The sequence below is a fragment of the Solanum tuberosum genome, unplaced genomic scaffold (assembly GCF_000226075.1).
Source record: "Solanum tuberosum cultivar DM 1-3 516 R44 unplaced genomic scaffold, SolTub_3.0 scf00283, whole genome shotgun sequence".
Classification (NCBI taxonomy): domain Eukaryota; kingdom Viridiplantae; phylum Streptophyta; class Magnoliopsida; order Solanales; family Solanaceae; genus Solanum; species Solanum tuberosum.
Genome location: NW_006239207.1, coordinates 168759 through 308177, shown reverse-complemented (window position 1 = coordinate 308177; position 139419 = coordinate 168759). Strand labels below are relative to the sequence as shown.

Below are 139419 nucleotides of genomic sequence, written 5' to 3'. Positions count from 1 at the left end.
TTCGTTTTCAGAGTATAACTCTTGGTAGAAGTCAAGAATTACCTCTTTCACCTGCTCTTTTCCTTCAATGAGGTCATCTCCTACCTGCAATCTGTCAATGTGGTTGTATCTCCTGTGGGAGTTGGCTATTCTTTGAAAGTATTTTGTATTCCTATCCCCCTCTTTTAACCATAGACACCGCGATTTTTGTCTCCAAGAGGTTTCCTCTGCCTTTGCTAATTGTTGAATCTCTAGTTGCAATTGCAATATTTTGTTCTTTTCAACTTGAGACCGGACCCTTCCTTCAGTTGCTTGTTCTGTCAGCAGAAGATCATCCATGGCTTTACTGATTCTGGAATTTAGCTTACCAAAGACCTCCTTGTTCCAGGTAACAAGGTCTTTCTTCAAAAATTTTAATTTTTGGGAGAGTATAAAGTCTGGAGAGCCATTTACTATATAACCTTGCCACCATTTTTTGACCATATCATGAAAACCTTCATGCTGCAGCCACATGTTCTCGAATTTGAAGTAGGAAGGATCAGAAGTCCAATCGCCACTCTCTAGGGCTAAGGGACTGTGGTCGGAGAGAACCCTTGGTAGGGCCACCTGCTTCACAACTCCAAAGAATTCATTCCATTCAGCGGAAATTAAGAACCTATCAATTCTGGAAGCCTGCAGAAAGTCCTCTCCCCTTGTCCATGTATAAGTTGCACCATGCAAGGGGAGATCAATAAGACCCATGTCTTGAATAAATTCAGAGAAGTCCTTCATGTCCTGGGATCTCCTTATACAATTGTGCCTCTCATGTTCATATCTACATACATTAAAGTCACCACCTATGACCCAACATCCATCCCAAATGCCTCTGACAGCAGCCAACTCATCCCATAGGTCAAGCCTTTCTGGAGTTGAGTGAGGTCCATACACCCCAGAGAAACAGAATCTGAAGTCCACCTGCAAACCCTCCCACATGGCAGAAAGAGTATGCTGCCCTTGGTAAGAGTCTAAGCATTTCCATTGTCTTTTGTCCCACAAAATAATAATGCCACCCCTGGTACCACTTGCTTTCAGTTCAACCCATTCGACCCATCTTGATCCCCAAATATGTCTTGCTATTGCCACAGAACAACACTCTGTTTTTGTTTCCTGTAAACACAAGATGTCAGGCTTCCATTTTTGAATAAGTAGCTTGATGGTGCTTCTTTTGCTTATATCATTAAGCCCCCTTATATTCCAACTGATAATTTTTGCTTTCATTCTGAGAAAGCCTTGTGGAACCTGCCCCTACTTGACCCTTCTCCATTCTCATAATTAATAGTGCACTGCAACTTCTTGGCCACAATCTCACCTTTTTCCTTTGATCTTTTCTTCTGTTGCTCTTTCCCCTTTGATTTCTGCAACTGTAACTTCCTCTTTTGTTCCATTCGCAGTATCATATCGAAGATTTCGTGCTCAAACCCCACTGAATTGACCCCAAAGGCTTTACAAGCTTTAGTCATCACTATCTTGGTCCAATGAGAGGTTTCAATAACTGTCGGGTGTGAAATAACCTGTTCCTCCAAGCTGTCACCGGACCAGGGTAGTGACAAAGTGTCGCTACTAATTGGGGAAGAGAAACCTGAATCTTGAGAACACCCAATAGAGAAGTCAGAGTGGATAGGAGGAAGAGAGAGAAGAGATAGAGGTCGCATGCATTCAGCTTCGTCGTCTGCGTCTCCCTCCCACTCATCAAGAGAATCAGTTTGCGTTAGGGAAGCCAACAATGGCTTTTGAGACAACTTAGCATTCGACTGTCGTTCCGAAAGCTTTTGTGTCTCTGCCACTATAGATTGGGCTTGGGCTGGCCTAATAGCCTTCCACTCCTTTAATATCTCCTTCTTTTTATTGAGATGCAAGTTCCCCTTTTTCCTCCTTGAATAATAAAGATGGTCTGAAGTCTTTTGCTGCAACTGGGCCTTTGCCTTAAGTTGGCCCAAAGTTGTCTTAGAATTCCCTAGGGTCCTCAGCTGATTTGAGATTTGAATCAATAGGCTGCTCATTCTGCAAAACATAAACTTGGTCTGGAGTCTTCTGCTGCAATTGGGCCTTTGCTTTAAGTTGGCCCAAGGTTGTCTTAGATTTTTTGGGCCCAACCCTAGGGGCATCAGCAGATTTCAAATTTGAATTGATAGACTGCTCAGTTTTCGAGACACAAACTTGTTTGGACCGCTGGTTAAAACCCTGTTCATCAGAATCACCGGCAACTGAGATTTTCGAGAAGGCATCGGCAATAATGGATATTTCATAAATTTTATCGCCTACTCTCAAATCAATTTTGTGTGGAGGTTCTCGTGCTACTGCTGGAATACAAATCCGAGCCCAGAGAATATGATTTCTCTTCTTTGTGTCCTCATCTGCACCGATATAACCACCACAACAGTCCCCGATAAATTTCAGAGACTTTTCCGACCATGCGTGAAGCGGGATGCCAAAAGCCCTAATCCACCTCTGATTTGCTACTAATTCTTCTTTAGAGTTATCTGTCCCTGATTCTGGAGACCACCACTCAAGTGATAATCTTCTCCCATTCCAAAACCATTCCCCCATTATTATTCTCTCCGCTTCTTGCCTAGATGGAAACTCGAACATCATCTGGTTATGTGTGAGCTGTAGGACGCGCAACCCTGCCGTCATCTTCCACCTTTTCAGGAACCACTGATGGATGACTGTTGGATTTGGACTCGAGCTGAAAGGGTCATTGAAGGTTCCAACTAAGCAACACTGCAAGTATTCCTGTAGATTCTCCAATTCAGAATGAGACTGAGAGCTCATAACTGGCCATTTCTGGATATTTGCAGCATCCATGAAAGATTTCCCTGGGGTAACAAACTTCCGGAGAGCTGGGTTAACTGGCTCACCCAAAGATCTGATAATTTTGTCAGCTAAATCACTCCACCCTACATTGTAATCCATCTCCGGGATGATAATAGCTGATTTTCTTTGGCCCCTCAATGTTTCTACTCGAAGAAATCTCCCATAAGAGTTGAAGTTCTGATATACTCTGAACAGATCCCCCTCCTTAAGCCTGCCCCATCTTCTATAAAGGTCCCCAACACCTTTGGAAGCTAATCTCATAACACTGCATACCCATCTTAAAATGACTTCGTCGATCTTAATCTTACTGACAAACCGACTACTGAACTCCTTGAACAAGAACCACCTAAAAGAACCTACACTGATATCATTTATTTCAAAAGACTTATCACTGGAAATGAAAAAGCACACCCTGTCACCCATACTAAGAGATCGTATGATTAAAATTCCACCGCAAAGTAAATAATTTTGTCCCCCATGGTAAAGAAAGGCTAATTCCGGTAGGAGTTGCCGGAAAAGGATCAAACAAAGTAAGAGAGAGAACCTAGGACAGGTTCCCCTTGAGAGCTGTGCCTGGGAGCATATTTTTCCTTTTGATAGTCTAGTCACTTACTGTTAAAACTTAAAACTAAACTGTGATACTTCTGGATGTGGTTGTTAATGAGTAGGGGGCTTGAGGGTAGTGTGTACATCTAATGTTTACTTCAGGATAACGATTTCTTTCATTGAAATTGAACTGATATTTGTTAACTCAACTAAATAAACAGAAGAAACAAAACAGAGAAAGAACTAATCAACAAAGGAAAAGAATAATTTCTACCCTAATGGATTAGTTGTATTTAGAATTAACATAAAACTATGTCTCTTCTCTTATGATGGGGAAATCTGACAAATAATTAAAATTAACATAAACCTATGTCCCTTATGGAAAAATTCCGATAAAGGTGGAAGTACACAAAAATTAAGATAAAACTATTGATCCACTTTGAAAAATCATATACATCTTTATGGAGAAAGCTAATCAGTATTAGGTGCTCATGAGATGCATATATGTCAAGAAAAAGTGTCTATCTGGTCACTAGATAAGTTTAAGTGTCTAATTTACAAATTGTGCCAAGTTTGAGGGACTATCTAGGTATTTAGACTAAATTATTTAGGGATAAAGGGACAAATGCGCCCTAGACTATGACCGGAATCCCAGAGACACCTTAACTAAACTATGGTTCTATTACCCTTGAACTTTTTTTTTTTTGTAATTTAATACCCCTTTTAGCTTACGTGGCACACTCCGTGACTCCATGTAGTTGAAGCACGTAGGAGATGTTTGGATGCCATGTAAGCCAAAAAGGTGTACAAAATTAAACATTGATTTGGGGGGGGGGGTTAAATAAGACTTTAGTTTAGCTAAGCTGTGTCCCTAGGATTTCGATCATAGTCTAGGGGGTACTTGTGCCTTATCCTAATTATTTATATGGTCAACTTTAAACATACTCATAAGCCAGTAAAGGATACAATATAAATAGGCTTTAAGGGGTAAGTGAATTCTGGGTTAGAGTTTCAATTAACAAATCTACCAAAAGAGTTAAGTATTTCTCTGACAAATTTAATCTATTTATATAAAAAATTAGTTTCTTATATCTCCTTATGGTTATGTTTGGAAAAAAAATGCCCAAACTGTTGGAGGAATAGATAAATCCAATGGAAGCTCCTTTTTATGGGTATGAGAGAAGAAATTTGTGTGTTACTGATCTATCATGACTAAGAATTTATTACTGATCAGATGGTTGATTTGTGAGAATTCCTAATGCTAGGTTGGGCTCTAAAATTCTCACAAATTAACCATTTGATGAGTAATAAATTCTGTCATGATCTATAAGTAACACAAAAACTTCTTTTCTCATACCCATAAAAAAGGAGCTTCTATTGGATTATCTATTTCTTCAACATTTGAGAATTTTTTTTCTTCCGACATAACAATAAGGAGATATAAGAAACTACTTTGTTATATAAAAGGCTGAATTTGTCAAAGGAACACTCAACTCTTTTGGTAGATTTGTAATTGAAGCTCTAACTTAGAATTCACTTACCCCTTAAAGCCTATTTATATAATATCCTTTACTAGCTTATGAACATGTTTAGAGTTGACCATATAAATAATTAAGTCTAGATAGTCTTTCAAACTTGGCACAATTTATAACTTAGACACTTAAACTTATCGGGTGATCAGATAGACTCTTTTACTTGTTAGATGATAAATAGTCTTTAATAGCAAGGTTTAAAATAGACAAGAAAGGTAACTTATCTCTTGATTTTCTAAATTGGACAACTATTTTTAGTATAGTGGACAACTATTGTTGGACGGAGGGAGTATTAACTGCCGTTCTTAAAACCCACCTAACACTTAATGATAGTCTTAGTAGACTAAAGATTCTTTAACACGTGCCCATAATATTATTGTTTCAATAGTTCAGATGATGAATGTCAATATGTCATGTCTTCAAGTAAGGCTAATGGTCATCTTAGATTTAGGCCTCATTTATTTTTGTTGGGATAAATCAGCCCAAAGATACTCTTAACATGGTGTGATATTGTGTGCCTTGGCCAAGCCGGCCGGTTTTTCTCAAAAGGCCTCACGCCATTGAGAGATCCTACACCTTATATGTAGCTTCCCAAATGTGGAAATTTGTTCTCACACCCAACAATCTTACTCTCAAACTTACTTCCACATGGTCCATCACCATGAACCACGGGTCATTTCCTAAGATTCATTGTATCACTCACATCATCTGTGTATTTTATGGCAACTGAAGCCCAAAATTAGCTTCTTTTTATATGTGTGCATCTAGCATTGTATATTTATATAATCTACTGTTGATAGTTCTCGTGTATCCTGGTTTGTTATCTGTGTTTACCAAATAATATCATTGTTGTAGTTTCTTTAAAAGCTGTGAGTGGATTTTGTGCATCGACTTTTCGCAGGAGGCTCGAATAGCCATGGAGCGAGTGGTAATTCCAAAAGGGGAACCTGTTGAGCTACTCCCTAGGCCAACAAATATTATACTGCTTCAGAAGGATCTTGTTAGAAAGTACAAGCTAAAATCAGAGCGAATTGGAACAGGAACAGATTTAAGGCTTCAGATTCTCCCCTTCACCAGTGCATCTGATGAAGACGGTCATGATAGTGATGGAGTTGATGATGAGAGTGAAGTTGATGAATTATTATTCAGGCCGAATGCTGAATCAAATGGATCTGCCTACACTGTGAATAGATTGCCTCTACTACCTGAATAAGAAAGTAGATTGTTTGTTTTAACACCAATTGCCTCTATCAGAGTGCATCATCTTTTGTATCATTCATAAGCTATTGAACATACTCTGAAGCCATCGAGTGTAAATACAAATGGTAAACTACAAAATGGTGTTTTTTTAATATCAAGTTATGGCCCATAATCAATTATACTTGTTCAAATTCTCAGCCTTTTACTGCTGCATAATGTATGGTATCAGCTTTTATGGATTTTGAGTTGGGAATAGAGCAATGGCTTATTCGGAGTTATATCACAATTCATTCTCGGACATGGTTGTTCAAAAAGGGGCATGTGATATCCGTCAATGGAGTCAGCAAGAAAGAAGGCTAGGAGATACAGGGCACTTCCCTCCTTTTTTAGGATTTCTGTGTGCGGATGCCTTTCCTTTCTGAACTAAACTACCATAACTCTCGCTGCATTAGATTCTTTGAATTAAAAAGAGCATGATATTCTATTGGGATAGCTATTTCAGCTTTTATATGAGATAACTAATCCTACTATTTTTGTACATACTATGTGATTGTTATCCCTTACTCCATCAATCAAAAGAGGGATAAAACAATCTCACATTTTATTTCAAATCCTATCACCAAAAATTCGTGGACTATATCATACGAAAATTGGTAAACTCTGGTTTTTTCTGCTTTGGGGATCGTTTGAACTTGAAAATGAGCAGTTTGCCCCTCGGGACCAACTGACAGCATTAATAAGGTCTTAACGAATATTCATGAAAAATTTCGGCAATAAAAGTTTCGGAATCCTGAATCATAAAATATCCATGGACTATATAAGCACACGAAAATCAGTAAAATCTGGGTTTTCCTGCTTTGAGGCTCGTTTGAACTTGAAAATGGGCTCGTTTGCTCCTTGGGACCAACTGACTCCATTAATAAGGTCGTAACGGACGTTCATGAAAAATTTCGGCAAAAACAATTCTGGAATCCTATCACCAAAAATTCGTGGACTATATCATAACGAAAATTGGTAAACTCTTGGTTTTTTCTGTCTTTGGGGATCGTTTGAACTTGAAAATGGGCTCGTTTGCTCCTTGGGACCAACTGACTCCATTAATAAGGTCGTAACGGACGTTCATGAAAAATTTCGGCAAAAACAATTCTGGAATCCTATCACCAAAAATTCGTGGACTATAGTACACGAAAAAAAGTAAAATCTGGTGTTTCCTGCTTTGGGGCTTGTTTAAACTTGAAAATGGTCTCGTTTGCCCCTCGGGACTAATTGGCGACATTAATAAGGTCGTAACGGACGTTTATGAAAATTTTGGCAAAAACAGTTCCGAAATCCCGAATCACCAAAAATCCATGGACTATAGGCTAACATATGAAAATCGGTAAAATATGATTTTTCTTGCTTTGGGGCTCATTTGAACTTAAAAATGGGCCCGTATGCCCCTCGGGACCAACTATCTCCATTAATAAGGACGTAACGGACGTCCATAAAAAATTTAGGCGAAAAAAGTTTCGAAATCCTGAATCATCAATAATCCATTGACTATAGCACATAAAAATCAAAAAATTTTGGTTTTTTTTGCTTTGGGGCTCGTTTGAACTTAGAAATGGAATCGTTTACCCCTCAGGACCAACTGGATCAATTAATAAGGTTGTAACGGACGTCCATGCATAATTTGGGCAAAAAAAAATTCTGGAATCCTATCACCATAAATCTGTGGACTACAACACGTGAAAATGGGTACAATATGATTTTTCCTACTTTGGGCTCGTTTAAACTTGAAAATTGGGCCGTTTACCCTCGGAATCTTGAATCACCAAAAATCCATGGACACGAAAATTGATAAAATCTATTTTTTTTTCCTGCTTTAGGGATCGTTTGAACTTAAAAATGGGTTCGTTTGCCCCTTGGGACAAACTAGCTCCATTAATAAGGTCATAACAGGCGTCAATGAAAAATTTCAGTTAAAATTATTCAGGAATCCTAGCACCAAAAATCTATGGACTATAAGCACACAAAAATCGAAAAAATCTGGTTTTTCCTGCTTTGGGATTCGTTTGAACTTGAAAATGGGCTTGTTTTCCTCTCGGGACTAGCTGGCTCTATTAATAAAGTCGTAACGGACGTCTATGAAAAATTTTGGCAATTTTTTTTTTGGAATCCTATCACCAAAATGAAAATCGGTAAAATCTGGGTTTTCCTGCTTTTGGGCTCGTTTGAACTTTAAAATGGACCCGTTCTCCGCTCGGGACCAACTGGCTCCATAAATAAGGTCGTAACGGATGTGCGTGAAAAATTTCAACAAAAAAATTTCCAAAATCATGAAAATCGGTGGACTATAACACACGAAAATCGGTAAAATCTAGTTTTTCCTACTTTAGGGCTCGTTTGAACTTGAAAATGGGCCCGTTTGCCCATAGGGACAAACTGACTGCATTAATAAGGTCGTAAAGGACGTCCATGAAAAATTTCAGAAAAAAAAGTTTTGGAATCATGAATCACCAAAAATCCATGGACTATATAGCACACGAAAATCGGTAAAATCTAGTTTTTCCTCCTGTGGGGTTCGTATAAACTTGAAAATGGGTCTGTTTTACCCTCGGGATCAATTGGCTCCATTAATAAGGTCGTAACAGACATCCATGAAAATTTTTGGCAAAAATAATTCTGGAATCCTATCACCAAAAATCTGTGGACTATAGTACATGAAAATCGGTAAAATCTAGGTTTTCCGGCTTTGGGGATCGTTTAAACTTGAAAATGGGTCTGTTTTCCCCTCAAGACAAACTGACTTCATTAATAAGGTCGTAACTAACGTTTATGAGAATTTTTGTCAAAAACACAGCTCCAGAATCTTGAATCACCAACAATCCATGGACTATAGCACACGAAAATCGATAAAATCTAGTTTTCCTGTTTTAGGGCTCTTTTGAACTTAAAAATGGGCCCATTTACCCTCGGAACCGACTTGCTCCATTAATAAAGTCGTAACGGACGTCCATGAAAAATTTTGGCAAAAAAACTTTCGAAATCCTATCACCAAAAATTTGTGGAGTATATAGCACACAAAAATTGGTAAAATCTAGTTATTCTTGCTCTGGGCTCATTTGAACTTGAAAATGGGCCTGTTTACCCCTCAGGACCAACTAGCGGCATTAAAGAGGCCGTAACGGACGTCTATGAAAAATTTTGGCAAAAGAAGTTCTGGAATCCCGAATTACCAAAATTCCATGGACTATAGCACACAAAAATTGGTAAAACCTGGTTTTTCCTGCTTTGGGGCTCGTTTGAACTTGAAAATGGGCCCGTTTACCCTTCGGGACAAACTGACTCCATTAATAAGGTCGTAACAGACGTCCATGAAAAATTTCGGCAAACAAATTCCAGAATTCTATCACCAAAACTTCATGAACTATATAACATAAAAATCGATAAAATCTGGTTTTTCCTGCTTTGAGACTTGTTTGAACTTGAAAATGGGCATGTTTGCCCCTCAGGACCAACTGTTAGCATTAAAAGAGTCATAATAGACGTCCATGAAAATTTTTGGCAAAAAAAGTTTTGGAATCCCGAATCACCAAAAAATCGATGGACTATATTACATGAAAATTGGTAAAATCTGGTTTTTCCTGCTTTGGGGCTCGTTTGAACTTGAAAATGAGTCTGTTTATTCCTCGGGACCAACTGGATCCATTAATAAGGTAGTAACAGACGTCCATAAATAATTTCATCAACAAAAATTCTGGAATTCTATCCCCAAAAAGATGTGGACTATAGCACATGAAAATCGATAAAATCTGTTTTTCCCTGCATTGGGTATCATTTGAACTTGAAAATGGGCCTGTTTGCCCATCGGGACCAACTGACGTGATTAATAAGGTCGTAATGGACATCCATGAAAAATTTCGGCACAAAAAGTTTTGGAATCCCGAATCACCAAAAATTCGGTCTATAACACACAAAATTGGTAAAATCTGGTTTTTCCTGCTTTGGGGTTTGTTTGAACTTTAAAATGGGTCCGATTCCCCTCGGGGCCAACTGACTCCATTTATAAGGTCGTAACGGACGTCCATGAAAAATTTCGTCAATGAAACCTTTTGAAATCCTATCACAAAAAAATTATGGACTATAACACACAAAAATTGGTAAAATCTGGTTTTTCTGCATTGGGCTAGTTTGAACTTGAAAATGGGCTCGTTTACCCCTCAGGACCAACTAACGATATTAATAAGGTCGTAACAAACGTCCACGAAAACTTTTGACAAAAAAAATTTGAAATCCTAAATCATAAAAAATCTATGGACTATAGCACACGAAAATCACTAAATCTGGTTTTCCTGCTTTAGGGATCGTTTGAAGTTAAAAATGGGCATGTTTGCCCCTCGAGACCAATTGGCTCAATTAATAAGATCGTAACGGACGTCAATGAAAAATTTTGGCAAAAAACATTCGAAATTTTATCTCCAAAAATCTATGGACTACAACACACAGAAATCGATAAAATCTGGTTTTTCCTGTTTTGGTGCTCGTTTGAACTTGAAAATGGGCCTGTTTACCCCTCGGGACCAATTGATGGCATTAATAAGGTATTCACGGACGTCCATGAAAAAATTTTGACAAAAAAATTCTGGAATCATGAATCACCAAAAATCCATGAACTTTAACACATGAAAATTGATAAAATATGGTTTTTCCTGGTTTGGTGCTCATTTGAACTTGAAAATGAGTCTCTTTGCCCCACGGGACCAACTGATTCCATTAATAATGTCGTAACGGACGTTCATGAAAAATTTTCGCAAAAAAATTCTGGAATCATATCACCAAAAATCCATGGACTATAGAATACGAAAATTGATAAAATCTATTTTTTCCTTCTTTGGGGATCGTTTGAACTTGAAAATAGTCCCGTTTACCCCTTGGGACAAACTGACTCCATTAATAAGGTCGTAACGGACGTCTAAGAAAAATTTCGGCAAAACAGATTCCGGAATTCTATCACCAAAAATTCGTGGACTATAGCACACAAAAATTGGTAAAATCTGGTTTTTCCTGCTTTGGGGCTCGTTTGAACTTGGAAATGGGTTCGTATTCCCCTCGGGACCAACTAACTCCATTAATAAGGTCGTAACGGACGTCCATGAAAAATTTTGGCAAAAAAAGTTCCAGAATCCTGAATCACTAAAAATCAATGGATTATAGCACACGAAATTCGATAATATCAGGTTTTTCAAGCTTTGGGGTCCGTTTGAACTTGACAATGGGCACGTTTTCCCCTTGGGACCTACTGGCTCCATTAATAAGGTCGTAACAAATGTCCTTGAAAAATTTCGTCAAAAAAAATTCTGGAATCCTATCACCAAAAATCTTTGAACTATAGCAAACGAAAATCGGTAAAATCTGATTTTTCCTACTTTGGGGCTCGTTTGAAACTGAAAATGGGCCTATTTTCTTCTCGAGACCAACTGATGGCATTAATAAGGTTGTAACGGACGTCCAGGAAAAAAATTCGGCAAGAAAAATTTGGAATCTCGAATCTCCAAATACCCATGGACTATAGGACACGAAAATCTGTAAAATTTGGTTTTTCCTATTTTGGAGCTCGTTTGAACTTAAAAATGGATCTGTTTGCCCTTCAAAACCAACTGACTACATTAATAAGGTTGTAACGGACGTCCATGAAAAATTTCGACAATTTTTTTTTGAAATCCTATCACCAAAAATTTGTGGACTATAGCACACAAAAATTGGTAAAATCTGATTTTTCCTGATTTGGGGCTCATTTGTTACGACCATATTAATGGCGTGAGTTGGTTCTGAGGGGGCAAATGAACGCATTTTCAAATTCAATCGAGACCTAATGCGGGAAAAACCAAATTTAGTGATTTTCATGTGATATAGTCCATGAATTTTTGGTCATACGTGATATCGACTTGTTTTTGGCCGAAATCTTTCATGGACGTTCGTTACGACCTTACTAATGACGTGAGTTGGTCCCGAGGGGCAAACAAACGCATTTTGAAGTTCAAACGAGCCCCAATGCGGAAAAAACAAAATTTACCAATTTTCGTGTGCTATATAGTCCATGAATTTTTGGTGATACGTGATCTCGATTTTTTTTGGCTGAAATTATTCATGGACGTCAGTTACCACCTTATAATGGCGTGAGTTGGTCGCGAGGGGCAAACAGATGCATTTTCAAATTCAAACGAGTCCCAATGCGGGAAAGACCGAGTTTACCATTTTTCGTTTGTTAAAGTCCATAGATTTTTGGTGATACGTGATCCCGACTTGTTTCTGGCAAAAAACATTTCGTGTGTATTAGACCATGGATCCGTCGCCTTGGAGAATCCAAAATTATTTTTCTGAAATATTTATAAGAACCTCCGTAATAAGTTTTAGAAGCATTGCGTATAGTCCCACCATATTTTGATGGCATAGTTTTGTATTTACGTGCCAACTTTTAGGAATAAGCCGACTTTCTTAGTTTTTCGTGTGTACTAACCCATGGATTTGGCGGAATTGGAGCACCCAAATATTTTTTCTGAATTTTTTTTTATGAGGACCTTTGTAATGAGTTGGAGAAGCATTGCATATAGTCTCATCTAAGGCATATTTTCACATTTACGAGCCAACTTTTAGGAAGTAGCTAACTTTTTAGGTTTTTCGTATGTATTAGCCTATAGATCTGGCGCATTGGAGCAACAACATTTTTTTTTGAAATTTTTTTATGAGTACCTCTGTAATGAGTAGGGGAAGCATTGTGTATTGTCCCACCATTTTTAAGGAATATTTTTACATTTACGAGCCAACTTTTAGAAATTAGCCGAGTTTCTTATTTTTTCGTGTGTACTAACCCATAGATCTGGCGCCTTGGAGCACCCAAAAATTTTTTCTAAAAAAACTTTATGAGGACCTCTATAATGAGTTAGGGAAACATTGTGTATTATCCACCATTTTTAATGCATATTTTTGCATTTACGAACCAACTTTTAGGAATTAGCCGACTTTCTTGGTTTTTCGTGTGTATTAGCCCATGGATTTGGCCTTGGAGCACCCAAATTTTTTTCTAAAAAAAATTTATGAGGACCTCAGTAATGAGTTGGGGAAGCATTACATATAGTTCCACCATTTTATAAGGCATATTTTCGCATTTACGAGCCAACTTTTAACAATTAGTCAACTTTCTTGATTTTTTGTGTGTTAGCCTATGGATCTAGCGCCTTGGAGCACCCAAAATATTTTATGAAAAAACTTTATGAGGACATTTGTAATGAGTTAGGGAAGCATTGCGTATCATCCCACCATTTTTAATGCATATTTTCGCATTTACGAGCCAACTTTTAACAATTAGTCAACTTTCTTGATTTTTCGTGTGTTAGCCTATGGATCTAGCGCCTTGGAGCACCCAATTTTTTTCTGAAAAAAATTATGAGGACCTCAGTAATGAATTAGGGAAGCATTGCATATAGTCCCACCATTTTATAAGACATATTTTCGCATTTACGAGCCAACTTTTAACAATTAGTCGACTTTCTTGATTTTTCGTGTGTGTTAGCCTATGGATCTAGCGCCTTGGAGCACCCAAAATATTTTATGAAAAAACTTTATGAGGACCTCCTTAATGAGTTGGGGAATCATTGCGTATAGTTCCACCATTTTTTGAGGCATATTTTCACATTTACGAGCCAATTTTTAAGAATTTGAAAAAGTAAAGCAAAAACCGAATTAATGGTGAAGTAACAATCATATTTGAGACGAATAAAAATCTCCTTGTCTAATTGTTAAATTTTGTATATGTTGTCAATGAGTTCAACTAATCCAAATATTTTCAACACAAGTACATGAAAAAAAATATCCTTAAAATTTCGAAAGTAAAAATTTTCAACGATCAAAAAGTGTAATGAGTTAAACTCAAGAACCTAAAAATTGAACCTGGTAAATTTAAATAATACATCCATCATCTTGAAATTTTGAATCAGCTTATGCTCTAGTGATGTCGAGGATCAGGTCCGTCAGGACTAAGCCGGTTGACGTGATACTTGAATGCATCTTTTCTTTGTAATCTTTCCCTCAAAATTTCTTGAGCAGTCTCCATAAGTGTACTCCTCTTCCTTGGTAACAATGTCTCAAGAGGACGACTTTCTAAGCTTAGACAATATGAAAGCAAGATAATAATAATGAACCATAACAAAAACCTAGAAGCACTAGCCATTAATTCTTGAATAATTAATGATATATATCTAAGGTTTGCATGAAATGAAGAGAGTTATATTGTGTTGTGATTATTGAACTATATATATAGTCCTAAATATTCATAGTATATAATATTATTGACAAGGTGGGTTCACAATCAAATAAGATAAGTGCTAAAAATGTGAACGAAAAGTGTAATAGTGATTTGATAACTTGTTTAAAACAAACTTTTTTTGTATTATACCCTTTAGGCCATTTGACCTGATCAAAGAGAAATTATATTAGTACTAGCTATTCAAGTTGTCAACCTGAATTTTTTTAATGCACCTTTTTGATATAAAAAATGAGTAACTATTTAAAGTGATCGAATAATCGATTCTTTAAAAAATGAATACAAATGGATATATATTATTCGCTAAAAGATAAATATTCAGACGAATAATTATATGGATATCTATATTATCAATATTTATTTGTATGCTTATTAATTTCATGAGTTCTTGCTTTATAGGAGTGTTATTTTGACTTTTTAGCCTGTATTTTACCTAATTATTGAAAAAGTCCGGAATAATATGATTATACAAGCTCATCTTCCATCCCTATTATAAGCAAATCTAATATTTATTCGCTTTTATTTAACTCATTTTCGATCCGTCTATATCAATTATATCCAACTTGCCATTTTGTCACTTGCGCAGACAGTACTGCACCAATGGATCTTTATATTCGTGGTGATGTAATATCATACGTGATTGTCCAAAAGTGGCCCTACAATATATAGTGATTCATTAATTAATTAAGCTTCATTTAATATAATAAGTTCTAATTAATGAGGATTATATATAATTAAACAAGGTTGGTTAATTAGTTAGATATGCATACATATAAAGAGGATGTCGACAATGTTTACTTGGCTGCTAGACGATGTCCACAATATTCCCTACTTATTTCTTTTTTTTGGAAATTCAAACGATATGAATATTGACTAATATTTTATAGATAAGGTATAAATATTTTTAGACTATGTGTGAAATTCTAGAGATATATCTTAACCAAACTAAGGTCCTATTACCCTCGAACCCATTTTTTTGTAATTCTATATACCTTTTTGACTTACGTGGCATCCAAACATCTCTCACGCGCCTCAACTACGTTGAGTCACAGAGTGTCCTACGTAAGACAAAAGATGTATAAAATTACAAAAAAAAAATGAGTTTGGGGTATAATAGGACCTTAGTTTAGTTAAAATGTGTTTTGAAATTTCGAACCTAGTCTAGAAAGGTACTCGTGCTTTATCTCAATATTTTAAAATATATTTTATCAGAGAATTGCAATTTATGATACCTTCCATACAATTTTTGAATATCAAAATTCAATTTTAAGATATCAAATTATTTGTATTGTCAAACTCAACTTTTAAAATTAATTAAATAATCTCGAGGAATGAAACATGATAACTATTTTGAAACGACAAAGGAAATGTCTATATCTTAAATCTGTGTATGAATTCATCTCTTTTTCAACTTTTTTTTTCCTATAAATTCAAACTTTCAACAGTGTACCAACTTAACACATTTATCTTATTTGAGAATTAACTTATCTAATAAGCCAACTAGCAAAATTGATGCAAGCTGGCCTTCTATTTGATGTCGGCTGCTTTTTTATATTTATGCATTACACGTATGCATGTATGATAAACCTAATTTTAATTATTTTCTATGAAGATATGCACATTATCACATATGAGACATTTAGATTTGCCTTTTATATTGTGGTTCAGAATCGCTAAAGCATTCAACGGTATTTATATAGAGTATTGATTATAGATATCTATATTTATTATTATCTCTAACTATAATATAGCGACAACTGTATTATTATTGCAAAACTCTTTATTTGTTATAGTGATACGTGCAGGCCACCACCTAGGCACCTATAATAGAGTAATTTTCGTTTGAATTTAGGTCTCTAACTTAGTTGTTGAGAGATAGTGATAGAATTTCTCCAGAATTTTTACGAAGTCAATAAAAATTAATTTTTCAGCAATTAACTCGATTATTTCACTTTATTAGTGATAGAATCCCCTACTTTATTAGTGATTGATGTTGTTTGAAATAGTTGGATGATATACAAATAATAAACTTAACTAATAAATAAAAGTATAGCGATAATTTTTATTCTTTTCCCGATATTTATGTATAGGGTTATGATGGGTTGACAATGTGGGGTTATATTATATACTTGTGATTCGCTAACAGGTCGAGAATATTGACTAAGCCTAGAAATAAAGGAAACTTTATCGAAAGTTTGGAGAGCTAGCTAAATTTTAAGGTCATAAGGATTTGTAAGTAAAGGATGGCTTGGATGATGAAATTTTGTGCTTAAATATGATTAAAGATTTATATTCGAGAATATATAGGTAATGATTTATGAGAGTTATAATAATTTTCCAGTGATTAGTCATTGATATGTTATAGGAACAAAATAATTACTTTGCGACTTTGGGCTAAGGTTTGAAAAGTGATTTGTGGTATGGTAAAATTTACTCCCTTGAGGCTTTTCCCTACAATTTATATTGTTGAATTGATTTTAGAATATGATTTAGTGGCTAGGAAGGCCAGGGGTCGTTTGGTCGGGACAAGTTATTCTAGGATAATTAATTTCGAGATAAGTTATTTCGAAATAAGTTATTCCATCATATATATGGGATAATGTATCTCATCACTATGGCAAAAATGGCGGATAACTAATCCAATGACTACCTAATACCTCCAACCAAACATGGGATACAATAATTCTACATTTTATTTTCTGCGATTATGATACCTTATACCTTACATCAAATGAGTCATTTAGGGTTTTGCATGTAGGTCTAATTATAGAAAGGTAATATTATTACTTTTGGCATACTAAAATAGAAAGTGTCTCATAAATTGAGACGGAAGGAGTACGCATTATTTACCTATGTTAGGGATTTATGAGGCATTCATGATACTTCCTTTGAGTTTATTTTTATGGTACAGTTAGCAGGTAAAGACTAGTTAGGTGCCATGTGGCTTTAATTTATAGTTGAACCCTACGACAACTGTTCAATAGATACATGACTTAATTAAGATGTCTAAATGAAAAATCTCGTCCAACTTTCCTTAACATTATACCCCAACCATATTTACGTTGCATGACAAAAGCTAAACATGTAATTCATGTGTATATCATACCATTAAAAGATTGAGATGAAAATCTCGTGCACGGTTTTGAATAAGAGAAAGTTCATCTCCTGCATGATGCAGTTAGTCAAAAAAAATATTTATTACTAGACTATAGTCTAAAATTGCAGTAAAAATCAGTACTTATGATAAAACTTAAAACCATAATAAGAGGCAATCAAATACCACAACTACTCTTGTGAACTTTCAGAACATAACAAGAGATCATTATACACAACTCAGAAAAATCAACCAAGATCCCTCAGGATTCATTCTATTAATTCCAAGTCAAAAGACCAACATACACAGTAGCATTTTCGGACATAATGAGAGCTTAACTGACGTTCAATCCTGATTGCGTCTACTTCAGGGGAAAATACATATAAATTTTTTGCAAAAAGTTGCCCGGAAGATGAATGGGAAAATATGTACACACCTCCATTATCATTTCCACTTAAGATCCCTAATAATTTTTACAATATGCATTCCTACCATCATACTTGGTTTCTACAACTACAACCAAGTCCAGCTGCAGGACATCGCACAAAGCAAACCTAGCTGCTCTAACTGTGTGCAATGCTATGAATGAAAATCCCAGCACATGTATAAGCAAAACTGGTGAAGCAATTTACAGGTGCTACATCACTCGCATGACTACCATAACCAATAACACTTGTATAGAAATAACATCATAAATAATGTTAAGAATGAGATGTCTGACTCTTCCAAAATCACTTATCTCTTCGATGATAAAACTTGAAGTTCTTGATTGCAGACGTCCTTCAACCAGAAGAGGACCTTCATCTTGGAACCTTCAGATGAGTACACAGCTAAAGACATCCATGAAGAATTCCTGCAAAACAACAAGATAGACAAAAGAATTTAGAACTTCTCCTGAATCTAAGAAGAAACATCATAAACATTGTTAAGAGAAAATTCAATAATGGAATAAAATAGTGAATAGCAACAAAGATCCATATAGCACTGGACCCCAAAAAGCAGTCCAGAATAACTGACGGCGCACACACTATTAATGACCTTAATTCATTTTTCCCTCCTTCACCAGTAGCTCACACACTATTTAGATGCAAAAAATCATTTTTTACCCAGAAAAACAACGACTTAGCCATATCTTATTATCATTTCGAATGATTTCAAATCAAATAGTAAATAATCCTTCAATGGACTGATTGATAATCCAGGCGAATTCAAAGCTAACCTACGATAAGTAGAAAATTGAAAAATCAAATAATGTGGACACTAGATTTAATATTCAATATTTAAGGAGTACTACACAAAAGGGGTACTTACCAAATATTGACAAACAAGGGAATCACAAAATTTTCCAACTTTTTAAAGATAATTTGGTGATTCCATTAATGTGCTAACTTATATGGTATGACAATATTTTGCGTTAAATAGGATCAACATTAATCATTTTCAGAAACTTATGACTTCTTCTTTATTATTTATTCCATAGGTCTTTTTTTTAATTAAAAATTAAAAAGATAACAAGTAATAAGATACGTTAATTAGGGTAGCTTTACAACTATCTAGTCCACAACAATCTTATCTAAAAATATTTACGGACTAGAGTTGCATACACCATCAACAAGTCCCTCCCCCACCCAAACTACCATATGTTCACCTTCAATGATTTAATCAACAGCATGCGCAAGAGAACTTTGCAAGAGCCAAACCAATCACAAAAAAGGTGCAAGTCCACAAGAAATAAGAAAAAAGTTAGCTATCTGACTCACCTGCGCTAAGTGGCCTTTCGCATCAACGGGCCGCTTCAGATCCGGATCCAGAGGAACTATCACTATCAGAATCTGAAAAGATAGAGCAAAAGATATCAGACACATGCAGTGAACTACTGGCTGCAAAATCAATGAAATTAAACATGAGACAATTATGGTGCATTTAAAGATGAAACATGCAAAAGATAATCAGTATTACCACTTGACGATGAACCCGAATCGCTGCTGGAACTGCTTGAACTACTGGAACTGCTTGCATTATCCATCTGTCTTCCTGCTTCTGCACTCGTAGCAAGAGCACTGGTGTTATTTTTAGCTAGTCATGTAAAACCATAGAACCATGTTCTATGAGATTTTCCACCTAAAGCATGAACCTTGATATCAATCTGGGAAAATAGTCACATGTATAAGAGGCTTACCAGTATTACTGTTCAGTGCACCAGCAACCATAGGAGCAGAATTCTGTAAAGAAATGCCACAAATTAAGAAATCCCTACCAGACAAAAATGTAAAACAAAGGTGGAGAAGGAAAAGAGGGAGGGATATCTAGATCAAAGCTCACCATGACTGGGGCAGTCCGTGTAGTTCCTCTGGCTTGCTGAGCAAGTTCAGTCTTTCTCTTCTGCTTGCTTAAGTTCTTTTTGTAATTGGTCACAAACCTTTCAAGCTCCCAGAGGCTTTCCGCATCAACACTGTCTATGTCTACTTCAATCACATCATCATGTTGATAGAATGTTGAGTTCCTCTTCTTAATAATCTGAACAACAGCATCAAGCTTTTCTAAAGGTAAACTCTGAAGATGTGTGCTGAGTCTCTGTTTTTCTTCATAGGTCATATCCCTTTTATCGGGATCATTTGCTTTAGGTTTCTTAGGAACTGGTACCCTACCAACATGAGCAACGCGTGATGGCTTGAACCTGAAATCAGCTGGTCCAGTCATTGACTCAGACCTATCCAAAGTCCTTGCTTGAGAAGCAGGTGGAGCGGCATGAGAAGTTACAGAAGCACGGGCAAAGGGAGAAGGCTGAGGGACCTTTCTTGAAGTTGGGGTAGGCAAACCTGCATCATGATACATTTGATACCTCCAATCCGGATTAAACTCGCCCTCTATAACTGCCCACCTCTCTTCAAAAATCTTTAACAACTGTTCCGACATAACATGAACATCATGTCCTTTGGGATTATAAGTCATGGCATTACGGAAGACAAGTCTCACATCCTCAGCAAACTCCCTGGGAGACTTGTACTGATTTTGAGATAACCTAGCTTTGATAGTGCCCAAATCCATAGGATGCTTGATGATAGCATGATAATCATGCAGCCCAAGACCCTCCACGTTCACTGGCTCATTAAATACCCACCCATGCTTGTGCTTCATTAACCTCTGAAGCAGGGTGGTGCATCTCTTAAACACCTGATTCCTATGTTTATCAAAGCCAAAGCCAACGCCAAATGGATACCCCTTCTCCAACTCACCATTGTGTTTCCTCCCAGCACCATTTGGCTTAAATTTTTTATTGCTTTCCGGGGGCAATCTATCCTTCCCAAGTAAGAATTCGGAATTAGTGTAATACTGATTGGCCTTCGGAGTCCTCTTCTCCTTCTCCACAAACTCAGCAACTACATTATTGTTTTCCACAACTGCAACCCTTGGTCGCTGGAATGGTCTCGATCCAGGGTGCCCCACCAAACCCATCTCTGAATTCACTCGCACTAAAGCCCTACTATTCATCACACCATTATCGATATGTCGTGGTTGACTAGAATTAACAGCACCATTAGGAATAGCGGTTATCCTACCAACATTATTAAAACCACCATTAGTATTTGTATCATGTGTGGTCAGCTGAAGCTCCTTAGCTTCAAGCTCTGTAACTAAACTCCTAATCTGATCAAGCTCACCCGCTAAGTCCCTCCTAATACCTCTAATCTCCGCTCTTGATGTCGCTCCCCCTATATTAATCCTAATTCTATCTCGAACCCTAGAAATTACAGGCTTAACTGTCGAATCCAGCTCAGCATGCTCTCTAGTTAATCCATCTGTATAACTCGCCATAGCAGCCTCTTCACCCCGAACATCCCCACCATTATTAGCCTCCACAATTGGGCTGCCACCAACGTTAGCCACTTCTCTACCATCTAAATCTCCCTGTGATCCAAGGGTATCATCCTGCCCTTGTCCACCATTTATCAATTCTACCTGATCCCTATCCCTCCCATCTTCCAATTCCAAATCACACGGCAAAGAATCTTTCAATTGAGGTTCTTCCTCCTCCTGACGATACTGCAACCGCTCCGATTCTTCTGCAGATTCCAATTCCCCAGCCTGTACAACATAACCATTCGCATCCTTGCTGCTCCCCTTGTTGACATCCGGCGCAGCGGAGATCGGAATCGGGTCATCCTTCTTTTGGATCCTTCTACGCTTCCGGGTATAAACTTTGGTAGGGCTTCCCCACCTTAACCTTTCTCTAGATTTCAAATCGTCGGCATGTGAAGCCATACATGAAATCAAACCAAATAACACCAGAAACCTGAAAAAAATCCACCAAAATCACCATAACAACATCTTCAACCATAAACAAAAACTAGGGTTCCTCAGAACCCCATGAATCGTAACAACAATATTCCGAAACCCTAGTTCAAACAGATCGAAAAAAAAAATAATAAAATAGTAAAAACAAAAAAAATTACAAAAAAAGTAAAAAATAAAATAAAAAAATTGGGGAACAATAAAATTAGGGTTAAGAAAATTGGGGACAGAGCATAGCAGAAGAGAGAGAGAGAGATGATTACCTGTTGAGAGAGAGAGAGAGAGAGAGAGTTTTTTCGGGTCGGATCTAAAAATGTACTCGCTTGGGTTGTGTACGTACAGTTTACTTTCTGTTTTATAATGTTGTTGACACGCGCTTGTCGTGTCGGAGCCTACTGTTATTACCAAAGTGGCATTTGTCCTTTTGCCAAGTAATATGTTGGGAAAACGTGGGATGACATAATATTTTTTTGTTTTTACTTTACTTGCTTACCCTCGTGGTTCTTCTCGGGATCATTTTTACTTGTCATATTTTATATCGGGGGAAAATTAAACTATAAGGTTGAAAATTATTTAGGTCATGTATAATCACATGATTTAGCTTATATTTATGTATGAACACATGGTTTAACACTCATTTGTTTGTTTAAGTATAATATATGAATGTGTTTTTTAATTGATATAATGTATACATATATTTTTTAATTTGATTATGTTCTTTAACTTTGGGTGTGTATAAGTAGACGTTTAAACATGTATGAAATCTAATAAATAGATATATGTGTCCTACGTGACATAATACACGTAGGATGTGAAATTGTCAAGTAGGACGTCATGTAGAATATATGTGTCTATTTGTTCAACTTTATACAAGTTTGGCATAGATATTGGTTGGGATTAAGTTAAAGGGCGTGTTTATATATTATGTTTTTTTTAATTTGGTCTTAGTTGATATATATGTTTTTCAATTTTGGGTGTGAATAAATAAAAATCTAAACGTGTATAAAGTTGAATAAGTAGACACAAATAATATGTGTAGTGTCCTACGTAGCAATACACGTCTTATGTAGCGTCCTACGTGTGTATTATGTCATATAGAATATGTGTGTTTACTTGTTTAAATTTATACAAATTTAAATGTTTATTTATGTACACTCAAAATTTGAGGATTTAGATGTCAATTTGATGTTAAGTTAAAAGGGAAGTAGCTATATTTATGTATTTAAGCAAGCAAAAATTAATCACATTTACTAAGCTTAGTAACTTTGGACCTTTTTTGGACATTTATTTAATATGTGATGTTATGAGCCGCACATTTAATCATATATGAGATTTTTGGTTAAAATAGGGGTTGAGTTTAATAGTATTTTTTGTTTTCCTACTCAAAATTCACCTCAGGATTTAAAATGTAATAACACTGGATAATAATATTCCAACACACAAGTTTATCCTCAAGATTTTATATTAAATTCAAACTGTTCTTCATTTATATGAATAATTGATGAACATGAAATGTTGATCGACTAAATATCTAGGATTATTATTAACATCTATCGCACATTTATAGAAACTAGTTATTATATGGTATGAATATAAATGTTAATCGACCGAAATCTCCTTCAAAATATTAAATGATTTTTAGGTTCTTAATAAGTGTAAACCCTATTTTATTTTTAATATACTTCTTAAACCTACAAATCTTTTAGCAATATTTCTTTCTGGACATAATCATAAGTTAGTAATAACTTCAAGTTGATTTACTATCAAATTGAATTTTATTAAAGATACTTTATTAAAGCAACATACCCCTCTTCATGTCATAATAACATATTTAACTTAAATATTATACTGAATATTGACGGCGTACAATTATTAACGTGCAACATTACACATATTATATTATATTAAAAGCACAAAAATACTTAATGAAATATCGTTCGACTTTTTGAAATAAATTTCTCAGCAGATACAATAATCATTTAATTATTTTTCTTATATTTTAGGACTATGAAATCAAATAAAAAAGTCGTAATGAAATATGTCCTTGTTTGAATTATGTGATACAATGGATCATCTGATTTTTAGAACTTGCCTGGCAAGCTAAAGCAGGCCTTGAGCTTGGTTTGAAAGGTGACAACATGTATAAGAGTCGAAATAGGAGTAGAGGAAGGAGCCGGTTTTCAAATAAATAAATTGGATCATTCACTGTTTATAAGGAGGTCGACATCAGGTATTAAAGTTTTTATGACATCTTCTTATCACATAAGATTATGGATGTGAGCCTTCATTTCATCCATTTTGCAATCATATAATGTGTGATATTTTTGTTGATTCCCCAATACGTACATTGAACAATTGACCCAAGATACTTAAAAATTATTATATTTTCTTTTGACATGTGAATCAAGTCTCACCTCCACAATATCCTCATGTGTACATCACTGAACTTGCACTCCAAAAACTGTCTTAGTCCCGCTTAACATGAACCCTTTTGACCTCCAGAGTTTGTCACCGAACCTCAAGCTTATAAGTGTTAAACTACGCTACGAGTCTTGTCTAACAACTATATCATAGACAAATAACTTATATCATGGCACCTCACCTTGAATATGTTGAGTCAATTCATCTATCACCAAAAAATAGAAGAGGCTAAGAGTTGATTCATGGTGCAATCTCATTACTAACTGAAAAATGCTATGAGTCTCGACCTATATGGCGCAGTTGAAATACTGGAGGAAATTAATGTATGCAGGAACATACTATCTCAAGTCAAGCAAACCACACTATTTCAGGAAAGTAATAAATCAAGAGACGAGATTAACTAATCAAGATTCTAAGTCCTTATTTAAATTTATTATTTTTCCAATTAATGAATACCAAAATGACTTAATTAACAATTACATTCAAATAAAATAGAGTTAAGAAAACCCAATTTACTACTCCCTTTTTACCAAATAAATCTGCATGTGTAATAAATGAATCTGCATGTTCAACGTTGTAGATTATTTAAAGAAAATGCACCCATCACAAGACTGCCAATGATTATTTTCTACAAATATATATATGCTATATATCTAACACCTCTACTATCTCAGACTATAAAAGCTAAATCTAATGCAGCGAGGAGCTCGCAAAATATTATGCAACTCAAATGTATCCAAAAATAGAGCTGGCAAAACTTCAAAGTATCATTTTCTTTTTTTATGTTTAATTAGGCGTGGGCAAATTTGATTCCTTTCTCAATGGACGATTTCAGCTCTGGTTTAAGAGCTTCAAGTCCTTCTTTCTCGTAGTCTGAAAGTGCGCCTAATCCCAAGACTTCTTCCACGCCATTTTTCCCGAGTCTCACCTGAAAATAGTTCAAACAAGTGTTGAAATCAGAAGAACGATAACCAGCAAAAGAAGAGTTATCATATCAATCTCCCATTTTATACCCTCATTGTGAGAGGGATCATCAGATTGAAAATAATGTCATCGACTGACAGAAAATGAAGATCCCTCTATACAGATGCAAAATCGAGTGACAGCAAGGCAGATACATTTAATAGCAAATAGGCACTCAAGCACCATTTAGGTTAGAAGAGGACATCATTACCTTGGATGCAAAGAATGGCAGGTCTGTCACAGTTGACTGTACGAATGAACACTCTACAACATCTGGAACCCCATTCAGTCCCTTCAAGCAAGCATCCGCGAAGATGGCACCAGCATAGCTGCAGAAGTGAAACAAATTGCTCAAAACCCAGTAACCACACAAAGAAAGATATGCAAATAAGGTGTATAGGACCAGTGACAAAAAATAAAAGTCTTTCTTATTTTTTATAACAATATACTGAGTGGGGCAAGTTCTCTTCAATGCATTGTTTTGACAAGTAGTTCACTTCAATACTAGGTGCATGGAAACTTTATATTCAAGACGTTATTAAGATTGCACAATCTTGGCCACTATGCAGCACGTGTTAATTTCCAGTTGTGGCATGTGACAACACATGCAGAAAAAGGTATCATGTTGTAAATTAGTATTGCGAAAACCTGTCAAAATATATTCGCTCCATTTTAATTTATGTGAATTTATTTGATTGTGCAGAGAGTTCAAGAAAGAAAAGAATTGGGACTTGTGCTCTTAAACATGTCATAACATTTGTGTGGCTTCTCATCAAGGATAAAATGGAGAGTTTCTTAAATTACTTCCAGGTTTAGGAAGTCTTTCCTTTTTAAAAGGACTATAAAGGGTATATGGTCACATAAAGAGGAACAAATAGAGTTGTCAAGCAACTCTAGACCCTCTTTACAAGAATTTGACTCTCGTTAGCGGAAGACACTTATGCAGGTGTTCCTTGTCAATACCAGAAAGTTCTTGCCACCAAACAGAGAAACTTTCATGAAAACATTGCAACTTAAATAAGTAAAAGAGAGCATGAATAGAAACATACGCCATCGAGAGGGTGGCTGAACCCTTTCCAGCCTTGGCCTCCACAACTTCAGTGCCACCATCTTGGGTGCGCTTGGTGAGTGCCTCAATTTCTTCACTTGACAAATTTGCACTTGGAGTGGCCTATTGCAACATTTAGAGATAACAACAATACAAGAATTAGTAAAGTTACAATGTGGAATTAATCTTTTTTTATGAGTCAACACGAGGTAGACGTAATTTTTAAATAACCTAGATTAAACAAAAGAAAAGAAAGATTACTTGGGAAAATAACGGGAGGATAGTTACGCCAGCGTGACCACCAACAACGGGGACAATGACATCTGGAACAATGCACCAAAATATTTAGTAGTGAATAAGAACTTTACATGAATTGACGGTTTAATACAATGAAATAGAAGCAAATCAAAGATGGAAATCACTATGATGCATACCAGCAACATTAACTTTAGCTTTTCCAGCATAGAAAGTCTTTGCCCTAACAACATCAAGTGTGGTCACTCCAAAGAGTCTCTTCTCATCATAGGTTCCAGCCTTCTTGAACACCTCAGATGCAATTGGGACAGTGGAATTCACGGGGTTGCTGATCACATTGACAAGTGCCTTTTGGAGATTTGAGGGGAGGTATTAGAGGAAAGAGGAAGAGTTGGTATTTGTTACTCCAACATCTAAACTAATATGTAAACCAATATGGGTACTTACATGAGGGCAATACTTTGCAATAGCTGTGCAAAGAGACTTAACAATACCAGCGTTAATGTTGAACAGATCATCACGGGTCATACCAGGCTTTCGTGGCACACCAGCCGGAATAATGACAACATCAGCTCCCTCCAAAGCCTTCCCTAGCTGTTCTTCTCCTGCATAACCCAAAATCTGCAAGTCCAGGAAAAAAACAATGGTCAAGGAACTGCAAGGACTAGGGATCAGACACTGAGGCCGTTCAGTTTGTGGATTGCAGGTGAGGCAAGTGGGATAAAAAATATAACACTGTTTGGCTTATTGTGCAAAGGATTACATCATTAGGAAAAAAGTTAGGGGTCTTTCAGAAGATCCATATATTTTAAAATAAGCCCCCAACTAAATTCTGCATTAGTTGTTTAGCGTTTGGTTTTCACGTTTACTCTCAGTGTTCACAATATCAACATTAATTATGTAGTTATACCAAATTCAGTAATGTATAACATTACAAGTATTAGGAATAGATGCATAAGAGCACATAAATCAGAAAAGAATAACCTTATATTTGATCACTTATTCAGTTAACCATTTCTTACATATTATCTCTCCGTGTATTTTGAGAAAAGTTTGTATATTGACTATAAACTATAAAGTAATAAGAACATCAGGCAATTTAATTAACTATACCTCAATCTCTAACTGCAGGGGTCAATGATATAAATTCTCTAGATATCTTGCTGTATTTGGGTCCATTTCATTTTGATATAAGTAATTTATCTTTTATGGTAAATTAGGAGTCCCTAAAACTAAAAGTTCTCCAAACTTCACACCTATCCCTATTTGAAGCTAAAGCTAGTGTAACAATGACTAAGGCTTAGTCTAGCTACCCCTTATAGATATATTCTTAGATAAATCCGCATTGATACAGAGAGATCATACTACTCTTAAAGCAATTTTCTTCCACATGATTTTAGTTCAACCTGATCTCTTTTTATAGCATCTTCAATCACCACAATGCCGTACGTAAGGACTAGTGTTTGTAGGTTTATGCAAGGCATAGCCAAACCATATATGGCAACTTTTTACTAATTAATCCTATACTTGCACTTTTTGCCTAATGTGATCATTTCTATTTTTGTCCAATCTTATATGACAGCACATCTATATTTGCATCTAAAGTTCCAATGACAGTTAATCTTGCGGATATAATAAGCATCTGAGACCCAAAGTTCACCCCATATCACATTGTTGATCTCACAACCATTTTCTAAATTTACCTTCTCAAGTAGGAATCTCGAAGCACTCTTTCACTTCAATCACTAAAATTCAATCAATCTACTGCATTTTCGTTTATCACGTCATTCACATCAAAAGATTGAGCACTTCAATCAATATATTTCTATCAACCAATCTATCACATTATTCTCTTCAAGAGATTGAGTGACACCGCAGTTTTATCCAATCTCTCTTCACCTTCGTCCTTATGGTAGGAGAGCTAAACGTGGATATATTACGTCTTACTTCGACTTATCCTAGCAATTTGTTCTGAGAAACGCTTCTCCATAATCCCAAATTGCAATCAACTCCCTTGTTAGCAAAGTAAAGTTGTCATCTTAACTAGAGAAATGTAATATTTATTTCACATTTTTGTAGTTTAATTCCAATGAGTTTTTGCTTGAGAAGTTCACAAGGAATCAAGGATTACAGTATAGAGATTCTAATAGTAATAATAATCACTGGAGTATTTGCCATTGAATGTTGAAGTCATCTACAACAAATGCTTAGATAAAATTTGATAAGAGTTTTTTTTCTGATAATTCTATGCCTTCACATCATTATTTAATATTTAGCTTATCATCATCATACCTGGCATATAATTAGCAAATATAATAGGAATCAAAACAAAACTCAACGAAATCACAGGTACAGATTCACATAAACATACAAAGATTAGATCAACTTGTGAGATAAACGCAACGAGTCATCAACATAAAAACAGAAATCAAGTCCCTATATTCATCAAAGGACACTGATACATCAGAGCAGTTAAAATTCTAGGGCTTAGAAGAGTGAGAAACCACACACTCATCACGAAGAGCGTAAAACATGGAGTAACAGGCAAGATAAAGCAGAAATTAACCTCAGATCTGGTGTTGATGTGGCTGACATCAGCGGCAACACCAGGAGTTCCAGCAATATCGTAGAGTGCAAGTCTGGAAACTAAAGGATTCAGTTTCATGAGAAGTGACAGCGGCTGCCCGATCCCTCCAGCTGCACCTAAAATAGCAACTTTCCTGTCCGGAGCAGACTCCGATGCGAATCCCCGGCGTCTTCCGGCGGTTGAGGTTCTGCGAGCCAGAGTTCTCAACATGGATGTCCTCATTGCTATGGCGGAGAAAAATGTGAAGTCGAAAATGAGAGAAATGTTCAAAGGGAGTGTTGAGTTGCGTGAAGCCGACTACAGTATTTATACTGGCTATAGATTCGTAAATTTCTAGGAATGGGTCCCCTGATTTTCTGCCGGTAAATATTCCCTTGATTCATTTTTACTTGTTCTCTAGTATTTAAAAATCTTTTTATCCAATATTTAATATTTACCCTAAAATTTGAATTTGTGTAAAATAAAACTTTATTTGGAGATGGCACTCAAAATCTTTGATTAATGAGGAACAGTTTCATTTACTACACAATATTATTTAGTAGTTACACATTAATTTTAACATATCAAAAAATATAATTATTCTTTTCTTATTTAATTCTTTATATTAATTATTTATTTCTCAAGACTTGAGACTTGAGAGGCTGAGACTAAACAAAATTTATATTCATCATTATCTCTTAACCGCATGTAAAATTTAAAATAGAAACTTAAAAGTAAACGGAGGGAGTATTGACTATACCATTGAAGCAACTTAAAATTCTTGACTTAGTCCCATTTAGATTAACTTATTTTTAGATGCATTGACTTTTTAGTAGTTTTTTAGTTTTGAAGGTATTTGGAAAGATTATAAAGTGCTTTTAAGCATCCACTTTTAGGCCAAATAAGTTTTAAAATAAGTCAGAAATTAAAAATAGGATACCATCTACGGACTACGTGTATGATTTTTAATTTTTGGCTCATAAGTAACTTTTCATATGCCCATCCAACCAGGCTCGTAATAAGTTATAACTTTTGTTTGATACACCGAATGAGATAGTAATCTCATACAATAAAGTAAAATTATTTTTTCATGCTTAATCGATAAGATAAATAATAAAATGATGAAAATAGTTAATCTCATGGAGATATCCAACGCATGAGATATTTTTGTTTTATCTCATCTCACCTACTAAACGCGTCTAATTATTTACCTTTGAATATATTTTATGCGTCTCAATTTATGTGTTGTTTTAGTCAATTTTAAAAAAAATACTTAATAATAATGATTGTACTTTATTTAATATTTTCCTAGTGCATTAACAAATGAAGCATATTCTTTCTATCTTAATCAATCACAATGAAGCATATTATCTGCAAATATCGTTGCGTTTGCGGACCAAGTTCTCATCTTTACACTAAGGAAAAAAAGGCTCATCATCTTTATGATATCGAGAACATTTTTTTTATGCCTCATACAGCTAACACAAGTTATACTTTCTGTTTTACAAGTTAGTGAACCCAATTCTTTACACTTTTTGGTACAAACTTTTGAGTCCACCAATTTGTGAAACAAAAAGAAAACCTCGCACGTATCAATTATATGAGACAAAAGTAAAAAAATTCTAATATCTAACCTTCTGTTGGACCTTCGTTTACTCGCCTTGTCCGAAAAATCTGTCAGAGATCATAATGCGAGTATCTCAATGCAGAAAATATAAGAACTTAAGTGCATTATTATATAGAACAACTGCAAACAAATATACATGGCTCAAAAAAAGTCACAAATTTGGAAAATGTATGATTTTCTGGCAAATAGAGTTCTTGAACAGAATCCTACAAGTACAAAATTTCCCAGATGCAGATTGACATCCCCAAGCCACAGCTCGACGGCCTCATTAGCTGCAACCCTCTTCAATTGTACAACTTCAACCTTCACAATACTATAGAAATAGAGAAAGACAACTCTCTAGTCCACATCTTAAACAATCCAAATTTTAAGGGAAAAGTAGCAATCAAATCTGAAAAAGGGCAGCTCGGTAAACATTAGGGAAGTGCCACATCCCAAGGGAGTTTAATGTAGTCAGGCCACCCTGGTGCCAATTTCACAGCTCGAACCAAATCAAAATACTAAAAAAAGTTGTAATCATCTCCATAAGCTAACCTTGATAACAATGAGAACAACTTTTGGATGTTTTGATTTTGACAACTTGAAGTGAAAGACAAAGTCCTTTAGATGTTGGTTAACAAAGAGAGTCGGTCGGTTGGCCATAGGTCTTCTTTATCCAGTCCAGAACATCCACACAATCTTCATGCCCAATGAAATGCCTTCACATACAGAGGGATTTCAGGTTAGGAGAAAATGAGTGAAGATTTTTGTTTCTATATTTCAAGTTCATACCTGTTTATTGTACGATAGGTCTTCAATTCTGCAGCTTGACGGTGATTTCTTATATCTTTCCGCATACGAAGTGACTCAGGCATCTGGAGATGGCCATCCTGACTGTTATATGAATCACATATGAAGCTAAGCACCTTTTCCTGTAAATGCCATTTTCAGATGTCAACAGGAGAATTTGACGTGCTTCATGGCTCATGCTACTGAGAGATAAGGCCCAATAATAGGTAAGATTAAACAATTAAACAATTTTTCATAGGGGAAGAAACGACTGCCTCTGCACATGAAACAAACATGTTCCTTGAAAAAAGGAAAACTGAAAATTATCACATGCCAACTCCAAGTCAAAGAATCCCTATTTCTTACAATTAATTGTTCACTGCCTATATTTTCCCTCAAGGCATGCTTTTGGAAAAAGAGAAGTCTGAAGGCAAGAATAAGCATCTAAAACCAAAGGAGGTCATTGTGAAACTGATTGTAGCTCAATGAAAAAAAGAAGAAAACAATTTGAAAGAGAATCTTCCCACACTAAGGTAATTATTGCTAAGAAAAGGACCCACTATTGTTCTGAACCTTCCAGAATCAACCTTTCATATCCAGACTGACACAACTCAGAATATACCAACCATGGGATACCCAAAGAGATGATGAAAATATCCGCATATATATAATGCATGCATGACTGTATGCATTTCATACTGTCAATAAAAGGAATCGTGAACGACTTTTATAAACCAGGAGAAACTCAGCTACAGCATCCGGAATGAAGAGAAATGTCCAACTTGATAAAAGTTCTATTTAACAAAAAGAAAGGCACAACAATTCCTTATAAAAACAGAAATGGCATACCAAAGGTTTAGAAGCATCTATCCACTCATAAATCTGTTCATTGCGAAACCATGTCATCTGCCTTTTTGCAAAATTTCTGCACAAGAATATAAGAATCAGTCAATCAGCTTATAACTTGCAAGAAATAACATTATAGACAACAACAACATACCAAGTGTAACCCCACAAGTAGGGTTTGGGGAGGGTAGAGTATACAAGACCTTACTCCTACCTCGTAGAAATACAGATGTTGTTTCCGATAGACCCGGATTAAAAAAACATTTTCAGCAGTTTCAATATGGGAAAAGTAACAACAATGAAATAATGTGAAATGGAGAGCATTACACAACATAGAGAAGAAAGAACTGTAAAACCAGCGCTAAAAGAATATTGCTAATACTACTGCCAAGAAACTACAAGAATATTGCTAATACTACTGCCAAGAAACTAGTATTATAGACAATCCAATCAAATCAGGAAAACCAGCACTAAAAGCATGGACCAGACTCAAATGTATGGAAGGGGCCAGAGCCCAGACAGGAGTAAGAGTGGACCAATTTAGGCAGTACTATCAGAAGTTCCTCACATTTGCATCCACATCATCCATACTGCTCTTTTCTCATCTTGAAAAGTAACTATAGTATCAAGAAGTGTGGCTCGCTCAGCAGACAAGGAAGTGAGGGTTAAGTAGAAAGTTGTCTTCAACAGTGACAGGGGAGACATGATTAAAATTCTATCAGGAATAGTTGTGGAACTTTCTGCTGATCCATGGCAAATCCGCATACAATGACTACAACATATAAGCCTCCAGAACTAAACTGTGACACTAGAAGAGAAAAATTGCATATAAATACAACATTTAAATGTCAAGAAAGAAAGGTTGTCTTAATATGTGAAATAATAGAGAAAGTGTTTGTTATGACTTATGACAGAAGTTATTTTCTAAGAAAGACATTTTCATGAGGAAGTCATGCACTAGTGCTTGGTTGCTGGGGGTGAGGGGATGACCTCCCTCACTTATGGACGAAAGCCATTTTCGTTATTACTATGTTGACTTTTAATTCCATATCACTTGCTCCAACCAACACTTAGACATAATTATTAATCTTTATTAGTCAAATTTCGGTAAAACACTATCCAATTTGCTAAAATTATTATCAGTCTTTGATATGTATTTTTCCAAAAATTATTTTTCAGTCACAAACCAAACACGAGAAAACATTTTCTGGGAAAATAATCTTCCACTAAAAAACATTTCCCCGGAAATATTTTCCATAAAATAATTTCCGTTAGATCAAACACATTTCAATCAAGGAGGCCTTAACGGTTCATACTAAAAGGCCATTTTATTGAAAGATAACATTTTGAAAAATTATATTTTATTACACAATAAGACAGTCATTTTCCCTACATCCATATCTTCTATACAAAGAAACCGAGAACAACAAAGATCATCACGATTTGAGACAATTACATAGTCACAGTGAAAGTAACATACCGTGATCCTTTCTGAAATTCAGATAAAAATTCATAGAAGTCCCCAGCAGAACTCCATCCTCCATTTTCCCTACATCTTAGAAGGTATTCCATTGCCTAAAAGATTTTGAACAAACACATATTAGTAAACAAACTATTGGACTGTGTTCAAGGTATAGGGATGCAAATATACTTGTCGGTAACCAATTGCTCGAGTAGCAGAATTCGAGTTCGGCAAAAGACCCACATCAAGAAGCCACCCTGCCTCAGATAGAATTCCATCTGCTCCTGCAGTATGCACCATCATAATGAATTAATTAGGATCAAGGTATTCTAAGTAAAGTTGTTAAGGAACTAAAATGGAAAGCTCTTATTTAAAAGAAAGATTTATTTTAGTTGAAGCAAAAATTAGTATCTCAAGGACTACAAAATTAAAGCACACTGGTTAACTCAGAAGAAGAATTAACCTTCATTAACAAAATGATCACTGGTACTTGTTTGAATTGCTCACATTTCACTATCCAATTTCCAAAGAAAATGTTTCTCCAGTTATTCAGAAGAAACTTATCCGAATACATATCCTTAGATGACATCAAAACTATGAACAAAGAGAAAGAAAGGATCAAATTACTTTATCTAGTCTTTCCAAAATGTGAGAAAGAAAGGATCAAATTAATTCATCCAGTCTTATCAAAATGTTATGAAACGAAGAAGGGCAGGAAGAGAGGAAGGAAGAGAAGCAGATAATTAGCCCTAGGTATCATGATAACCGCAAAAATCTTAAGGCAGAAAAGAATGCTCTTCCTAGAAGGCTTGTGAATAATGGATGAGGCTGTGATTGAGAATTCTAAGACCTTAAAAGAATATTAAACAAAGCAAATAATCATAAAAATTTCATTAATCTTTTACCTAAGAGCATATCTTCACACCGAAAATCAATTGATCTATAGAGATCTATCCTATTGGTGGAAAGGAAATAACAAAGAAAATCATAATCCAAATCCTTTATTTCATTCTGCTGCAATTTGTCAGCAGAAGTCTTGACATCAGCAGCATCTATTTGACCTGATATGAGCTGTTCTCTGAAAGAATCATATGGTACTTCAAAAGCTGATGGAGGTGACCCAGTAGACTGCAAGACAAAAAATGTATTTAGTTTTTTCATCCAAAGATGAACTGAACAGGCTGCGACAACATGGACTAACAGTTGTGCACATCTCAATCCAGTCTTAACTATTCCATAACCACAAAGAGCTCTTATGAAACCAATACAAGTTCTCTCTACAAGTACATCAATAGTTGACAGGAAACACAGATTCTCCCTGCAATCACATCGGTAAGTGACAAACAATAACACAGAAATCTCTAATGTCAACCTAACTCATACAACACGTGATCTACAAAGAAGGTGTTAAAATCAGAGCAATCGCACATGAAAGTTACACAATTTTACCTTAACAATTTCAAGCCTGCGACGCAAGCGATACCAATCATTTACCGGTAAAGACTGGGCACCAGGATCACCAGCTTTAACCAACAACTGAACAGCAGCATTCCACTCTTCATCATTCTGTAAACTTGCAAGCTCTGAGTCAACTTCAGCAGCAATCTCTCGAGAGGCTTTTGGAACATCTGGCTTCCCATAAATAAACCTTAAACATTGGACAGAATTTATTATGTGAGTTGGAAGATCATGGCCCTTAAGGTTAAGTGACTCAGTTGTAGAGACTGCATGAAAACGGAATTCTCGTACACCCAAGATCCAATTCTATTATCAGTTACAGGATATATGTAAGCTTCATTTTTAAATATAATAAAGCTTGTAAATAGACATCTCTCAACAAAACTTATCCTCATTCTTGCTCTCTCACAGTCTGTAGTTTTACAGAATGAATCTTCTTTGTTGAACAAGTTGCAACCAAAAAGTTTAGCTTTAGTTTTGAAATGTGCTCCTCAATCTAACCAGAAGCTTTCAAGTGTGAGCTGTAATATCCTACACATACCATCGCAAATATAATCCAGTACCACCAGCGACTATTGGAACACGGCCCCTATCAAGGATATCTCTGGTAGTTTGCCTAGCATCCTCAAAAAATTGTCCAACAGAATAATCTGATGACATATCCAAAAGAAAAGGAGAAAAAAAATGTGTTAGAACTAAAGGACAACAAATTTAAGGGCACATCATATAGGGCATACAGTTAACTAAATATGACTATATGAGCAAATCAGATGAAGGAAATTTCACTTCAAATAACAGCCCCACCCCGCCCAACTGGCACAGGTTCCCTAGAAAAAGGACTCTTGATCACAGTGGAGTCTGGAATGTTGTGTTAGTCTAAAGTTACAAATGCCAGTGATCACTAATCTCGACGATTTGTATAAACATTGCAAATGCCTTGAGCATAAACAAACAAAGGTGAAATGATAGATATAAAATGGTCAATTTGAGGGTTTCAACAAATTGAGGAATTTTGATGTGTTCCCTTCATTGATTTTAAGTTCTGATGTTCCACAAATATGGAAAGCAGAGGGCTTCTATTGGTCATGACTGTCACTATGCACACGCCAACAAATATATGCACCAAATTACAATTTATGACAATGTAGAGGGCATAGATCATACTTCATTGAGTGAAGGGATGAGCTGCACAGCTATTGAAATTCATGCTAAATATTGTTTCAATGCCTCAGACCCTCTAATTTAGACAGAAATACCTTCGGATGGATGCAATATGTCAACCAGATGATGTACTACTTCCTGCAAAACATACAGCAAAATAAGTGTCTGTCATGGCAGTACTCTGACACATGGTTCTATAAAATTCAAAAAGTATTTTCCATTCCTCAAACGGACAAACAAGTAGTAATGAAGCTCCAGAAGTTAGTCATTCAGTACATCCAAACATGAAACCAAAAATTACGCGGAAACCAAAAGAAGGCAAAAAAAGTTTCATGTTAAAAGCATGCCTCAAAAAACCAGGCAGTAAACATGCTAATATTAGCAAAACATAATTCAAATTTGCTAAAGCAATACCTTTCGTTCATCAAAGGAAGGCTTCGCTGAACCGACATCAAGCCCTCGATACACCTATAAAGCCAGAGAACAAAGCATAAATCAACTGAATTTCAACAAACATCATTCAGTCAGTAGCAGAGCCATGATAGAGGTTGAACATCTACTATATATACATATAAATGAAGTGTGATTTCTCGACCCTACCTAGCTCCACCACTGCATTCAGTTAAGCAACATTAACAAGTTTGTGATAATTTTTGCTATTTCATTTAAGTTCAAGTTTTGGTACTTCAATTTTATTCAATTGTTTACTGTCAATTTCAATTTTCTAACTAACCAAATGGAAGCAATTTATGAGGTTAGTTAAGTAATAACCTGTACAGAGTCCGCGCTGATGATTTCACCATTGAGTCGCTTAGCGAGCTCTAATGCTAGCTTGCTTTTACCGGCACCGGTAGGTCCGGAAATGACAATAACTTTCTCCTTAGTAGAGGAGGCAGAGCAGGAGGTGAAGAGACGGCAACGGCGGCGGAGAAGTGTCTCCACCGTGTACGGCAGCCGGAGATAGCTGCTTATCCGAACGCCACCAGTCCCGACGGTGCTTATCATGACTGGAGCAACTGGACCGATTGGCTACCGGAGAGGAGCCAAGTCCCTTTTTAACACTATAGTTTAGAGGCCTCTTAATTTAATTTTTCAAAATTAATATTTGTTTGATAAATATGAAAATCTTATATTTGTGAAAATTATTTACTCTCTATTAAATGAGTAAATTATAATTTATAAGAAAATATTTTAAAAAAAATATGATATCTATTATAAATTGCATATAGTTCATATTCTTTTTATAAATAAATATTTTTAATAACATATTAGTATGACAAACTTATAAGCATATTAATTTCAAAGATTCACTAATTTAATAAATTAGCAATAGTACTAATTAGTTATTTGTTAATATAATTCTTTCACGTGTTACATATAATCTCTTTATATCGAGTATAATTTATTTTAACTTTTCTAAATTTAAAATGATGAGTTTTTTTTTGTAAAATATAAATTTGAAATTGTTGAGTTTTATTTCTTTGGAAGTCCATGTAAATTGTCCACTTGATATTCTTTTACTTTTGTGGTCTCATTGTTAAACGATTTAGAGTAAATTATAATTGTATGTGCTGAGGTTTGAATTCGATGTAAAATTTGTTTGTAATGGCATTACATTCATGTATATATAGACTTTATTACAAAAATACTTTAGTTATTTTGATGCAATACAATATAATCCAAGTGATCATTTATGAAATTATCCTGTTTCTCCTTCTTGCTCTGCTCAATTTCACCATAGAAATATGAAACAAATCCACATAGAGCTAGGAAAATAGCAACTCCCTTTTCAACTTGAAATTTTTCATGAAATAAAACTATAGCTAAAATCTCAGTAACAGGAAGTAAAAAAGCACCTATAATTCCAGAAAGTAAAGATGAAGAATAAAATATCACTCCAACTAATCCCATCAATGCTAACTGCCAAATAATGGCACACCATACAAGTACCAAATAATACTTAGCTTCTCCAATCTCATATTCACTTGCTTCCTTTGGAATTGCCTGTCAAATAAGATGTTAATATGTTTTTGTTACATCTGATAAATAAAATATATTATTTTAAAGGTATTTATGTATAACTTAGAAATAATATCCTTATCTCACAACATAAAAGTTAAATTTATATACATTCTATTATTTGTAAAGTCCACTTATGAGATCACATATTGTTGTTGTTATTAAAAAATATCATGAGAGTACAATGATAGTAGAGATGGGGGTGGTAGAAGTGGGTTAGTCAAATAGTGGTGGTTGGGAGTATGGTGGTAGAGAAATAAGTGTTTTTAAACTTTTAATTTCGCTTGCGTCACGAACATAACTTGTTAAATTTGAAGTTTTAGCCATAATTTTTAAGCAACACTTTTTCACTTAGTAGATAATGAGGAAAGCGAACTCAGAAATACAAGATCTAAGGTCATTGAATGTAATTTTATTTAAGGAGACAAGTAGCTTAGAAGTGGAATTCATTTTTTTCTTTTGTTTATTTTTACTTGTCTACTATTTAAAAATATATATTCGTTTTTAAAATAGTTGTACTTATTTTATATTATTCTTAAGTACTATTCATTTTTCAATATTTAGATGACTTGTGTTATTTGTCATTCTACCTATTTTATTTCGGAATAAATTATCCGAGATTATTGTACCAGCAAAGGAGAGAAATTTATTCAATACTAATTATTAATTCAAAATAAGTTATCCACTTATCAATTAAATAACATCATAATTTATACCCAAAATTATTTGGTGTTATACTTCGCATCAAACAACTCGTTAAAGTAATATTTATGAATAACTAACCAGACTAACTTCCAAGTTTCAACTAACTCAATTTAAATTTCAGAAAATTACAACTTTCAAAAATTTAAATTTCTTAACTTCAAAAATTTATAATCAAAGGTTGAGCTCGAATTCCACGAGTATTAAAAGAAGAAAATGGAGAGGAATACCTGGAAATCGTTGTTAATTATCATTCCAATGGTGCAAAAAACAGTAGCAGAAACACCAATAATCAGCTGAATCTCCAACACCATAGTATAACTAATAGCATTTTTTGCCTTTATGTAAATCAACTCAATAAGCGATACCATAAGCCCAAAACAAACCGCACCCATAACCGTCATCACAAACCCAATCACATACTCCTTAACAGAAACACCGGCCGGCCGATCGCCCTTCCCACGGAGTGCTAAAGTTGCAGCTCCGGCGATTAACAGAAAAACAGATAACTTCGAATACACAGTCAATTTTTGCTTTACTAAAAGTACAGCGAAGAGTGCGGTGAACGCTAGTTGAGTTGCGTTGATGAGAGATGAAGTTGAAACGGGTAATTTTGCAGGTCCCCATGAGATAAAGTAACCGTCGAGACCGGCGATGATTCCGACGCCGGTAGATCCGATGATTTCTCGACGAGTTAAGGAGAAGATTCTGGCGGTCGCCGGAGATTCGATTTTCCGGCGGTGAAAATAGGAGATGGATAAAGGGATGAGGATTAAGGGACAAGCAATTGTTTGTAACCAACTGGAGAGCCAAATTCTTTGACCTCCATGGATGAAGTACAAACGAGAGATCAAAGGGCCACCACAGTTGCCTATTGAAAACATAATTATGTTCAAAATTAGTAAGGTAAACTTCTTCATTTTTGCTAATCTATAATCAAAGTTTCTAATCATCCTGTATTTATAACATAGCTAAATTATATATTCACCAAATTCATAACGTGCTAATTATTTTAAATCTTTTTTTAATTTAAGCCATGCACACCTTGACTAGTATATATTCACGTGATATTTGTCAACTCTCATCAATAACAATAATACGTACAAGATAACTCTGTATGGAATCAAGTTTATGATAGATGAGAAGAAATCACTAGTATGTTCTGTATCTACTAAATTTGGACATCAAAACTTCATGATTGTCAACTCGCTTCATTGATCATGATACTTAATTATTTTTTTAAATAACTCTGATTATGTTACTATCGTTTTCTATACATAAAAAAAAATAGAGTTAAATAAAACAAAAGTCCTCTACATTAGTGCCTTCCATGTTCCTCTAAGGGCAAATCATATCCAGATTCAAGGGAAATGTTTATTTATATTATCATAATAAAGAGGAGTCAACTCTTTAATTTAGCTGTCTTTCTCTGACCTTCTAAGATTAAGAAATGATATAATGACATATCTGATGAAAATAATTATTTATTACATTAATGTGTTTTATAGTAATGATCAACATTAATGGCAGTCAAAGAAGAACAGATATCGTTGTTGTTTTCGAAAAAAAATTCAAACGAACAATTTCAATAGAATTGAAATTCAATTTCTTAATTTACTATGTTCAACTATGTTCGAACTCTATGTATTTCTCTATCTGTAGAGTACATTGAATGTACAAAAATGACTATTATAAAATTTCTCATATTCATATTAACAGCTACTCTAGGGAAAATATTTTTATATAGTGCTGATGATTTAATATTAACTATTTTTGTAGCCTCGAAATTTTACAGTTTATGCTCCTATCTATTATGAGGATATATGTACTAAGAAAAATGTACAGTCTAATAACATTACTATGAAAAACTAAAGATACGTTAAGATTTTATTTTTTTATGGGAATACGAGCAAGGAAGAACAAAATTAATCATTAGAAAGAAAACGAAAAGAATAAAGAAAGTTAAAAAATATTAAATGAAATAAATGCTGAAAAGATATTATCCTTTTTTCATCTTGAGAGTGTAAATAATTGAGGGGGGGATCTTTATGTATTTAATTTATATGGTAAACTTAGTATCGTTGTCAGTGTAAGAAATTTTTATATTGCTATGTCATTTTACATGTTATAGTAGGTAACTTATCTTAGTTTAAAATTTCAAATCTCACATTAAGGAGACTTACCTATCATATATCATTTAAAGTGACTTGATAGTATAAATAATTTTTTACATTTACAATATACCTATTTAAAGATTTTTTTAAGGCTCTTGATGTACCTAACTCACTATATCACCAACCAGTAGTTGCATTCAAACTATGCTTAAATTACAAGACATTTATTTCCTCCTATTTTACACTATGCTTAATCTTAATTCTACTCCCACCAATATGACAACCCAACCCCCACAGAATCGTAAGATCTTTTTCCTTTTTCCTCTTGCATTAATCTCGCTTTTTCTTCTTGGAACTCTTAGATTTTTACTTGATAACTTGAAAAATAACCAATTCCAATTTCTATGGCAAAATAAGTTTCTTAGAGTAGCAATAAATGTTTCTGAGAATGAAATAATTGAAGAAAGTTGCAATGTATTTGAAGGAAAATGGGTTTGGGACAATGTAACATATCCACTTTATAAAGAAGAGACATGTCGTTATTTAGTTAAACAAGTTACTTGTCAAAGAAATGGAAGACCTGATTCTTTTTATCAGAATTGGAGATGGCAGCCTCATGGTTGTAACTTGCCAAGGTAATGAAATTTGATCTTACATTTTAGGGGGGGGATTGTTTTGTAAATGTTTGTTGATCTCAGGTTCAATGCTTTGAAGATGTTGGAGATGTTGAGAGACAAAAGGATCATGTTTATTGGAGATTCTATACAGAGAGGCATGTTTGAGTCAATGGTTTGTCTTGTTCAATCAGTAATTGCAGATGGTGGTGATCATACTATCAAAAGAGTTCCTCCTAGAAAGATTTTCAGAATTGAGGTGCTAATGGAGTATTTAACTTGAATTTGTGTACACAACTTTTCACCTAAACATTTGTTGTTGTTTATGTTGTAGGAATTTAACACGTCGATTGAATATTACTGGGCTCCTTTCATGGTTGAATCTATATCAGATCATGCAACTAATCATACTGTAATGAAGCGACTAGTTAAGCTTGACTCTGTAGAAAACCATCGCAAACTTTGGCAAGGAGTTGATATTTTGGTTTTTGAAAGTTATGTGTGGTGGATGCATAAACCTTTCATTAATGCAACGTAAGTACCCTTTTCACTCAAAAAACACATACAAAAGAATTACAGCAGAATGAACTAATATTGTTCTGTTTCTGCAGATATGGATCTCCTGAAAACGTTCGAGAATATAATGTAACAACAGCATATAAATTGGCGTTGGAAACCTGGGGAAGTTGGATAGAGTCGAGTATTAATCCTCAAAAGCAAAAGGTCTTTTTCGCGACAATGTCCCCAACACATTTATGGTGAGTTCATTACTTAGTGTCGATGAGATGATATTGGATCCATTGTGTATTAGACATAAGAAAATCTTTCATTCATTTGCAGGAACTGGGAATGGGAAGGTGGAATTGATGGGAACTGCTTTAACGAGACGCAACCAGTGGAAGGACCCTACTGGGGAACAGGTTCAAATCTTGAAATCATGTCGATCTTGAAAGATGTAATTGAAAAACTGAAAGTTAATGTGCGTTTGCTGAATATTACTCAGTTGTCTGAGTACAGAAAAGATGGTCACACTTCAGTGTATGGTGAACGGAGAGGTAAACTGTTGACTAAAGAAGAAAGATCAGAGCCAAAGACTTACGCTGATTGTATTCACTGGTGCTTACCAGGAGTACCTGATACATGGAATCAGTTGTTATATGCAATTTTGCTACAAGATTACCGTAATCATTGATAGAAAATTTGGCTTAGTTGTTCTGTTTTAGGACAGCTAGTTTTTTTCTTACAATTTATGTACCTTTTAGTGTAAAGGTTTTTCGAAACAATAATGCAACAATTTGAGTAGTACTCTAATGAAACTTGGAAGTATTAAAAAGTAAGTGCATTCTGGGCATGAATTCAACTACTAATTAGAAAATAATTGAAGTCATTCAACATTAGTTCTATTAACATGTGTTTGAAAATAAGTAGAACAATAATGAGATCAAAACTATAATTTACCAATATCTTAGTACATCAAAGTTTTCATATAAGCATAAGGAGGTTAGATTTGGTCCCTCTTTAACTACTATATCATTTGATCTACAATTATGGAGAACAACATGTCTTCATGAACTTGTCCAATGATCAAATGCAATAAATTTTGATTTATCTGTCTTTCTTCCAGTTTTGGTGCATACTAGATTAGCAGAAGATGAACCACTTACTGGAGGAAATGAATGCCCCAACAGAGAAACCTAGTGTGCTGAAACTACATATAATAGAGAACAAACAACTCCTACTGACATATAATTGAGATTCCAAGTACAAATAACAGCATTGTTTCGTCGAACAAAACTAACTTCTATTGACATAGTTGATTAAAAATAATCGCCAATAGGTCAGCTCCCTTTCAACTTGCAAAATGAGGGTGTGGTAGGAACAAGTATTTGGCACTCTTAAGTAATGCATGTAAGTAATTAACATTAACACCAAAAGAATGATCAATATTCAGTGCAGTTGACAGGAAGAATATCCACTACTAGTATTGAAAAGGTCAAGCTTCCAGTACAAGATTTTCCTTCACATACACAAGTCATGACCCTTTGAACGAGAAGTCTACTGTTATGAATATAATTAGCAAATGATGCACGGTATCAATGGACATCTTAAACCACACATCACAGCAATTAAAAGCTCATACAATTCTTGATGGAACTTTGACAACTAAAACCAGAAGCGTTGACTAGGCTAGGAGAGAGCCTGAGACATCCAATCTCGTAACTGGCTCAATTTTGGGTAGACCACAGCCAAGTTCGCAACAAAAGCTGGATGAATTTTGGTAAGGTCTGATTGTTTCGCCTTATATTAGCCGGAATCACAAAAACAACATACCCAGTGGAATCCCACAGAGTGTATACATACCTTACCCAGAAAATCGCAAACAAACATATGAAATTTAGGTACTTGACAAACAATCGGTGTAAGTGTAGAATCTACATTTTCAAAGATAGGAAACACCTATAGTTAACTGCTGCTCACAGCAGAGGCATCTGACACGTAAACAAATAATTCTCACCTAAAAAGGGACGATTATGAAAGACAATCTAAAACAAGTCAAATTGGCAACTTGAGACAAACTCATGACAATGTAAAAATTTAGGAGTTGTGACTCAGTAGCCACTTAGACCTCAGAGTGCAAATTCACATCAATCCAGTATGGACAACAACTCACTCTCAAACAAGTTGGGGACCGTTCATATAAAAATCGAAATTCAAAATTAATTAGAAACACTCAATATTCCAATATGCTTGCAGATCTAATCAAATATCACCAATTCTCACACCTACAAATAGTGACAAGAGGGTTTCAACTTTTCAACCAAGAAACACTTCCATTTCAATATGCATGTGAGGTTAACAAAAACAACCACCAATTTTCACATCTACAAAATGTAATGAAGGATGTTAACGTTTCAACAGAAAACATTTCTCCACCTACAAAAGAAAAAGAGAACTAGTATCTGGGAGAGAAACTAAATAATCACCATCTTATCCGACCCACTCTAACTGTGTCGCTCTACTAAATGCAAAGTATGTTACTACATGCCAAAATTATATAAACTAACCTGCAAAAGGCAAAATGAGGTGATCTGTGGTGGGACTGAAAAAATTAAAACATTGCAATGTCGAGCATGTATACTTAAGCAAGGTTGCTAGCGAATTTAAGCCTTCCTTCTACTAAATGCAAAGTATGTTACTACATGCCAATTATATAAACTAACCTGCAAAGGGAAAATGAGGTGATCTGTAGTGGGAGTGAAAAAATTAAAACATTGTAATGTTGAGCAAGTATACTTACGCAAGGTTACTAACGAATTTAAGACTTCCTTTACTTGGGAGGGCCGGGATCTATAATCTAATTCTTGCAATTATTCTCACCAAAGGCTTATTGTTATTATGAATGTTTTTCAAGATTTAGTCTTGTCTTGAAATTCTAGATTGTTTCTTGAATTGTTTGATCCATTACTAAATTCAAGTAGCACATTCTTGAATTTTGGTCTTTTCTTTATTTTCAGTTCTTTTTCATTTTTAAATTTTATTTCAAGCTTCGGCAATTTCTTTAAATTCTTAATTTTCTTTATCAAGTTCTTCGGGTTCTACTGAGATTGTTATCAAGATCTGACATCCGCTCAGCTACATTTTCTAAGGGTTTTTTAATTTTATTTCAAGCTTCAGCAATTTCTTTAAATTCTTAATTTTCTTTATCAAGTTCTTCGGGTCATAATACGATTGTTATCAAGATTTGACATATGCTCAGCTACATTTTCTAAGGATTCGAGCAATTTAGATTGACAGACTAGGATACCTTTAAAAAGTGAAGGATGGAGTAATGACTTCATCCATTGTTTGCCTTGGCTTGCGGTGCAGAAACCATCCTTACAATGGAGAAATTTGAGAAAAGTGAAAAATAACTCATGTTTCTTTTGATAATAAAGCTAAACAATTTGGAGAAAAACCCTACCGGAAACAGCCTGTCTACCTCTAAGGTAGTGGTAAGGTTTGTGTACATTCTACCCTCCCCAGACCCTAACTTTGTGGGATTACACTGGGTTAGTTGTTGTTGTAATGCCAGATAGTACAGTATGAATCTTTTTGGAATTCATGGGTGATGCCAGGAGAGTTGGTGGGAAAATGTCAACTTCACTTAAAGCTGGAATTTAGGAAGAAAAGGAGAAGTAACGCTTGGAACATGGCTCCTCTAGCACTCAGGTATCATGTTCTAAGAGAGAAATCAGAAAACCTAATAAAAGGATTGAAAACTCACTTGTACATATTAGAAGTTTGTGTTTATTTTGCATTGACCATTAAAATATCATCTTTCTTAACTCGTGGAGTTCCAAAAAGAATCAAGTACGTATAGATAACAAGTGTGATCAGTAAGTAATTATACTTTTGTATGAACTTCTCCATATTGTATGTTGCTTATATACCAGTGAAGCCCTCATTTACGTTGATAACAAAATTATGTTACCAAAAAAATCACTTTCAATAATAGACCTATCCTAAACAAAAGTATTTTCACCAAGATTGCACCCAAAAATCAACTTTAGATAGGTCTTGCGCTTGACTTCTATAAGCCATCACAACACAGAAGAAGGCACATCCTCAAATAGCCAAGCAACAAACAAGTGAAATACAACTTAGCCAGCCACAACTTTGGGAGACTCATAAAATGCAAAATGAGGGAATCAAATGGCACTCCCATCCAGTTCACAAATGCAATCAATTGTAACTAAGATAGTCGCAACATAATATCACAATTAATCAAACTCATCCTTCCAAATCATCCTCTAAAATGTTGCCTCCCTCTTTTATTGTCATAAAAAAAAAACATCCTCTCAAATCTCAAAAATAATTGACGAACATATATTGGACAACAAGGCAGACAATCGTACACGCATAAAACCAATGCTTTCATCACATACAAAAGAATGACATAGCTAGCAAAAAAGGCACAAAAGAAGAAGAATTCTAGATTCAGACAATTAAAATGTAAAGAAACAAAGGTCCTCCAAATACCATAAGAAACTAATTTCAGCAACTTCAACAGCAATCTAAAAATTGTTTCAATACAGCACATCGTTTCTAAGGCTCAAAAGCGTACAAGACATCACTATATTTATATCCAAACACAAACTCCAACTAGAACTCAAAAAGCCTGAGGCCTCCTGAAGAAAGAAACAGCCTGACTACCACAATGTAGAAGGAAATCAGTAAAGGGTGCAAATGCAGAAGCCAAAGTAGAAAGCAAATCAAAACCATCAAACCAGACTTATAAACATCTGCATTCATCCAGATTCACTAAAAGCAGCTGCACCAAGCTGTCAAAACACCTGAATCAAACATCCATTCACAACTCAATAGATCATTCCACATCCGAAAACAAGACAATCTTCAAGTGAAATCAAAAGAAAGGAACATGATGGTAGTTAAAACCTTTATAAGGACAGTACAAAAACAGAGAGAATCAATCTAATCAATCCAGGATTAAGAACAATCCATCAAAAGACAGACAACATCAGTCAACACAATCACTATCTGGAAGAACAACAACAACAATCAATAATCAAGCTGGAATTAATAACAACACATTGAAAGACAGAGTGACAGACAAACATCACAATCAAAATCTAATCAATCGGGATAATTGAAGTGGAGAGGGAGGAAAAATAAAAAGATGATCTAGGACAATATCCCATTGCTTGAATTCTTGATTGTTGTTAGGTGTTCTCAAAGCAAAATTTCAAGGTAACAAAAGAAAATAAGTAACATTCAAGGCACATAGATAGCACAAAAATAAAGAAAGGGAAGAGACAAATAAACTTTCATTTACAAAGCTTGTTCAATGATGTATGTTCCTTTATCTAATGCAAAATGTCACTCTAAAATCTACATACATTAATTAAGACGCATTCAACAAACTTCAAGAACACAAAGAACCCAAATATATGTGAATCAACCATACTGCCATAAACCAAATTCAATTAACTACATTAAGGAAACTTCTTTAGTGGTTCTTGCCTTCCTTTAGTTTTTCTCGTTTTATCACACATCGTCTTACTTAGTACAGCTCATACCAGAAAAGATTGGTGAACACCAAGTATATCCACAACCAGATCATAGAATCAGCAAGCACATTCCACTAAAACTCATTAAAAATTAAGCCGACTTTACCAGCATGTCACAAAAATGTTTATCATTCCAATCAAGCCTACACACAACATTTTCAAGCAAGAATATTCTACAGGTAGAATGCAAAGCATACTGATGGAAAAAGAACACTTGGGCACTGATATACTCAAGTGACTGACAACTAGAACTACTAACAGCAGTGACCAAAAGTCCAAGATCAACCAAATCTGAGAGCACCACAGAGCACCAACCACTAATCACAATAATCAGGTGAAAAGGAAGAAATTTACCTCAGTAATATGAATGCATCCCCTGGTACATACCCCCAGGTGCAACTCTAGGTGCAGCTGATGCCCCGGGGCCTTGGTTTTGTAGCCCGTGAGGTTGATGTAAAGAACCGTAATGAGAACCCTGTGGTGGATAATCTCCTGATGGCATCCCGGCTGAGCTTGGGGGTTGCCCATACATTGAAGATCCACGGCCAGCACCACCTAATGTACTACCAGCACCAGGTAGTCCACCACCAGCACCTCCCAATGCCCCAGCACCGCTATAACCACCACCGCCAGCAGCAGCACCTCCGGTCAACCCGCCATATCCAGCTGAACCAGCCCCACCATAATGAGACCCCCCGCCATATGGACCACCAATCCCTGAACCGTACCCACCACCCACAGATTGGTTCCCATAAGATGAACCACCAGGACCACCCACACCAATACCATTTCCACTAGCCAATGCCGAATTGGGACCATGTCCATACCCTCCATATGAAGAATGCCCTGAAAATCCACCATAACCACTAGGCGCACCATATTGCCCAGGACCCATCGGATCACCATGTCCATCTGTTTGGACCTGAGCTCCTCCTGGACCTCCTACACCAGGCTTTTTCTTCCCATCAATAGCCAGCTTACAGTTCAATTGATGCCCATCAATATTCTTAACAGGATCCACCAACGAAGACTGTGCTGCCTCCGCTGTCTTGTACACAAACAACGCATACCCTTTTGACTTCCCAGTGGCCTTATCAAACCCTAACGGTCCTTCCTCTATCTCCCCATACATCAAAAAATGCTGTAAAATCCTCTCGGACTGCATATCATACGGCACATTAGATACATAAATCTTCCTCAACGACACATCCACTGGATTATTCGAACTCCCACCACCTGGCCCACCTTGAATCCCAGCTGAAGCAAGCTGAGTGACCGTAACTCGACCATCAATATGTTTACTCGGTTGCTTTAACGCAAGTAAAGCTCCATCAACATGCTTAAACGTAACAAATCCATAACCTTTGCTCTTCCCAGTATTTTTATCGAGAATAACAACAGCTTCTTCTAACTCACCGAATGTCCCAAAAATTGACCTGATTTTTTCAGTGGTAGTTTCCCAGCCAAGCCCACGAACAAAGAGCTTTCTTTTAGTAGCGTCACGATCGACGATTTCTCGAACTTGATCAAGCACGTCAGGATGACGAACGACAGCATTTTGTAAGATTTCTAACATTTGTTCTGGTGTAACAGATTCAAGAATCTTCCGGGCATCTTCGATTGAAAGCCTACTCGCAACAGGAACGTCAGTGACGACGCCGTTGTCCTCAAGCTTCCTCTTCTTCATCGAGTCCATTTTTTTTTAGCTCAACAACTCTATGGAACAATGGAGCTTAAAACCCTAATTCCTAATTCCTGTGCAACCCTATATATTTAAGATGATAATGTGGATGGGTTCGGTTTTGGGCTTTTGAGATAGCCCAATTGTCATGACCCGTCACTTTGTAATTAAAATTCGAAATAAAAATATGGAAAAATTGTATGAAATAGCAAACTATTAATTTAAATTAAATGATATAGCCATAGTTTATTTTAATTGTAATTCGCAGCAAACATTTCCTTTTTTTGTCATTTGATTCGGTATACAATTAGCCATTTTATACATTTCAATATAAAATGTATAAAATGTGTTTGTGTTTGTATAAAGCGAGAGAAATGTGTATATAAAACTACAAATACATATATTTTCGTCCTATACACTTATAATTATACAAATACAGATCTTATTATACAAATTAAAATGTATAACTGAATTTATACAAAACTGAACAATTTATATAAAATTGAATGTTTATAGCGAATTATACAAATCAAAAACTCTATAGCCAACATAAAATTTGTTATAAAGCGCAATTATGCAAACTATAGCTATAACATACAAATATGATTTTTATGTTTGCTATATGTGAAAGTTACTCAAATATAAATGGGAAGAATCTAGAGTTACAGAGAGGTTAATGGAAGATTCTAGAACTTCCTAGAGAATTTCCTTAGAAGACTCTAGAAACCCTTTAGATATTTTAATATTACTTTGGAATATCCTGGAGCATGTAGAGAGTTCTACAAAGCGATCAAAGCGTAAATACTTTAGGGACTTGTAAAGTAATTTGTATTTACACTTTAGCCCTTAGGTGGTAGTATAAATAGATGGAGCATTCATTTGTAAGTCATCCAAGCTTGAAGCAAGCATCACTCAACTTGTAAAACATTTTCCAAGCAATACAAAAGCCTTCTTCCAAACTTTTCAAATCTTTCTAAGTCTTTCTTTGCTAAAAATAGTGAGTAAGTTGTCAAGTGCCGCACAGAGTTTTAGTGAGACTCTAAGTCCGTGACACAATGCTAGCAAACCCAATCTTCGAAAGATATATTCATGTATCTCTGGTTCATGTTTACGAGATGATAAAATATGGTAAAAACTATATTGAAAATTAGTTCATGTTAGAAATAGACGTATTGATTCGCATAAAAATATATATAGAATGTTAAAAGTTATTCATATTCAAGTAAGTTTCAATAACATCATTGTTACAGTTACAGATGTATGAACTCGAGTAGATTTTTAATCCTCTGTTTGGTACTTCTGAATTCAGAGATATTTAAGAAGATATATTCATGTATCTCGAATTATATTTTTGAAATGACAAATAAAGTAAAAACTATATTAATAATTAGTTTGTGTTGAAATGGATATATTGGTTCATATAAAGGTGTACATAGAATGTCAAAGAAAATTATTCATATTCAAGAAAGCTTCAATAACATCATTGTTATTGTTACAGATGTATGAGGTCAAGTAACTTTTTGATCTGCTTGATACTTCTGAATCCAAAAGTACAGAAGAGGAACAATGTTTGTTGCTCAAATTACAACAATAATTGTTATATGTATGATAGTGGATCAAGATATGTAGCGAGCAAAAATCACGATAAAAGGTCCCGATCTAAAAAAAGATGCAGCATTAGGGGCTATTCATCCAAGTGGTTTTCATTCTTTTCACTTCAACTCGAATCTATAGTCTTTGAGTTGAAAATGGAAGGTATTTATTTTTGAAACCCACTCTTGTCAATTTTTGGATGGTTATGAGGAGAGACAAAAGTAGGTTGAAGAAATATTACGGAAAGGAAATAAGACAAAATATGATAACTTCAGATACTGATAATATAATCTTAGATAGAAAGGTGTGAAGGACACGTATTAGGGTAGAAGGTTGACATGTATTATAGTGTGAAATATTGTACTTGTTATATTACTGTAGCTATTGTTCTTTTATATTTATTATTACTTATTAGTGTTTTGTCATTAACTAGTTTTATTGTTTATTATTGTTTCCGATTATCTATTCTAATATGTTGTTGATTGTGTTCGCATTATGTTGTTGTTGTTTTTGTTCTATTCTAGTAGACCTTACAATGTCTCATTGTTACATGTTATATTTGTTTCATTGTCTCATGCTTCTTTGTATGTAGATTTGCTGCACTTGAGCCAAGAGTCTTTCAGAAATAGTATGTCTACCTTTACGAAGTCGTGATAAGATGTGCTTACATCCTACTCTACTCAGACCCCACTTTTGAATTTCATGTACCTCCGTTGAAGTTTGTTATTTACAGCATTTAGAACATGTTTGGGCATTAGAATTATTTATTTCTTAAAAAATATTTATTTTATTTTAAAATCAATTTTAAATGAGGTTATTTTATGAAAATAAAAATTTTAAATTATTGTAAAAACAAAACAATTTTTTTTAAAAAAAGAAGTAAAAACTAGGTTTTTGATTTTTTCCAAATTAGAAATTGAACTTCAGGTCGTATTTGAAATTTTTATGATCAAATATTATTTTTCAAATGAAGTGAAATAATATTCTGAAAAAAAGTGAATAATATTAATTGGTTTCATTCATTTATACCTAGGCAAAATTACATAATTGTGGGAAACAAAATACTCTAATAAAGAGAAGCAGTTATCTGAAACGTATGGTTGATGCGTCTCTCAATCTTCTTCTCCATGTAAGCTCTCACTCTTGAAATTGAATTTGTGGAAAATCTGATTGCAATTCAGAAACCCCATTTCCTTAATTCGAACAAAGACTTAAGCTTTCTGTTTTCTTTTTTTCTTTTAAAGAAGTGGCCTTGGATGTTTCTATTTGTTTTTGCTAGATGTGAAGTCAAATTTCTAATCTTGTTGTTGTTGTTGTATGAATTTATTGAGCTTCTTATATAGAGGCGGAGCTATGGTTTTGAGTTTATGGGTTGTGAGTTCTAAAAAAAGAAGCTTATTGGGTTCTTGATTAACTATTTATACATATTGAGTGTTTTTAAACATAAACACAAGATTTGAGCCGAAACTAGCAGTTGTCAGTCACTGAGAAGTGTTAGAGTTCACAAAATTTGAGCAATGTGACCACACTGAGGTAGCTTAGCCCTATTTATGCAATGTATAGGAAATTCCTTGACCACCCTGAAACTGATTGTTAAGGGATATGCATGACATTGGGTGTATGGGGTGGTGATTTGGGTTAAGATGATTGTTGTTATTTGCCAAGCTATCTTTTTGATGATATGGGTGACTTGTACTTAGGTCCTTCTGGTGAGAAATTCCAGGGGTGAGCTCCCAAGTTTTTAGTACTACTTTAAATGAAGTTCATAAAGTCGAGCTCTGTTAAGAATTTGGAAATGAACGCTACCACAATTCCTGTTTAAGAACTGAGGTAGACATGCACTTGGTAAATTATTTTAGCATAGAAGAATTTTTCCACTAGTTGGCAGTAATATTTTCCAATGAGACTTGTAATACAAATTACAAAATATGTTTTTTCGTTGAGCCTAGGGTCTATCGGAAACAACCTCTCTACCTTCCAAGGTAAGGGTAAGGTCTGCATACACATTATCCCCCAGACTCCACTTGTCGGATACACGGGGTATGTTGTTGTTGTTTGAGTTTGTAATACAATGTCGTCATTTTTGCAGTTATCACTTTTTCCTTTAGTTTCTGTATCTGAAGTTCTGAGCCAACTTTTGTAGTCTCATTGTTTCTCCTCTCTCTCCTTCTCTTCTTTTTTACTTTCTTTGGTTGTCTTGGAAGTCAAAACCATTATGAATCACATCCTGACTGTTCACTTGAGTTCTACTTAAGTTTTACTCTAAATGTTAAGGTCTTCTTTAGTTTTAGCAATTATCGTTCAACTGATTACTCAGTTTCTGGTTTGGTATTCTATTCTACTTTTCGCACAAAAAGGTAAGACAATTCACGTGTAGCATAGCTTTTTGCGGTAGACATCGAACAAACCTCTGGCACAACAATTTGTACTAAGAGCATTGTGATTTTGCCTTGATGGAATAAAACTGTTGTTTAGCAAGAAATGAGCATTGGATGTATTGCTTTTGGCTGCACACTAGGAGGCTTGACTTTGGGTTGCCTGTATTCTAATTAGTGTTATTTATCAAATGGAAGCAGCTCTGATCTGTATATTTGCTTATTCCTCAGGAAGTTATCTCCTTCTCACCTTCCTATCAATACCACACATAGCACTTTTCTCTCCCGAACTTCAGTCTGTGCGGCTGAGTGTACACGAAGTAGGCTGAGCATATTAAAGTTAATCTGTCATGTATCTATGGTTCAGAAATATTCCCTATCATCAGGCTTTGCTGTTTCATCCAAAGGAGAAGACTCATATAAACTGCTGTATGCCAGAAATGGCTCGGCAGAGATGTTGCAGTTAATGAGATGTAATGCAAGAAAACGAAGTGCTAATGTGTCCAAGGGGCAAGTTTTAACTGATGACCTTCAAGAAGAGGACTATTCCAACACGGACAAGGGTTTTAACAGCAAGGATGGTAAGGAAAAGGAAGTAGACAGAAGAAGAAAGATTGGATTAGCAAACAGAGGAAAAGTGCCATGGAACAAAGGCAGAAAACATAGTCCAGGTAGCCTTTATATGGACGGTGGTATGTTAATTATACGACATATATCTGTGTAGTTTAACTATTTGCAGTACCTTGCAGAGACTCGTGAAAAGATCAGACAGAGAACCAAAGAAGCTTTGAGTGATCCCAAGGTGAAGTCATGTAAGAATCAATTGTACGAAGTCCTTCATGTTGCGTTTACTTTCAAAATAGATATGAAGCATGTGCTGTTGTTAGATAAAGAAAGTTTATTTAGTTCACAATTTTTTAAAATGTCCAAACTGTTTATACTTTTGGTTCTGCTTTGAAGTTTTGACTTGCACATGAAAGACCACAATCCACTGCTCTTTTTCCTTTGTTTTCCCTCAAAGCATTCCTTCTGACAAATAGGAACTTACAATTGTAGCATGATAATGTACTGACCACTCTGGTACATATATATCATTCTCTTTCTCCTAAAATATATTTTATCTTATTTCAGGTAAGACGAAAGATGTCTGAATGTCCACGCTCTCTTAGGTATTTTCCCTTCGTCTTTATTATATTATATTTGGAAGTTGTATGCACTTAACAGCTATACTTCATTACGTGTTGATAAGATATTCACGTCTGCTACGTCTACGAGTACTCTGAAAAGCTTAGGATTTTGGTATGTGTAATGAGAGTTCAGGCCCAAAGTATGACATCATGTTCTAACTAACATTCACTAGCTTTGTTAAGTGCAAGAGTTAGCTTGGTTGTATGAGAACTTGAATTTTAGGATTTGGGACAATCTTGAGGAGCTGTTACAGCCGAGCAGGGGACACCTTAAGTCAACAGGAATATGTGTTTGTATATGTCTTTGGTACATGTCAGCTTTTTGGTAGACTGATTCTCTCTCGATCTGACTAAGTTCAAGCTAAAGATACTGTTGAGAAGAAAGTACTACATCATAGAGAAGGGAATGCCCTTGGCACAGAGAGATAACAGAGAAAGCGCTATGTTAAGCAAAAATATTTTGCTTAAAGTTCCAACTGCTAGCTCCCAGTTCTTCTTGCTTCTGTATGTGCTTCTGGCTAGCCACAATCATTTTCCTTGCTGATGAGATATCTATTTAAGCGATTTCAGCTGGTTACAGAGCTTTGTAACCTCCTCTTATTGTCTTTTTTTTTGTTTTGGATGGAGTACCTCCTCTTTGTGTCATTTCTGCCCAGAATAACTGAACAGTGGTTCAATGTCACAATCTGAAGAAATCAAACTAACCCATCTGTCAAAATTCAGGTTATAAAAAAAAAATTAGTTTCCTCATTGTGAAACGTTAATTTACTAGAATGTATCAACAAAATCATTCCCACCTTCAGTTATCTTCCAAAGGAAAGAGGGGTCACAAGGAACAAATCAGGCTGAAATGTTGTCCACATGATTTTGCAAAGAGGAATATCAAGATGTAAGAGCTTTAAAAGCTCCCTCTAAGTCAAAGAGGCAAATTTTCAGCAGACCTGCACCCTGTTTCAAACTGTGCGTACAACCAGTCATAATTGACCAGCAAGGAAAACCTGCTCCTGCTAAGCCGCATATAAACTGCTAAGTTTGTGAGCATTAGATATTTACTTTCATGATTTCATGTTCATCCTATGCATAGGTTGAGTGGTGACGTCTAAAATCAATCCAAACAATAGTTCTGCTCCCTTTTTAAATTTGTTTTAGGAACTTTAATCACTGGTTTGAAATTTTAGTAGTTATTCAGTAGAGGATGCATACTAGTGTGTGGTGTCTTGACCTTCGGTGCTAACCTTTGTGATCACTAGGAAGTTGCAAGTATAGCCAAAAGTCTCTCTTTACTCTGTTATTGAATGATAGGAATTGTTTGATATCACTCTAACTGCAGCATGAATAGTTCACCACAAAGAATAACTTGCAAAAAGACCTTTTCCATTTAAATCTGGAAGTTCATAATAATTCTCTTTTGCAGCAATCAGACCAAGTTACGAATTCGCGCATCTCTCAGAAAGCTCTGGGGTGAACGATTAAAATGGAAAAGGTCAAGGGAGAATTTTTTTCAGTCATGGGCTGAAAGCATTGCAAATGCTGCTAAGGTAGGTGGGAGCGACCAAGAAGAATTAGAATGGGACAGCTACGACAAGATCAAAAGAGAGATAGCTCTCGAACGACTTCAGTTGGCTGCAGAAAAGGCCAAGGCAAAAGAAATCACACGCATACGAGCTGAGAGAGCAGCACAGAGAAAGATGGAAAGGATGCAGAGACTTGCTCAAAGGAGAAAAGAACGAGAAGAAAAGCAAAAAGTTGAAGGAAAAACGAAGAGACCAAGAAAACGGTCAAAGCAAGAGAAAGAAGAGTTAGCTGTTGCTGAAGAATTGAAACTCAAGGCGAAATTAGTGAAGGTCAGAACTCAACAAAACTTTGCTTGAACACTGAGTAAAATATGCATGGGTTGTATTTGGTGTACTCTCACCTAGATGATCCCATAGATCAATTTCTATTGCTTTGGCCATACCAAGAAATTGCTGTGGCTGCTAAAATGAAGTCACATATTATAGTCTCTCCAACATCAAAATTTCAACTTTTTGCTCAATTCCCTCTGGAAAAAGGAAACACAACTGCTGTACAAGTTAGCGCCGAACTAGAAAATATTCCAAAATGAATTCCAGATGTGAATGCGGCTAAAAAGTTGTCATTTTGGTGCATTATTTGTGTTTTATAAGTGATGCCATATCCTGTATGTTCACAATTCTTCTGTGATTAAAAAGTTGTCATCTTCGTGCCTTTTTTTTTTTTTTTAATAACTGATGTGATATCCCATGTGCTCACAGATTCAGAAGAAAAAGTCCACACTTAGCCATGTTTGTAGAGAACATCGTCGAGCTTGGGAAAAACTCGATGTATCATTCATAAAGACACCTCAAGTACAAAAAACAGTTTCACTTGCAGATCAGATTCGTGCTGCCAAGAAGAGAACAGGGGATGTGAATGGAAAAGCCTTTAGTATTGCATCCTCCGACTCTCAATCTATTGAAGTATCTGCAGTGGCTAAATTCTCCACAGTGGAAACAAAATAACAAAGAAGTATTTTCTCCAATCATTAGCTACTTGCATTGGCATATGAAAATGTCTGGACAACTTTGCCTCCGTCTTCTTTGAGAGCTTTGTGTCCTTGGCCATTCTGGGGATCTGAAGCTCGATGCAATGGCTATCACTCATATGATGGAGAGGACACATGTTAGAATTTTCAATTTCAGGAATACCATAAGCTACCTGTAGAAAAAGAAATGGGAAAAGGAAAATCGGCTTGTGATATTATGCAAAAAATTGGATTGCCAACCATCTGTCCCTAGTCGCATTTGCTGATGAATTAATTCAAGTTGAAACTAGTTCATTTTCAGTGTTACATTCAGCAGTTTTTTTCGTTGTTTATCAACCTGCCCATATGAAAAATATTGTTGCTCGATGATGCCAACAGAGGGAAGATTGACTTGTATTTGACATGAGAATATGCGACATCATGATCATTGATGAAGAAAGAACCTGGTTTTCTAAACTACTTACCCTGGAACAATTGCTGAAAGAATCAAATATTTATTCTAACTCGCAGATTTGCCAGCATTAGTTGTGCCTTCCTAAGAAATGATAGTCTATTGCAATCTAACATCATTTGAAGTGGTTCCAGAAATTGTTTGCCTAGTTAGTAATTGAAAATATAATTTTCCTACTCCACTTTCGAAAATATAATGTGTAGCACTAGTTCTGCAAACTTTAGACCCATCTTGAACCCAACCAACTTCTGCTCAAACAACCCAATTTGCCATCCCTACCAACTATAGAGGGTGACACTTTCACTGCATGAATTTATTGCAATTCAAGCTAAAGTATAGATGCCCTTGCAGGCTAAAAAAATAATCCTATAAGGAATCCAAAAAACTTATAATATGATGATGACACTGAAAAAAATAAGAGGAAATTCCAATAATTTTTGGCACTGCATAACTCAATATGTAATATTCGTACTTCCAACTATTATGAGGACAACGTGCTTTCAGAACACCATAAGACATCACTTCGTGAAGATAAACCATCTAGCATTGACAACTTAACACGTATCTACAGCTGCTCATCGGTAATTAGGATTGGACATATCTCTTCCAGGCATGTTTGGATTCTGATAGGAGTTCCCATCAGATGTATTAGGAGCATAGCTCTGGTTTGGCCCTGGACCTGTTTGGTAAGGCGTGCCTCCATTGTTCGGTCCACCGCCATTGTATTGGAAACTAGGTGCGTTGTTTGGCACTCCGTAGTTATTGGGAGGCACTCCACCCATGTTTGGTGGCACACCTCCTATGTTGGGTGGCATATTCGGCTGCTGCATCCCACCTCCACGGGGTGGTGGCCCTCCCATGCTAGGCTGCTGCATACCGCCTGCATGAGGTGGTGGCCCTCCATAGCCTTGCTGCTGCATGGGTGGTCCTCTCATGTCCGGCTGTTGCATCCCGCCTGCATGAGGTGGTGGCCCTCCATAGCCTTGCTGCTGGTGCATCCCGCCTGTATGGGATGGCCCTCCCATGCCTTGCTGCTGCTGCATGCCGCCCATGTTGGGAGGCCCCCCTGCTGCCATGTTGGATCCAGGGTTCTGACTGGGTTGATTCTGCATCTCTCTTCTTCTCTCAAAGTTTCTGGATCTATCAAAATTACGAGGTCGGTCATTGCGTCTGTTTCTCTCATTAGCACGAGCATTGTTTCTCACCCATTCCTCGTGGTATTTCGGGTCATATGGTACAGCCTGTCCATTGATAAAAGGTTCCCCTGCAACATGCATTACAAAAAGTCATAAGATTAGCTGATGCACCACGTATTAGCTGACACGTGACTAGTTTATAATCCAAGATAAGATGGCCCAAAAATGCTAAACTAGTGCTGACACAGCAACCTGATAGGACTGCAAAACATGGAACTGCTTACCTCCATAATCTTTATTTCTAACATCGAGATAAGAATCAGGAAGCACCCAACGAACCTTAGGCAGCTCTGGACATGAATGGAACAAACAAGTGATTAGGCTTTCCACCAATTTACTCACCGTCGTGAATCACCAAAGAAAAAAAAAGGGTGGGGTATAACCACTGCATTACCTTTTAGTTTATAAGAAAGCTCTTCAGATACAAGGGCACCAAAAGCAAAGTAATGTCTAGTTGAGACGGAATAAATCTTCATCCGTGCATCCTCCTCACTGCAAGATTAACTATCAACATAAGCCACCCATAAAAATAAACTAATCCTTCTTTCAGGTATAAGCACTCGTACAGTCTTTGTGCTCCTCATCCACACAAGCTAACAACTTTGTTTTATGGCAAAAGAAGTATATATTGGTTCACACAAGGCATACATTTCCATATAGAAGTATAGGCACACCACACAGGGAAGTTCGTTTTTCCTTGAACAAACTTACACTCCCTCTGTTCATGTTTTCTAGTCCACTATACTGAAAATACATTTTCACTCATCACTTTTAGCATATCAAGATAAAAAAAACATATTTTTTCACATGTTTTACCCTTAACATTAATCATTTATTCCCCAAATCATTTATCAAGAGCTAAAACTAAACATCATATCACCAAAAGTAATAAAACAGTAAGCAATTATAATTAGGTTTTACTAAAATGGAGCTGAAACACGAGAAGAAGCTAAAAATGCAGAGAAATGAGACAAACCTCCCAACAATCGTAGCAAGTGTTTTGATGTAGCTATCAATAATTTCATCTCTGGTGGGATCACCTTCAGGCTTCTCCATCACAACAAGCCAGTGCTCAAAATCACAGCCGTCAAGCAAAATCGTTTCCTTTGGAGGTCGATTGGACCAGTTAGGATTCGGATCATTGAGTGACGACGACGTTTGGCGAGTGGCAAAACCTCGAGAAAACGTCGTCGGTGCCGGAGACACATTTCGTAGGTTGGCCGCAACGGCAGAAAGTGACCGCAGACGGTGGAGAGAGGACGTGCTCGGAGTTGTAGAGAGAGAAAGTGAGTTGCAGGAGCGTTTGAATGCATTGAGTAAAGAACGAGACGCCATTTTCGTTTCTACAAAACCCTAGTTAGCTCTGTGAGGGTTTATCGGGTTTTAATAGCAAAATGCCATGAAAATACCGCCTCTCAAAATGTTTGGTTTGGTCCCTTCAAGTTTCAAAATGTGTGAAATGCATCCTCCATCAAATCGAATCCAAATTAGAATACACATCTAAATAATAAGTTATGCAATAAACATAATATTTCAAATGCTCATTTGGATATTAACATGTTGTGTTTAATAACGAGAGAAGTACTGAAAATACCTCTGAACTTAGCGCAAATTACTATTTTCGTCCCCAAACTATTGTCAGCCATAAAAACACGCATCTGCTTGACTAACTAAACTTAGATACACCCCGATACACTTCTGATATGGCACATGAAATAACAAGTGGTCTCAAACTCTTGTAGGAGCATGAAGTTCTTAATAAAAACTGAAAGAAGTGTTGAAAAGACCCTAAACCTTATGAGAATTTAAATGTGTATTCCACTAATATTGCAAGATTTGGAGTGTATTTAGATTCAATTAGTTAAATAAAAAATTATTTTTAAGGCTGTCAATAGCTCAGGAATAAAACTAATAATTTGTATCAAGTTTAGAGATATTTTCAATACTTCTCTCTTTAACAATTTAAATACTAAATAATTAAGACAACTTGTTTTTTTTCAACATCTAAATGGATAAAATTTATATCTATTTACAAATTAATTTACGATTATATTAATCGAATACTCTTAAAAATTATTTGACTATTGGTAATGGTACTAGCTAGTTCATTGTAATCGTTTGTGTTGATTGGGAGTTAATGTTGTCTGATAAATATGACATTGCTTTTCTAATAATACTTTGTTTTTCTTGAAAAAAATACAAAGAAAGATTTAATAAATGAAGAGCAAATCAAAATTAAAGCATAAGCTAGTTATGAAAATTCCTTATTCATTACCAATTATTGAACTTTCTTGTTCATGCATGGTGAGTTACACATACAAGGAGGAGAAGCAACAATTATTATTTGATTCACCAAATCAACAAAAAGGGCAAAAAGCTAGTAATAATGTGTTTTGTCTAAAAACTTGATAACTTAAAATTCAAGTGGGAATAAACCCAACTCATCAAGAACATCCTTGCAACCAGGCAAAGACTCTTTCTTCATGAAGAACAGTGGATTCGCGTAGCGTGTTGGATTATGCATACCAACATTGTTACTGCACACAACTCTTGTGTTCTCAAAACCAATTGCAGGTTCCTTGCAATCTTCTCTTGGGCTATGGATAACACCTACATCACAAAGTTCTTTCTCATGGTCACCTGTTGCTTCTATTGTGTATTTCCCATCCTTGTCTGTCAATGCTTCTGTTGTATATGTCACTTTTTCTGTCTCCATGTCTCTGCATGTCAACTGCACTTTTGCACCTATATATATCATACAAATGTATATATAGTCAGACTTCTCTATAACAACATTAGTCAGTCTAGTGAGGCAGCATAGTAAGTAAGTGTCATGGTGTGATGACCCATCTAGGTGCCTTCCCTTCTATATTCCATAGTATATACACATATGTTTTCTTTCATATATATATACGAGTTGTTTGATAGAGTGTATAAGAATAATACTGAATATGATGTATTAGTAATGCCAGATTAGTTGTAATATTAAGATTAGTTATGTTGAGATTATTTCTTATTCATTGTTTGATTTGGTGTATTAAGAACAATTGTATCTTTAATCATGCTTATCCATGCATTAATATCTCTTGTATTACTAATACCATGTGTTTGCTATGTATTGATTGTACACCCTATAATACTGAATAGACATAAAATACATTTTATCAAACATGCATGACAGTTTTCTTATAGCAACAATCCTCCATAACAACATAACATCAATCAAGTTTTTTCTTTCTTTCTGGAACTGACTATATCATATCATGTTACTATATCTCGCTATAACAATCAAAAACTACTCAGACAAATAATAACGTTATAAAGAGATTTGACCGTATATATTTACAACATTGATGTGACAAAATTTCATACCTTCAATGTTCTCACTAATTTTGGTCTGAAATTGCACACGGCAAGTGTCACAATAGACAGTGCCTTCAACTTTGAAGACTTCATGGGATTGAGCAAAGTTGGCAAAGGCCAATATGCTGCAGAGTGCAGAAAGGACCAAGATAGCCTTTGCCATTTTTTCTTTGTAATTTTTTTTTTTTTGGTTTTTCTTTCTTCTCTTGTGTGTGTCACAATTTGAATATAAATGATATATTCAACTATTTATAGGGATAATTTGTTTTAGAGGAACAATGGTAGAGAGATTGTTGTGGAGTAGTTTAAGGATGATCTTATATTTAATACAAGGTTAGGGAGTTAATTGACTTGTTCATTGTTTTATAACTAATTTTATTTGGTTGAGAGAACAAAATTATTTAAAGGGACATAATATTTTGAGGTAATTTATTTGTGAAGTAAGTTATAATTTTCATTTCAAAGTTTAGATTTTTAATTTTTTTTTTAGAACAACTAGCATTACAAAACTTCGATCACTATAATTAATTGATACAATCCGTTTCAATCTGTTTGTCTTACTTTTCTTTTTGGTCCGTTTAAAAAAAGAATGCCTTTTTCCTTTTTGACATATTTTTCATTTTCAACTTTCCACGTAACATCTTTAATATCACAAGATTAAAAAATATTTTGATACATATTTATTTTGAGACCACAAGATTCAAAAGTCTTCTTTACTTCCCTAAACTCTGTACCAAGTCAAAATATAACAAACAAATTGAAACAGAAGACTATAATACACTAATGTATTAACATTATGCCTATGCAAGTCTGAAATTACAAAGGAGACACTGGATAAAGCAAATACCAAATTTTATACCATCAATATTTCATCTAATAACACATCAAACCAAACGGATCCTTAGTGTTCAAGAGTTACTACAGTTACAATAGGGACATAAGATTCTAGTTCACTGTTTGTGCAAGTTTGCTCAATGATGGTCCCTATTCGGGACTTTGCGCCAAGAATGTAATCATGATGTTAGTCGTCAACATCTTTGACGACTAACATCTTCCATATTCCAGGTGACGACTAACCAGTATTCTGCATTCCAGCAGCAATACCTTTCATGGTTAAGATGAGTGTGTCCTCCAAGCCAGGTGCATATTCGCTAGTCGGGTTCAGGTTCACAAGTTCTGTAGCTGGTTTTGCTTCCATGTATTCCTTGGAAATGTGAGGCCTTGGTGTGACACTATAGTCTGGGTCACGAATACGCTTTAGGGTGTAGGCTTGACACACATTCAATGTTGTGATGTAGGAGTCACGCAACCTGAGTCGTTGTTTTAAGTATGGATCACCCTCCAGAAGATCCTTGTGTCCAGCAATCTATTTTTAAAAAGGGAAAGGGAAAATTATGTTTAGATGTACTAACTTGGAACCAGTTTGTGAAGCAATCGAGCACAATAAGTGTTCAACCGATCCTTTTTAGAAGTATATGTCACATTACCTGCAGGAGGAGGCTCTTTGTCTCCTCATACTTTGACCTCAAAAGTTCACCGAAAGACCACAAATCTTCGGACACCAGAAGCTTGTCGAACAATGCAGCAATGCCTGGGTCTCCTTTGGCGAACACCATCTCAACCAAATCAATAGTTACCCTAAAGAAAGGCCATGCATTGTACATTTCCTGCAGCATGCGAAGGTTTTTGATATCCTTTCCAATGGCATACTTAAATGCTGCTCCAAAGCCGAGCCAGACTGGAAGATGGAATCTAGTTTGAGTCCAAGCAAAGATCCACGGAATAGCTCTAAGTGATTCTATGCCTCCGCTGGGTTTACGCTTTGATGGACGGCTGCCAATGTTCATTCGACCATACTCTAACTCGGGTGTGGCCTGCAAACATGATCAATGAAAAATAGCTTATTACAACTCAAGGCAATATTTGTGACAGCATCTACAATTAATAACTGAGTTCATTGCTAGCATACTTACCAGGCGGAAATACTCAACAAATCGGGGTTCCTTAAAAACTATTGATCGATACTTTTCTGTAGCAACAACTGCAATTTCGTCCATAAGTGCACGCCATTCTGGTTTTGGAGAGACTGGTGGATGCATCCCATGTTCAAGTGTAGCAGCAGTAAAACGCTGGAGTGTCCTAAAACACAAGTGTTCTTCCCCAAAAGACTGCTCAATAACCTCACCCTGAACTGTAACACGGAGAGATCCGTGAATTGTTTCGGGTGGTTGAGACAATATGGCAAGATGGGCGGGGCCACCTCCTCTTCCCACTGTACCACCTCTACCGTGGAACATGGTTAGCTTCACGTCAAACTCCTTGGCGACTTGTATAAGCTCCTCTTGAGCCTTATACAACTGCCAGGCTGCTGATAGCCGACCTGCATCCTTGCCAGAGTCGGAGTATCCAATCATCACTTCTTGCTTGCCATTAATCCGGTTTCTGTACCACTCAATTGAGAAAAGACGTGCAACGGCTGCAGGAGCAGCATCCAGATCAGCCAACTTCTCAAAAAGTGGAACAACTCGTAAAGGTTGCCTCACTCGGCATTCACGCTGTAGAAGCTCTACTGCAAGCACATCAGATGGTGCAGTGGCCATTGAGATGATGTATGCCCCGAAGCAGTCTGCTGGGAGTTCGGCTATGACATGGAACGTATCCAAAACATCAGCAATTTCTTCAGTTTTTGGAAGATCAGGTCCAAATAAAGGTCTCTTGCCACTGAGTTCAGACAGAAGCCACTCTTGTCTACGTTCTTCAGACCAGTCTCGATATGAACCAATTTCCAAATGTTGCGTAATAGCATCAAGCACATCAGTATGGCGGTCCGACTCTTGTCTTATGTCAAGTCTCACAAGTGAAAGTCCAAACGTAGAAACTTGTCTCAGGAAATCCAGAAGGCTACCATCCGCGATGGAGAGATCACCACAAGCACAAAGAGATCTGTAGCAGAGCTCAAGAGGCTCCAAGAACTACATGAAATGATGACCATATTAGTGTTATATGACATGCAACACAGATATTTATATGTTTTGGTTTGGTAGAACAACCATGCAAATGCTTATGCTGTTATTCAACAAGGAATAGACACACTTACTCATGTTTTTCTAGTTCATTTTTTCGATGAATAACATGTCAAGTTGTTTAGCAAGACTAGTTAAGCTTTCAAGAGTGCAAGTGAATGTTCACTGCTTAATTTAGAAGGGTCTACATATAGAAAGCAGTCACAGGAAAAGACAGAAGTATAGTATTATGAACCTGCTCAATATTAGTATAAGTTGCTTCCTCTGGAATTTCAGAGTATCCATGGCCTAATAGTTGGCGAGCACGCTCGCGTGTCTGATACAACTTATCTCTCACATCACCAAGAATTACACGATAGGGTTCATTTGGAGGAACTTGCTTCCAAAATTCTGCATGAGAAGAAAATGTTGAAAGATCACAGATTATGCGATTTCTCTGTCCAAAGATTTTTTTGGAAGAAAGGAAAATCTTTCCAAGAGAATAGAGAGAGCCTCTAATGCAATTTCTAATCAGCATACCAGATGCTAGAATGACCTCTTTTTCTTGATCTTTAAAATCATAAATAATAACACCCTTTGCTCACCCTTTTTTTCCCCATCGGCAATGATGAAAGACACCCTTGGCTCACTTGAAAGGAGAATTTGAATCATACTTCAAACAAGCATTTAAAAGTCCTATCAAGGTTATATGCAACTAGAAAACTCTTTTTTGATTCAATTTCATGGATCAACCTCAATAGCAATATTCAATTAGTTACCTATGTAGTGTTTTTCATCTCTCCTTGAAGACCTTTGGAGATCATCTGCTCGCACACGAAGCTCTTCATTGCAGCGCCACATAGATAACTGAAAGATCGTACAATTTAGAAAAAGATCACAGTGTAGATAGTGCGATTTTTTCACTAATTGAACCAAGACAAAAGTCTCAAAAACATTTAATTGTTGGATACCTCAAACATGAGGTCCTCTATTTGCGAATAGTACAAGTTAGCTGCCATCATTCTGGCCAATAAGCAAACATCTCTTGTGACCTCAGGAGTCACTCTTGGATTACCTGTATTTGGTAGCAGAGAGTTGACAGATAAATAAGGATTATCTACTGCATGTAGTAACTAAGTAATCCACGTTCAAGCAGAAGGAGTATTTTGCTTTCCTCCACCCCTTCAAAATTATGTAATCCGAATTCCTATTTTTTTCTCAGCTTTTAGCTAAAGTAACTGCAAACATTCTCTACAGTAAAGGAATCATACCATCACGATCACCGCCCATCCAAGAGGAGAATTGAATAAGAGGAGCATTATAAGGAACTCGTTCATTAATCCCTATGTTTTTAAGAGCTGTATCAACACGGCGCAGAAACTTTGGTACACCCTTCCAAATTGTTTCATGGAAATAGCTCATTCCAGCTCTCATTTCATCTTGTGGAGTAGGAGGAGTTCTTCGGATCTCATCAGTTCGGAACGCAGCTTGGATCTACAGAGGATGTAAGTAGCAGATATTTGTCAAAAAAGAATAATGGGTGCATCATACCAATAAACCACGATCCACAGTGCGACACATATTTGAGTTCGAAGATTGCTATTATTGCTTCATATTCCAATTTTAGAGCAATCATATAACTAGCTCCACTTTTTACAGGGTAAAATACAATTCAAATGAATGAAGAGGCAAATATTAAATGGGTTACTTATGAGATAATTTTTGCTTCTCCAATCTTCATGAGAGGGATGAAAAAAGTAAGTCCATTGATCATATAAGGCCCGACAGATCAAGACATATCTATATGATATTGAAGCACCAAAATATCCATTAGTAGAGTCTGAAAGACATCAGAATTGAAGGTACTAATAATAGAATTTCATACAAGGAAAAACACATGCTTCAAGTAACTAAACGTCGATAGTTACCTCCCTCTGTAAAGCCTCATCAAGTTCTTGTTTATCATCAGGGGTAATGTCTTTAGCATACAACTGAGCCAAGCAGTCACGGATCCTGAAAATTTAGTTTGAACAATCTAGTAAACAACTGAAGAAAGCACGAAATTTGGTCCGGAAAGAGCATTTCCATTTATATTTATTAGGGAAAATGGAAGAATAAACTAGCATAAAATGACAAGCCAAGGAGACAACTCTAACTACTGAAGACAATAAACATGGTGATTAAAGACCAAACCTTCCATGCTTTTGAAGCAATGATCTTCGTACAGATTGAGTGGGATGAGCTGTTAGGACCAGATCCACAGTCTGATTCTTGATAGCATCAAAAACTTCTTGAGGGGACTTCTTCAAGTCCCCCACCAATTTCTTGAAAGTTTCTTCAATATCTGACTCAGTTGTTGCATTGCTCTCATCCCCAAAATCTCCCTTTTTCTTCAATTTTTGGCGCCTACGGTAGGCAATCTGAACCTCCTCAGCCAAATTGGCCAAGTTAAGCATGTGAGAGAAAGCTTTAGCAATAACAATTGAATCCCCTGGGTCCAAACTTGTCAACACATTGCCAAGTTCCTCCAGCTTCTTCGGATCATGCTTGGCTTCATACTCGGCAGAAAGTTCATAACAATCTTGGACCTAATGTGAGATTGAAGAAATCAAAGACTTCAATGTTCACCAGTCTTTTGCAATTACAACAACAACAACATACACAGTGTAATCCACAAGTAGGGTCTGGGGAGGGTAGAGTGTACCAAGACCTTACCCCTACCTTGAGAGGTAGAGAGACTGTTTCTGATATACCCTCAGCTTAAGGAAAATAAGATCGAAAAAGAAATAACAGAAGTGAAGAAATCTGGCAAAATACTAAAGAAAACACGACAAAACATTCTGAAAAAACAAGACTACTTGGTCAACACAAGTTTAGGATCTCAAGTCAACATACACATGGGGATTTCATCCACTAACACAGTCAGACCATACCGAAGCATATGAATACCACTATATAAATACCATCTCTAAGTATTACACACACCTCAGAATCAAGTGTTTGTAGTTCACTCAGTCAGAACAGACATAAAAATTCAATCTTTTTATTCCCCTTTTTATAAGTGACATAAAAATTCAATCTTTACCATCAAGAAATAAACCAGATTAAAAGTGGAAGACAAAAACAACACCCTTTAGTAACCAATTCAAGTGTTTGAAGTCAACTCAGTCAGAACAGACATAAAAATCCAATCTTTGTATTCCCTTCTTTTGTATAAGTGACATAAAAATTCAATCTTTAGCTTCAAGCTATAACCCAGATTAAAAGTGGAAGACAATACAATACCCCTTAGTAACCAATTCAAGTGTTTCTAGTCAACTCAGTCAGAACAGACATAAAAATCCAATCTTTTTATTCCCCTTTTTTACAAGTGACATAAAAATCCACTATTTAACTTCAAGAAATAAACCAGATTAAAAGTGGAAGACATAAACAACAACCCCTTAGTAACCAAAAGACCAAAATCACAGAACTTGATCAAAGGGTACACAACATAAAAGACTACAACTTAGGTAGATAATTTACAATTGTCTAATCATTCATAAGTTACATTAACAGCAAACATAAATTGGGAAAAATGCATACTGTTTCTTTGAGATCCTCCCCATGTAAATCTTGAAGAATATCAAGAAACCTATCCAAAAGCAAAGCATCATACTCAACAAGTTTATCATCTTCAGAAACTTTAGCAGGCACCAATTGCCTCAACTGTGCATCAATTGATGCAAGTTTCTCCAAATTCCTAGTAGTCATTTCTCACTCAACAGTCAACACTCTGCAGCAATAGACATAAACATAAAAATCATCAATTTTTTTTGTTTTTTTTTTTTGCAAATTACAGTGACCACAATATCTGATCATGACCCCAATAAAAGTACAAAAAAGGGACCACTTTTTTTTTCTCTTGTTCTGGCAATTCAAAACAAACAAAAACCCCAGTTGGCAACTCTCTACTAAGTTTTATATTCTTGTTGATTTATTTGTTAGCAAAAAAAAAAAAACCAAGAGATTGAAATTTTGAGTATGGCAAATTGGAGAACATAAATAATGTTCAGTACCTGAATTTTGGTATGTCAGAATACAAAAGAATGAGAAAAAAAAGTCTTTACTTTGGACACTCAATAAGGTATAGCTATATATAGGAAATTAAAGAGCTTTTCTCTTTCTTGAATTTACAACCATATAGTACTATATTTGCAATTTATTTTCTTGTAATTCAAATTTTATGTGATTGTTGCTGGTTTGGATGGGTGTTATTCGTTGAGTTGTATTGTACTGTATTATTATTAATTACTAATTACAAATATATAAAAATAACTAATTAATTACTTTATTCATGATTATAATTTTGCTTAAATAAATTAAATCTCAATCATTAATTTTAAACTATGACATGTATCCTCCATCTAAATAAGAACTTGGAAAAAATGAAAAAAAGAAAAATAGAGAGAAGCCAAATCAATATAATATAACAATTTACCTTGTATTTGTTATAATAGATACAAAGCAAATTGATATACTATGTCATAATATTTTAAAAGTAAATTATTGTTATGTTTTGTGACTAACCAAACTATTACTATACTTAGCCTCAAAGTTAGTTAATAAGAAAGGATTATCTAAGATCATTTCACAACGATATACGAGAATCAACACCATTGCACATGGACAAACAATATAAGATGGGAGCTAAAATTTGACAACAATTAATTGAGATGTGTCTGAATATAATATCATAATAATAAAAAAAATAGATATTAAACCTAATTTAATTTTTTTTTAAAAAGAATGTGTAAGAATCTTGCAACTGTCTAAACCATAGAGGTCTGATTTTGCCCACTACAACTAACCCCCATTACTTTCTAATATAATACTAATGACTTTATTTTTTTTATATATTTTGTTTTATTATTATATAAATAAAACAAAAATTATTTGACAAGAAGATAATATAATATATACTCTCTGTCATATGAAGTAGCAGGGTAGTTTTTTTTTCCTTCCCTCTTTCTTTTTTTGCTAGGATTTAATTGGTATTTTGTATTGTTACCATGGAATACACAAAGGAAAAAATAGGATTCACCGACGGACGATGAATTTTGAAGCTAAATAATAGATTTCATCGCTAACACTATTTAATATTAAATTATTAAAAAAATAAATTAGTTATGAAAAATTTAATGATAAATTTCATAATTAATTCTACATTTTTTTTGGTAGTGATGATAGTAATTATGATGATTTTGTGGTGGTTGTGCATGGAGAAAATTGTTTTTAGAGATAGTGTATACCCTTCTAACATATTTGTGTATATCTTTCGTTATATCTGTGTATATCATGCATATTCTTGAGAATATGTGATGAACAATGATATGTATATATATATATATATATAATATACACATGTGATATACATTATGACCTCGGGTGTCCATCCTTGGCATATGTGTCAAATCTTCCATGCTTGTTTCATTATTTCACAAGTCTAAATTATTTGAGGCACATAACATAGTATGGATCGACACGATCTCCCTTATTATGTTGGTGGTACAAAATATTACGACCTTAGAGTAATTTTTTAGTGTTTAGTAAGTAAGTAAAAAATTATTATCCTAAGAATAGTATAGCAAAATGGACTTGATATGAACTTCATTATGGACTTGATAGACCAAACAAGTAATAACAAGTAAGAAAACTGACAGCCCAATAGAACGTTAAAAGGGGGGGAGGGGCCTATCGGAGGGTTTATGCGTATCGTTAAGTAAAGTGTTTTATTCCTTTCATCTTTATTTTTAGTGAGAAAAATTACTTGGTTATTATGAATAATCAGTAAATACTAAGTAGTAATGTGGAGACCTCATCATTTACAGTAACAAATTAAAAACATTTTATGGATGACTCGAATTTCTCCATAAATATCAATATATATTAGACTTATAAGATATTATATATTTCAATGTCACTCGGTTATAATTAAAGATTATAAATATTCAAAAAGATCACAAGATACAATGTATTTGGAAAAAGGCGAACTAGTATACAAACCTTTTGATGGATGAATGGTGGTATACATATAATGCCCTTAAATTTATTATCAAACTCAAAAACAATCTGTCTAAGTACGTAGTACTTGAAAAGAATACTTTCTTTAAACTTGAAAATAAAATATAATAATAATACTCGTTATACTTAATAATTGTAGTATTCATTGTACTTGAAAATAAAATACAGTAATACTTTTGTTAAATTTTTAAGCCCGCAAATTATTATTATTATTTAACTTTTCAATGAAGCTGGATGCTAATTGACGTTTTTATACCATTGCTTTTTGAAAAGTTAAAATTACTAGGTAATTTTACCTTGATTTGACTCAAGGTAGCAAAAAAATCTATATAGTACAATCATTTTTTATTTACAGAATAAAACAAAAAGGGTGACTATGATTCGTATAAATGATGAGTGTTACCCATCCCCACCATTGAATTTTATCAAAAGAAAATTTTATGTTTATTTTGGAGTCGTAAATTAAAAATATGCTTAATATTTTAAAATATATTTTTTAATTTTCTAATCTTAAATATATTAGATAGAATATCAAAATAAAAGAGTTACCAAATTTATAATATAAACTAGCAAAACAGATAAATTGAAATGGAGAAATTATTTGTTTTGGTGAAATCACAAGAGGTTTTTTTTCTTCAATTTGTCATTTACAAATAGTACTTTTTAAGCATCTAAATCTTCTACCTTAAAAAAATAAATGGAGATACTATTCTAAGTCAACCTAATTCCCTATCAATGAAAAGATTATATTCTATATAAGTTGAAAAGCAGTAGGGCCTCTCTATAAATAGATTTTTATTATTCTTAGATATGGTGTTTCTACTTTTTTGATACTTGTCAATGCAAAATTATATGGTAGAAGAAAATAAATGGTTAAATCACTCTCTATTATATAAGTTGATTGGAAATTATTAAGTAATGCCATTTCAATAAATAAGGTGGTGGTCAATAGTTATAGTTATTTTTTTAAAGTTACATTTCTTTTTTATTTTAAAAAAAAATTAATTAAAAAAGTATTTAAGATAATAAAACCTATCAGACTGGATGTTTGTGGAAGTAGTTAACTAGATTGCAATCACAATCGCCCTCTTGGTCACCCTTCTTTGCGAAATTTTACCAAAAAGTTTATGTGCTCAAATTACCTAAATTCTTATCATTTATATTCATTTTTCATAAGGATGGTAAATCCTAAGAATTGATATGGAGATTATTGCCGTGAAGACCATCAACTACTTATTGATCAACCACTGAGAGTTGAAAGACGGTCAAATATATTGTTTAAGATTTTATAAAGGATTCTAATTAATAATACTTATTCCAATAAAATTAAATGTGGAAAACTTTATACTCCAATTGGACACTCAAAACTTCGAATAGTAAAATACAAAGGTACAACATCAAATAAACTATGAATCGAATTTGACTCTAATATCATAATAAATTTAGTAGCAGTAAATGATGAAACATATATAGCTTTGTAGTTTATTATACTTTGAATTAGTTTTATAAATTAAATATGTAGGGGTCTGCCTAACCTTTACATTTCGACCAAACGACTTGGCTTTTCTAAAAGAAAAAAAAAGCAATGGTCACGGACTCATGGTTATGTTAATCTTGTGAGAGTGCTATTTAATTTACTCCGTTCCTAAATACTTGTCATAATTTTTTTCAGACTTCTTTAAAAAGTATTAAGTGGAGGATAATTTGACTAGAATATTTTATTTATTACGTTTATTAATTTAATACTTCTTTCTTTTACTAAAAGAGAGAAATAAAAAGGAATGGTCACGGACTCATGGTTATGTTAATCTTGTGAGAATGATACAATAGATAGCTAGAACTAGAAAAAGTAAAAAAAGAGGACTCTAAGAAACATTTGTATATAGGACAATTGGGTGCAATAATGCTAAGATTAAATGGAGTAAATATATATATAATACTATGGAGATGAAAGTAGAGGCAGAGTCAAGATTAGGAGTTTAGAAGTTCTAATTTTTTATTTTTTTTTAAGAAAAGAGAAATGTTTTGTAGATAGTGGGATTCAAACCCACAACTCTAGCGTGGAAAACATTTCCACAACCCCTTCTTTACCACTAAGCTGTTAATTAATAGGATCTACGAAAAAATTACTATGTACCAAACACATATATTTTAACAGGATAAGATAATGATCTGTGCAAGAAGATGTTCTACAAGCAATCAAGGAAGTTATTCCCGTTGAATTAGCAAAGCTGTTTAGGAAGGATAATTAACGATAATTAGACCACAAAACACACATTAAGCTAAAGGTTGTTTGGTACGAAGGAAAATATTTTTTATAGTTGGTTAAAATATTTTGGAAAATAATTTTTCTAGGAAAAATAATTCCTTAGAAATGAGAAATGAATAAGAATTGAACCCTTATCAATAAGGTAAAATTAATTGTAGGTACCCAACAAACTGAACTATATTAAGATTTTCCAACTTCCCTAAAGGAAATAGAAAAAATAAGTTCCGAAAGTTAATATATATTCCATATTCATTATCTCCTTCCTATTTATCCAATACCTCCAACCCTCACTCGGCCCCTTGGTCATCCCACCCCCGAACCCCCACTTCTCACCCCATATCTCATGTGGCATATTATACTACATGATATAGTGACAAAATCAAAAATTTCGTTGCTAGAATCAAACATATGAAACGGATTACCATTGAAAAATGGCATTTACATGGCCCTAGAAGAAGAAAGCAGTAAAATATCTAGGAGAGATCGATTTTATAGGTCATTTATAATTATTTTTAATTTTATATTCTTTCTATAAGTGGTTTTCATTTTTACATATGAATAATCTGAAAAAAAAATTCATTTTTCTTTCTATTTTTATTTTATAAGCAAGAGATCTGAAGTCCTCAAAATTTATCATATAAATACATCAAAAGACAGATTATTATTTTTTAATTAGATACTACTTATTATGCATGTTTTTATATAACCATTAATCACAGTAATTATACTTAATGGAACCCATGGTAGGCACAAAATCGTGCAGAATCTCAAAAGAGATAGAGATTAGACAAAAGCAAGCAAAGATTACATTTTAATCTTAGCTACAAGATCCCTATAAAGAAAGAAAACAAAAAAATACACCATTTGCTCCACTTTGTTCAACACTATTTCCTTATTAATTACTACTGTTCAAAAAGAATGATGCATTTAATTTTATATTTCTTTAAATGACAAGTTTTTTTTTTAAATCACACAAATTTTATGGTATATTTAAGATTAGAAGTTTCAAAAAATGTATAACCACACAACATTAGATATATTTATGATTATAAGTTTAAGTTTTTATTTTTAAAAGTAAAAAAATAAATTTTATGTCAAATCAAACAGACCGAATAACTGTTTGGAGAGTTGATAGAGAGAAGAAAGAGAGAATTATGATTAACCATAGTAGATAGTTATGAATGTTTTAAAATTAAAAATCCATTTTTTCACGCAGAACTTGGAAGAAGTTTAGGGTTTTGAATTTAGAATTCAGATTCAATAGATTCGATGTTATGAATTATGTCAAACCTGTTGTGTTTAGTCTAAATCCAAGCTCATAACCCCAAGCTCATTAATCATGAATATCATTCATGCTTCTAGGGATTTCCTCATCCAAAATGACTAAAGATGGATCAGATCCAAACCATGTATCATAAAGAAAATTCTTTTAATTCATAATCCATGTTGAACTTGAACTATAAACATTCAACATGTTCACAACATGAAGTTAACCTCCATGGTATACATTACAGATTCAACAGAACTCAGTAACTTTGGCTCAAATCTTATATATGTAAGTAAACTGAAATGATTGTGGTCCAGAACTCATAAACTAAAAAATTCTGACTCTGCCTCTGATATCAGAAAACTATGACATATATATGGAGAAAAACAAAGCAAATAATCCTCTTATTATTAAAAAAAACATAGCGATTTTTTACCTTTTGCTTTGTTCCTTCATATAAGCCAAATAGAAATTCAAGAAGATTGGAATTGAAAGGTAGTTGTAGTTGTCTCATGAGCATTGCTAGAAGTAGGTTTGTTTTGCATTTTCCTCTTCTTCTTCTTCTTCTTATAAGAAATTCCTCTTGCTTTAGCTTGAAAATCTCTTACCTCTCTAAGATAAACGCGTATAGATCCACTCGCGAATGGATTATTCTCTGGTAGGCCACCATTTTCTTCATAGGCAGCTCTAAGCCTACCAATAAGTGCATCAAGACTTCCCCATGCTTGTCTAAGAGGACAAGTACAAGGCCCTGGAGGCTCTGGTTGCCCAAAAAAAGGGCAACCATGTAAATGTACCTTAGTTTTTCCAAATTGATCTAGGTATCGGAGAAATTCTAGCACGTGGTTATAGTTACACTGGGATAAAGGAACTGGAGGCCTTTGATTTTTCAAGTATTGTCCAAAAGTGTTCCAATCACGACGTTTCTGAGACTCATATCGACTCAGTTGAGGCGGTACTGGTACTGATGGTAGCTGATGATGATGATCGTCAGATGGTGCTATAAGTATAGTGGTTGATGATCTTGATAACGATCCTTCTCCTTCTCCTCCTCCTCCTCCTTCGATTATTATTTGATCATTTGACATCATAGTATCAAAATATTTAATTGTGCAACCTAGGTTGACAATTAAAAAATCAGTATGCTTGGTAAAGAAATTATAGAGAGTAAGTTATGATCATTTCAAGCTTGAGATTTAATTAAATATTGTTGATTATTATGGAAGAAAGAAGAAATAGTGAGTAGAATTGTAGATGAGAAAGATGGAAATCAAATCATGGGGTATCAAGGAGACATGGTATGGGTCCAAGGAAAGTATATTAACTCTTCTTTTTCTTATTCCTTCTTGTTTTCTTCCTTTAATTGTCCTATTACCACTATGATGATTTACCTTATTTCTAGTTACTCCCTAACTTTTTTTTTACAGTACTATAGAGTCAAAATCACTCTATAACGATATCATTTGTCTGGATAATAATTTTTAAATATTTGTAAAAAATATTATTATAGAGAACATATAATATAATATAATAGGAGTTTCAATAATCCAATCAAAACAAACTTGATTATTATAGACAGTAACATAGTCAGAATTTTTTTACTAAGGAGCAAGATAGGGTGTGACAAAATTTCTACAATTATCATTGTATAGAAGTTAAGGTTTCAGGATTATTTATTTTAATTTTTAATAAAATTAAATATTATTAGTATCTTGATAATTGTGCTAGCTAGCATCATTAAAGCAATCATTATCAAGATATTAGCAAAATCAGCACTTTAATTTAGCCTTAGTAGGGGTAGCTAGAGCTGGAAAATATGTTAAATGGTGATAAACATGTACAGTTTATTACTAGCTACTTGTATGTATATGTAGAAATGAAATGACCCTACCATGATATGATTTCCATAAATTAAAAAGAAATAATTTAGTGCATAATTAAGTTAACAAAGAAATTTGTCTTAATTGTACTTTTCAGTAATTTGAGCTTGATGCTGAGCTGTAAAGACTAGCTTAAGAATATAATCTGCTGACTAATACAAAGTAATTACAAAAGAAAACATATGTGATGTTGGGGTTCCTAAGATAATGGAAATTGTAAAGAACCAAATTGAAATAAGTAAATAAAATATTGGTTAAAGATATCTAAACATAGTGGATTAACAAAAGATTTAGGGTGTGTTTGGTACGAATGAAAATATTTTTCATTTAGTTGTATGAACTTTTCACTTTTGATATCGCATCTAATAAACAATTTTTTGAGAATTCAATACACATCTATAAATATTTTTAAAGAATCTAAACGTCATAGATATAAATATATGTATAAGTAATAACTGCTTAATCAACTTCAACTTGAAGAATAAACGACAGTTGCCTTTTAGCCTACGTTATGTGTGTGATACTTATCATAATATTTGTTAATCTTAATAATACATAACCATTAACCAACACTGCTAGCTACTGCTAGTAATGCTCAGTGATAATATTATCCTTTTCTCTATTACTAATAGATTTGTACTATTTTTGTTGTTGTTGGCAAATTTGTAGCTATAGAGGATCTCTTCTATCTTCCTTTATTTTGGACTTTGTAGTACTTGTCATATGTCATTAGATGTTATAATTAAAGAGTTGTCAAATAAAAAAAGACTAAAAATGAAAGTAAGATAAACAAATTGAAACGGAAGGAGTATATATATGTTAGTAAAAATAGTGTTGTTATGGCTTTCTTGTTTTTCGGATAACCAAGAAATCCCCAGGTACTAGCTAGTGATGCATGATTCAAAACTCGATGTAACAAACCAATCTCATCTAAGCTATAGATAACATCTTACGCACCCCCACAACCCCGCCAAAAAAGAAAGAGCAAGAAGAAATAAAAATAAAGTTTGAAACTTTAGCATTACTGCATGTACATCAGAGTGTTTCTCTTTGACTGATAGGAAGAAAAGCATACATACCTTTCTCAGATGCCAAATCGTGAATGTTCAAGAGAAATGTCCAAATCATTAGAAGCAAAACATGAATTCCCCAGGAGCAGATGTATATAGAAATGTTCAGAAGATGCATGTTGTGGAGATGAGGATGTTGAGATGGATGTGTGGACATACTAGGAGAAACAAGATCAGGAATGAAGTTTTCGGGAGAAGGTGGGAATGGTCTCTGTGGCGGACAAGATGAGGGAAGCGAGACTGAAATGGTTTGGGCATGTGCAAAGAAAGTGCATTGACGCACCAGTGAGGAGGTGCGGGCGGTTGGTTGTAGGGGGTACACAGAGAGGTAGAGAGGTAGGCCGAAGAAGTATTGGGGATAGGTGATCAGACAAGACATGGTGCAACTTGATATTACCGAAGACATGCCTCCAGATAGGAAAGAGTGGAGGTCGCATATTAGAGTAGAAGGTTAGTAGGGGTGAAGTGGTGTATTGTCGTGCGTAGGTATAGGCTTGTTAGTGCCTGTCGTAGTGCTAATCATACCCTTGTAGTTCTTGCCTTATGTCGTGTATTGTGTTTCAATTACCACACTATTTTGTTGTTGTTATTGTTTCTTTCTTTTAGACTTTACACTGTTTTTCTTATTGACGGTTATGCTTTCTTCATTATTTTGTTCTTCTAATTTTACTTGGGTTCGATACACTTGATCCGATTATCTTTCCGAAACAACCTCTCTGCCTCCTCGAGGTAGGTCTGCGTACACTCTACCCTCCCAGACCCCACTTAGTGGGATTTCCCTGGGTATTTTGTCGTTGTTGTCTCCATGTGGCAGAAGGGTGGAAAAAAAACAATTGCAAGTTTTGTCATGACGTAATTTTCATGTTCAAGAGAGAAAAAGGGAACAAAAATAAGCAAATAAAATTTCAGACACTTCATTGTTAGTACAAGAAAGGTGATCCATGTAATATCACTTTAATCTTGGAATACCGAGCAACACAAATGCCAAGGTGGTGCTATTGTTCGAAACTTGTCTCTTATTGCACAAAGTGAAAACCTGAACAAACCCAAGAAACAGAAGAGCCAATGCAGAAGTATTGCCTTCCAATCATAACTGGAAGACTGTTGATAACTTCTTTGACAGCAGTTCACATAGAGGAATTGTTATGTTGAAGGAGTGGAAGACAATGAATTGGAGCAATGTCAGACACCATCTTTAACATCACCAAGATGAGATGCCAAAGAGACCCTTCGAGCAGGAACAGACCGAAATTTGCCAAAGCTGAAAGGCAAACGAGACAAAGTGCTTCTGGGGCAACTATCGCTAACTTTATCATAGTGTATTGTGTAATTTGAGCTGCTTATGTTCCTGGAGTAGCAGAATGAATTGCCCTTATATTTGTAGACCTGTTGGGTACTCCCAACCCCGCTGACTACTATCCGGCCCTTTACAAGAATATGGCCCTGTGCTTTTTGCATGTTTTCAGTAGAGCTGGCTGATGATCCGTTCTTGGACGTCTTTACCCTCTTATCATTAAATCCCAGCGTAACATTTGAGATTGAGGCATAGCTTTCGTCTCCTTTGTCTACATCGTCAGAATGCAAGAGAAGCAGAAACTTTTTAAAGGACTCAAGAGACTGGACAGATGAAGATGGCATCACAACATCAACAGTTTCATTGAAATAAATAATCTGATCCACATTTTGCAAATTTCCTCCGTTTCCCTCCACCATATAATTACTATAACTTAAACCTTGAGCTGACTTAGTAGTGATGTTCCCATAGGAGGACTTTACCCATCCTGTCAATGTGATTGATCTACTAGCATTTGTGACAAAAGATCCATCAATGCCTGTAAAATTTGTCATAAGAGAAAATGAAAGAGGCAGACTACTATACTTCAATAACTTCCCTTCTGTCTTTATACTCTTCTCATCTAACCAAAGATGCAAATTTGCATCAATGTACCACACATTAAGAGCATTCGTGACACTAAATGAAATCTTATGCATATTTCCATCTAAAATCTTCCCTAAAAATGGCGTAATTTCAATATCATACGATGGAAGATCAAACGATCCGATCCCACTGATAGGTCTCCACAAGAGAGGATTGACACCCCCGGTATAAATCACAGTGAACGGCCAAACTGCACCAACCACCACATCATCCACACTAACTACTACTTCCCTAAAAGCTCCATTCCCTGAAGTATCAGTAAGGTTATTTGCACGAATATAATCATTCGGTGGATTACTATACCAAAACTCATCATTCTCATGAAATGAAACATAAATTTCCAGTACAGCCCTATAAGCATTTTGTGGAATTTCAAACTCTTTTGACTGAACATCTGTAGAATTCTCAACCTCAAACCACAATCCATCATTCAATGGCATATTTCTCGAAATAGGTAAGATCAAATCAGCCCTAGAATCAAATGCCTCATACGAATAATCCGAATTTCGCTTATAATCACTATACATTTCTTCAGCAGGATAAAAATGAATAAAAAGTTCCACATGGTATACACCAGTATAGGTACTATCAACTAAATTCCCCATATAAACAGCAAGAATTTGATTTTTCATCATAAGCAAAGAGTAATACCTTGTAATATCCTTCTTGACAGTCCAAACAATCCCATTAGCCCTTGGTTCAGCAGTGCAGCTTCTGAAAATCTCAACCCCACTAAGCCAAACCCCAAAAATTCTATCAAATTGCCTCCCTTTACAAGTTGCTTTCCATTCCAGCACAATCTTGGAAAATTTCTGAGATGGGCAATTAAAAGGGGGTGTGTAGTTTGCAAGAAAAGGGGGTTTTCCATATGTGTAACCAAAGTCCTGTTGAAGGACTAAATATGAACAAGGATTGATTTTGGGGAGATTTATAGGTTTGGTTACTTCAAAATAGGTTGTTGGGGTGGCATTGTTGTTCTTGGAAGAAGAGTCTAGCTGGGTAATGAGGTGTGATTTAAAGAGAGAGGTACCATGTAGAGTTGCTGTGGAAAAGAGTGGTTGTTGGAGTAAGAAAAAAGTCAAGAAGAGGAAAGAGGGGAAGAAGAATGCCATTAATGGTTTTGGTTTGTGATGTATGTTTTGATTGAGTAGAAGAAGAATGCCATTAATATAGTGTAGATGAAAGTTTGGTATGCTTTTTTCCTAAGTTACAATTTGTTTGTTCATACTATTTTATCATAATTTATTGTTTAAACTTTAAATAGATACATAGATTATATTGTTTTGGCATAATACATAAACAAGACTTTTTATTTGGCTTCAGGGGATAAATATGCCCTCCAACTTTGAATATGCACAAGTAGACACTCAAACTTATATAAAATTGAATGAATAAACACATGTGTCCTACGTAACATTTTACATGTAGGACGCCACATAGGACACGAAATTTCCATGTAGGGTGTCATGTAGGATGAATGTGTCTATTTATTCAATTTTATACAAGTTTAAGTGTCTACTTATGCACATCCAAAGTTAAATGTCATAGTTGTCAGCTGAAGTCAAGTTAAATGTCATGTTTATGTATTATGCCTATTGTTTTCGGTCATTACATAATATCATATATTCGTAATTTGAATGAGAAAAAAATAAGATATCGAATAGAGCTTTTAGGTAAAAATAGGAAAAAATATAAAATAAAATAATTAAATAATAAATAAAGATAAAAAAAAAAAAAAATTATTAAGGTAAGGAAATCAATTAATTGAGGGCAATACTTGGGAGGTCAACACATATATGATGTTCAATCAAATCAATCATTACACAACATGAATCTTTTCATGGTTATATAATAATAGATTTAAACTATACAATAAAATTTAAATAACAATTGAAACAAACATAATATTTAAACTAAAAAAATAAATTAAAATTATTTGATTGCTTAATTGAATTATTATCATGTTTAAGATAGGAAAAAGGGGTATTTCATAGTTGAGGTGCATATAGAGTAGACTGAAGTTATGTGAGGAATTTGGTGTGAGCGGTGAAGTAGCTCATCCAGCGGCGGCCCTATTGCACGGCGAACGGAGAACGGCGTATGACAAATCCTCTGTTTCGAGGTTTTCGAAGACTTGCCTTACTTTCACTTAGCAAGCCTCTCTCCTCTTCTTCTACCTCTTCCAGGTAAAGCTTATATTTTTTTCAAAATTTCTCTACTTTTTTTTTCTAGTTAGTTTTGATTATGCTTAGTAGGTAATTGGACATGTTATATGGAATCATGATTTCAAATCAGCATTTGAACATGTGATATGAAATTATTAGTTCAAATGAGCATTTGGATATGTGATGTGGATTGTGGATTCACTATTTCAAATCAGCCTTTGAATATACATTATGACTTCAAGTTTCCAAAAAGTATGATTTGATAAGTTTATATTTTGTATTAAAAGATTCAACATTTTAAATTTTGCAAAAAAAGATTCATGCTTGGCGCAAAGAGATAGTTATTACTATTGTTGACTAGTGGATCTTTATATATATATATATGATATATCAATGTGGTGCCTTTGGATATTTTGATATTTAGTTAGTGAATTATGATTTGATCATTTGGTAAGCTTGTATAGGAATTGGGAAAATATTGATAGTTCTTACAGTTTGTGGATTTTTCATGTTTATGAGAAAAAATACAACTTAAGCAATCTAATTGCATGTACAAACAAAACTTCAATTTTAAATCAATCTAATTTATGTTGCGTGCGAACAGGCACTTAAGTATGTCCAATTTAGTTTTGATTATCTCACACTGTTGTCTCCATATTCAGACCAATTCTTGGAAATCCAGAAAACTTTTTGCACTTGTCAAGGTTAGTGCTTAAGGATAGGTTAATCCAACAAAACCCCTGTTGGGAATCAAGGAACTTTAGTCATGGAAGAGTGGATTTTGTGATAACAAGAGATGGAAAACTAAAGTTTGAGGAACATGAAGTGGAGGCACCAAAGACGGAGAAATGGAAGACAAAGAAGAAGCTGAAGCTGCAAAGGAAGAGGGAGAAGAAGAAGAGAAAAGCTGCCAACAAGAGAGATCCTAGAAGACTTGGTGTTCAGGGGAAGAAGAAGAAGCAGAAGTTTGACACTGCTGAAGAAAGAATCAAACAGAAGATTGAAAATGTGAGATAAAGATTTTTCTTTTTCACTTTTAGGAGCCCATGATTGTTTTGTTTTTTGCCAATAATGCTACTGCTATTGTTATTTTCTCCATTATTCTATAGGCGGTCACTTGGGTCGAGGGTCCTTCCGAAACAACCTCTCTACCTACTTTCAGAAGTTAGGGAGGTATGAGTAAGGTTGCGTACACACTACCCTCCCCAGACTCTACTTGTGGGACTACACTAGGTTGTTGTTGTAATGCTGCTACTACTACTACTGAGGATTCATATAGCCACCCCCAACTTGTTTGAGATTGATGCGTAGTTCTTGTTTTTACAAATACCACCGCAGCTACTGAAACTATGGGGCAATCCCGAATTATTTGGTCTCAACTATATCATTTCTCAATATCCATCCCGTTCCGTCTGAACCTGTATGATTGTTGTCATTATATTAGCTTAATAATCTGCAGTAATATTAAGATGAACTGAATTGAAGCACTTGGTGAGCTTAAACCTGTTTTCTTCAATTTGGTTGACAAGAATTAGAAGGAAGCCGGATGAAAATGACAAATAAGACATATTCATGTGTTTTCTGTTGTTATTGCTAAATTTATTGAGGAGCCTTTTATTTTACAGTTTCTCATTTGGTACTTGGAAATTAGAGAGAGATTGGAGAAGCATTACTGATCCTGCCTTTGTCTTTTTCCTTCTCTTCTTGGCTGTGGTTGTTGGAGCTTAATCTTAGTAGTTATTGCAAAAAAGATCCATTTTGTCTACGATTTCTGTCGTGGAAATACTGGAGACTGGAGAAAGAAAAGAGCCCTGGTGCTTTCAAATTACTTCCAATTTTTGTGTCATCTGCTGAAACCAAGTTACAACAAGTCCTGTATGCATGGTTACTGCCTCACTGAGACATTGATACCATTTCGTAGTTAATTGTTGTATCTATCTTAACCTTTTCCTGGTTTAGGGGTTTGAAGAATTCAGTGTGGTCATCCTATATTTATGTTTATAGAAGCTAAGATTTGCTATATTTGCATTTTCCTTTACTGCTATACAAAACCTATTGTAATTTTTTTATTTCAACAAAAGCTGACATGTGTTGGCTTTGGGTCAGGCAAAAGTCAAAGAAGCCATGCTAATTGAGAGACTAAAGCGATATGAGGTTTCCAAAGTTCAAGGTCCTGAGGTTAAGCCGCACTTTCTCACTGGTGAAGAACGATTCTATATTAAAAAGATGGCACAAAAAAAGTCTAATTATGTGCCAATTGGCAAAAGGGGTGTCTTTGGAGGTGTTATTCTTAATATGCATCTACATTGGAAAAGGCATGAAACTGTCAAAGTCATATGCAAACCCTGCAAACCTGGTCAAATTCAAGAATATGTTGATGAAATTGCAAGACTGAGTGGTGGCATCCCGATTCAGATAATTGCAACTGATACCATTGTTTTTTACCGAGGAAGGGAATATGTGCAGCCTGAAATTATGTATCCTATTGATACACTGTCGAAGAAGAGGGTAAGTTTGTTAGAGCTAATTTTCTATAATAACCAAGTAATTGCTTCTCATCATGGATTCATGCAAAATTCACTTTCTCAAGTCTTCTACCATCAACTTCTAATCATTGCTACCAACTTCCACAATCATTCTTCTGCGGTTGACGTGCTACTTAGTCTATTTGCGTGGGTCCTTCATTTTCTCTATTGATAGAGTTACCTGATACTTGTTGCTGGTGGGAGGTGGAATTAATCGAGGTGCGCGAAAGCCGGGCTAGACACCACGGTTATCTTTAAAGAAAACACTCTACTGCCCTTTTGTGACATGTGTTATTCACTCTACCTCACAAATAACAAGACCCTTTGTTGCACCATATATACCCCATTGCAGTTTGCAATTTCATCTTTTTCCATCGACCTTCTTTACTGCTTCATTTGTGATAAAATTATACGAAAATATTGGTTGGTTTTTGCAATTTGTTTTCACCATTTTAATCCATTGATGGTTTTTTAGTTCGAAACTGAAACTAAATGTTGTCAGCTTTACATCTTCATTCTTAGGAATGTATACCAAAATGTCGTTTATTTCACTCGGTGAGATAACAAAGTTATCTGTCACTTTGTATTCAACGAAACATAGTAACGATCTTCGTTTTGCAAATGGCTTTTGGATATTTAACCTACCATTTTTGCCCTCACAGACCTTCATTAGTCTCATACTCTGTTTCTCACATGTTTAATGCTACTTTTTTTGGAATCAGTTCACTACACTTAAGGATTTGACTTTTAATACTGTTTGATTCTGTCATATTTTATCTATATCTTTGTTTTATCTATTTTTGCATCAACCATGGTATGAATTACTAGTCAATTCTCTTTCTTCAGGCGTTGGAAAAATCCAAATATGAGCAATCACTAGAGTCTGTGAGACATTTCATTGCCATTGCTGAGAAGGAACTTGCACTCTACTATAGACATGTTGCCCTATACGATGACCCAAATAATCAGAGTTCTTACTCCATCCTTGATGATTCAAGAAGCACAAGTGAAAAACGAAATGATGAAATAGGAGAGGAGAACTATTCAGCAGGCGAATCTATTTCCTCGGATCTCGAGTTACCTCAAATTGATGATTATTGTTCTGATGACAAACAATCTTTAAGCGAATTTGAATTTGAGGATACTGACGAATCAAGTAGTGATGACTTGGATTCTGGGGAGGAGGAAACTAGTAATTACTGAGGTAGCATATGGGGAAATATTTCAATATTGAGACCTGAAATAATGTGGTTTTAATTCTTGATCTGATAATTGAGGGATTGGAATAGAATAGGCCTTTTCAATTCTAAATCTTCTGTTTGGTTATCCTGAAATTGGCACAGAAATTGGAATTTGATCTTTAATTTGTTTGACGCAATTTCATGAGCTAATTCTATAGCTTAGGTTAAAATTTATTATTCTTATTTTAATATTTGACCTTTTCAATTGGTTTGCTTGTATTGACACTAGACTCTAACAAGAACCATTACTCGTGAGGTTATCTAGGGGTTCCTCCCCTTGTGTTGGCAACAAGCTGACCTGATTGGCTTAGTGTTGATGTTTGTAACTTAATGGTAGAATTTTACTTTTATATCTTCGATTGATGGTTGAAGGACTTCTTTAAAGCTTCTACAAAATCTTTGTGGGCAAATCCTTGATACAGATTTATTTGATTTCGATGGCACATGCTTCACTCCTGCAGAACTACAATAAATGGCATTCAGGTTGGTTGAAGAGAAGGGCCAGATATTTTCCTGGTAAGTAATTGTTGTATATATATATATATGTGTGTGTGTGTGTATATTTGCACCTTACCCTTTGCAGACACTGGGTCCAATCAGGGGCGGATCTACATGGTGGCAAGGGGGTTCACCCGAACCCCCTTCGTCGGAAAATTACACTGTATATATAAGGTCAAATTCTGTTTTCATGTGTATATATATTAAAATGAACCCCCTTAATATAAGTAAAGAGGCTGGCTCAGTGGTTAAGGGTGTTCAAGAATTTGCCTGGACGCCTTGGGTTCGATTCCGCACGGCGCAACACTTCTTTTTCTTTTCTTCATTTAGAAAATCAAATAGCTAGGCTGAGATGGGCTCAATATTTTTGGGCTGGAGCTTTATTATTATTTTTTGGGCTTATTTTTTTCAATGTTATTTCTCCTTTTCAATATTCATTTGTTTGAATATAGGGAATTAGGCACATTATTTTCATTTTTTATATTTTATTCTTTTTATCTCTATTGCTCATTTTATTTTTACGTAACTCTTTTTTTATATAGTAATTCAAAGGAACTTTTTAAAAAACTGTCAATTATTCTTAAACTTGAATTTGAGATAGAGAAAAAATATTTTAAAGATAAATTACACTAAATTTAATCGAACGAACAAATTTGAAAGGCATGATTATTCATGATATTTTTTTCTCATTTTTTCATTTCTATTCTAGAGAGATGTAAACTACATTTATTTGATTATTCTTCTTTTATTTTTCACCGATTGAAAACCTTATTAATTGAATAAATGAACAAAAAATTGGCGATGCCATTTATTTATCCTTTTAATATGCATTATAATATTAGTAACTCAATCCCCACACGTTTGTAAAGAGTATCAAACAATTTTAAAGTAACATATGATTGAATGAACACGAATTTAATTTATTTAAAAATTCAAAATAAAGTAAAACAATAAAAAAATAAAAGAAAAAAAAATCACTTTTTTAAAAAAGAAAATCAATGAAGCAGGGTAAAAGTAGGAAACAAAGTTAAACGCGGCTTGACAAGGCAAATTAAATTTAACAGATTAAGGATAATTTTTTTCTTCCCCGATTCGTTTTGCTCCATTTTTTTATTTACTTCTTTATATGTTGAACCCCCTCCACGAAAATCCTGGCTCCGCCACTGGGTCCAATATGGAACTGGTTCTGCAATGTGTTTCATTTTGTTTTTTTCTCATGCATGCGCAGTCATTTTATGTCTCTGATTACTTTGTTTGGAGAATCACTATTTGGTTTTGTCAGCATTGAGACCAAGCTAGCAAACTTGATATATGCTTTTTGACAAATTTGAGCCCTTATGTAGCTTTTTGAGATTCTGGACCTTATATCCTTGATCAACACTATCTTCCTTCTAAATATGACAAGGCAATTATGTAACGATTTAGACATATATACCAATGTTGTCTGCTTGAACTTTAGATGTTAGGATTCTAATTCTCTTTCGCTCGCTTTACTCTTGTAAGAGTTCACTATATACCTTGTAATCGCACTGCGAAACCTCTTTACCCTTTTGCTTGTTACTTGATTCTTTGAATATGGCATACATGTTTATGCTTTGGTAAATAGTAAACCAACCTCATATCAGAATTAAGCAACACCTCAGTTTTTATCTGTATGTATCTCAACTTTGTAACGACATAATATGTGAAGCTGGTAAGCACGTTTTGAGTTCTGAAGCAACTTCACTTAACCGACAAATCAAAATTTTCGATCTCTTCTCTAGATATCATGTGGTTAAACTATATTTGTTGTTTTTCAGCTTGGTAGATCTTGAATTATTAGTTGCTGCTTGTACCCTGAATGTCTTGGTTGATATTAGTTATTTTTAATCTTTCCTCACCCTATTTTGCAGAAAAATAGCGTAATCTTATTTGACAAATGAGACGCCTGTAAAGAAATCAAGTCCAGGTGGATCATAAAAAACAGCCAAGTGATTTCTTCTTATTCATCCAAGTCTTGGTTGGCAGTGTTTACTGGTGTCTGTGACTCTAGGAGCTGAGACGTAGAAGGTACTTGATGAAATAATTGAAGTGCGCGGGAAAAAAAGTGGATAGTAAAGATCAGAGCATGCAAAAAACAATTTAAACCTTGAATACCTTTATTATTGTTGGTTTCTTGAGACATGTTGAAAGTTCCAAGGATGTAATTTTGAACTTTATTTGGTTGGGTACCAAACTTTTACCTCAACTCTCAGCCGAGGATACTATTGCCAATAAATCACAAGCTAATTATTCCCAAGTGAGATCATATTTCCTATGTGAAGATTTCTATTTTCAGATGTTGCCTACTAGGATTCAAAATTCAATATTTCTTCCGTCTCAATTTATATGACTCACTTTTCTTCTTAGTTTCGACTTTTTTACTTGGGAACACCAACTATTTTGTGTTATCCAAACACACACAAAAAAAGAAGTCAAAAGCCAATCTAAAACTAAAGAAAAAACTTTTAAAAGCAAAAAATCACTTAAAATAAGCTAATTCAAACACTCATTCAGAAATGATCACCGTCAGGATTCAGAACTGGAATCTTCCTACTACTCTTGTTAGTTGGGATGGAGCATTCTATCTTGTTGATTCTCCTTTCCCACCATCTCGAGTTTTCGCTTTCAGGATGAATACGTAAGAAATTTACTATGAAAATCGACATGATACAATCCCTACAGAGTCTTGTCTCTAACGTGAAACAAATCTAATGAATCAATATTTATCTAGAGAACCTTACACCTTCTTCAATTACACAAGTGATTCTTATTAAAATTTTCTTATAAAGTCTTAACGGTTAACTCGATAATTGAATCAATAATAATCAATAACTAGTTCAATCAATATTTTAATTCTATAATTATTTAACATATCTACAAATTGATAATTAATAAGTAGAATTGATAATTTTCAAAACCGAACCGAACGGACTAATCTAAACTCTATATTTGTCAACCCTAAGGACTATTTTGGTCATTTTATCTAAATTAGCCTTATTTCTTTCTCTTCACGGGAATATTGCAATCTGTAAATCAGTAAAGCAGTGATAAGGAGATAATTTTTCAAAGAAAAAAAGATGGCTGGATTATCACAAGATTGGGAGCCGGTGGTGATTCGTAAGAAAGCGCCGACCGCCGCCGCACGGAAAGATGAGAAAGCAGTCAACGCCGCTCGTCGCGCCGGTGCCGAAATCGAAACCGTCAGAAAAGGTATACTGTATCCTGCTCCTTATTTTCATCTTAGCCTTATTGATTTTATAACTACCTTTTTTCCGATGAGTTATACTGTATCCTGCTCCTTTTTTCATTCCCGTTCGTTTTTGCTTGGTATGAACTAGGGCTTTTATTTTCATTTTTATTTTTATTTTTCCGGTCAGGTTAACGGCCAATTTCGACGTACACCTCTTTATCTATGGTTTCCTGTTTACATATAGCTAAGTCATGCTCCAATTGAATAACTCAACTCCTAGTAAAACACTTTTGATTCAGAAAAATTTGAATTTTTTTTTTTGCTCGTGTTCTCAATCGTCTATTAGATAGTTAAACATATCATTTTTAATGATATGCATCAACCTCAAGTAGAAAATGTATGTGGTTTTATAGATGCGTATAATCAAGGAAGTGGCATATTTTATGTCGTTAGCTTAGCTATCTAATAGACGAAGGAGAACACGCTCAAAAAAAGAAAATTTGAATCGGAAGTGTCTAATTGGAACATGACTTAGTTCAAATGTCTAAGTGGAATATCCTAGAAAGTTTAAGGGGTTGGTTAGGTATGAGGCGTGGTTATGTTTCAATTATGGCAGTCATGTATAGTAAGTATTATACTACATTGGTCTGCAATGAGTGTCTGTACGGTTTTTATTTTGCTTTTCCGAAGATACAAACGACTGTTGCCTCTAATGGGATTTGGACCAAGGTTCTAAGGCTGTTACTCCAGATTTTCAGCTCTAAACTATACATTTGGGGCAAGTGAGTTTATATCTCATAAAGCTTAAACCGTTAGAGAACATACTTATATTTACTTAATTAAAGAAGTTAATATTGTCTAGATTCATTCTCTGTATTTAGGTTAATAGCAAAACTTACTCTTCCTGGTTTTGGTTTTGTGACAAATAGAAATTTCAATGTGTGGATAGATTTTCTTATTTATAACTTATCTGCTTCGTGTGGTCCAGATTCGCTGTTAGTAGCCTTAAATCCTATATAAGGAGCATATTGTATATTGTCTTCTACCAATTGGGCCAAATTCTCCCTTCTTTTTTCTTCTCTATTTTAACATTAGGAAAGGGAGGCTCCAAGTTTCTTTTATGTGCATTTTTCTTTTCTACTTTGTTTGCCAAGAGAGACTAGTAATCTGAATTTTGATATTGGTAAGTGGAAAGTGGAAACTGCTAGGTCCTGAGTGATACGCACGTCGCTTTGTCATTGCATGTTGAGGGCAGTCAGGGTCGGGAAGGAAATGACTCGTTAATGTTGGAACGCACCTACTTTTATGTAGAATGATATCTCTCTATATGTTCTATGTTTTTGCCAATTGCTAGATGGTGCAAAACTTCATTATTGGTGTGGTATTTTTTTTGGTTGACATCGATCCTTTAGTTGAAAAAATGAGAAGAATGTTTTGCACTCATGAAATCTATTTTCTGATGCAGCTACTGCTGGGTCAAACAAGGCTGCCTCTAGTAGTACAACTTTGAACACGAGAAAGCTAGATGAAGATACTGAGAATCTGTCACGTAAGTTTGAGTTGATATAATAACTAGAAACACTTCTATAATACATTGTGGTTAGAGAGCTTTTCTTTGCTCTGATCTATTATCCACTGCGATTTGAACCATGCGCCACTAGCTCTAGGAATTTCTCGATTATCAAAAAAAAGAAGAGCTCTTTTCTGCTCTGTGAGTCCAAGTCATGCTTACATCCTGACTTGACAAGCAGGCACCTTTTAAAGGTTTCTCCTTCAGGCAAATGCCAATTGGTTTGCCAGTGGAAAAAACCCAGGCATTTTATCTTTTGGTGATGACGTCGGGTGTTACTTTTTGTTTTTGTTCTCAGATGAAAAGGTACCTACTGAACTGAAGAAAGCCATTATGCAAGCTCGACAGGATAAGAAGCTTACTCAGTCTCAACTTGCCCAAGTATCTCTCTCTCTCTCGCGCTCTCCCTGCTCTTGCCCCCTTTTTCTTTTTTTAAATAAAGCAATCATCTACATATAGATAGATTCACGAGAAAGGCTTAATTCATTGTATCCATATAATTCTGGCAATCCCTTTGTTGTGCAGTTGATAAACGAAAAACCACAGATCATTCAGGAGTATGAATCTGGAAAGGCAATTCCAAACCAACAGATAATTTCTAAGCTGGAGAGAGCTCTTGGTGCGAAACTTCGTGGAAAGAAATAAACTGCAAGAATGGGGGAAAGTGAACCTTTTGGCCCTCACTATCTTTTGGGGTCCTAAAAGTGGTCATGTACATGAGCCTTTTTCTTTTGAACCAGTATGGTGGTGGTTCTTGTGTCTGGATGTTACTTTCGTGGTTAAACCGAGAGTCGAAAATGGATGTGCTTGCTCTTGCTATGTGTATTAGTTTATGGATTGTGATTCCTAATTTCTTTGTAGGGATGTCTTGTTTTTAAAAATGGAGGATACTTCCATTTTGTGACGCCATTCAACAATTTTCTGTCAATATTACCTTATGAAGTATTTCCAAACTTTTCTTAAAATTAGAGATAGCGAATGTTAGCATGTGATTATAGTTGAAATACTCGTTAAAGACTAGGCTAAACTTTTGATTAATTTTTTTAATTAATACATTTTAAAAATTTGAAACATTCATTCATTTTAGACCACTAAAAAGTGCTAGAAATCACACATTGAATTGGAGGATTTATGAAGACATTAGTGCAAATAATAAGTTGCTATTTAAGATATCGATCTTCATTATTATTGCTAATAAATCGTTTTTCTCTTGGCTATATAGTTTTTTTTTATTAATTCTTCTACTAAATGAAAAATAATAATTTTCTTAAAAATGGAACTAGTAGTCCGCATATTAATTCAAGTCAAATTCAATAGATTTTATTTAAATAGTATTTGTATATTAAAATCCTAATATTGTAAAATCTTAGTTTCGCCTCTACGTTACATTCTGCTTTAACCGTGAATAGCTTTGCAGTCCATTATTTATTATGGATATATTTTGTGTAGGAACTGCCGATTTGTTTATTGGTATTTTCCTTTGATATTATCTTTTGGCTGTCGTATGATGAGTTCATCTACTTAAATACAAAGCAATTTTTTCACCATTAAGTCACATTGAAAAGTGTTACGGAAATATCGTTGATTATTTAACAATAATCACAAATTTAAAAAAATAACATAAAATTTTAATGAGATTCAACTATGTCTTATTATTTGGATCCTAACAAAAAGCTCAAAACTCACTATTAAGGAGAGACAAAGTTAAAATTTAAAATTGAATCATAATTTTAAAACTTAAAATGGAGTACGTAATAATAACCATATCCTGTTGTTCAAGCGGTGGTTTTAAGAAGAAAAAAGGCTTCTATCAGCCCTATAAACTATATAAATAGATAAGACTTAAAAGAGATAGACTAAAATATCATTTAATAAATATTCCTTCCGTTCATTTTTACTTGTCACTTACTCTTAAAATAAATTTTGATTTTTACTTGTCACTTTTGACATATCAAGAAAAAAACAATATTTTTTTTCCATGTTTTACCCTCAACACCAACATAAAAAATGACCATTAGCGGCAATTAATTAACGACAATTAACCATCTTTGTATATGTCCGTAAAACCTTTAGTCACATTGATTTTAAACACTTAATTAAGACAATAAAGACTTTAGCATCCTTTATTAATGTTTATATTTATTACCGGTAAAAGTTATTTTTGTTATAGTGACATTAAATACTTATTTTTTAAATTATTTTATTTAATAGGGAATAGTTTGATAAAATACTTATATTATTAATTATTTTTTTAATGAATATGCCAAGTTAAATTGCGATGAGTAAAAGTAAAAATGAGGGGGAAGGGGTGAAGTTGAGCAACGATGAGAGGAAGATGACAAAAGAAAAAAAAAGTAAATTGACAAGATATTTTCATGAAAACGTTAGGTCACTTCTTTCGTCATGAAAATACATTTAATTTTATCAGACGTTATAAATCTTCCTAGTTCCAAAAAAAAAAAAAAAATGTGTACAATCTCCACTTCTCAAGGCCTATAAATCAACCCACTCAAAAATTAAATCTTATCCAAACAAAAAGGTTAAAATGACAAGTTTTCAAAAATTCCATGAAGAATGGCATGAACATCTTCGTGAACTAGTACAACAAATGACCAAAGTACCAAAATCTTGTACTACAAATCAAGATGAACAAAACACAAAATTATTAATCCAAAAAGTTACTTCACATATTAATGAATATTATCGAGTTAAGTCATTAGCAGCCAAAAATGATGTACTTTATATTTTTAGTGCACCATGGTCTAATTCTCTTGAGAGATCTTTGTATTGGATTGCTGGTTGGAGACCTACTACTGCTTTTCATATTATATATACTGAATGCGGAATTCATTTAGAATCTCACATAACTAATATTCTCAATGGATTTCGTAATGATGATCTTGCGGACTTATCTCCAAATCAGCTCACTCGATTTAGTGAACTTCAATGTGAAACTATTCGACAAGAAAATACAATCACCGAAGAACTCTCTGATTGGCAGGTAAACACTTCAACTTATTTATTTTTAGCTTTATTTAAATCTCTTTTTCTTTAAAGAACAACTTTCACCTATAGCAAACATAAAAATCATATTTGTATGTTATAACTATAGTTTGCATAATTGTGCTCCATAGCAAATTTTATGTTTGCTATGGAGCTTTTGATTTGTATAATTCGCTAGATACATCCAATTTTATACAAATTGTTCAGTTTTGTATAAATTCATTTATACATTATAATTTGTATAATAAGATCTGTATTTGTATAATTATAAGTGTATCATACGAAACTATATGTATTTGTATTTGTATATACATTTTTCTCTCGTTTTATACAAACAAAAACGCATTTTATACATTTGTATACCGAATGGATAATTGTATACCGAAAATGACTAATTGTATACCGAATTAGATGACAAAAAAATAGGATTGTTGCGAATTACAAATAAAATAAACTATAACTATAACATTTAATTTGAATTAATAGTTTATTATTTCATACAATTTTCCCTTCTTTAAACTCTTGATTCGAAAAATAATTCATCTTATTTGAAGTAGAGTAACAATAATTATCTTTTATAATACTTCCTCTGTCCATAATTACTTGTCCACTTTTGAATTGACATACTTATTCATAAAACAATGATTGACACAGTGAGGTTATCATTTTACCACTATTAATAATGAATTGGATGAATTTAAAACTTAAAATTTTGAAGAAGTTTTACATTTTTTAAAGTAATTAATTGAGAATATAATTTGTCAAAATGGATAAGTAATCAAGAATAACTAAAAAAAGAAAAGTGGACAAGTAATTATTTTGAATTAGGAAAATATATTTTTGTTTTTCAACTAATATATATTTTTGAGTTGGTAGGATGGTGCAAATGAAATAATTGAAAAGATAGAGAAGAAGATGGAAAGGCTTGTAGAGATATTGGAGAGAGCAGATGAAGTGAGGGTCACCACCATCCACAAATTGGTGCACCTCTTAACACCACAACAAGCCCTCCAGTTTTTGATTGCAGCAACCCACTTGCTTTTTGGGATTCGTACCTGGGGAATCAATCACGATAATCAACGTGTCAAGGGATAGCTTTAGATTTTATCTGTGTTAAGTCTGATTAATTTAATTTTTTTTTAATTTTAGATTGTAGTTTAATTTTGAACTTTTAATAATGGTAGTATAGTATTATTGTTTAATTTACTCTCACATTTTCATAGTCTTTCCATGATCTTCCATACCAATTCGTGATTTTTATCTTATAATTTTTATGGTTAATAACGTATTTATAACTATTGTTTGTAACATTATAAATAAGGGGATAAATTATATTAAAGTATAAAGGGAAAAGGCTCAAATATGTTATTGAATTTTTAGAAAAGGCTCATTTATGTCATTCGTTAAAAGTTTGGCTCATCTATGCCATTACCGTTTAAGAAAAGTCTCATTTATGCCATTATTTTTTAACAGTAATTTTGCAAAATGTGTTAAAGTTTTCATTATCTGTTTTATGAACATGTTTGTGGCTTAAATAGTTTTTCACTAAATGAGTCAGTAGGTTACCTTAAAAAAAAAACCACTCAAAGTAATTCTCAATGTAATTTTGTTGTTTTGGTACTTTGTCAACCATTTTTTCCAAGCATATATGTGCCTTTAAAGCTAATTATTTGTCAATAGGTTTTTCAATAGTTGACAAACTGCAAAGAACACAAATAACTTATCAATCAAAGGGGCCATATGACACAGCTGCACACTAGCATGGTAATATGGCATGAATGAGCCTTTTCTTAAACGATAATGACATAGATGAATCAAACTTTTAGCAAATGACATAAATGAGCCTTTTCTGAAAGTTTAATGCCATATTTGAGCCTTTTCTGAAAATTTAATGGCATATTTGAGCCTTTTCCAAGTATAAAAGTGGTGCGATGATTTTGAAGAAAATCAAATCGTCACGCCATGATTGAAATATCATTATAACGAACATAAGTTTTACCATAATATGTAAATATTTGGCAGAGTCGGTTTAACTTTGCATGCATTTTTTCGAAAGATTTTACAGGTAATCACGACATGTGGCGTTTAAGATAAGTATTGTATGCATGCTTGGCAATACTTGTCAAACCAACAATAAACTACTTAAGTGTGAAGTCATAGTGTAACTTTTGGGTCGTTTTGTTTGAAGATAAATTGTATTAATTGTTAGGATCGTAAATAATTAGGTGTTAGATGGAAGCTAGCAAAACAAACTTTGATAGATTATGAGTAAGAAAATAAATAAAAAATATACCATAAGATATAAAGATTTGACATGGTTCAGCCATCCGATCTACATTAACAAAGAAGATGAACAATCCACAATATATATAAATACGATAGTACAAAATATAGAGAGAATTAACTTCAACCAATTCACTCGGAATATTAGGAGGTTCACACAAGTGATAACGTATTATTTGTGTCCCACAAATTCTGTCCCCTAACCAAAACTCTCAAAATCCCTACATTATGAATGTTGATTAAGTTAGCAATAACAAACCTCTATTTATAAATTAGTCCTAAACATTTTCCTATAAGAAAAGGACTAGCTAATCCTAAACATTTTTCTAAAAGAAAAACATATTTATGGTAAGAAACTTGGGCAATTAATATCCAATATTAATTTGCTAATGTTGAGACTAATTGTTTTGAAATTAGTTATTCTGATATTATTTCTTAGTAAATGTTTGATTCGTTATACTAAAAATAATACTATATGCATTATAAACTTGTTAAGAATAAATTATTTGTTTATAATAATGTAAAAGTGGTATATTTATCATTTTAGGTGTTTTTATTTAGAAATAAGTTATTTCATAATTATTCTTATATATATTGGAGCAACTATATATTGCTCGTTGATTGATTCCCATTTCCCCAGCTACGGATTCCAAAGAGCAAATAACAAAAACTCCAGCATTTGTTGTGAATAATCTAAACTATTGAACGTTAATAGTTTGTTTATTTTTTTAACGTTAATTTTGTTCATAATTTATGTTTAGTCTTCATGAAAGAGAAGATGAGAAGAAGAAGAGTGCTCCTGTCCACGTTATTACAGCTAAATTAAGAATCTATTTTTAAATTTTTTAAAATTATATCATTTATCATCGATAACGAACATTTCAAGAAAATAAATGTTATACAGTACCCATAAAATTATGATGCAATAAATCTCTCGATTCCGAAAAAGAAAACTAAGAGCGAATCAAAACTATATCAATATATTATTATAAATATTATAAATATAAAGAGAAACTAGCTAGTATTTTATTTGAAAAAATAAAAATAACTTTATATCTAAATTTTAAACGATAAAGTGACTATTTTAAGTTTTTTTTTTAAATTTATTTCTTGCTAGCGTATTATGTGCATTATTCTTGAGAAGTGGCGCCTTGCAGATATTGTTTGGAACTTGAAAGATTTATAACGTATGATAAAATGTCTTTATTTACATGAAAAAGTGGAAGTGACCTAACTTTTTCGAAAAAAATATACTATGAAAATGTGAGGATTTAGTAATAATCAGGATCCCTTTAATGATTTTTTTAAATCATAAATTGTACTATCTTCTTTCGATATGAGTATATGAAATATTTAGTTCGATTAGCAACATACTGCAACGTATATTCTTAGTTAATGATCAGAGGGATTTAATATATTATGTTATAATAAATTTATAAATTTAGTCAATATAATAATGAGTAAGAGGGTCAAATAGACAAATAAAACAAAGTACAAGAGTTTTCCAAGTTAATTATTTCATCTTAATTTTATTTATGAATAGCTTAAATCTTATTAAACTATTAAACATGACATTACTTATATAGTACTTAGGCCTAATATAATACTTAATATATGCGCAGCTCATTTTAAATTAAATCTGCATATCAATAAAATAATATTAGTGGATAGGCTTTGCGGTTCCAGTAACAGACAGCCACACCAATTTCCAAGAAAAGAACGTACTTAATTTTTTATATTTATATCGAGTTTGATTAATTCAAATTTGAATTAAAAAATCTCATATTAGAAGGTAAAACTCTTTCCAACAACGACAATTTCATACTCAAAAAAATTCAAATCAAAAACTTTTTAATCTTAGTCAAAAATAAAAAAATACTTATCGTTCAACCAGAATTGTAACGATTGTACTCTTCTTTATTTCGGCACAAACGGAGTACTGCACTATGACAAATTTCTTGTGCTTGACAAGTGGACTTCATACATGACAAGTGGACTCTAATAGGTTTTCCCTATGGAGGAAGTAACAAATAACAAAGCCACAAAGGGGTATCCATTATCCTATCCAAATTAAAAATATTAAAGTTCGTTATTGTTTTTTTAGTAAGATTGTATATGTTACGAGTTACTTTACGGGATCATGCGAACATTTATCTCAATCTTACTAGATAGGTGAATTCTTATAGTTCATTCTAATTTTTTATCTGTATAAATTTTTCTCGACTTTTAAGGACTTAGTGTAGATATGTACAAGAGTTTTAATAGAGTACAAATAAAAAATACATAATACAATATCGACATAGCTTTTACTTGAGAACGAAAAAGGTAGATGTTAATGTTGAGTAACTGTTATCTCGCACTTTAAATAACCTGAAACAAATCTACACCAATAAAGGTGTAGGTAAAATAGTATCGATACATCATACGTACTGAATATGCATCACAAATAGACTTGAATTAGCTTCACGTAAAATATCACAAAAATCAACAAAAAATCACAAATTTATATTGAAAAAGAAATAATTAAAATTTAAAAGGATGAAAACTCTTATACCTTGATAATGTCCAAATTTACATTTGAAATCAACAAATAATGTCTGATATTTTAAAAATTAATTTTTATTTTTACTTAGTTTTTTAACATAAAAAAGAAAACAAATTATTGTTGTGTTATAAAGTACACAATTCAATCTTCTCATCTTATTAGTACTATTTGTTTACTACATTAACAAATACCCAATTTATTATCTGACATATTCTGTGAAACAGTATTTATTTTTTTTGGCATAAAAAAGTGCGTCTTTCTTGATTGGAAGCCGCTATTGATGAAAGAGCACTGTTGCAATATTTTCTTTTGGCTTTTACGGCCTTTTAAAAAAAAATTATCATCCGACTTTTTATTTAATATTCGATATTTGTATTTGAAAAGTAGAATTTCAATTGAAAGAAAGAAAAATTTATTAAGAATTTTTTTATACTCGAAATTTAAATTCAAAAAAGAACAATTCTATAACTGCACCACATTTCTTAATAATAGCTTTGATGATTTTCTGCTTAAAAAGATAAGCAATTCACGTATCTTCCTCCAAATTCACCTTAATTTAGTGGTTTAGATATTTAAATTCACCTTTATAGTTTCAAGACAAATTTTATGTAATATATTTTTATTTTTTTAAATTTATTTATCAAAAGTTCTAAATTCGAAAAGCTATATGTGATTTTGTTATGGCAATACATGTGGAAAATATAAGTGAATCGTGGGCTACTAAAAGCCACAAACATGAATTATTATTTAAATCGCAATTACCTCCTCATGTTTTGACCAAATACCATATGATTTTTCATCATATTGTTAGTGTGACGTATAAAGTACATAATAATCTTATGGATAAAACATAAAATTATTTTATATATTTTATATTTGGTTAAAGACATTGGACAGTTATAAAATTATTTATTTTATTATTTATATCTTATTTTATATATTAGTGAAATAATTTATTCAAAAATAATTAATTTGAAATAACTTATTTCCAACCAAATAACCTCTTTAAAACCTTAAGCCATAAACAGTGTAGTTCTGTGAAAGACGCATAAGTCATCTCCAATTCAACACTACTTATATCAAATTTTATTTTGATGTAAAATTTACTAATATTTTTGAACTTTAACCCAATACTATTTTAGTGTGTGAACGGTATCACACTATCAGACTAAATTTTATTATTATTTGTATTATATACTTTTGAGAATATAAATTTAAAAATATTAATAATATAATATTAAAAAATATATAAAAACACTTTTTTTAGTATAAAATTTGACATAGTGAAGGCGATCTACGCTAAAATAATGTTAATATTTTTTTAGTGTAAATATGATTGTTATGAATTGGAGATGTCTAGTCAAATGAACCGATAAGAAACATCTAAAAAAATAATAATTGAAAATACAAAGTGAAGTGTGAAAGTAGAAGTAAAGGGGCTTTTAGTATGCAGGCCCAAAATCTTCTTGAGCTGATTCTAAGCCCAACTTTGGAGCTAGATTCATAACAAAGTTTTTTTTTTTTTAAAAAAAAAAAACATAAAGAGTTGCATACATATAGTAAAATTGGACCATTATTAGTACAACATGAAGAGATGAATTGAATTAGACATAATTAGTTGTGGTATATATGGACAGAGTTTGTTACAATTCGAGTCTATATTCCAGTCGAGATATAGTATTTGAAACCACGAGTTATTTCAAGCTAATCCTTGGCATAAATATCAAAGCATAACATAAAGAAACTAAGCGGTAAATGAAATACATAACTGAATAATAGAGTTTAGAAAATTCACGAAACTATATTTCTACTGTCTGAAATAAGCCTTTGCTAGTTCAATTGAAAACATCAGTCTGTCGGGACATGACACCCAGCTACCTCAAAACCAAAGACAACATGAAGGAAAGTCTAGTGATCGAAATTAATGGAGTCCCTAAATGAGGAAGGCTCACCAAGTACTACCTTGAACGGTCCGTACCATTTGAATATGAATTTGGCCAGAAAGAACCGGAGCCTAGAGTTCAACTTAAGCACAAGATCTTCAAAACTGAATTCACTCTTTTCTATCTACCATCATGGTACGTCTTTTTAAACACCTTTTAATTTACCCAAATATTAAAAATTATTTTAACTTTAAACGGTTCAAATAAGTCAATCCAAACAAACTGTTATGCCTATTTAACATTATATTGTAATGTTGTGCAATCCAAACCGAGAAAGCTTCATAAAATTATTAAAACATGATTATTTGAACAATACCAAAGTTTGACATAATAATTATTTGTAGTTGTATGAGCAACAATGCCTAGTGGTGCTCAACATTAGATTCAGAAATTGTTGGTCCTTTGAGTAGTTCACCAAAAAGTTCTGTTGGATCATAGTATACCTCTACATCCTCTGCTCTTAGTGATTCATCAACCTGTCAACATTTAGAAACAACTTAGTTTGATTCATAAGTCAAATGTTCAAGATCAATTTTGTCGGTTTTTAAATTTTTTAAACCAAATAAAAAAATAATCGTCAGTTTGGTTTGGTTTGAATTTTTTGATATTTTCGGTTTGTAAGTAAAAGTTTGTTGATGGCATACACATCTCAATAGAGACAGACATCTAGTACATGAAAAATTCACAGGTCCCTATTTAATCTTCCGTTATTAAATATCAAATCGAAGGATAAGATTGTGCCACGTGTCCCTATTTAGTCTTTCATTATTAAATATCAAATCGAAGGATAAGATTGTGCCACGTGTCCCTATTTAGTCTTTCATTATTAAATATCAAATCGAAGGATAAGATTGTGCCACGTGTCCCTATTTAGTCTTTCATTATTAAATATCAAATCGAAGGATAAGATTGTGCCACGTGTCCCTATTTAGTCTTTCATTATTAAATATCAAATCGAAGGATAAGATTGTGCCACGTGTCCCTAATTAGTCTTTCGTTAGAGTGAAGGACATATATGCTCTAGTTTTTGGACGGCATGGACACTAATGTTCCAAAAGTATAACGAAGAGTATCTGTATACTATTTATGATAAATATATAAGAGGGATAGAGAGAGAGACCTTCAATATACCAAGGCCATAGAATTGGACCATCTGGCCAGTAGGGGCATGTCCTTTAAATGGACCTTCAAAGAAACCCCAATGCCTAAATTTGTATGTAACAACTGGTGGCCCTGTATATACATTGATCACTTCCCAAGCAAATCCTCTTGGAAAAGCTGATCTAAAAGCATTGTGAGATGATTCAAAGGTCTCTTTATCTGCTTTGTAATATTTGAATTCATCTGGCATTGAACTCTTCAATAGCGCATTGTAGCTTCCCACTTTTAATGTCTCTTCGGCTGACAATCCATCTCTTCCTGTCTCGTTACCAAAATAAAGTGAAATCGATATAAACTAAGAAAGAAAAATATTTTTGTAAAAAAATTAAAAATTTATTTGTGTGTTTAATATGTAAACCAAATACTATATTATTTTAAGAATGATTATATATATAGGGGAAAATGACAAATATACCCCGAACTATCGTAAATGGTATGCAAATACCATCCGTCATACTTTTGGGACATTGGTGCCCCTGTCGTTCAAAAACTAGAGCATATATGCCCTTTATACTAACGGACATACACGTGTCATAATCTTATCCACCGACCCAATATTTATTAAATATCGGATCGACGGATAAGATTGCGCCACATGTCTATATTTAGTCTTCTGTTAGAGTGAAGGGCATATATGCTCTAGTTTTTGAACGGTTGGGGTATCAATATCCTAAAAGTATGAAAGAGGGTATCTGCAATATGATTAAATATATATATGGTGATGTGAAGACATTTCATTTAGAATTTTTTTTTTTATCATATGCTTTAATGAAGAAATAATTATTTATATCTTAATTATTTGAAATATCAACTATTTAAAATCAGTTATTTTTAATAACTACGACTACTAAACTTAACCAAAAGAAGTAATTGTCAACAAAATAGAAACATGCAAAGTAGTATTGTCTTCAAGTACTATCAATCACTATCGAAGTGATCATTAAATGAATATCTTAATGGTTTTTAAGATATATATGAGTTTTGGATCGTTGAATTTTATCAAGAGCAAATAAGTAGGTACAACAAAAGAAAAAAATATTCTCTTAATGAAATATTTTATAAATATTTTTATTTTCTTGCTGAAATATTTTGTACATCGATCTTACCATTTACAAAGAGCTTGAATTTTTCAGGATTAATTGTCCTAAAGTCTTTTATGCGAGTCTTGTGTGAAAGTTCCATTTCCCATGATTTTATAGCATTTTGTACTGTTTCTTCAAGAGATCCTTCTGGCCAAACCTGATTTCATAATCATAAAACCAAACAAAACATATTGTATTTACAAGAAAGATGATAAGTATTAGTACTACTTTAATTATGTAGTATTGTTTGAATTTTAAGAGGTAAAGGATTATTTGACACAAGATGTAAAATAGTCTGAATGGACTATAAATCACAATACTTAACAATTCAAAATAATAATAAGACATCTAAATATTTATTTGACTTTCGAAATCTAAAAAGTATCACGAAAAGAATACATATATAAACCTTGGTCCTTCCTTGTTCAAAGAGCTTATTAACACTTTCATAGCTTGGAGGATCACCATGTCTCCACTGGATGGTTCCTGCAGCAGCAGCTTGATCTTCATGCAAGAATAGCCTATACTTATCACTTACAACTTTAATTGTTTCCTTCTCACCAGCCATATTTCAACTACTTCAAGTTTTAATACTTTTCTCTCTAAAAGTTTATGATTTTGTGAATTCCACTTTGTGTGGCAATGCCTTTTTATAGATGAAAGCATTAATGAAGTTTTTAGTTCAGGTTTGAAACTTGAAAAATATTAGATAGACTTATAATTAATAGATGTGATATAGTAAAATTATTATTTTTCCTGTTAAATGTGTCAAATCAAACACGAAAAAATAAGATGGACGGATGGAGCACCATACCAGTAAATAGGGGGAGGAAATATATGACAAATAATTGAATGAGAAGTTCTTGAGCGTTGATAATAAATTTTCAAACAGATTTTAATAATTTATCTTCAAATATATGTTATATCATGAAATTTGATTAGATTTTGAAAATCTTCAAAGATTTTCAAGTTCCTATCAGTTTTTAGCAGAAATTTCATTTCCTCATACGACTTCAATTTTATTTTTTATAAAAGTAAAATGCATCTCCAAACATAAATCTTTTTAATACATTATATTTATTTATGTGTCTTATCTATCAATATCAAAATAAATAATTGACAAACTTTATGATATTTATACTTACAAAAACATTTAATATTATGGGGAAAATGGAAAAAAAATAATTACTTATATCTTGATTTATAAATTAATAAATAAAATCGTATTATCTTTACAAATATTTTTTCAACGATTGAAAAATCATTATTTTTGTGGTAGAAAATAAAATTCTTTGACTACAAAAGAAATACAAAAAGAGAACCTTTGAAGTATGGAGTAGGGTTAAATGAAAATTAAATACATGATGGGGTCAAATTATAGTAAGTTGGCGTTTGCACGTCTCACTTGTCATCAAACTTTTATTGCAACATTTAAGAAATCTTAAAATTGTCAATAATGACAGAAAAGTAAAAGGATACTTACCTAACATACATAAAAAAGGGCCTACATGATGCCTACGATAAATGCATTCATATGAATTATGACACGTTGGGAGTAAATGAAGAAAAGCTTTGACATCTCTGATAACTCAGCATCAGCAAAAAAAAAATTACTTTTTACTGTCTCAATTTATGTGATAACATTGTTTAATAAGTATGGACTAAAATAAATTATAGATATTTATATGACTATAAATTATCTAATTAAACATACAATTTGTCATGTAAGCATGACAATGAAAGACCTTAACTATGCCTGCTAAAGAAGGCATTGTATGGTTTGAGACAAGCTGCTGGTGCATACACCTTATAATAGAAAAGGAGAATCTAGTTATAAACTTTATATGTAGATACAAATTTATCAACACCTGCTCCTACTAGTCTATGATACAACAAGATAAAAGTAAATCTTGTACACTGTTTTCCTAAACTTTTGGAGAAATCATATAAATGACATTACCAGAGAATTCTCATCCTTGAGTTCTATATTACATAAACAGACCACCAGAACGAGATCCAACTATTGGGTCAATTCCATGGCGGCTTTCATCAACAAGAGCTAAAGTTAACATTTCTGTGCAGAATTGATCATCCGGTTTGAACCACAACGCCTGTTTGGGAAATGGAACAACAGTCTCAATATTGATTTGTGCAAAACTCTTATGTAAACACTATCAGACCAAATAGCGTATTTACACATTTTGAATTGGAAACTCACCTTGTGATAGTATGTAATAGCTGCTGTGTAATTATTCTGCACAATTGCAACAACATATCAGAGCCAAGTTTGTAACTTCGGACACCATATACAATCAGAGAAATTTCTCTTTTTTTGGAGATTTATTACCTGGAGATGATAAGTGTATGCAAGACCAGCATAAGTACTTAGACTTCTTGTAGACAATGCAAGGGCTCTCTCATAATATGCGATTGCCTCATTGTACCTCCTGAAAGAAAGTTTTGCTTAATCTTACTTACAGCTAAAATGTTTACAAACTTACCTTCAAAGGTGAATCCGAGATTTAAATTGTTGGGTTTAGCCTTTAAAGTGCTTAACACTGAACTCATTCTACTTTTGAAATTATGGGTTCAAAGGGTAATATGCATTAAAATTTTGTTTATTGCATATATCTATCAATGTTCGGTATCAAAATATTGGGTTAAGCTGAACCAATTAATTCCCTACAGAATGACCATTGGCCATATAATCAATAACCTAAGGACTAAAAAGTTCTCTCAAGTGATTCAAAGCATCTTCCGTATATTAACTCCATTGCATGTTTTTTTTTTCAAAGAAAAGAAAGTACTAATCACACAGCTGGTAAAGCTGTTCTGCTTTCTCCAGCTGGTAAACTCATTAGCACATTAACCTAAACAAATATGTGATAAATCTTCTTAACATTTAAAGAACTTTTTGAAATACGAACCTCATCGAAGAATACTATGATAGCAAACCAGAGGACATGTAACCTCGTTATCTATGTTGTTTTTTGGATCTAATGAGAAGGAAAACAAATGGCCACCAAACTACAACTTGTACGTTACAAAACTAATATTAGCATAAGTCACTTACTTTAATTTTCTGAGGGCATGAGCAAGATTGATTACTGTTGATTCCCACATCTCACTTAAGGAAGATGGAATGTGAGACAATGTTTTCTCAAACCACCGCACTGCTTTCTTATACCTGACAGAGTTCGAAGAGAAAAATAAATAAAGTTTTGGTACAACGGATAAGATTATAACAAGAGAAAAATCATCAGAATTTTTCGTACTAAGGGGCAAGATACTCAAGTATAGTAGGTTGAACTAGACTTCAGAACAATATATCCATAACTTTCAAAATGTAAACTGTTTGAGATTAACACAGAAAATACATGTTTTATCACTTCTAGAGGATAAATGAGAGAAATGTTACGCAACTAAATCATAAATGTCGCAAATTCACAAGAGTAAAGACCCTTACTCCTTCATATGATAAGCAACAACTCCAAGTTCATTATATACAAGTGGATCTGAGGGGCATATTGACTTTGCCTGCATAAAAAACTGAAGGGAAACATTATCAGCGCTATTATTCGGGGGAACTCCAGACAATTGTCCGTAGACTTCAGGGTGAACAACCAGCACGAGCACGCATACTTTTGCAGACTCAGAGAAGAGAATATTTTTTCTCACAACCTAAGCATAACCAAGAGTTGAACATAGGAAACCACAGACAATGTATAATCACCTGCTCAGCCAGTTTAAAGCTATGAGTACGCATATATTCCATTCCAATGTACAAAGTAGGCAAATGGTACCTGGAAAAAAGAAAATTAAGGATTCAACCTGTCAAGGAAAATGTACACCCTTATAAGTTATAAGAGGGACTGCAAGATAGGAAGTTACTCTAGTGGGCCAAAGTACAAAAATTATCTCCATTACAAAAAATCCGCCTTTGTTTTGTGTTTGTTCCTTCTTTTTTCTGAGTTGAGTTGAGTTCAATTCATCTAAGAACTCAATCCTTCTTTTTGATTATTTGTGTCCCAATTCATACTTTGAGACTTTGTAATTGGTTGGTATTATGTTTTGGGACCTGTTGACATAGTTCAGGTTGAGACCCACAGGGCTCGGGGTCGTATCAGACAAATTTGCAGCTTGCCAGTGGCTGAAATCTGGTGACCAGATCTGGAGTGAGCCATGATTGCGAGGGGTACAGCGACATGATATTGTTGAGATATGTATGCATGATCTATTGTGACAGCTTGTCTGACATCCTACACTGCCATGTGGCTTGTAATAAACCTCATCTAGACGACTAGTCAACTATTAGTTTTAGGGACATTTTTCGGCCAAAAATAACGTTGAGGGCATTGTTGGTCCAGTAGGGGTGAGGAGGGCATGTTTTAGCCAAATTCAATAGGTTAGAGGAATTTTTTGGCCCTTTTTCGTTCAACTTAGTATAGATGAAAGAACTAGCACAAATAAAAGTTCAAGTCTATCAGAAAATTTGAAAATACTAGGTCTGTCACAGCTAGGAGAAGACAAAATTATCAAGCAAAAATAGGATTTACCCAGGAAACAATCTAGCAGCAGTGCGGTAAGCTGACATTGCCTGGTCTCCTTCTTCTTGAGCTGCATAAGCATTCCCATATCCAATCCAAGCTGAAGCAAATGTTCCATCTAAGCTTGTTGCCTTACTGCCAAATATAAAAAATCAGAATACAAAATAAGACCCTCAACAACTGAATGTGCATGAATTATTTGTAAGCTACCTTAGAATATCCAAAGAACCAGAAATATGAGATAGCACTTAGCTCTCAAAGCTTAAGCACTTACACGATTGCTAAGATTATCCATTTTATCAGGTAAAATTAAATTGATAAGAGTAATTCATTCAGGAAAACATATCATTTAATATCTTCAATGGAAGGACCAGTCTTCACTTCAGTGACGGAGCAGTAAAGTAGAAAATCACCACCCAAAGGATACATTTTATTTGACATGGGAAATCAGAGATCACAAAAATCTTAGAAGAATTTCATATGATCCAGTCAAACTTTCGGTAGAAATTTACTTTTAATATCACTACCCACCACTCAGATTCTTACGTAGACTTTTTTTTTGATGAGGTAATATGCTACTAAAGAAAAAGGAAAACTACCAAGATGGTACAGGATACAAAAGACTAGAACTATAGTAACATGTACCAGTAGTGTTGCATAAGACAAAGAGGGCAGAAAAACATATTCCATATTCCAAACCTTGAAGAGAATGTTTGGCCAGAAATATTGTCGTACAAAGAAGTTCCACGAGAGAGAAAGATGGGTAGAATTACAAACTCTCTTCTTCACGACATGATGACAAATATTTTTACCTAAAATAACGGCGTGCTTGGTCATATTTCTTGATACAATAGTAGTAGCAACCAACCGCAAACCATGACAGAGCCCTGAATAAACAACATGGTCTAGTGAGGCAATCATATAATAGTAGTTTTCACCACAAATAATGGACATAGAAAAGGAATAAAACTTATCATCAATCCAAACAAATTGACGCGCCATCTTTCCAAGTCCACCTTATGCTAATTTATCCACCAATAGGCTAGAGCCTATTCTTTTGAAATGATGCAAAACATAAATTCAATGCCACATCGCATACATTTAAGACTTTGAATTGTTATCTACTAAACTGACACCTACCTATGGAGATTCCTCTCTGCTAGTTATCTACTCAACTGACACCGGTACTTTTGCCTGTGGAAGAGAGCAGTATCCCGTGGAATATAGATCTATATGCAAGCTGGCTCGAAAACCACCTTCTAAAAGATACTAAAGTTGGGTGTGAGTACTAGAATAGGCAAGTTTTTGAACCAGGGTATATCATGCTGTCATTATTTGGTTTTCCTTTTTCTATTCCTAAACTATGTTATCTTTTTCTTTTACCATTCTTTTGAATAATATTGTTTAATATGTTACATGAAAAGAACAAGTGATATTAGATTGGTTGTGAACTTAGAAATTATCACTTGATTGACATATCAGAAATTCAGAATAGCAAAATTTGTTTGAAATCCCAACTCGATCCCCCACCCTCTCTTGTAGTCTTGTTTGTTGCCATGTCTATCGAAATGAATGATCAGGGTAACATATAGGTTAAATGTCAACAAGAAAAGAGACCTTTGCATGAATAATCACTCTTAACTCTATTGACCTTGAAAAGAACTCAACTCCCAGCAAAAGGCTATGAGTAGAATCACATTTTTCTTGATTAATAAGAATTTTTCATACTTTAGGTTTATTCAGAAATGAAAATCTTCATGCAATAGTTATGCCTTGTGAACGAATATGCAGCAATATATTTTTCAAAACTCAAGCCCTGCCCACTCACTTTTGAGGATAATCCTTCACTAAATTGCAAGCCATAAGATACAGCTCATTGGAATGTCCCAACTCCATTGCTGCTGCTAAGTGCACCAGGGTACACTTGAGGTGGAACGGATCCTTTTCAAGCAATCTGAATTTTATCATGTACCAAAGTATAAGAGGAAAAGGAAACAGTTGCCAAATTTCAAGTAGTGATGTAAAGTAGGTACCGAAATACAGGTGCTCAGTATACAATAAGATCAAGCAAAAGCATAAAAAGACATAAACTCCTTTCTGGTGGGTTACCAACTTACTCAGATGTTAGTTCAAAGCATTTCTGATATTCACCGCACTGATGATAGTACTCAGCTTTGCAGGCCAAAAGATCAGTGTTGGATTTAAGCGTACACAAAACAGATTTGTCCGACAGCTTTGTATTAGGTCCACTCTGTTCCAGCTCTCTAAATTTAGCCTCCACCACATTTTCTTTATCATACTGAGAAGCACGGGAAAAGGAAAAAATTATTCCATTGAGGAGTAAATGGATACGCAAAACATAAAATTAAACTTATTCTATGCAAATGATAAAACATTTCAACATTTCTGTGAAAATTCAAGTACAGCTTCTGTCTATTTATCAACATAAAGTACCAAATTCAATATTCTATTTTTCAACTGAGTGAAACTTAAAAGTTAAGCGTTTATGATAGATAAAGAAGACCATATGGAATACAATGTAGTCTTATAAGAAGTGATTACCTTCTTTATCAAACAAGAATAGAATGAAGAGAGCCACCCATCTTCAGGACCAAATTGCAAACATGAGAGCAGGGTTTTCTCTGAAATTCACTAGCAACTGGATTGGTCAATTTCTCATAATAATTCCTTTAACAAAGATAACATTAACACAATAATACTATCATCTAAAAAATTTAGCAGTTTTCAATAATAGTATCAACAATAAATAGCATTATAAAAGGTAAAAGCAGGAAAAATGCCAAAATTCATCAAGATTTTAAGTGCAAAACACAATTAAAGAGCAGGCCTTGGTAAATAAAGGTGCAAAAGGAAAAAATGAAAAATATAAATGTGATCTGAAAATATAAATATAACACGAGTAATACTTATAGGATCAAGGAATTTGAGAAGCTACAGTTAAGTGCATATTTAACATATCGATTGTTCCAAAAACTATTTAAAATTTCTGATTCTAATGCTAAGAAGGGGTTTGGTTTTCTAATTTAGGCTTAGTGGCTACTTCCCTACTAAATTTCTAACTTTATATTTCTAATGACACACAAATTTATATAACATTTCTTAATCAATTAATATACCACTTTGCCAGGGGGGTTTACAAGTATTCTCCAGTTATATATATTATTTAATTCCACTCCCTACAAGATCGAGCTTATAGGCGATGAAGAGGATCCCTTATTCTTGTAGCCTATATAGATACTGCCTAAGCAACATAAGCAGCCAACTGCCCCTGCACAGCTTTAGAGTTTGAGCATATTACGGGCCTTTAACAGCACTGAACAGTGAACAATAATAGAATGTTATATTAAAAGAAAGAGAATGTGCATTACTTATAAGAACACACACCAAGGATTTTTGGAGTACAATCAACTCGGTCTCCCTCCAAAAGTACTTGCATTGTTTTAAGACATTTTGATTCTATAAACTAGCTTGTACTATTTCATAGTTCCAAGAAGAAAAAAGATCCACTTTGACCAGCAAAGTTTCTCACCTTCATCACAAGTGAGCATGTGATTCTCTATCAGACATTCCAATGCCTGAAAATGATAAAATGAGCATAGATAAATTTCATAAGAATGTCACGGAATTGAAAGCATGAAGGACCTATGATGCTTCTACGATTAGGAAAAACATGAATAAGATAACCAAGTATTTTCCAGAATTTTACCAATATAAATGTGGCCACTAATACAGTAATTGCGAAGATTAATTCCTTAGCCATACCAAAGGAGGAGAAAAAAGCTAAACAAGAAACCAAGAGACATACTAACCAACCCCTAGATAAAGACTTCCATCAATTACAGAAGAAAGACTAGAATAGCAAAACTTACATACCTCATAACACAAAGGATCAGCCTTGATAGCAGCTTTATACCTAAGAAAGTGTCATGGAGTTATAACAAGTCAGCTCCTTCCAATGATATAACTGAATTTTAACCGCTAGACCAATATTGAGAAGTAAGGAAAGACAGCTCAGCACATGATGGAACTGTAATTCCTTAACATCAGATTCAATGATATCTCTTGCAATACAGTTAACTTGAGACTGAATACATCTCTTTATCAGATAGGATCCTCAAGATTCATTTTCTAACCTAATTCTATGCACAAAAAAGCAAGGAATGAGAGGTAAGAAGATGAAGAAAAAAGACGAGGATAATTTGTTCCTACAGTTATATTAAGGGGAACCAATAATTTCTTTATTGTATTAAAAAACAACAAATGAAAGAGACAAAACGAGGGAAAGGATGGGGTCTGTAAACAAAAGGTTCATCCGTATGATAGGATATAGTCAAAAGTTAATTACTTCGACATCAATAATTAAAATAATTAGCTCTTTCTGAATGTTATTATTCTTTTGAGTTTAAGAAACTACCAGAAATCAGATGCAAGGAATTTAAATACTCTAACCCACTTTTATCACTTTTTTGAGAAGAAAAAAGAAGAGATAGAATGTGGTTTAGAGTATTTACCACTTTTATCTCAAAGAACCAAAATAACACTGTTAAACTTCTTCATTCCTTGCTTATTTGATTTGCTAAGACGTACTATGTTCGAATTAAATGTGGAAAGTCATTTTGCCTCACTTCCTATACTTACTATCATTTCTTCTCCCTCATAACTAGTCTGAAAACATGATTACCAGCCAAACAGAAAACTAGAGCACCGAGCAATCTCCCCCCTGTCACACAAGAAATTCAGACCAAACCTACAACAACAACATACCTAGTGAAATCACACAAGTGGGATTTGGGGAGGGTAGAGTGTATGCAGACCTTACCCCTACCTTGTGGAGGTACAAAGGTTGTAAAGACCAAATCTGTAATCCAAAATTATATCAATGAACATCAGTGTCTTATATCCAAACTATCACTAACCATAGTCGAGCCTGTGCACGATTCTCCAACGCTTCATAAGCCTTGCCCCTCAAAAAGCATATTGCTGATAAAATCTGTCAAAGATTTACATAGAGCATTTTGATTCTGTGGAAACGTAGGGACTCATAACAGATTCCACCGGAAATCCCCACTAAGTCAGGGAGAAAGGAGAAACTTACATTTATTTCACGATCTTCACCATCCTTGTCTAAGTACATGCTGTTGCACTCTCTTGTATCAGTAATATTTCCATATTCATCCACTTTAGCATCACCCAGCATTAGAAGACATTGATCCCACTCCTTCAGCTCTTCCTAAAAATACAGAAATTACTTGTATGTTAGTGTAGGGATAAGTGCAAGATTATGATGACCTCTTGTTTTGGAGAATGCCTAATTAGTCTTGATCCAACTAGCATTTATAGTTAATCCCATTTATTTAGGGATTGAGGCTTCGTTGATTGATTGATTCATAATAAGACCCTAGTTTATGGGACAGATACTACAGATTGTAACCTAACCATAATCATACTTAAGGGCGTGACATGTTGATAACTGAAAGAGGAAAGACGGCAACCTACATTCAAATGGTAGCACCTTGCCCAATGTAGGCAGCCATGTTATCAATAGCAAAAAGTGAAAAGAAGCGCAAATGTCTGACTTTAAGCACTACACGCAAATAAAGCATGGGATTCTAATTAACAAAAAAATAAAAATATGTAGTAGTTCAAGAATAATAACTATAAACACAAATAACAATTACATAAATCATTTTCAAAATTACAATTAGGTGAAATATTTATTATTTAGCCCTCTCTTTAAGACAGTTGGACTCTGAGACACACGCCTTAACACCTTTGTGTTTGCACTGAAGCGCCGCCCAAGCAAGGTGAAGCACTAAACCTTTTTGCACGTAGTTTCATGGCTTATGAATGCGTCAAGCAGGCATTCAATGACAGTAGAAGGTTAGTGGGGCTTGTCAGGCTGGAAATACTATCACGTACTATGTTGTTGAGTTAATTTTTTAGTGTTCTGCAGTGCTGCAACTGTAACACTTCAAGTTAGGGAAGACAAACAAAGAAGAATAGAACCAGAATCTGATCCACTTATCTTTTTTATTAGAATTGCTAGTTTTCTTTATATTCTCATTGAATAAAGCAAATTTACAGGGTTTCAAGAGCGTGGTAGCTCGATCCTAGATAGAGTGGCGAAGCTGTGAACTAATGGATTAGGTGAAAAGGGGAGGTGGGGATCACCTCTAACAAGTGTATGCTTTCAAGTGTAGATTTTTTTTTCGAGTGTAGATTTTCACTCTCAACTTTCACCATTTAAGGAAAAAGACTGGTTTGATTCCACGGTGTGCTTCTTTCATCTCCTCAATCAACATTTGGTGCACAGAAAGTAGAAAGAGGTTTGAGGTTATAGTATAGATAGGGGGTGAAAGTCCAAAACATTACTTGGGATGGGAAAAAGTAGCTTATGCAAAAAAGAAACAGAGTTTTATCAAGCCTTCACATTTTCAAGCAACCTCACTGATATATGATCGAATCATCTTAAATATATTAACAAGCATCTGGCAAATGATGTCAACCCCTGAAATTTAACACCTGAATCAAGTTTCAAGCATCTAGAAACATATGAAGTTTTACATAATAGGGTCCAACGCACTGCTCGATAACAGCTTAAAATACAATTCTTTGTGTAGTATTTGTGTCCCATTTACTAGTGATAACTAAAGCACAACCATACTAGAGGCTGAACCTACTTTGCTGAATCACCACTTCTAAAGTTAAAGCACAACAAGTAGCCTGTATAACTCAATTAATATTTAAGGAGCACCACTAAACATGTTGAATCCCCAATAACACCATATAAACAAGTACCAAAAAACAGTTCTTTGGGTAGTTTTTGCCCCATTTTGCTACTAGAGCCTAAACCTACTTTTGTTAATTACCACTTAACATAAAATTACAATGCATAAGTAACCTTTTATTCAATTAACACATAAACATGAAGATCCCAGATAACCTTATTTATAAAAGTGCAAAAAGACACAATCTTGGAACAAAATGGAGGCAATTAGACCTCGACATGACCCGAATTAGCTTGGAACAGATAAACAATCAAGTATTCAATTACTTGTATAGTAAAAAGGGCATACAAGGCACTTGGCGGCGAGGTATCGGAAGCGGAGGTCACGAAGGACGATTTGAGAAGCATTAAGAAGGTGAAAAGCCCGGCGATAGTGTCGACCAAGATACAAAGCTTGTGCTTGCATGTATATATCAGCTGGGTCAGAAGTAATTGCAGCTACTTTATCAGCAAAGAAGATAGCTGATGAATACAAATGTTTACTCACACAATCCCTCACCACACCTCTTAGCCTCTCAATTTCTTCTTCCCTCATTGTTTGTACACCAATTTCTCTTTGATTGTTCAAGTTTGAATTCAAAATTGAGAGTTTTGGGAATCAGATTTGGGCAGAAGAGAAGAGCGGGAGGTTATTGTTTGTGAAAAAAATGGAGGCGGGTTTTAGACGGGTTTTTGAAAAACATAAGCTAAAACTCAAAGGCAATTGTATCAACCTATTTGTTCGATAAACATAGTATAATTCGTTAATCTAACTAATAAGATATTTGTTGGTTTGATATAAGTTTAATGTTTTATTAGTCGTTATTTTATAGGTTAATCAATAAGTACTAAGGTATAGATGAAGCAAATCAATGTTAGTATCTATTTATATATATTGATTTGCTAATCGAACTAATGAAATATCCGTTAATTCGATATAGATTTAATATTTTGTTAGTGGTTGTTTAATTGGCTAATCAATAAGGTATAGTTGAAACAAATTAATGTACTTAATCTATTATTTTTTTTACATCTATTCTTTTTAAAAATCGTATTTATGCAAATTCAATGACGGAATCATAATTTTCACTAATAAAATTAGAAATATAAAAAGTAAACCTACAAAAAGGTTATCCGATGCTTATAACGAGCTCAACTAAATCTAAATTCATATAAACAAGTTTCACACGATAAAGTATTCGCTAACAAAGTCGACTCGTAATAGAAGATTGTGGCATATATGCAAGGCGAATTGGTTCATTTGAGCACAAACCGAGCTTCCAACAGTTTGGGAATACGAAAATGGAGAAAGTGAAAAAGGTATCATCTTTCAGTCTCTCCTCTCTGCTTCGCCAGCAAAAAGATGCTAAAATCGCCCTTCAGCTCTTCCTTAATCCTAATCCCAGCCATGGAAGCAACAAAACTACTAAACCCTTTCGTTATTCTCCACTCTGCTATGATCTCATCATCTGCAAGCTCGGCAGAGCCAAACTCTTTCAAGAAATGGAAAAAATCATCGATAAATTAAGACACGACACTCGAGTTTCTCTCAACGAAGTTGTTTTCTGCAATGTTATCTCTTTCTATGGAAGAGCACATTTACCTGAAAAGGCTCTTCATATGTATAATGAAATACCCTCTTTTCGCTGCTATAGAAGTATAAAGTCTGTCAATAGCTTGTTGAATGCACTTTTAGCTTGTAAAGAATACAGCAAGATTCGTGAAATGTTAAACAACTTTGAAAATTACGCAACCCCAGATGTTTGTACGTTTAATATACTGATGAATGTAAGTTGTTTGTGTGGTGATTTGGATAGTGCACGGGAGGTGTTTGATGAAATGCGTAAGAGAGGAATTCAGCCAAATGTGGTGACTTTCGGGACGTTGATTAATGGGCTTTGCATGAATCGAGAGTTAGACGAGGCGTTTAGGATGAAAAAGATTATGGAGAGAGATTTTAAGTTGAAGCCTAATGCTTTCGTGTATGTTGCGTTGATTAAAGGACTTTGTAAGGTTGATGATTTGGATGCGGCAGTTAAGATGAAGGAGGAGATGTTGAGAAAGAAAGTGGAATTGGATTCAGCTGTGTATTCTACTTTGATTAGTGCATATTTTAGGATTGGTCGAAGGGATGAAGTTTATGGTTTGTTGACGGAGATGGAAAAGAATGGATGCAAATGTGATACAGTTACTTTCAATGCATTAATGCATGGTTATTGTCAGGAGAAAGACTTTGATTCTGCATTTAAGGTTCTGGATGAGATGGAAGGGAAGGGGTGTAAACCTGATGTAATTAGTTGCAATGTGATAATTCGGGGCCTTTGTGATGACGGGAAATTAAGAGAAGCTAGTGAACTCTTGGATGATATGCCAAGACGAAGGTGTAAACCCGATGTGGTTAGTTATAGGATATATCTTGACGGGCTCTGTAAAGCGAAGCAGTTTAAGGAAGCTGCAGTTATTTTACATGAGATGGTTTTCAAAGGATATATTCCTCGTGATACAAGTTTGTGTAAGTTATTTGACGGGCTAATTCAAGAAGGAGATAGAGAATCATTACTGAGAGCTCTGGATAACATGGCCTCTGTAAATTGTATTAGTAAAGAAGTGTGGGAAATGGTCATTTCCATGATGTGCCAACAAGATAACTTGTCTAGCGCATCTGCTCTTGTAGGAATGCTAACGAAGGACGGAGTAAACAAATTCTCCTTGTAATGGTTAAACACACCTTCTAGATGTGCTCACATACTTAACTCCCAAGTTCATTGGTCAGTCTGGTTCAAATCACGGATTTCTTGCAGAAAAAATCCTCGACGGGACTTCAAATGTGTGGATTTGCTGATCTATGAGTGACACCCCTAAGGTACTCAGGGTCCAAACATCTTTGACTTATAACAATGCTTAAGCTTACTTTTTTCGCTCATAAACATGTTGTCTGCCTTCCTTCTCTCCATAAATTTGTATCATGTCTGTAAGGTATTTTTAGAATGTACTCTCACCGGCTGCGGAACTTGTTTCTATGTTTTTAGCCCATATCTCGATAGAAAATGCTGTAATGGTCTCTGTTAAATAAGCTTTGCTGGTCTCTATCCGTCTTAACCATGTTGTCCTATGCAATCTAAAGTTCATTATTTGTGATCTGTTACCAACTGTGGTATACATAATTTTGTCCCCTTTGTGCTGTTGTTGCACAGGAAGGACAATAAAACTTGGTCCAGATGTTCTAGATTGAGGTTCTTGTAACTCTTTTACGTTTTGATTCAATTTGTAGGCGAATTACTCAGAGTATAAATCAGTAATGCCAAATGTTGTGAAAGCTATAACTCTGATTCTTGTGAAGCAAAGATGCAATGAGATGGGAACAGGGTGATTTCAATTGATTACACTCTTTAGTTTTTAAAACACTTTTCTTTAGCCGAGGGTTTGTCGGAAACAACCTTCTACCTCATACAATATAGGAATAAAGTATGAGTACACTCTACCCATATCCCACCTGTATGATCACAATGAGTATGTTGTTGATGTAGGAACTAAAAAATGGCTATTTGTGAATATTATCTTGACTTATTAGGGGAGGTGCTTATTAATGCCGAATTTACACTGTGCATTTAAGTATTAGACTATTAGTACGTCATTGACTTTGTTTGGTTATTATAACTCGACCTTTGCCTACCTCTGTCCCTTTTCATTTGTCTTCTCTTCCAAATTGTACTGTTCAAAACAACTTAGTTTTTCTCTAAAAGTTTGACCAAACACCTCAACAACAACAACATATTCAGTGAAATTTAACTAAGTTGGATCTAGGGAGGATAGAATGTACATAGACCTTATTATCACCTCGTGGAGGTAGAAAGACTGTTTTCAAAAGACTCTCGGCTCAAGTGCATATCAAAACAGTATTTTAACTATTGATGTGTAAGTTCAAATGTAAATTAGGTAAATTTCTACTTCCTCTTGATGAATGTACTTTGTTGGTAATCAGTCAGAGTCAATCTCTGTCAAAGCAGCATGAACTCAAATTATTTTAGCCTCTAATAGTGGAAAAGATAAAGTTGATTATCACTAAAAAGCCAAAAATGAAGCACGATGTTTGCGTGCACACAACAAGTCACTCTAGATAATATATGACATTTGTAATTTTCTACTGTAGTACTATTAATTGAATCGTTACATGTTTCTTTGTAGTGGGGATATCTGCAATAATCACATTGCGAAAAACCTTCCTTTGTCCACAACCTAGATATCACTCAAAATCTATAGACTATAACACACTGAATCCGTTTTGGACCTGATTTGAACTTGCCGACGTTATAAAAAACAAGAAGAAAAGCCGGCAGCTTAGTTCATCCATACCTACCGAAGTTCCACGAGGCATTATTTCTAACTTAGGCATATGAAAAACAATAAAAAAAATCCTTTTATCATGTCAACTAACTTTGACACTTATACTATTCTTCCCTTCCTATAAATTCCTCTACTTTCATTCATTCAACAAAGTGTCCATTTTCCTCCCAATTTCTCTCATTGTATTGCTAAATGGCTCGTCGCGATATGATAATTTTCGTTACTTTAATTATCCTGCTGGTCTGTTATCCATCGAGTTTCGAAGCAAGAAGGTTGTTGAATAAAGGCACCGTCATCCCGTCTTCTTCCCCAAGTAAAAAAGGTGTTGTTCATGCAGGGCAACAACATGAGTTTGGTGGTGTCAATGTTGATCAATCAGTTCCAAGCCCTGGGATTGGCAATTAGCATTATGTACCCCATATATATATATCCCACAATTTTGAAATCATATCCTTATTCCTAGATATAGGCTCATTGAAATAATGTAATTTGTATCATTGTATGTATAACTAATAGTTTATCAATGCATAGAAAGATTACAAAAGGGTTTTAGTCTAACTTGCCTCATTTTGGGGGTTTCATTAAAAGATTAAAGTTATATACAATGACACTGTAAAACTTTAATTTGCTACACGATCAGTATAGTTTAGTTTATTATAGCCGGTGTGTTAAATTATTATTTTTACCAAGTTGCCCCAATTAATTAATGTTTATAATACAAGTTTACATGTAATTTTACAAAAGTAGTTTTTTTTTTCTGAATTCACTCTTCCTTGTTATTGGTTTGAAAATAAAGAAAGGTCTTTCAAATTTGAACTCGATCGACTTATCCTTGAGTACTAGAACTGACAATTTCAGTTCATATTTATAAATCAGCTCAACTATTATATATTTATGAGTTGAATTACTTATATTTTAATGGGATAAATATGAGTTTCGGTGTATTTTTAATCTAGAAAAATAAATATGAGTATCCATACAAGGATCTAGAGGATTGCCAGAGTGTTCATCCTGGTATTACGAAAATAAAAAGTCATATTATCTGAGTTGAGTGTTCAGTTAATTTAGTACCTAACTGATCCAGATGTTAGAAATTAAGGTGTGTATTTAATTGATTAAGGCAGAATCAACAGTATTGAGATTTGTTTAAAAGAATGTCAACTAGCACTCTCATCATATAATTGACTTGTCATATACTTTTTGTAGTTTATTGTCCTTTAATTTTTGTTATTATGTCCGGTTTCTTATAATATTTTGATTATCGTATTATTTTAAAGAGATTCGATCTAAAACTCTTCTTGTTGTAGTTATTGTTCTGCTACTATTTCTTGTTTTTGTTACTATTTTTTATTTCTTCTACTTATGTTACTTCTTTTTTCTAGACTGATTTTTCTTGAACTGATGATCTATATATCGGAAATAACATTCATACATCTTAGTTAGATATAAGGTGTAGATACACTATGTCTTCCTTATACTCGACTTATAGGATTACGTTAGGTATGTTGTTATTGTGTATTAGTGGATGGAAATTTAATAAAGTTACATCCACCAAAAAGGCCCAAACTGCACCTGGACATTGCGTGCACACTAGATGTATATTTCCTGGACCCTCTCTCTACTATTGATTATCAAAGGCGAAGCTATAATTTTAATTTTATAGATTCTAAATTTTATAACGATGATTTCAAATGTTATTAATTGGGTTCTAAACTTAATGTATATACATATTTAATAAACTTCTTAATACAAATATACTATTTGAATAAAAGATGTTACTGAATTCAGCTGAACCCGTACCTAAGCTTCTATCTCCGCCCCTAATCTTGAGTCAAGTTAAGTGAATGTAGTGCCAAAAACAACAAAAGCCGGCTGCTTGGTTAGTTCATTCATACCTACCCAACTAATTAGACGAGGCATTTCCATATATAGACACAAATTACAAGTACAAACATAAGTAAAACAATTAGTAATATAGAAAATTCATCTCCATTAACCTTCAATATTCCACTAGTTGTGTTTCAAATTTTCCTCCAAACTAATGTCTCATTGCAACATAATAATTATTTCCCTTCTTCTACTAGTAATTTCTTATGCTCCTAGCTTTGAAGCAAGAACAAAGTTATTGAAGAATATGGAGGAGAAGAAGATTGTTCCTTCTCATATTGATGCTAGTATACTAATGAATTCCCTTCAAAAAGGCGATGTTCCGCCTTCTTCTCCTAGTGATAAAGGCCACGCAGAGCTTGTTAACGTCAAGCATTTTAATGTTGATCACAATATGGAGTCGGTTCCTAGCCCTGGTATTGGCAATTGACCAATCACAGAGGCGGATTCAAGATTTTAATACAGAGAAATTGAACTAGCTGCTAAATGAGTACCCTCTAAAGACTATTAGTGTTCAGGGTGTCAAGTAAATTATATAATCATTTTCAAGGTATACATATACAAGATTTTTTCTGAAGTTTACGAGGTATACATTCAGAACAATTAAGATTTTAGATTTAAAATATGTATATACAAATATGCAAAAAATCTTTGAGATGTATACACAAATAAATATAGTAAGATCCACGCTAATTATTCCAAGTTCACCGGCTCTAGACTTTTCAAAAAAATTATGGATAAATATTGTTGTCCATTTAAATGTACATATTATATAGATATGAGTGTATATGTTTTGTATATCTGAAATAAAATTCATCAACAGAGATATACTTGACACTGAACAACACTATTACCAACCCTGAACCCTGGAATCACTGTGAATCCCACACGAAGTTCAGTTTCTGATGATCCGTTGGACATTAAGAATGCTTCTTCTCCGTTCACACTTTCCATGTAAACGTCCGAATATCTACACCCTTTCTTCACTTGAAATACGGAAGCTTCAGGGCTCAAAGAAAAAGCAAGACAATGAAGTAACCAAATATGCTTTGCCATTTCACAGAATGTGTAAAAGAAATGTGTCTTTGGGTACTCATTAGAATTCATCAGTAAATTCCTATGATCCAAATTCCCAAAAAGGGATTTTTCCAATTTGGGATTGATGAGTTTCAAGTACTTTGCACCACAAAATCTCGCGAATGTTGATTTTGGCTTCCTGGCTAAGTAATCTGCTGGTATAACAGATCTCAATTCTAAGAATCTATTGAAAAATATATCTGGTCGTTTTGTCATGGACTCAAAGTATGGATCATTGAAATCATCAAACATCTCCTGACAAACAAATGATTCAAACGCGTAATATTTGTCATTTGGTTTTGAGAAAATTGCATCAGGTTGAATAGATGAAGCTGCAGCATCTAAATCCCATCCTGCATATTCCATCTCTTTACAGAACAATGAAACAAAACTCCAAATCGATTTAATTGTTTTTCGAAAGAAGAGAGTAAAATTGTTGATACTTAATTTAGACAAATGAAAGTCGTCAATTAAACTCAACTTCTTTTCAAGCAATTTGTTCTCTTTATTAGCTTCATCCAATTTCTCTCTGAGAAATATAATTTCAGAGTCTTTGAGTTTAAGCTGAGAATCCAACTTATTTCCCATGATTTCATATGTTGTTAAAATGTTCTTTTGCTCCTTAATTTCTGCTATAATTCGAGTGATCTCTGGGGAACGATCATCAAATTGATCCTTCAAGTAGCATTGTTTTAATTCAGACAAACTTTTCAGCTCGGACACGATCATTTCATCAGCAGATAGAATAAAATCAGGATCATATGGTGATTGAGCGTATTGCAACAGGGCATATGCAGCTTTAATAGCTGAAATGTTTGCGAATAGCTGGGCTAGTAAAGCTTCTTCATTTTGTATGTAATTCTTTACTTTTTTATCTTCATTTTTGAGAGATTTTGGCCTTCGATTTCTTCCTTGAATATGCAAAACATTAGCAAAAGCGCGAGCCAATTTGCTCTTACTCGTCGGTGTCACAGCATGTCGATCCATCTGAGAGCGAGTACGGGGGCAAATATGATCCTTTTTCCAGTTGTAGTAGTGCCTAAAAAGGCAGGAAAAGAAACGAGTATTTTACAGAGAACTTATAAAAAAAAATTGATTCCAAACAAGAGGTCGGAAATGTGGTTGTAGAGCTAACAGGAAGAAAAAACTATGCTTTATGGTCTGAATTCAACGGATTTCAAATCAGACAATAATAGCAGGCAGTATTACTATAAAAGACGTATTAATCAATAATAACCAGCCGTTTTGATGCTTTAGAAAAACAGAAGAAAGTTAAAAGAGTATCTCAACTAAAAACCAAAGGTTCAATACACACCCTTTGACATAACAATAACAAAATCACAAATTCTTTGTATCTTATGACTTATGAATTAAGAAATTTCCTACTAACTAAATATATAATATTGAGAAAGGTAAGATTTGACGAAAGAATATTATAAGTTCACATTGTCTAACATAAGAATAGTATTTAATTCTGAATGAAACTATATAGTAGTTTCTTGCCAATTTCGAAAAGTCCAAGTCTGATGATAAAAGCCATACTAATTAAAACCAAATACTACCTAACATTTGATGACTGTCCATTGCTAACTGTTGAAAATATATTGCTCCTTCCGTCTTAATTTACTCTTATTATTAACTATACTCATATCCAAAAGCATAGAATTGGAAGGTGTGTGTGATTTTTACCACAAACATTTTTAACAACATGAAAGATGATTTCCATGAGAAGATTAAAAATCTATTTGAAAAGTCATCCCATAACTGGATTTGGTGTAATTACTATCAGAATAGTAACTGTACAGCTGGTAATTACAACGACATGTTTGTTTGTCATAACATAATTATAATGTAATTACAAATATATAATTTGGTTGCACAAAATAAAATTACAAAGTTAATATTCAACAAAAACATAACATTATTATTCGACAAATATATGTCTAAAAGAAATATGACTAAAATTTTATTTGCAATTTGGTATTCAAGTTACATATTAATTTTTAAAAACATAGTGTCCAATAAATATAGATTAAACCAATCAAAGGTCTCGTTTGAGTTATGGGCATGAAAATAATCCTTGGTACGGAGCTATTCTCTCTGAATGGAGCCCTATGAGGCACAAATCTGGATTAGTCGGACTCCAATACAGGTACCCAACAACAGAAGAGAAATCATTTTCTTAAAAAAAATATAGATTTAAACCTGATATTATAAAAATAATTGATACATAATTATTAAGTAAATTATATTTCAATTGAACTAATTAATAAGAATTGTAACATACATTTTACAAAAACATCATGGACCACAATTGAACAAATTGGAGTATACACGAAAAGAAATTATGTGGGACCTGTGTGAAGATAGAGTTAGATAATTACATGATGGAAATCAAAATGTAGTTGTCAATGAATCAATCCAAGTTTACATTATAAAGATCTGGAAGAAGCCTACTTGTGGAAGTAACATTTCCATCTTTACCAGGGACAGACACTGAGACTGAGGAATCACTCCAAGGTGCATTCACACTTTGTCCTTGACTGTCCTGAGAGTATGTTGATACTTGTGTTGTTTGACTGTCATGTGAAAGTTTCTCAAACGATTTAAATCTCATTTCATCGTCTGATGTAGTGCGCTTGATTATTGGTGCTTGCACGGGGAGTTTTCCTTCGAGCATACTCACTACTGAAGACATGGATGGTCGGAGAGTAGGAGAGGGATTTGTGCACAAAAGAGAAATATTTATCATCCGCATTGCCTCTTTTTTGGAGTAATGGGTACCGAGACGTGGATCCACTAGTTCTAACAGATTTCCCTGTTCTTGTAGGACGTAAGCCTGCATGACAAAGAGAAAACAAACATTGACATCCGCATATCAGGATAAAAGAATCAGAACTAATGAAACAACTCTGATTCTAATATTTTCTTTGGAGGTATCAAAGCAAATACTCCCTTCGTTTCAATTTGTTTGTCTAGTTTTGACGTATACAGAGTTTAAGAAAGTAAAGAAGATAGTTTACCCAGTCAAGAAGGTAAACAAATTCCTCTTTTGGCCTGTAGTTTGTGTTGCTTTTCCCACTGACAATCTCTAATAAAACAACTCCAAAGCTATAAACATCAGCTTTATCTGTCAAGTAGCCTCTCATTGCATACTCCGGAGCCATATAACCTCTTCAAAAAAAGAAAACAAAACGTAAGATACTTCAAAGTAACGATAGTAATGTTGATGATGAACAAATTTAAACGCACAGAACTGTAACTCTCTCATCACATGATAGTACAGAGACAGTTATGATAAGAAGGCTTACACTGTTCCAGCAATTCGGGTGCTAATATGAGTGTTCTCTTCTTCATCTAATTTAGCCAATCCAAAATCTGAAATCTTAGCGTTCAGATCCTTATCAAGAAGCACATTGGTACACTTTATATCTCGGTGTACGATTTTCAACCTTGATTCTTCATGAAGGTAAGCTAACCCTTTTGCTATTCCTGAGCATATCCTTTTTCTGGTTGCCCAGTCTATGTTCAACCTCTGGTCGTCACGGCCTGAGAAACGAGAATTAGAGGAATGTAAAGCATAAACTATCACTGCCTAATTAATGATTCTTAAAATGTTGTTGCAAAGCATTACCAAAGAGAGCTCGAGCAAGACAGTTATTTTCCATGTATTCGTATATCACTAATAACTGGTTCCCTTCTATGCAACAACCGTAAAGCTTGACAAGGTTTGGGTGTTGTAGAGCTGAAATCATGCCTATCTCATTGACAAATTCACGATTTCCTTGCTTCGACTTGGAAGACAGCTGCTTAACAGCTATGATGGCACCATCGGCGAGTACTCCCTACAGATAGCAAGATTAATTCACAACGATCATATTACAGACAGAAGAAGGATACGGGTTACTTCAACTATTACTACTCTATTTTCCTATAAACGTGACATCAAGGATAACCAGTAGGAAATATCACCAAAAACCCGCTGTCCTTATGCAAAATCAGTATGGATAGAGAATTGATACCTTGTAAACTGGTCCAAACCCTCCTTCACCAATTTTGTTGGCAGGATCGAAGTTATTTGTAGCAGCTTTAATTTGTCTAAGTCTAAAATGACCTGTTTGTAAATCAAGGGCTCTGAGTTCTGTAAATGAGAAGAATATTGCAAACGTCAGTATATATAGATCTTCTAAAACGTCTGTATGATGAACAACAATTTTTAAAAGAATGAACATCTGTATGATGAAGACAGTTTAACTATCTATGATATGTCATGATGTCGATCCACCAACAGAACAATCATCTCAATGCTGGTCAATTACGGGGAGTTAATTATTTGTCTGTCGCAGCTAGAAATCTCGTAAAAAATTCTATTTATCACAACAGAAGAATCCCCATTTTATCAAATGGAAAGAGTGAAAAAATTCTTTTAAGTATGTATTACCTAATTCTTCTTGATTATTTTTCCCTCCAAAAATGCCTTTCTTCCACAGAGCAAATAAAACTAGCAGAACCACCACAATTGAAGCGAGTACAATGCCAATAACAGCTCCGACAGGTAACCCACTGCCTGTATCAACATCAAAGTCTGCAAGAAGAAAATGGGATTTTATTAAGATAATATTGTGGGAAGATAAGTGTAAAGTCTATAGGCAGAGATATACGGACTTGGTGTCACTGTGATAGCTGAAATCAGCGGTCCATATACACCTCTGTCTGGAATAGCGTTAGTCCCCTTCCCGGTCCAATACAAGTGAATCTCCAGAGTGCTACTAACAGTAACATCAGCAAAGTCCTTGGTAATGACTTTTCCAACACCGTTAGCTTCCTCCATAATGTTGAAATCCCTCAAAACTACTCTCCCCTGTGTAAGAAATCAAAATATACCACATTATCTCCAACAAATTGGTACCTTCAATATTAAATCAGAAAGTTGCCAATCATATCAGAACTAAATAAATCAACATTTTAGATTACATACTCCTTATTTACAAAAGAAGTTAGGCCTCAAACTTACTTGTATTGCTACATCAAATATCCGCCTTCCAAGGCTGCTATATGTTGAGTCATTAGAAAACATTATTTCAGCAAAGTGAAGGCGCACTCTGTAGCTACCTCCTCGTAGGCAAAGCCCATAATATTTGAGAGAATTAGGGGCAAGGCGTGCTGTATTGTAAAAGTCAGGACCGGACACATTCAGTGAAAATGTATTTGTTGCAACATAACTGGCTGCTTGAAGACCCACGTACACTCCTGAACTGCTGAAAGCCCATCTGTCGGAGGGTGAAGAAAAATATGATGGACCTCTGTCGGTCGTGTCCCCCTCATAATCATTTCCCTCAAATGAAGTTCTAGGTCCTCCACAGTTTATGAATAGCGAAGTATCTGCAATTGACATAAAGAGCATAACATGAGGAAGAGTTGTGAAATTATCTCTCAACTCCAAGGTTATGCTTTTGTACTTAAAAGTGCACAGGCTGCCACCCCTGAGGTCCTTTGACAAACTGCTACTTCAGGCCCTCTCAAGGGTCAAGTTAAGAATTTCCAAGTATAAAAAAAAGGTTTATAGGCTGTAACTCTTACATTTCGTTTCTGTGGGACAAATGAGGGGTTTCATAGAACACCAGGCATCCCTGCAATTTCAAATAGATTAATCCACATAATTATAGACAATAGACAGAAAGCATCAAACAAACTAGCAGTTGATGCATAAGACAACATTTAGGACTTACGAGTTGTTGAGCGTGTTTATTGTATTTGAATAGCTGGCAGCTAAGTTTCTGTTAAAGAGGGAAGGTTTGTAAGTAATGTAGTTAAAGGACCAAAATTTTCACTTATAAAAAAAAAGAAATAGTAGATGAATGTAGGTTCCAAATGAAGAGGAACAATGCTCACAAGGTAGAGGAATCGCATACTGAAGTAGATATTTGTGTGAAATTGTTGTATGATATATCCCTGCATAAAAAAGATTATAGCTGTCATGCACTTAGAAGACACCAAATTCTTGTAAATGCATCCTTGCAGCAAACAAAAAGTTTCGGGGGAAAAACTGTTAAACTTTGAAGTGTGGCATTTTTGTTCGGGAGCTAACTGTGATAATAACCAAATTTTACTACTAAGACGAGGAAATCGGAACAAATTGAGCAAATACCAACATGTTCTCTCTTTTACTAAACATCCAGCTGGGAATTGCTCCGCTTAATGCATTGTTACCAAGAAACCTACATCGCAGATAAAACTTTTGCTTGTTATAACTGAGCGAACACTTTGAGAAAAGAATGTACAAGATTTATGCTTCAACTTGTAAAGGTTTCACTGCAAGGTACCTACATGTTATCAAAATCCAACTGCTCAAATTCACCTGGGATTGTACCATTCAGCATGTTGTTGCTCAGGTCCCTGAATATGAATTACTCTTATCAGAAGTAGGCAGGATTAGCATCAAAGCAGACAGCAAAGCAAACCACTTTGGTATCCAGACAATAAGTAAAAATCTTTGCTCCATCATGCAACTACGAGGAATGCAATGGTATGTAGAAGAATTTCCTTTTATACAATGAAGGGTGATTCCAGGCTTGAGTTAAAATTTTACGAATTTCGATGAATATATATACTTTGTTGCAGAAAGAAGAGATGACAAACTAGAAAAACTGCATCCTGTTAACTCAACTTTCGTTTGCACCAGTTGCTAAATCGTTGCTATTACCTTAAATGGGACTTCACATTTTCAATTGAATCCTTCTTATTATTAATATAGAAAGCATCTTATTTGTTGTGACTAGATAAATCAATAAATCAGGTATAACAACCTCTACGTCTAATGTTACACTTGACAGTCCTATTCACAATTAGATAGAATAGTAAAACAAATATCTTATAAGCTCCAACTTCTGAAGAAAAGGTAGTCAGCACAAGAATATTTATATTCCAATGCAATAGCTATGCCATCTCTGAATACATCTCACCGAGACTTCTATGTTCTAGTACTCTTGATAAAATAAAATATAGAAGAGCCAAAACACAGAATTTGCTGGAAAAAAAGTTTCCCATAAAAGAAGAATGATTAAAACAATAAAAAGATGACAAACTTACAAAAGTTTCAAAGGCATGGCACCTACATATCTCGGAATAGGACCGAAAATTGAGCAATTTCTCAAAGTCCTGCATCATTACAATCAAATTAAAGAACCATGAGCATACGACATTATGATGAATAGATGTAATAGCTAAATTTCCAACTACAAGCATATACTACTCACAGCCTTCTCATCTTTGTCAAGCCTTGAAGATTTGGGAATTGCATTTGTTCTCCTCTCAAATCAGATATTCTCCTGAAAACAAAAATGCACATGAGAACCTCTGCTATAGCCTTCAATTTTCATTTCTCAAGAGATTTTCTCTTTTAATTTATTCTTTCTATTATAATAGAAGAAAGGGGAACTTGAAAGTGAATTTAACAGTTATTTGACTTTAAAAGCAGGTAACACGAGAGAAGTGTGTACTTACAACTCGGTCATATTTTCCAACTGGGATAATGTAGCAGGAATTGGTCCCTCCATTGACGTTCCCTGAATGTCTCTGCAAAAAAGTTTCATGATAATTGCAATTACAAACTATGTATGCTACTTTGTTTTTGCTTTTTAAAGTTTAGAATCCTTCAAGGAGAAGAAAATTGCATCAATGTTTACAACTATCAGATGCATACTTACAATCTATCCATTTTGGTCCAGTTGCCAATATAATCTGGTATGGTTCCAGATATGCTATTCCCATCTATCCTACTGCAAACAGACGAAGAGTTAAGAGAATGAAGCACAAAAGTCAAATGTTACTTCTAACATTTTCTTGCTTACAAGTCTGTCATGTTCTTAAGATTGCTGAAGTTCCCAGGTATAGTTCCATTGAGATTATTGGCAGAAAGAAACCTGCAAAATGATCCATCAATTAACCATGATAATGGAAAAATCACACAACTCGTCCTGATTTGATTGGCACTTTTTTGCTTATGTTTGATACAATTTGACCAACTTTTGGAGCTAAATTAGACTCGATTAACTCTTTCTTTATGTTAAAAATCTCCAGAAACTATACAACTATATGTTACAGTTCTTTTCAAATCAAAATGGTGAGAAAATGCATTTAGTTTGACTATAGGGAAGCGAAAAGTGCCAAATATTTGGAACAGAAGTAACAATAAGTAAATAGTAGACGTTGAATATATAGTTACTATGTCTTACAGTTCTCTCAGGCGGCTCAAACTACCAAGGTTTGGAGGAAGAGGTCCTTCAAGTAGATTATTTTCCAAATTTCTGAAAATATCCAATTCATCAATGTGACATCCAATTAGATACACCAAAAGTATTCAGAAAGTTAAAGAAAGTATGCAATATCTTCAACTTACAGTTCTTCCAGTGTGGAAATGTCACCTAACTCCTCGGGAATCGGCCCACTGATACGGTTACCCAAGAGTGACCTATACATATGAGTTTGAACAACATATCAAAAAAAAAAAAAACCTCTTTACTGGAAATCTTTTAAAAGATTAAACAGAAAAGAACTTACAAAATAGTGAGGCGAAGATGGCCGTAACTTGAGGGAATTGATCCATTTAAGTAATTACGAGACAGATCTCTGGAAATGCAAAAAATGATTGAGCCTCCAGTTTTGCATATTATGATCCACATTAAACTTTCACTTTTTAAGGATATGGTTTACACAATTCAATAGACTTTGTTTCATATAAAGCAACAAACAACAACTTGTTACTGTTATGACTTTATAAGAAAAAATTGAATAAAACTCATACAAGTTTCTGTAACAGAGAGGAGAGAAATCCTATGGATGTCTCTATTAACTGATACTCACAATTCTCGCAGATGAGTAAGATTTGCAAATTCTGGAGGCAGAATTCCCGTCATATTAAGACCCTTCAATTGGCTGTATCAACAAAAAATGCAGAAGAAATCAAAAGAATTTCTTAACACCTATTGGTAAAGGAGATCAGTTAGAAAATAAAAAAAATGTAAGAGGGCTTAAACTATGCAATCATTTTGAAGATCTAAGACTCAATGGAATATAAATCACAAGAGGACATTGTTCTTGGACTCTCTTTACATGTAAATACTTACATGCACTAGGTATTTATATCAAATTAATAACTTATCATAGTTAAGTGATTTAATGAAATAAAAATGTGTACTAATTAACCATGATAAAGTGATAAAAAATAGTTTAATGAATGTGGAAAGCTAAAACTGAAGAAAGTTCGACATGTACCAAAAACTAGCACGAAATTTAGTTTATGTTAGTCAATTATCAGATATTGGTTGTGTTGTCACTTCTAATGCAGATTCATGGAGGATTGCCAAGGGTAATTTGGCGATAGCACGAGGGAAGAGAGACGGAACTCTGGATATATAGCATTCACTCAGGATGGCTCCCCAGGTAGAATACTAATTAGAGATCTAAGTTACATGTGAGGTCTAAAGTTTGCACTTCTTAGGCTATGGTGGTGATAGCTTTGAGCATAGACTTGGGGATTATGACAGTCATAAGGTAATCAGTGATGCACTAAGAACCTATTCATGATTACTCCCTCCATTCTAATCAATTCATGTGGTAAAGTTTAAATATGTATGCAATTTAAGAAATAAAGGAAGTGATCATAATTAATATATGGTATAGCTACAAAACTTTTGAAGTTTATAGTAGTTAATAATATATCATAGCATTTGTTTATCTATAAAACATTGAGTAAATTGTGAAGTTTTAACGATCAAAGCAGAGCTTACATTGTTACAACATGGCAAATTGAGCTGTTACTGAATGTACAATCACATGTTACGTTGCTGATAATTTTATCATAAGTAGGAGACGTCCAGTTAAAACCACTACTCTGTGAGCAAGAGGATCGGTTGACATTCCAATATCTGTTCCCAAGTTTCGATGATATTGTTTCCAGAACTTGTACTGTCACATCAAAGTTAAATTAATTCACAATCTTTACAATATCCAGATAGAATAAACTGTTGTTTGTTAGTCTCCAAGAGCAAATCAAACTCTTGCATACTGTGATACTTGAGCTATATAAAACTTCCCAATCCATCAATCTTCCACTCTTAAGAAAACACAAAATTTAGCAATGGACAAATTTCATATATAAAACTTGATTAGACAATAAGTGTGAAGTTTCACTTTTTCTTCTTCTAATTTCATCTAGAGATCATTTTCAAAAACTAAATTTAAGAAAATTAGAAATGGTAAGCACTAAGACCTCATTGGTATTATAAAAGGTGAAGGATAGGGTGATCAGTAGTTGTTACTTATTAAATTAAAAAATTCAAGCCTATAAAACATAGTTGAACCCATGATTTGAAGGGGTATATGTTACTGTACATGTTTTTTATTTTTCTTCTGAATTTTTAATTTTTTACATACATATAACATATAGATTGCCTTATATCCTAGATCCACATTTCAACACAAACACATAAAAAGAGTACACAATCACGAATACAACCACCTCTAATGATTTGCATTACCTCACGTTAATGTTATACGTCTTTTAAGCCTTATTAACAACAACTTCTATCTCTCTTTAAACCTATCTTAATTATTAATATTTCCCCCATTCTAAATAGTTGTCATGATTTACTTTTCAAGAGTCAATTGACTCATTTTTAAAGTTAAATTAGATTAGATTAATTCAATATTTTTGAATTAAAATTTAAATATTCAAAAAATTATTAAACGAAAAGTATTATAAATTGCATATTTTCTCATATCAATATGATGAAAAAATACACTTTAAAATGTTTATCAAAATTGATATATCTCACTCTCAAAAAAGAAAATTAAGACAAATAAAAAGAAATAAAGGAATTAATAACTTCACCAATTAGAATAGTATAAAAAAAATGCCTATTGTCCAAAATTAAGATGGGAGTTGGTAAATGATTTTCACCCTTTATAAGCCTTTTTTTTTCTTATAGATGTACCCGTTTGAATTGACTTATTTTAAATATTTTTAAGCCAAAATAGTTTTTAAGCAGTTTTGAAGTATTTGAATAAAATTAAAAAATACTTATAAGCATTTATTTTAAAGTTAAAATAACAAAAATAAGTCAAAAGTCATAAGTTAAAAATCCTAACTTATGACTTATAAGCCAAAAGTCAATCCAAACTCATAACAGTAAATTTTGTTGGTTGGTTGGTTGGAGGGGAGAGAGAAAAGGGAATTGCATTAACTGATTGAATAAATCAACAAACAACTTGCTAAAAGCAGCATGTGATTGGCATCTTATTGATTGATGAATAGTCAAAGCAGTCCACAACAAATTAATAAAAAAAAATGCAACATGTGATTGGCTTCTCAAAGTAGACATTCAACGCAGCCATCACTTTAATTTTTTAAAAAATTAATAAAAATTTATTGTATTAGTAATTCACTCCTTAATATATTAATAGTTATACATTACATAAGAAAATGTATCAAATAAAAAAAGCTAATATAAATATTATTTTTATTAATACACTCTATCAAATGACCCCTACAGAAAGTTGTCAAAAATAAATTCACTTTCATTGCACACAGAACATACAAACATATAAAGATCAATAATTGAAAGAAAAAGTTTAGAAAGGAATTTCTTTTCACGACGCAAGACTACTTTATGTAATACTATATTGATGTTAACCATTTAGTAATGTTGAAAAATCAACGAACACAAACAAACATATACACAAAGTGAATATTTCGTATAGTCGTTCAATTAATTATAATTATTAGGTATTTTTTAGTTTATTTTAAGTCCATTAAAAAAAATATAAGATATAAGAAGAAATAATATTTAATATAAAGATATAATTAAATACAATTACTACAAAACAGAAAGTGTAGTTTTTTATTTAACTTTTCTTTTAAAAAAAAAAACTTTTTGAGATAAGAAGTATTACCCCCTCCATTTATTTATATTTATCCTGTTTCACTTGTCAAAATTCAAATATAAACTTCAGCCAATATTATAATCTATAGTTTTTACATCATGTAAAAATGATTGGATTAGTCAATTCGTAAATCTAAACGCCACAATTATACAGATCAACACCAATTCAAGTGTCCGCCTCAATATGCTGACCACAACAGTAGCAAAAGCCGACGAAACCAAAAAAAAAATAAACAAAAAGCTGACAGGGATACTACGAAGCAATCTGCAACAGGAAAATATGAAGAACAGTTTTACCTTTCAGATCCCAAAAAGTAAAGCCAAAATTAGAAAAACTATGCAAACCCAAGAAGAAAATCAGATTTCACAAATAAAATTGCACATCCATATGGAATAAATTTATCGATCAGTCAACTAACAGTAATTATTGTTTATTTGAAGAAAATTGAATTCGAATAGTACCAAGGGATGAAATCAAAAGAGGAAGAGAGAGAGAAAAATCACTAATTAGTAGAAACTGTAAAAAGAAGAGGAAATGATAACTACCTTCATCTTCTGGCAAAAGTTGAGCGTCAACAGATCTCAATGTAGAAAGCAAATATAGAAAGAGAAATAAAGCACAAAATCTGATACAAGTAGTATCCATTATTGCTCAGACGAAGAAATTCAATTTCAAGTTGTTAATCCCGAATACTGTATAAAATAAAAAGGACGAACAATATTGTTAGTTAATTTATAAAACAGGAAAATGAAAAACAAGATATGAAAGATGGTAGAAATTACTAACCATTAATGAAGAATGAGTTAAGTTGTTGTTGAAGCCTTGAAATGAAAGGCGGGAATGGAGAAAAGGGAGGAGATAAGTGTTGGATAGTATAATAATAATTGAAGAGAGTTAGGAATGAGTTTTTGGGGAGAAAATTATTACAAAAATGATCCCTTATTTTTTATAGTAATTTTAAAATAGTTCCTTAATTATCAATCAAATCATATTGGAAATAACTTTTTTATCTTGCACAACTTAAGGTTGAGTGCATGTTGTCATCTCCATATTCTCTTTATAAAATCACACTAGGTATATTATGTTGTTAATTAATTTAATTAAAACAACAAAAATAGAAACGAAAGCTCATTTTGAAAGTAGTTTATTGTATTATTTTTAATATATTTCAAGAGTCTGATGTAATTTTTTGAGATAGATGTTTTGTCTATGTTTATGTTTAATATACCATTTGATATTGCGAATTTTGGTGTTTATTTTTTGTGTGTGTTTCTAGTATTTAAAAATATTTATAGTTTCAATTAAAATTTGATAGAAATTAAAAAAATTCACGTTTAATTATTTAAAATATTAAAATTACTCAATTAATTCTTAAGAAACTATTTTAAATCTACCGTCAAATATACTTTTCACCATTTTGTCAATTTCTCTACAAAATGGTCTTTCTATAAATAAAAAAAAATGTTTTTGACGTCGACTTCTCTGACAAAGGACCCTTTTCGGACCCTTCAACTATTGCTAGCGTACCTTTTTATTCACAAGTCAAAGTCTAAATATTTTATTGATAAGCTTTCTTTTATTTATATATCTTTTTAAGAGAATTTAAAAATTTTAGTCCCTCAAATATCTTTAAATTCTGGTTAAACATATTTAATCTTTAACTAGTTGATATATGCATTAGGTTCGATGTGAGTTGGATCTCTTAATCTAAAAATGAATATCATCGAAATATATATCGCTCAAACAAATGAAAATGATGAAGAGTTAATCGAAATGTACTATTTCCTTCAAATCACTGATATGAATATTGACATTGTGAGCATCAACATGTAGATTTCATATCTAAGTAATGGTATACCTAAATATTATGAGGACCAAAAATATACTAATATATTAACAAGTGAAGAGCTAAAAGTGCAATCATCCCCTTTTTTTTATCAATTAAAGACAACCAAATAGATCAAGGTCTGCATGGAGTAGTTGGTTTAGTTTACTCTTGATTTTAGTTTTCTATTCACTTGTTGTACATTTTGGAAACAAGCTTTTCTCCCTCAAAAACAATATATTAGTAAAAGAAATTGTGTTGGTAGGGTGGGTGGTTTGGGGGTTAGGGGCACCTTGATTTTGACCTCCATATGCATATTAAATAATATGTACTATCCATAAATTTTCTTTAGATACTTTGCAGCAATGATGTACCCAATCTCCAAACCTCTCTACAAGAGGAAAACAAAAAAGATATTCTCTTTGTTATATTTGTCAAATCTTTTAATTTGCTTATAATGTTTACAATTTTTAATATCATTCGTTGACTTATTGTAATTTTTAAATATATATATTTTATTTTAAAATTCTTAAAAGTCAGTTGAAAATAGTTACGTATTAGATTGGATCCATAGATAAATCGTAGTCGGTTGAAAATAGTTATATTAAGTTGGGTCCATACATAAGAAGTGTACTAATTAATCCGCTAACTCATTATTTTGTCCTTTATATAAATCTTGTATATTTATATTATAATGTGTATAAATACATCATATGTTTTTTCATTAATCTGATGGTTAGGGTTTACATTAATGGGGAAAAAGTGCATCTTCCATTCTTCCTAAAAGATTTTAAGGTTGTGGAAACAAATTAGGGAAATTCACGAGTTTGCATATTTGTTTCTCTTAACATCGAGTGTGTTAATCTTGTACTCCAATTTCCTCCACAATAATTGTGATAGAGAATTATGAGGTATGAACTATAACCAAATTATATATGCAAGTATTTGAATTTATCATTTCTCTTCTAACTTTTCCCTTTTTATCCTTTGACAATAATAACATGTTTAATGTAATTTCATAAGTAGAATTTAAAAGCGAATAAAGTGTATACAAACTGTGTCATATCTTGTCTCCTCATTTTAAAATAAAATATTTAAACTTTCAAATAATTTGAATAAGGAAATACAAGAAAGTAACAATAACGAAATAATATGAAGATCAATAGTACCTAACATACCAAGGAAAGAAGGTAAATAACAAGAAACTTTTTCTTTTTTTTCTGTGTGAATATTGATAGCCTATTTGGTTGGGACTTGGGAGGGAAGGAAGAAAATTCAATCTCCATGTGTGAAAACTGTTAGATTTTTTTATTTTTTTTTAATGTAAGTTGTAATTTATTGAGATATTAAAGACCTACATGTCTAGACTTAATTAATTTGAAAAAATAAATAATTGCACCCATACATGCATGCAGATGAAGAAAGACTCGGTCAAAAACATTCAGCTAGAAAACATATATAGGAGGAGCCTACACAATACTCCCTTCGTTTCACAAAGAATGGTCTAGTTTGACTTGGTACAGAGTTTAAGAAAATAAAAAAGATTTTTGAATCTTGTGGTCCTAAATTAAAGTTATGTCAAATGTACAAAATTGCCCTTTAATCTTGCGATCTTAAACATGCCACGTGGAAAGCTGAAATTAAAATGTTACCAAAAAAAGAAAGAAATCATTCTTTTTGAAACAGACTAAAAAGGAAAGGAGGCCAGTCTTTTTGAAACGGAGGAAGTATTATTTAAGGCTAATTGGATAAACAACAAAACTTATGCATGGGTACCTCTCTTTTTTTTCTTCCTGTCTAGTATTAGGTACCGAAAACGATTTGAAAATAAATAATTAATGTTAAAAGTAAAATATGAAAAAAAAATAAAAAAATCTTAATATGTTAAAAATGACAAATAAAAATAAAAATATATATTTAAAATAGTAGACAAATAAAAATGATAATTATATATTAATTGTTAAATGACACTCCAATAAGGATCCAAAAATGTGCAGAATATTGTGCAGGCAGTAGAGCCATCAGCCTCACAAGTCACAACCTGTCATCTACAATAAAACAGTTGGCAAAGGAATTATTAAAATTAATGCCTCGGATATTAATAATTCAGGATATTTTTAAAAATTCAGATTAAAGAAAAACTACTTCGAATTGCTTTCTTTTTTCTTTTTAAAATTGACCTACGGGTCTATCAATTATAATCTATCTACCTCCACAAAAGTAAGAATAAGATCTGCAAACTCTATTCTTCATATATTCCACTTATAAGATTATATTGAATTTATTGTTGGTGTTGATGTTGTTGCGCCTCTTTGCAATTTGTTTGTCTGTTTTTGACTTGACACTGAGTTAACAAAGTAAGAAAAAAAAATGAATCTTATGACCTTAAACTTGAGAAATGTAGAATATAACTTGAGAAATGCAAAATATACCAACATATTTTTTAATCTTGTGATCATAAACATGTAAGCGAAGAATTAAAAATAAAGAAGTGTCAAAAAGAAATATTTTTTTAAATTAATAAAAAAACAAATAAATTAAAACTCGAAGAGTTAATAAAATTTAAATTAATATATGGGTACGTCAACTTTAATTAGTATTTTTTTGTAATATTACTCTTTAAAAAAGACAAAAGAAAATAGCAATGCGACTTAATTTTTTTCGCTATAAGTCTCTTTAAAAAAATAGACAAAAAAAAAATAGCAATGCGACGTAGTCCCAACATATCATTGTCATTCCAATGTACATTATGAAAATCATTTAGTTCTAATATCTACTTATACCATTTAATTATTTGTCCAATTCGATGCTCAAATCAAAACTTCAAGAAACCTATTTGGTAAGGAAATACTTCATAAAAGAAAGATGTAATTCATCAAGTTCACTTTTTTTCGAAGAATGATATGGAGGTCGATGATTAGAATAGAAAGTTAATAGGTAGTCGATCGAATATTGTTTTATTTCCCTTTTATTATTATTATTATTATCAGCAGTCAGAGGCGAATCCAGGATTTCAAGAAAACGGGTGCACCATTGCTTTAGAATTTAGTTTTTTTTTTTTAAAACGAGTGTTATTAGTTACTAAAAAAAATAGAAGTGAATTGTGGCTAGCTGGGATTGAACTCAAGACCTTGGTGTTAAAATCTGGCTGTCAAACCAGTGAACCATCCAACAACTTTAAGAACGGGTTCAACAAGTGTTTATTTAATATGTTCTTTAATAATTATACAAGTAATATATCGAGTTTAGTCGGAGGACCACGGGTTCGGGTGACCCAATTTTTACACATAAATTCGCCACTGTCAGCAGTAGTAATAGTAGTTGTCTCTAATTTTATTATTAGTTGTTGTTTTTCTTATTACTATTCTTTTTCTACGTTATTTTTAACATGACTTCTTCACTATTGTATTTTCTTCTCATACTAATTTTGTTATGCTTTATCGTTGGAAAATAATTTTCTATCTGCACATACCCCTTTTCCCAAATTCCATTTATGAAATTACTATAGATTCGTTTTTTAGAAAATTGTAGAAATAAGAGAATATTGAAATAATCTTTATTTTATTTTTTGAAAATTCAATGAGCGTGTGATGAAACTTTTCCGTACACAGTAATTTTGACCGACGACTCTTTTTGCATGGTCAACTACTTTTATCATGGCATATTTATTCTACTATAAATGTTTTATTAATTTTTAATTAACAATATGCTAATACAAATCAAACTTCTCTTTGACGTTAAGAATGAGATAACACAAAAATCTTGCATGATTTTCAACTCTGTGTTTAGTCATTATTTCGATTCTAATTTTCAAAATAATAAAAAAATTGTATATTAGCTTTAAATAATCTATTAGAGAACTTGAATATGCGATTAGTTGAGAATATTCAAACAAAAATTGGATGTTAGCTATAGGATATATTTACAAATTCAAATAAAGATTTCATACAAATTAAATTACAAGTTTTATTGTCAAGAACAAGCTGTGATGCAAAATAAATTTACAAGGTAAA

The 139419-nt window shown here is 33.8% G+C and overlaps 20 protein-coding genes across 29 annotated transcripts in view; 6 read left to right on the top strand and 14 right to left on the bottom strand.

Moving 5' to 3' along the window:
* The window catches only part of LOC102578475 (uncharacterized protein ycf45), a 26999-nt gene extending 20698 nt beyond the window's left edge, over positions 1-6301 (top strand). For all 3 annotated transcript variants that reach the window (XM_015314186.1, XM_015314187.1, XM_006358890.2), the window contains one exon: positions 5812-6301. In XM_015314186.1, the coding sequence (XP_015169672.1) occupies positions 5812-6123 (312 nt within the window). In that variant the 3' untranslated portion in view covers positions 6124-6301. The remainder of the gene's footprint in view (positions 1-5811) is intronic.
* Positions 6302-17745: 11444 nt separating this feature from the next.
* LOC102578148 (transcription factor GTE4-like) lies at positions 17746-22130 on the bottom strand. Of its 2 annotated transcripts, XM_015314198.1 has the most exons (6): positions 22063-22130; positions 19829-21800; positions 19686-19728; positions 19466-19546; positions 19267-19338; positions 17746-18359 (listed from the first exon to the last, which is right to left on the bottom strand). In XM_015314198.1, the coding sequence occupies exons 2-5, from the start codon at positions 21767-21769 to the stop codon at positions 19289-19291; spliced, it is 2115 nt and encodes a 704-aa protein (XP_015169684.1). In that variant the 5' UTR covers positions 21770-21800; positions 22063-22130; the 3' UTR covers positions 17746-18359; positions 19267-19288. The 2 variants fall into 2 exon arrangements, with proteins under 2 accessions (XP_015169684.1, XP_006358951.1); XM_006358889.2 differs by lacking the exon at positions 22063-22130 and having other exon boundaries at positions 19829-21942.
* Positions 22131-24743: 2613 nt separating this feature from the next.
* On the bottom strand, positions 24744-29364 carry LOC102606140 (malate dehydrogenase, mitochondrial-like). 2 transcript variants are annotated; one of them, NM_001288017.1, is given in 15 exon segments: positions 25001-25147; positions 25393-25408; positions 25411-25416; positions 25419-25424; positions 25427-25451; positions 25454-25456; positions 25459-25470; positions 25473-25476; positions 25479-25487; positions 25490-25512; positions 26233-26354; positions 26493-26554; positions 26666-26834; positions 26934-27107; positions 29053-29333. In NM_001288017.1, coding segments are annotated over 15 exon segments (1011 nt in total). In that variant the 5' UTR covers positions 29296-29333; the 3' UTR covers positions 25001-25010.
* A 1398-nt stretch (positions 29365-30762) lies between these two features.
* On the bottom strand, positions 30763-37462 carry LOC102605568 (tRNA dimethylallyltransferase 9). 4 transcript variants are annotated; one of them, XR_001474962.1, is made up of 12 exons: positions 37146-37462; positions 36789-36842; positions 36470-36512; positions 35755-35863; positions 35205-35403; positions 34661-34883; positions 33945-34039; positions 33774-33868; positions 32297-32372; positions 31451-31590; positions 31214-31377; positions 30763-31142 (listed from the first exon to the last, which is right to left on the bottom strand). XR_001474962.1 is itself a non-coding variant. In XM_006358886.2 (11 exons), exons 1-11 carry the CDS (start codon positions 37377-37379, stop codon positions 31293-31295), a joined length of 1353 nt encoding a protein of 450 aa, XP_006358948.1. In that variant the 5' UTR covers positions 37380-37462; the 3' UTR covers positions 30763-31292. The 4 variants fall into 4 exon arrangements, 3 of the variants coding, with proteins under 3 accessions (XP_006358948.1, XP_015169686.1, XP_006358949.1); XM_006358886.2 differs by having other exon boundaries at positions 30763-31377; XM_015314200.1 differs by having other exon boundaries at positions 30763-31377; positions 34817-34883.
* Positions 37463-37991: 529 nt separating this feature from the next.
* Positions 37992-40314, bottom strand: LOC102592621 (purine permease 3-like). Its single transcript, XM_006358930.2, has 2 exons — positions 39326-40314; positions 37992-38378 (listed from the first exon to the last, which is right to left on the bottom strand). The coding sequence occupies exons 1-2, from the start codon at positions 40046-40048 to the stop codon at positions 38025-38027; spliced, it is 1077 nt and encodes a 358-aa protein (XP_006358992.1). The 5' UTR covers positions 40049-40314; the 3' UTR covers positions 37992-38024.
* A 382-nt stretch (positions 40315-40696) lies between these two features.
* LOC102605235 (protein trichome birefringence-like 31) lies at positions 40697-43468 on the top strand. Its single transcript, XM_006358885.2, has 5 exons — positions 40697-41844; positions 41908-42082; positions 42158-42357; positions 42435-42581; positions 42664-43468. The coding sequence occupies exons 1-5, from the start codon at positions 41414-41416 to the stop codon at positions 43013-43015; spliced, it is 1305 nt and encodes a 434-aa protein (XP_006358947.1). The 5' UTR covers positions 40697-41413; the 3' UTR covers positions 43016-43468.
* On the bottom strand, positions 43258-49653 carry LOC102604895 (UBP1-associated protein 2C-like). 2 transcript variants are annotated; one of them, XM_015314185.1, is made up of 2 exons: positions 48246-49653; positions 43258-43486 (listed from the first exon to the last, which is right to left on the bottom strand). In XM_015314185.1, the coding sequence occupies exon 1, from the start codon at positions 49585-49587 to the stop codon at positions 48247-48249; it is 1341 nt and encodes a 446-aa protein (XP_015169671.1). In that variant the 5' UTR covers positions 49588-49653; the 3' UTR covers positions 43258-43486; position 48246. The 2 variants fall into 2 exon arrangements, with proteins under 2 accessions (XP_015169671.1, XP_006358946.1); XM_006358884.2 differs by lacking the exon at positions 43258-43486 and adding an exon at positions 46781-47156.
* A 2567-nt stretch (positions 49654-52220) lies between these two features.
* LOC102604561 (stress response protein NST1) lies at positions 52221-57793 on the top strand. The gene is made up of 6 exons (XM_006358883.2): positions 52221-52294; positions 53772-54211; positions 54290-54342; positions 54672-54709; positions 56142-56571; positions 57001-57793. The coding sequence occupies exons 1-6, from the start codon at positions 52269-52271 to the stop codon at positions 57244-57246; spliced, it is 1233 nt and encodes a 410-aa protein (XP_006358945.1). The 5' UTR covers positions 52221-52268; the 3' UTR covers positions 57247-57793.
* Positions 57794-58126: 333 nt separating this feature from the next.
* On the bottom strand, positions 58127-60297 carry LOC102603996 (multiple organellar RNA editing factor 8, chloroplastic/mitochondrial-like). The gene is made up of 4 exons (XM_006358881.2): positions 59893-60297; positions 59311-59408; positions 59141-59206; positions 58127-58984 (listed from the first exon to the last, which is right to left on the bottom strand). Exons 1-4 carry the CDS (start codon positions 60249-60251, stop codon positions 58296-58298), a joined length of 1212 nt encoding a protein of 403 aa, XP_006358943.1. The 5' UTR covers positions 60252-60297; the 3' UTR covers positions 58127-58295.
* Positions 60298-61252: 955 nt separating this feature from the next.
* On the bottom strand, positions 61253-62455 carry LOC102603662 (anther-specific protein LAT52-like). Its single transcript, XM_006358880.1, has 2 exons — positions 62289-62455; positions 61253-61661 (listed from the first exon to the last, which is right to left on the bottom strand). Exons 1-2 carry the CDS (start codon positions 62440-62442, stop codon positions 61330-61332), a joined length of 486 nt encoding a protein of 161 aa, XP_006358942.1. The 5' UTR covers positions 62443-62455; the 3' UTR covers positions 61253-61329.
* Positions 62456-63107: 652 nt separating this feature from the next.
* On the bottom strand, positions 63108-69365 carry LOC102603323 (phosphoenolpyruvate carboxylase-like). Of its 2 annotated transcripts, XM_015314158.1 has the most exons (11): positions 69340-69365; positions 68867-69054; positions 67475-67869; positions 67210-67294; positions 66553-66775; positions 66253-66356; positions 66061-66148; positions 65538-65692; positions 64253-65251; positions 63767-64153; positions 63108-63645 (listed from the first exon to the last, which is right to left on the bottom strand). In XM_015314158.1, exons 2-11 carry the CDS (start codon positions 69032-69034, stop codon positions 63352-63354), a joined length of 2898 nt encoding a protein of 965 aa, XP_015169644.1. In that variant the 5' UTR covers positions 69035-69054; positions 69340-69365; the 3' UTR covers positions 63108-63351.
* A 5658-nt stretch (positions 69366-75023) lies between these two features.
* Positions 75024-76122, bottom strand: LOC102602985 (protein LIGHT-DEPENDENT SHORT HYPOCOTYLS 10). The gene has a single exon (XM_006358878.2). It carries the CDS (start codon positions 75969-75971, stop codon positions 75354-75356), a length of 618 nt encoding a protein of 205 aa, XP_006358940.1. The 5' UTR covers positions 75972-76122; the 3' UTR covers positions 75024-75353.
* Positions 76123-78709: 2587 nt separating this feature from the next.
* On the bottom strand, positions 78710-80981 carry LOC102602647 (peptide-N4-(N-acetyl-beta-glucosaminyl)asparagine amidase A-like). The gene has a single exon (XM_006358877.2). It carries the CDS (start codon positions 80879-80881, stop codon positions 79013-79015), a length of 1869 nt encoding a protein of 622 aa, XP_006358939.1. The 5' UTR covers positions 80882-80981; the 3' UTR covers positions 78710-79012.
* A 760-nt stretch (positions 80982-81741) lies between these two features.
* On the top strand, positions 81742-86216 carry LOC102602316 (uncharacterized CRM domain-containing protein At3g25440, chloroplastic-like). The gene is made up of 4 exons (XM_006358876.2): positions 81742-81955; positions 82597-82942; positions 84041-84442; positions 85306-86216. The coding sequence occupies exons 1-4, from the start codon at positions 81870-81872 to the stop codon at positions 85660-85662; spliced, it is 1191 nt and encodes a 396-aa protein (XP_006358938.1). The 5' UTR covers positions 81742-81869; the 3' UTR covers positions 85663-86216.
* A 2990-nt stretch (positions 86217-89206) lies between these two features.
* Positions 89207-91924, top strand: LOC102601983 (multiprotein-bridging factor 1b-like). The gene is made up of 4 exons (XM_006358875.2): positions 89207-89429; positions 90875-90958; positions 91278-91360; positions 91505-91924. Exons 1-4 carry the CDS (start codon positions 89297-89299, stop codon positions 91622-91624), a joined length of 420 nt encoding a protein of 139 aa, XP_006358937.1. The 5' UTR covers positions 89207-89296; the 3' UTR covers positions 91625-91924.
* A 9073-nt stretch (positions 91925-100997) lies between these two features.
* On the bottom strand, positions 100998-103685 carry LOC102601649 (pathogen-related protein). Its single transcript, XM_006358874.2, has 4 exons — positions 103406-103685; positions 103021-103153; positions 101874-102172; positions 100998-101229 (listed from the first exon to the last, which is right to left on the bottom strand). The coding sequence occupies exons 1-4, from the start codon at positions 103562-103564 to the stop codon at positions 101116-101118; spliced, it is 705 nt and encodes a 234-aa protein (XP_006358936.1). The 5' UTR covers positions 103565-103685; the 3' UTR covers positions 100998-101115.
* A 1036-nt stretch (positions 103686-104721) lies between these two features.
* On the bottom strand, positions 104722-115049 carry LOC102601313 (anaphase-promoting complex subunit 6). The gene is made up of 16 exons (XM_006358873.2): positions 114641-115049; positions 112660-112794; positions 112481-112554; positions 111438-111477; positions 111094-111139; positions 110106-110185; positions 109661-109842; positions 109372-109497; positions 108356-108430; positions 107553-107678; positions 106730-106799; positions 106463-106545; positions 106070-106183; positions 105344-105443; positions 105215-105250; positions 104722-105107 (listed from the first exon to the last, which is right to left on the bottom strand). Exons 1-16 carry the CDS (start codon positions 114884-114886, stop codon positions 104985-104987), a joined length of 1656 nt encoding a protein of 551 aa, XP_006358935.1. The 5' UTR covers positions 114887-115049; the 3' UTR covers positions 104722-104984.
* Positions 115050-115537: 488 nt separating this feature from the next.
* LOC102600969 (putative pentatricopeptide repeat-containing protein At1g53330) lies at positions 115538-117429 on the top strand. Its single transcript, XM_006358872.2, has one exon. It carries the CDS (start codon positions 115633-115635, stop codon positions 117043-117045), a length of 1413 nt encoding a protein of 470 aa, XP_006358934.1. The 5' UTR covers positions 115538-115632; the 3' UTR covers positions 117046-117429.
* A 3948-nt stretch (positions 117430-121377) lies between these two features.
* On the bottom strand, positions 121378-122625 carry LOC102600297 (uncharacterized). The gene has a single exon (XM_006358870.2). The coding sequence runs from the start codon at positions 122623-122625 to the stop codon at positions 121378-121380; it is 1248 nt and encodes a 415-aa protein (XP_006358932.1).
* A 1247-nt stretch (positions 122626-123872) lies between these two features.
* Positions 123873-134465, bottom strand: LOC102599975 (probable LRR receptor-like serine/threonine-protein kinase At1g53430). The gene is made up of 25 exons (XM_006358869.2): positions 134368-134465; positions 134127-134273; positions 131427-131604; positions 130501-130572; positions 130198-130266; positions 130037-130108; positions 129873-129944; positions 129489-129560; positions 129345-129416; positions 129142-129213; positions 128895-128966; positions 128728-128796; positions 127966-128034; positions 127791-127856; positions 127531-127590; positions 127368-127415; positions 127219-127268; positions 126653-127020; positions 126304-126499; positions 126080-126223; positions 125661-125779; positions 125273-125483; positions 124950-125187; positions 124662-124812; positions 123873-124477 (listed from the first exon to the last, which is right to left on the bottom strand). Exons 2-25 carry the CDS (start codon positions 134224-134226, stop codon positions 124055-124057), a joined length of 3063 nt encoding a protein of 1020 aa, XP_006358931.1. The 5' UTR covers positions 134227-134273; positions 134368-134465; the 3' UTR covers positions 123873-124054.
* Positions 134466-139419: the final 4954 nt, after the last annotated feature.

Coding starts and splice junctions, on each gene's coding strand:
- LOC102578148 (XM_015314198.1), bottom strand. CDS start 21,769: ATGGCTTCACATGCCGACGATTTGAAATCTAGAGAAAGGTTAAGGTGG. Junction 19,729..19,828: donor CACGGACTGCCCCAGTCATG/GTGAGCTTTGAT, acceptor ATTTCTTTACAG/AATTCTGCTCCTATGGTTGC. Junction 19,339..19,465: donor TTCGGGTTCATCGTCAAGTG/GTAATACTGATT, acceptor CTATCTTTTCAG/ATTCTGATAGTGATAGTTCC.
- LOC102606140 (XM_006358888.2), bottom strand. CDS start 29,295: ATGAGGACATCCATGTTGAGAACTCTGGCTCGCAGAACCTCAACCGCC. Junction 27,108..29,052: donor ACATCAACACCAGATCTGAG/GTTAATTTCTGC, acceptor CTGGACTTGCAG/ATTTTGGGTTATGCAGGAGA. Junction 25,149..25,394: donor TGCCATTCTTTGCATCCAAG/GTAATGATGTCC, acceptor AACTATTTTCAG/GTGAGACTCGGGAAAAATGG.
- LOC102605568 (XM_006358886.2), bottom strand. CDS start 37,379: ATGATAAGCACCGTCGGGACTGGTGGCGTTCGGATAAGCAGCTATCTC. Junction 34,884..35,204: donor GCAGGCTTGAAATTGTTAAG/GTAAAATTGTGT, acceptor TTTGTCTTGCAG/TCTACTGGGTCACCTCCATC. Junction 31,591..32,296: donor TAGATGCTTCTAAACCTTTG/GTATGCCATTTC, acceptor TGGCATTTACAG/GAAAAGGTGCTTAGCTTCAT.
- LOC102592621 (XM_006358930.2), bottom strand. CDS start 40,048: ATGATTAGAAACTTTGATTATAGATTAGCAAAAATGAAGAAGTTTACC. Junction 38,379..39,325: donor TAATTAACAACGATTTCCAG/GTATTCCTCTCC, acceptor CTTATTTGACAG/GCAATTCCAAAGGAAGCAAG.
- LOC102605235 (XM_006358885.2), top strand. CDS start 41,414: ATGCTTAAATTACAAGACATTTATTTCCTCCTATTTTACACTATGCTT. Junction 42,358..42,434: donor AAACCTTTCATTAATGCAAC/GTAAGTACCCTT, acceptor CTGTTTCTGCAG/ATATGGATCTCCTGAAAACG. Junction 42,582..42,663: donor ATGTCCCCAACACATTTATG/GTGAGTTCATTA, acceptor ATTCATTTGCAG/GAACTGGGAATGGGAAGGTG.
- LOC102604895 (XM_015314185.1), bottom strand. CDS start 49,587: ATGGACTCGATGAAGAAGAGGAAGCTTGAGGACAACGGCGTCGTCACT.
- LOC102604561 (XM_006358883.2), top strand. CDS start 52,269: ATGCGTCTCTCAATCTTCTTCTCCAT. Junction 54,710..56,141: donor GAATGTCCACGCTCTCTTAG/GTATTTTCCCTT, acceptor TCTCTTTTGCAG/CAATCAGACCAAGTTACGAA. Junction 56,572..57,000: donor TCAAGGCGAAATTAGTGAAG/GTCAGAACTCAA, acceptor ATGTGCTCACAG/ATTCAGAAGAAAAAGTCCAC.
- LOC102603996 (XM_006358881.2), bottom strand. CDS start 60,251: ATGGCGTCTCGTTCTTTACTCAATGCATTCAAACGCTCCTGCAACTCA. Junction 59,409..59,892: donor CTTGCTACGATTGTTGGGAG/GTTTGTCTCATT, acceptor TTAATCTTGCAG/TGAGGAGGATGCACGGATGA. Junction 59,207..59,310: donor GCTTTCTTATAAACTAAAAG/GTAATGCAGTGG, acceptor ATTCATGTCCAG/AGCTGCCTAAGGTTCGTTGG.
- LOC102603662 (XM_006358880.1), bottom strand. CDS start 62,442: ATGGCAAAGGCTATCTTGGTCCTTTCTGCACTCTGCAGCATATTGGCC. Junction 61,662..62,288: donor AATTAGTGAGAACATTGAAG/GTATGAAATTTT, acceptor TGATATATATAG/GTGCAAAAGTGCAGTTGACA.
- LOC102603323 (XM_015314158.1), bottom strand. CDS start 69,034: ATGACTACTAGGAATTTGGAGAAACTTGCATCAATTGATGCACAGTTG. Junction 67,870..68,866: donor GGGAGGATCTCAAAGAAACA/GTATGCATTTTT, acceptor ATCTCACATTAG/GTCCAAGATTGTTATGAACT. Junction 64,154..64,252: donor TTGTTGAGTATTTCCGCCTG/GTAAGTATGCTA, acceptor TCATGTTTGCAG/GCCACACCCGAGTTAGAGTA.
- LOC102602985 (XM_006358878.2), bottom strand. CDS start 75,971: ATGATGTCAAATGATCAAATAATAATCGAAGGAGGAGGAGGAGGAGAA.
- LOC102602647 (XM_006358877.2), bottom strand. CDS start 80,881: ATGGCATTCTTCTTCCCCTCTTTCCTCTTCTTGACTTTTTTCTTACTC.
- LOC102602316 (XM_006358876.2), top strand. CDS start 81,870: ATGACAAATCCTCTGTTTCGAGGTTTTCGAAGACTTGCCTTACTTTCA. Junction 81,956..82,596: donor TCTTCTTCTACCTCTTCCAG/GTAAAGCTTATA, acceptor CTCCATATTCAG/ACCAATTCTTGGAAATCCAG. Junction 84,443..85,305: donor ATACACTGTCGAAGAAGAGG/GTAAGTTTGTTA, acceptor CTCTTTCTTCAG/GCGTTGGAAAAATCCAAATA.
- LOC102601983 (XM_006358875.2), top strand. CDS start 89,297: ATGGCTGGATTATCACAAGATTGGGAGCCGGTGGTGATTCGTAAGAAA. Junction 89,430..90,874: donor AATCGAAACCGTCAGAAAAG/GTATACTGTATC, acceptor TTTCTGATGCAG/CTACTGCTGGGTCAAACAAG. Junction 91,361..91,504: donor CTCAGTCTCAACTTGCCCAA/GTATCTCTCTCT, acceptor TTTGTTGTGCAG/TTGATAAACGAAAAACCACA.
- LOC102601649 (XM_006358874.2), bottom strand. CDS start 103,564: ATGGCTGGTGAGAAGGAAACAATTAAAGTTGTAAGTGATAAGTATAGG. Junction 103,154..103,405: donor TTGAACAAGGAAGGACCAAG/GTTTATATATGT, acceptor TTATGAAATCAG/GTTTGGCCAGAAGGATCTCT. Junction 102,173..103,020: donor ATTCAAGCTCTTTGTAAATG/GTAAGATCGATG, acceptor GTAACGAGACAG/GAAGAGATGGATTGTCAGCC.
- LOC102601313 (XM_006358873.2), bottom strand. CDS start 114,886: ATGAGGGAAGAAGAAATTGAGAGGCTAAGAGGTGTGGTGAGGGATTGT. Junction 106,184..106,462: donor GTTGCTTATCATATGAAGGA/GTAAGGGTCTTT, acceptor GAACTCTGTCAG/GTATAAGAAAGCAGTGCGGT. Junction 105,444..106,069: donor CATGCCCTCAGAAAATTAAA/GTAAGTGACTTA, acceptor ACTTTCTTTCAG/GAGGTACAATGAGGCAATCG.
- LOC102600969 (XM_006358872.2), top strand. CDS start 115,633: ATGGAGAAAGTGAAAAAGGTATCATCTTTCAGTCTCTCCTCTCTGCTT.
- LOC102600297 (XM_006358870.2), bottom strand. CDS start 122,625: ATGGATCGACATGCTGTGACACCGACGAGTAAGAGCAAATTGGCTCGC.
- LOC102599975 (XM_006358869.2), bottom strand. CDS start 134,226: ATGGATACTACTTGTATCAGATTTTGTGCTTTATTTCTCTTTCTATAT. Junction 128,967..129,141: donor TTGGAAAATATGACCGAGTT/GTAAGTACACAC, acceptor TTTTGTTTTCAG/GAGAATATCTGATTTGAGAG. Junction 127,269..127,367: donor ATAAACACGCTCAACAACTC/GTAAGTCCTAAA, acceptor TTGAAATTGCAG/GGATGCCTGGTGTTCTATGA.